The sequence below is a fragment of the Ostrea edulis genome, chromosome 7 (genome assembly GCF_947568905.1).
Source record: "Ostrea edulis chromosome 7, xbOstEdul1.1, whole genome shotgun sequence".
Lineage (NCBI taxonomy): Eukaryota > Metazoa > Mollusca > Bivalvia > Ostreida > Ostreidae > Ostrea > Ostrea edulis.
The window spans coordinates 76020405-76164583 of NC_079170.1; the positions used below are offsets into that span (position 1 = coordinate 76020405).

General features: G+C 35.9%; 6 protein-coding genes and 7 non-coding genes across 17 annotated transcripts in view; 10 read left to right on the forward strand and 3 right to left on the reverse strand.

Annotated features, from left to right (window-relative positions):
- Window positions 1–3733: 3733 nt before the first annotated feature.
- Window positions 3734–5372, reverse strand: LOC125648459 (uncharacterized). The gene has a single exon (XM_048875569.2). The coding sequence runs from the start codon at window positions 4846–4848 to the stop codon at window positions 3874–3876; it is 975 nt and encodes a 324-aa protein (XP_048731526.2). The 5' UTR covers window positions 4849–5372; the 3' UTR covers window positions 3734–3873.
- Window positions 5373–14002: 8630 nt separating this feature from the next.
- On the reverse strand, window positions 14003–28927 carry LOC130048517 (periostin-like). Of its 2 annotated transcripts, XM_056145368.1 has the most exons (6): window positions 28704–28923; window positions 27932–28161; window positions 17462–17657; window positions 16064–16159; window positions 15686–15802; window positions 14003–14127 (listed from the first exon to the last, which is right to left on the reverse strand). In XM_056145368.1, the coding sequence occupies exons 1-6, from the start codon at window positions 28873–28875 to the stop codon at window positions 14021–14023; spliced, it is 918 nt and encodes a 305-aa protein (XP_056001343.1). In that variant the 5' UTR covers window positions 28876–28923; the 3' UTR covers window positions 14003–14020. The 2 variants fall into 2 exon arrangements, with proteins under 2 accessions (XP_056001343.1, XP_056001344.1); XM_056145369.1 differs by lacking the exon at window positions 16064–16159 and having other exon boundaries at window positions 28704–28927.
- A 1941-nt stretch (window positions 28928–30868) lies between these two features.
- LOC130048520 (uncharacterized) lies at window positions 30869–44519 on the reverse strand. The gene is made up of 4 exons (XM_056145374.1): window positions 43689–44519; window positions 40404–40561; window positions 38315–38563; window positions 30869–31866 (listed from the first exon to the last, which is right to left on the reverse strand). The coding sequence occupies exons 1-4, from the start codon at window positions 44471–44473 to the stop codon at window positions 31457–31459; spliced, it is 1602 nt and encodes a 533-aa protein (XP_056001349.1). The 5' UTR covers window positions 44474–44519; the 3' UTR covers window positions 30869–31456.
- A 5476-nt stretch (window positions 44520–49995) lies between these two features.
- Window positions 49996–58625, forward strand: LOC130048519 (U6 snRNA-associated Sm-like protein LSm8). Its single transcript, XM_056145373.1, has 4 exons — window positions 49996–50107; window positions 54122–54162; window positions 54370–54497; window positions 58060–58625. The coding sequence occupies exons 1-4, from the start codon at window positions 50077–50079 to the stop codon at window positions 58148–58150; spliced, it is 291 nt and encodes a 96-aa protein (XP_056001348.1). The 5' UTR covers window positions 49996–50076; the 3' UTR covers window positions 58151–58625.
- A 1271-nt stretch (window positions 58626–59896) lies between these two features.
- Window positions 59897–59968, forward strand: Trnae-uuc (transfer RNA glutamic acid (anticodon UUC)). Its single transcript has one exon. It is a non-coding gene; the product is annotated as a tRNA-Glu (tRNA).
- A 3475-nt stretch (window positions 59969–63443) lies between these two features.
- Window positions 63444–63515, forward strand: Trnae-uuc (transfer RNA glutamic acid (anticodon UUC)). The gene has a single exon. It is a non-coding gene; the product is annotated as a tRNA-Glu (tRNA).
- Window positions 63516–69277: 5762 nt separating this feature from the next.
- On the forward strand, window positions 69278–69349 carry Trnae-uuc (transfer RNA glutamic acid (anticodon UUC)). The gene has a single exon. It is a non-coding gene; the product is annotated as a tRNA-Glu (tRNA).
- Window positions 69350–70429: 1080 nt separating this feature from the next.
- Trnae-uuc (transfer RNA glutamic acid (anticodon UUC)) lies at window positions 70430–70501 on the forward strand. Its single transcript has one exon. It is a non-coding gene; the product is annotated as a tRNA-Glu (tRNA).
- A 442-nt stretch (window positions 70502–70943) lies between these two features.
- On the forward strand, window positions 70944–75764 carry LOC130048788 (uncharacterized). Its single transcript, XM_056145839.1, has 8 exons — window positions 70944–71058; window positions 71504–71712; window positions 73064–73154; window positions 73328–73437; window positions 73880–73954; window positions 74340–74459; window positions 74665–74793; window positions 75660–75764. The coding sequence occupies exons 1-8, from the start codon at window positions 70944–70946 to the stop codon at window positions 75762–75764; spliced, it is 954 nt and encodes a 317-aa protein (XP_056001814.1).
- Window positions 75765–76925: 1161 nt separating this feature from the next.
- Window positions 76926–76997, forward strand: Trnae-uuc (transfer RNA glutamic acid (anticodon UUC)). Its single transcript has one exon. It is a non-coding gene; the product is annotated as a tRNA-Glu (tRNA).
- Window positions 76998–80395: 3398 nt separating this feature from the next.
- On the forward strand, window positions 80396–80467 carry Trnae-uuc (transfer RNA glutamic acid (anticodon UUC)). Its single transcript has one exon. It is a non-coding gene; the product is annotated as a tRNA-Glu (tRNA).
- Window positions 80468–83445: 2978 nt separating this feature from the next.
- On the forward strand, window positions 83446–83517 carry Trnae-uuc (transfer RNA glutamic acid (anticodon UUC)). The gene has a single exon. It is a non-coding gene; the product is annotated as a tRNA-Glu (tRNA).
- Window positions 83518–129666: 46149 nt separating this feature from the next.
- LOC130048513 (uncharacterized) overlaps window positions 129667–144179 on the forward strand; it is a 33526-nt gene continuing 19013 nt past the window's right edge. For 2 of the 4 annotated variants that reach the window (XM_056145360.1, XM_056145361.1), the window contains exon 1: window positions 129667–130341. In XM_056145360.1, the coding sequence (XP_056001335.1) occupies window positions 130308–130341 (34 nt within the window). In that variant the 5' untranslated portion in view covers window positions 129667–130307. Of the gene's footprint in view, window positions 143739–144179 lie in introns of all 4 variants that reach the window. The other 2 variants (XM_056145362.1, XM_056145363.1) reach the window with 2 other exon arrangements.

The window sequence follows — 144179 nt, forward strand, 5'->3', positions numbered from 1 at the left end:
AGTCTTCATCGTTCGTTCATCGTTCGTTTACTGTATTATCAACCACGGAACAAGATATCGATATCAAAAGACATGTTTTGTGGCGGATAGTGTTTTCTTTTTTTCTTTAGTTTGAACAATACTTATTCAAATAAATTGATGGGATTGGGCAGCAGGCTTAGTCAATATAAGCCCTCTCCCTAATGATCGAACAGGATATGTACATGTACAAAATTGTATAGCATATGTAATTAATTTGGGGTTTAAATATATATGATAAAATATATTAACAACTGTATAACAGTTGCACGTAGTACAATTCAGAGTATTATACAAGTAAAAATATAGTATTGATACCGGTTACATACATTCTTAATATAGTATGCATTTAATAATAATACATTTGAAGATTACTTATATCTTTTGGTAAGTGCAATAAATGTATGCGCAAATTAAAAAAAAATCGTATTGGTGTCAAAATCAATATCAGGATTTCCAAATAATAAAAGATTTGTGGATTTCAAAATTAAGGTAGTTCTCTACATCGTCATAATGGCTGACTTCCTTTAAAAACATGGATGAAAAAATCGATATCAACAATATTTGTCTTTTCCTTTTCTATTTAAATACCTAGCCGAGTACCTCAGTAGGTTTGAATACCGACTGCTGAACTGTAGGTCGCAGGTTCGAGTCCAGCAGGGGTTTTAAATTTTTTTCAGATTACCTTCTACTAAAACTGTCCTTTTTGACAAAATAAAGTAAATTTGAAAATTTTCAACTTCAAAATATTGTTGTACATATCCTCCACTTTTCATCTACATCAAATTTCTCTGGTGTAGCATACCTCCTTAAGGATTATCTCCCTCATGCATAGCTCTTATCCTTGGACGAATTTGGCTCCACTTGTTTGGCACGCTGTTTTTGGCTATATTTAGAGCTAAAACTTCATAGTTATTTCGGATTTCAAACATTTCGGTTGAGCATCACTGAAGAGAGACATTATTTGTCGAAATGCGCATCTGGTGCATCAAAATTGGTACCGTATAAGTTTTACATTATGACCCCTGGGTCGAGGCCTCTGCTGGTGGACTGTTAGTCCCCGAGGGTCTCTACAGTCCAGTAGCTATTTAATTGCTGTTATGAAATTTGAAAATTCATTTCAAAATTAAGGATTATCTCCCTCGTGCATAGCTCTTATCATTGGACACGTTACTAGCGTGAAAATACGGATGTATATTTAATGGCAAATAAAATTACATATTACTCGCCCTTGATGACAGGTGGCGCAAGCCTCGTTGACGTTCAACACTCTTCTTTCCTCCTTAGCGAAAGAGCGTCGTTACCGATTATATTACTTTGCCAAGATAGAATTTCACCAGCATAATGACAGATTACGGTTCCTGGAACCTTACCGCCTTGAGAAGCGAACTCAAGAAACGAAATGCGCGAGTATCGGGGCGAAAAAGAGAACTCATTGAAAGGTCTGAACGGTTTTTTATTCTAGTTCGAATTTTCTTATCATAAATATTGAAATCGTGAATCTCGAGAGAATAAAGACTATATTGTAAAACCATTCGATGTATTTCATTAAAAACGTAAGCTTGTTGCATCAGAATGAAATTTCCTTACGTTAATCTGGTTTCATCATTTACTTTAGATATTTAAAACATCATCGATGTGATGCAATACTATCAATCAACAATGTCAGTATACACAATCGTTCACGAGTGCCGTTTCTGGTACAATGTCCTGGTCTCTTTTTATTAGGATATTATCAACATTTCAAATTACAATATTTTCAATCATATAACATACAATCATCACTATTTTCTGAAGTTCAAGGATTAATAAACGTTTTATATTTTCTTTTTATGGTGACCTGGCCAAGCCCCCCCCCCCTAAAACTATAACGATTTTTTCTGGGTTGATTTTCCTGAAACGCAAAAATATGATTTTGGCTGAATCCTCCTCAGGACTGAAAATTATAGCTCTATGTGCCTGCATGCAGTTACATGTGCATTGCCCGCCCTGTCAAATGACAGGTCTAAAACTATTACCTTGTCTGTTAAATAAAATTTAATGATATGGGACTTTTTTGGCCCTGACTGTAATATTAAGTACAGACTTTACTACCCCATTTTATAGGCCATTAATGCTACATATATGACATTATGTACAATATGGACCTTGAAATATTATCTTTCAGACTTGATGCATACGACAGAAACTATAACTTTGGTGGTGGTGAAAGAGTTGAAAGGGAGTACTGCATGGAAGTCCCGAGTTATAAGAAATATAAAGACATTAATAAAGATACTGTGATTACAAGAATTAAAGAAGAAGCTGTATGTGCATACTTGGGGAAAATGAACAGAGAAATTGATGCAAATGTTAGATACCTTTATGAAAGCAAATTTTTAAAGTATGCAAGATTGGCATGTGAAGATGGGCTATTCTTTGTAAAAGCTGAATGCAAGGCACAGATGAAGAAAACAATGTCGTATGCTGTCGATGCAAGCTTTGATGTTGATGGATGTGTTGTTGAATGTCAATGTGAGTGTGCAGTAGGAATGGGTCCAGTTGCAGCATGTAAGCATGTATGTCTTATTTTGTATGCTCTACAGAAATTCTGTGAGAATGGTGACTTGACTACTGAGGAAACTTGCACCCAAAATTTGCAACATTTCACCAAACAAAACCCTACAAGGGGAGTCCGATTAAAGTTAAAGACCTCCCTCTTGCAAATAATGCTGATGTCATTTATGACCCACGTCCACTTCAATTTAGGAACATGTCTGGATATCACGACACCTTTAGGAACATTTGGTTGAATCACCCATCAGTAAATACATTACCAATTTCACATTTATTTTCAATCGCAAACACAACTGCAATGGATTCTGACCATGATTATTTTCTGGAGAAACTTTCTGAAATGTGGCTGAAAAATTCCAATATTACAAACATTACTAGTATGGAAATTGAAAAATTTGAAAATCAAACTCGTGGCCAAAGCATCAATCCTCTATGGCAGTCAGACAGGTGCAAGAGAATTCACTCCTCAAATTTTGGAAAAATCTGCAAATGTACAGAAAAAACTAATATGCATAATCTTGCCAATCGTTTAACTAAATATACCCCACAAATCAATTTTGCACCCATAATCCATGGTAGATGTTACGAGTCAGTAGCCATAAAAAGCTTTGAAGAAAAATGCAAAGTAAAAACTCAAAAATGTGGCACATTTGTATCCAAATCCCACCCATTTCTTGCAGCATCTCCAGATGCCGTAATTGATGAAACCTCCATTTTAGAGGTAAAATGCCCATTCACTGCAAAACATGAACATATTTCTAATGAAACTGTTCCCTTTTTGAAGAATGTAAATGCTTCCTTAGAACTTGATATGTCACATGATTACTTCTATCAAATACAAGGGCAGTTATTATGTACAAACAGAACTGAATGCACTTTAGTAGTGTACACATTCAAAGACCTCAAAGTTATACCAGTGCCAAGAGATGAGGAATTTATTGAAAGCATGATTCACAAATTAGAATCATTTTTTGAAAAATATTTCAGAAGTGCAGTGTTGAACAAATTTTATCATCACATCTAAGTGTCATATTTGGACACTGATTCATGGTATTAATTGTAACAAGACATTGTTTATAATATATCACCAAACCCATTTAGTGATTGTCAATTTCTTATGTTGTGGTTTCATATATTTTTTTTATAAAAAAAAAATTCATATCATTTGATGTTTTAATATTTTAGTATTTGTTAGAGACTTGGAATACAAAAAATAAAGTTATTGGAGCCTGGAGAGTACAAATCATATGAAAATACATAAGTATGTTTATACTTCACAGACCATAACAATCTTAACTCTTAAGCATGTTTGGGTACAATACATTTTCTGAAGTTGCACATAGTGAAGCATACAAAGATAATTTCACTTGCTAACTTTGTCTCGGTGCTGTTCAAGGGGCCCTTCAAAATTTTAAATATTTTTGCTAATCCAATTATCCGTTCAATATGCACCCTTTTACTAGATATTTTGCGATCATGCAACACAGTGTTTCCCGACATACGGTTTTTCTTCTTAAAAAATGTTGGAATATTAATTTTAACATCCCTGCAAGCAAACATGTCTTGCACGTTAAAGCCCTTGTCAGACATCACTGAATCGTCTGGCTCGCACTGATTCAACAAGGAACTGCGTTCCACAAGTTGACGATCACTTGCAGAACCTCCAAAAGCTGATGAGATGAAAGATACAAGACCACCAGGTGTTGAGCCAACAAGTACCTTCACAGTATTCCGATTCTTGTATGTAGAGAAAGAAGACTGCTGGGCTATTGGTGGCTTTGGTTTCTTGACAGCAATCTCGGTACCATCAATGATTAACCGTGTTGTTGGGAACTTCGAATAAAAATCCCTTGCAGCAAAGAAATTCACCACCTCTCTGTCAGGCCAAAAGTTAACCTCTTGCCACTGCCTGTACATGAAGTTGACCCATGTCAGCCATATATTTTCAACAGTTGTTGTGGACACTGAAAAAAGCCTACTAAGTTCAAAGTTAGTTTTATATTGTCTTAGTTTGATCAAGGTCAGAAACAACTGGTTCTCAATTGTCAGATTCTGCACCTGGTTGTATATGTAGTTCAAATGAAATGCAGCCTCACCTAAATTATACAGCACGTGTAAAAACTCTGTGTATGTTGCTAGTCCAGTATAGAACATAAAACCTTCACTATCGTTTATGAAATTTTCCACTGACATTATTGGCAATGACATGGTTTGGCATGAACTTTCTGTATAAACTGGTGCAGCATCAGAGGATCCATAACTACATGACGGCATTGGTTCATTACTTTCGCAAATACTTGTTTCTACAAAATTACCAATGTTGGAAAAAATGGCTACTTGAGACTCGTCATCGGAAATCGGACTAGTACAGGCTTGCTCCACTTTTCTCTTGCGTGCAATGCGTCGTTGGTTTCTGTCATCTTCGCATATCCTTGAGCTGCTCCAAGGGAATATTGAAGGAACGGCATGAGGCTTCCTTTGCCTTCTGAGAGGATCAGCACCTAAACAATATCAATATGACAAATAATGATAATTCACAAACATGCTTAACTTATACATAAACTATAAATATGATTAATGATGTACCATATTCAAACATGCTTGCTATAAATCGCCTAATGAAATCTATTTATCAAGAAGGTTTTCTAAATATTGATCAAAATAATTCTTGTTAAGAATTTTATAGATACAAATTTAAAACATCTTATCCTGTCATTCCTGTGAGACACGCCATTCTCACACTAGTACAGCCCTCGTGTACAGCCCCTGTATCCACGATATGGTACATGTAGGTGTCTTCGGTGTTTTTGTCTGCAGTCTCCTGAGTTTCAGTTGCTGATTATGACATATCAAAATAGACATGACAATGCCAATTTCATTGTGTAAAGAAACAAAAACTGGAAGTTTCATTTCATAATTTGATTGATGTCAAATACGCATTCAATATGGGTGGCTTTTTCTGAAGTTGAGAATACAACAGAATGTAACATAAAATATTTCAAACAACAAAACAAAACAATAAACAATTTGAAACACTGTCATCATTATGACCCATGTACTATACCTTTTTAACATATATGTTTACATGATAGAAAAGTATAATTTGAAGAAAAAAATCCATTATTTCTGGCTCTGACATAGACATCAGATCGTATTTACATAAGTAATATCGGGTTACATGACGACAATATTACCAGACACATAGCAACAGTGGGATTTCTTGACAATGTACTAAGGCTGGCTGCCCCCCCCCCTCCCCTTTCTTTTAGTGAATAGTAGTGTGTAATGAAGTTCTTTTGGATTTTGTGTAGGCAATAGAGAAAATGATAAATCGTAGAATAAATAAAAAGAAAATAAGATAAGAAATATAGAGATGTTTGAAAAACAAAGAAATCACACTTTCACATTCACACACCCATACTCTCTCACCGAAAAAGAAAATATAAATTGGTATAAATAAACCTGGCAATATTGACAATCAATATAACGTATAACTGTCAAGACAATTCAATAGTTAATACAACAAATATGTCATTCCAGGCTGAAAATATAACTGGTAATAAATGTATTACATAATGGTTCAAATAGTCGCTAATTCCGCTAACTACAGAAAAAGTTAAACAGTAGTAAATTACGTTTTGTACAAATTTCTCAAATTCCTTTTTGATAAAATGTTAAATTACTGAAACTCAATATGAAAGTTTGGCTACTCAGCACAATTCAATTTAACGCCACGTCACACTTGGCACCGCCAGGCCTCCATACAGAGCGAACAACCCCTCCGCTTCCAGTCCCGGACTCACAGGTCTCTCACTGAACAACAATACTGGGTATAACGCCGACTTTGAACCAATGGCAACACTAGGCTCACAAAATAATTGCCAAGTCCACCACGTGGAACACCCATGTACAGTGCGGTCTCACGTGTTTTGATTCCCACGCCGAGCACCTACTGAAACGCTGAGAGTACTGCCTGATATGGCCCAGATAGCTTCTTAAATCCCCTCTGCACGGCTGGAGAAAACCTATGCCCACACAGTAAAATGTTTGTCTCTCTGGCTACCCATTACCCAGACTAACTTCTGGAATTCGCCAAGAAAAGACCCCTGCTGGACAGCATGAAAACGTGGCCGCACAATTGACAAACAGCCGCTACTCTGACTGACCAAACCGGTATGCTAAAAATAGTCTCATCGACCAACACTCACACTACGGAAACACCTTACAAGCATAAACAACTATTTACAGACAACACCACAAAAACTAACTAAATGAAAATTAACTTCATCACATAGTGGAAATGTAGACTTGAACTGATAAAATTGAATCCATGTGCTGAAGGACCAACCCTGTACCTTTCCCTTAATAAGGAAAACCCCTTTTTACTTTTATACTTTTAATATTACATGTAGGAAAAACGATGCTATGTGTCTAAATCTGTATATCACTCATTAACTTCAAGTATTACAACAAATTATAATACCATCAACTAAAATCAACATTAATTAATTTATGAATCATATCAGATTAAAACCCTGTCAAGTGAATGAACCCACCGTATCTAGTTTCCGTTTCAAAGTCATCATCCTTGAAATGTTGATGACATACTACACTCCGTGGATGTGGTGACCAAAACTTGTGCTTATCTGTAGCGCTATTTCGCCTAATAGCGACAATCCACTGTCGTTTGATGGTCTCATCCGTTGGAAATCTGTGGCCCCCGCGATTTGAGCACCCCGGCACGCAGCAACAAGACGGCATTTTGCATCAAAAACTCGATGTGACACTTCGATTACTCGTACACTGCACTGCACTGTACACTATTGACACCGGAAGTAAGATTGAACGTCAACGAGTAGTGCGCCACCTGTGTCATATATAGGGGGAATAACCGACAATTATTGACCATTGCTGTTATGAAATTTAGAAATTCATTTCAAAATTAAGGATTATCTCCCTCATGCATAGCTCTTATCCTTGGACGAATTTGGCTCCACTTGTTTGGCACGCTGTTTTTGGCTATATTTAGATCTAAAACTTCATAGTTATTTCGGATTTCAAACATTTCGGTTGAGCATCACTGAAGAGACATTATTTGTCGAAATGCGCATCTGGTGCATCAAAATTGGTACCGTATAAGTTTTACATCAGTGTCAGACATTGTTTTTATATTATGAAAAAGTTCATATCTATAATTATTATAGACAGGACATTCAAAAAATTAATGATTTGTACCCTCACAGGGTGCATCACAATTATCATCTGGAAGAGTCTGACAAGTGGTAGGAAAAAAGATCAGAGTTCAAATCACTACTATTTAATTTACAATGTATAATATTGTACTTTCTATCACCAACATTAAAATATTAAATACTACTCCTACAAAAATAGCTTTTCAATTCTATTTTGAATATTGAAACACTGTGAACATTTTTAATGTTCACTGGAAGATTATTAAATAATTGTACTATATATGAAAGAAAGCTTTCCATATACGTGACTGGTCTAATGTGAGAAATATTAACGGTTTTATTAATATCTCTAAGACTGTATGAATGATGATTGGGAATATAGGGTTCTAAAAGAATTGTAAAATTATTGAGTCGACAATGGCCATTTATTATCTTAAAGAATGGTATTAGTTTGTGAATTTTTCGTCCAGTACTAAGAAGATCCCATCCCAGTTCTTCATATAGACATGAGCGAGAAGAATTACATCATAAGCCAGTAATTATTCTAGCAGCTTCTACTTGTATATCTTCTAATGGCTTGGCATCCCTATCAGTACAGTTGTCCCAAACAACATCAGCATATTCTAAAAGGGGACGGATAAAAGAAAACAAGAGGCCCAAGGGCCTAGAATCGCTCTTCTGATAGATTGTACAACCCCACCATTTCTATTCTTAGCCTCTTAGTATTCTAAATCTTTAGTTAAATCCTAAGAATTCAAAAAAGTAGGTCAATGTGACCTACTTTTTGGTTTACACATTTTGAGAACCCAAGAAATATCAACTGACAAAGTTTGATGATTTTAAGCCAATTAGTATCTGAATATTGAAATATAGCTGTCAAATTCCAATCGTAGGTCATGGTGACCTACTTTTTGGTCAGCGAACTCCGAACATGCAAGACCCATCAACTGACAAAGTTTGATGACTGTAGGTCAAATAGTATCTGAAATATATAAATATAGCCGTCAACTTCCAAAAGTAGGTCAAGGTGACCTACTTTTCCGTCAACACCCTTCAAACATGCAAGACCCAACAACTGACAAAGTTTGATGACTATAGGTCAAATAGTATCTGAATTATATAAATATAGCCGTCCAATTCCAAAAGTACCTACTTTTTGGTCGAAACCCTTCGAACATGCAAGACCCATCAACTGACAAAGTTTGATGACTGTAGGTGAAATAGTATCTGAAATATATAAATATAGCCGTCAAATTCCAAAAGTAGGTCAAGGTGACCTACTTTTTGGTAGACACACTCCGTAGACTCAAGATGCATCAACTGTCAAAGTTTGATGATTGTAGGTCAATTAGTGACTGAAATATATAAATATAACTGTCAAATGCCAAAAGTAGGTCACAGTGACCTACTTTTTGGTCGATACACTCCGAAGACTCAAGATGCATCAACTGACAAAGTTTGATGATTGTAGGTCAAATAGTGTCTGAAATATAGTAATTTTATCTGTCAAATACCAAAAGTAGGTCACGGTGACCTACTTTTTGGTCGACACAAACCGAAGACTGAAGACGCATCAACTGACAAAGTTTGATGATCCTAGGTTTTACAGTGCCCAAAATATGCATCTAAAATTGAAAATGTATGTCACTGTGACCTACTTTTTTTTTTATAAATATGTTTCAAGGCCTCAAGATGCATCAACTTACAAGATTTGATGATTCTAAACCTCTCGGTATTTGAAATAACAACTTAAAATATATCTATAAATGATAAGCCATAAAATTCAGAAAGTAGGTCACGGTGACCTATATTTCAGTTGACGCATTTTTAGGTCCCATGATCCACCAACTGACAAGTTTTGATGATCATAGGCTTCAAAGTGTCCAAGATATGCATCAAAATTAATTTTAAAATAAATACCTGCAAAATTCAAAAAGTAGGTCACCGTGACCTACTTTTGAGACAACTTGACACAAGGTCCTAAGATGCATCAACTGTCAAAATTTGACGATCCTAGTCCTTATAATGACTAAAATATCAAAGATTTAAGGAAATATAAATTTAAGTCAACTTTGAAGTGACCTTGAGACCACGCCCTTTGCCCCAGGTTAATGCCTTGAACAATTTTTAATCTACAACATATCCTCATCCTTATGTGTAAGTTTGGTGATATTCTGCCCAGTGGTTCTTGAGAAGAAGATTTTTTAGCAACCACTACTTTTGTTTGTATTTTCCTGATTATATCCCCTTGTTAAAGGGTCACATCCCTTTATTTAGTATGTATGAAAGCCCTTGGGCCAATGATACCCTGTAACAAATTTGAAAAAAATTGGCCAAGGGGTTCTTGAGTTATAGCCCTTTTTCTAAAAAGTTTACGCACACCGCACAAATGGCCATAGCATTAGCTCTTTGAGCCTTCGGCTCAGAAGAGCTAAAAATAGACGTCAACTGGTGCTTTGCGATTAACCTTGAATTTTAACGTTCTTATTAAATTTAGTCTTGAAGATGCTTTTTCATGAATTGTTTGAATATATGTAGTCCAAGTTGAATCTGAATGACATTTAACACCAAGGCGTGTGGGGGTAGTTGATGTGATAATTACAAGACCCTGAGAGCCAATTGGGTATTTTTTCTTAAAAAATTTACATTTACAGTTTTTGTCCATTGATTTGCCCAGTTTTCTATAAGCTGTAAGTCACTAATTAGGATGATGTTTTGCTCTATAAGTCATTTTTAATGATAGCATACAGAGAAGGATCATCCGCAAACAGCCTTATATCATTACGGAGATTATCAGCAATATCGTTGATATACAATAAGAATAAAGGGCCGAGGACAGAACCTTGGGGCACCCCTGCACTTGTTGTTTCAGTAAGGGAAGAGAATACATCAATAACCACCTTTTGTTTTCTGTGTGTAAAAAATTGCTGAACAACAATACTAGAGATTCCATAAGCATACAATTTGTGTATAAGACCTTTATGTCACACTCTATCTAAAGCCTTTGAAATGTCACAGACAATAATTCTTACTTCTTTACCTTTATCTAAGTTTGAAACAATTGTATTCTATATATCTAATAGCTGGTTGACAGTTGAGTCACCAGGCTGAAAGCCAGACTGATACTTAAAGGGGCATGGACACGATTTGAGCTGAAAATTTTCCATTTTTATTGTTTACAATGCTCAACTAAAGTATTTCTAAAGGTCAATCAAAATTTGAATATCAGTTGTTGAGCTACAAGTGAGATACAACACTCATCATTCATTATTATATAAACAATGCTCGTGCCTTGTTTTTGTTTACATATTACATACATTAATAGAAAATGTTTAAACAAAATGAGATGGGGCAAACACTAGAAACTATTCAATGTGTTCAGAATTAATTTGTAAATGAAAAAATCTGCTTTAAACGAAACTTTCACTAGTATATTTAACCTATGTAAACAAAAACATGACACGATCCTTGTTTGCATAACAAAGAGTTGTGAGCAACTGACATTGAAAATTGTGCTGACCATAAGAAATACCTCAAATTATCCACGTCTTTTTTCTCGTACCTTCCTTCGAAAAATTGAAAAATACTCAGTCTAAATCCTTTCTACCGACAACTAGTACACCCGAGCACGGCACAAAACATCTTAATGCATTATTATTTACAAGCCGTTAACGTGACAATTGGTTTTTTGTCGATTAAATCTAATCTGTTTATGAAATGGCTAATAGATGTTTTCAAACCCGAGGGCGCATATGACGTCACACAAAATGGCGCGTAAACTAGCGAAAGAAAATATGCATATCGCAAGATTTGAATTTCATCGCTTTCAAACTCGAAAACTACGCAAAATATTTCATTTAAAACACATTTAAAGTAGTTTTAGGCATAAAAAGAGTTAATTTTGCTGAAAAAATGAAAAAGTTTAGAAACATGCGTTGTGTCCTTTAAGGTTGACGGGCCTAATTCGTTTCTACAATAGAAATTCTATTCAAATTTTGATATAAGGTAAAACATGCATTAATGAGTAAAAATCAATTAAAAAACAAATGAAAATCGTATTTGATTTTCAGCAAGAGGCGTTTCAAAAGTTGGCTATGAAGTAGTCGTAATTGCAAAGGAAATATAGGGAAATTTCCAATGTGCAATATAAAAGTTAAAATTTTAAAAAAAATCTACAATAGAGTTTTAATCCAAATCAAAGATTGATTTTAGAAAGACAATAAGCTTACTAATTGTAAGGAAAAAAGGATAGGTCATCGACAATTTTTTTTCCAGGAGAGCATGTCAAAGGACGATTTTTGGCCAGTTTTCAAGGAAAATGTCATTAAATGAGAAATGGATAGGTTTTCTACTTGTAGTTTCATATTTTTCCTTTATGCTAAATAATTATATGGATTATAGGAAAAAGTTTAATAATCATATATAAACACTGAGCCATTGCATGCTATTCCAGGGGTGGTGTCACAATATGTAATGTATGAACTGTCACAAATTCAATAAATCCGATATAGAGCTCAGTTTGCAGCTTAAAACAACGGATTTGTATATATATGTAATGTGTACGTTTTGTTTTCATTTTCATTATCTTTAAACTTTCTAAATAAATTTAAAAAATTCAAATGTTTAGATAAAAGCACAGTACTTAAAGTGTCAATCTTCATTTATAAGATTTTTCGGATGAACACTCTCCGAAACAAAATGGACTTTTATACCCTGAAATATTTTATGAGTTAAGCTTCAGAATAGCATAAATGTATTCTAATATAAGAATTCGGACATTTCTTGTATTGAATGTAAATGCATATACATGTTTATGTAATACGTGGTACTATGACATGTTGATTGGCAATTACAATCTCAAACACGAGTAACTAAAGCATTATTATACAGAGTATTTTTCTCTATATCAAAAGATAAACCGGCCTTTTCGACAAAATATGTGTACCTCTGCCGTGTGATCGGTTCTGTGCTAAAATCTGCGCTAGTCTTTAAACTATTCAACGGCAGCACCAATTATTGTGACGTCAAATACAAAGCCCAGCGGCGTACAATCGGATCACGCGCTCATCTTTTTCCGGTTACGGAAATAGCCGAGTAGTTACGATTGAGAGGCGTATTGAACGTCACAACTATAGCAGCTATTTTCAACATATGTTGTCGGAAGAGGAATTATTCTGCTTTGGTATAATAATAAAATATCTATTCGATGGGTGGGGGGATATAGCGTGTTCATTGTCAGCCGAGAGAGAAACTATTACCCCGGTCCTGTCTCTGTTCTTCGGTTGTTATTGATTAATACGGGTTTTAGTCATTTTTCCGTGTCGTTTTAATGAATTGTCAAAAAAATTCAAAATATGGTTCTACCCTCTTTTCCGCGGTTGGTTGTAAACAGATATTGTCGTCGGTTTTTGAGTAATGCGCTTCTGATGCATGCCGTAAATCGTTAATTGTTTATAGAGTAATACAGTAATTACTATTAATAAGCATACTCATGATATAAATTATATTCAGAAGTAAAATCCTAATAACAAAAGAGTTTAGATTTTTTTTTATTTCGTTGGGCATACCTATGACAGTTTGATTTATGGCATATGCGCGGGAGGTTGTCAAAAAACACGAACAATTACGGAATCCCAGAAATTACACACAAAACATAGAAGAATCACGGACATATTTTTTAAAGTCACGGATTCACAGATACCAAAGTTACGGAAATTCTATAAATTGATTTTACTGAAGAATGTATATGAAATATGGATTAAAATAAAAATAAAAATAAAAGATGTATTACTTGTATAATGAGAGAAATACAGTCTCAAGTTCAGTCCGTAAATTTCGCATGTTCATATTGTGATGAAACAATTACAGTGACGTCACAATGCACGGAGACGGTAAATAGCGATGTGCGCGGCTTTATGCGCAGAAACGCAAAATTTCGAATTGTGGTAACATGTAACGACCACAGAATTTGCAAAATGTTGACTACTCAAACCCAGTCAAAGTGACTGTTGACTGATCCTGGCAAAACTTTGTGTAAGAGCAGAGTGAACACATTATGTTAGTAAATAGAAACAAAGTGTTTATACCGTGTATTACCTTACTTGGTCTGTCGCAACATAAAATCAATACGAAATATTTTTTCTCTAGTCATATTGTTTTTCTATTTAATCCTTGAAATAATATTGCATGTACCTTCAGCAGGTTTGTTTCAACAACACAAAATCATGGAAATAAACACGAATTATCAGTTTATTTTATTCCTGGTTATGAAGAGGAAACAACATTCTATTTACAATATGTAGAACACCATTACTCAGCGGTATGTCTTCCTCAGAAATCTTAACTCCATTCAGGTAGATGTCTGCGGTAAAAAAAAACAAAAAAACAAATCACATTATATAACTCCTGGTTCAATGAACACAGACTGAGAATTGAATTAAGTAAAAAAAAAAAAAGATTATGTATATATTCTTGAGTTGTCAAATTCACTAAAATAATATGGATATTTTGAATTCTATTCAGACACTTGGCACGATTCTTTTACACATAAATATCAAAATTATATGGATTGATTGATTGTTTTTACGTCCCGTCGAGAATTTTTTTTATCATATTGAGACGTCACCAGCTGTAGGTGAAGTACATCTGTACCATACTTGGCGCTCAGGACCTTAGCATGTAGTGAGGGTTCTTTATCGTGCCAACACCTGCCGCGACACAGGACCTCCGTGTTAAAGGTCATATCCGAAAGACCCGTGATTCTCACTTCTAAATTCCGAGCGTTTGACGAAAGGAGCAATCACTATCTACTTTAACGTGTTAGGTTTTACACGGCTATGGAACGAGAAGGGCTCGAATTCACGACCTCCGGGTTACTAAGATTTAAATTAAGGTAGTACTCTACATCGTCATAATGACTGACTTCCTTTAAAAATATGAATGAAAAAATCGATATCAGCAATATTTGACTTTTCCATTTAAATACCTAGCCGAGTAGCTCAGTAGGTTAGAATATCGACTGCTGAACTATAGGTCGCAGGTTCGAGTCCAGCAGGTGCTTTAAATTTTTTACAGATTTCCTTCTACTAAAACTGTATTTTTTGACAAAATAAAGTAAATTTGAAAATTTTCAACTTCAAAATATTGTTGTATATATCCTCCACTTTTCATCTACATCACATTTCTCTGGTGTAGCATACCTCCTTAAGTATAATAAGGGCATGCCATATGTCCACGGAGTCGGGTATTAGTATTGATATATACACTTTATTTCATTTTTCTAAACAGTATGTCGCATGCGTAGTGAGCAGTAAAAAATAATATGGTGCAGGTTTAGATAAGCGATGTAAGAAATTCTTCCGCATGCAGCATTTTCTAACATTGATCATTCATATCTCGGTGTTCCTCTTTACCATGGCTATGCACTGGTGCATATGGTTTTCAAGGGATCACATATGGGAGCTTTCAAGATTTTAATTCATTGTTGGGATATTCTTTTTTATAATTCTGAAAAATATGTTCCGATACAAAACAGATAGATAGAACAGGATTACGGTCTATATAATCCCATTCTTCGAACCGGATACCATCAATTTCACAACTGTGGTAGATGTATTCCTGCTCATATTATCAAAATACGTAATTCCTTTATACGAAGTCCGGAAGTGTAGACATTTTTATGAGATTCGTCTCCACCTCTCAGGCCTCAAGGAGGGTATGTATGGAAACAAAATCCATACGTTCTCATGCTGCATATCACATATAATCACCATTGCCATGAGAGTTCAAATATCTATATAGGTTGATGGCGTTTATAATCGGGATTGTCAATCTCTACATCCATATACAAAATCAAACTGATTCCCGACTACAACACGTGGTTACGAACGGAAGTTCAAAGGAATACAAAACATTGTTACCTTCATCAACTTTGATACTGATCTTTGCTCCGGAATTGTTGATGACGAATCCTCCGTCTAGAATTTGCAGGCCGTTTGTGTAGAAGGTATTGCTCACTGTGTGGTTTCTGAATATTTCTTATAAAGTGAGAACAAATGAAATTAAAGAAACGAGTAATCCAACGTGGAAACGCCCAAACATACCAGAAATACAGTTAGGTTTCCACCAAGAATACAGTGTTATACAATGTATCCAATATCGTTATATCGAAAGCTATGTTACCAAACTCTTCACTTTTAATACTATTCAAAATCCCTATCAAGTGTAAATCTTATTTCCCAAAACAGCACGTTTACTGCATCTATTATAGAGTATGGTGGAAAGTGCTGGACAAATACCTTCAATCAATGTAGTATTTGAGAAAATGTCTGTGAGGTTCCTCCCCGTTTCGTTAAAAGCAGAATCAGAGGGAGCAAAAAAGGTAATATTCTGTCCTAAAAATCCAGAAATTAAGATCAGAAACATTGACATTTATTCATGTGCGTTCAAAATAAAGCTGTAAACCAGAATTCAGTCAATAGAATCTACCCAATGCATATATTGCTCTCCATGTATAAACTTCTGATTATTCATTAAATGCCACAAGGTGACAAAATGTACAGTGTATCTACTTAATTTAGTAACACTTGATAAAAATGACTCGATGATTCCTTTTAATCTACATGTAAATTAAATACATATCCTTGTTTCTGTCTCTACAAGTGGGTGTATATCAAATATCCATAGACATATTTCAGTTGTCAACAGTTTCCGAAAATGCCAATTCAATTCACAAGATGGATGCAACGATATCGATATGCTGTTATTGAATTAAGAAAACCTCATAGTCTACTGTAAACCAGGACTTACGCATGCATCTGATTGTTTTCAAACTCTACACATTACTTAATAAGGAATTTACAATGTGATTCTAAAATAGTTTGCTGATAGTGATGCAGGTAATAGTACCGTATTTTCCTGCAACTTTGAGAAATGAAATGACTAAACTAGGACTGATACATTATTGTCATCTTGCATAATGCCTATGTTCAGTAACGTCTACTTATATGTAAAGTTAAGAATACGCGTACGGATGTATTTCTCGGATAAATATTCTTGTACACTGTATTGTCATTAAATTTTGTCAAGGTGGATCCAGCGTCAGAAGAATGTGGGCTGTAGGCCTAGATGCACAGGCACTCGACGTTTTAGATATAGATAATGAAAAATGGTCTACCTGTAAACAAACTATTTACAAGGTATATTACGCCGCCATCTTTGTTTTCAATTTTACCAGGTATATCGCTTGCAATTTGCAATTAGACCCCTACCGGTTAGAAGCAACTTTGTCAAAGTCTTTTCTCTCGCATCGTCACGGTGAACTGGAAATAAATTCCACTTATCAGACACAATCAACCGTCACACGTCGTCTACTGTTGTTTATTTATATTATATCGAACTTTTGGCCGAAAATTGCAAGCGATGCAGCTGATAAAAGAGAAAACCAAGATGGTGGTGTGGTATATCTTGTAAATAGATTGTTTACAGGAAGACAATTTTATTATGTTTATTAAAATCGTCGAGTGCCTGTGCCTAGATGGTACTCTCTTTTTGCCCAAAAATGTTGGTTCACAGCTCCCAACATTTCACACATGAAACTCCCAAACTAACGGTACATGCCACTCACTTCACCCCTCTAGATTCACTACAAATTAATTTACTATAGCATTACTATAACTATTTATAGTAACAATTACCGTTTAGTTTGTCCTGATACCCGTCAATCTGCATCAGCATCGCCAACGTCCTCAGTTTACTGTTTTGCTGTATGTAATTCGGTAGAGAGTCGCCCGGATACCTGTACAGGACGCGGTCTATGATTTGGACGATGCCATTTGTAGCTACTTGGTCACCCTTTATCAGGGTAGCCCCACATGCTGACATTACAGAAGGCTGTCAAAAATTAAAACAAAGTGACATCTGTGAAATTAAGAATAGAAAATCAACATGTGTTTGGTTACTCTTTGTATTTGTGTCAACCCCATACGGACTTACTGAATTATAATTCTTTTTTAAAAAGATGAACTCGTTAAAGGTGTTTAAAGACAACATTTTACAACTTTTATGCTCGTTACTGTGATTTAATTTGCTAACACACTCTGTTATTACGTTAAATACTGTTTGACATGTTTCATACTGAATGTTAAGGCATTCTACATATACTTATTTTGACTACAGATTACTCAGTTAACTTGAACAAGATATTGGACTCAAAGTACATGTGAACAATTATCAGGGAATGCTTACTCTTCCTAGGCACCTGATCCCACCTCTGGTATATCCAGGGGTCAATGTTTGCTCTTCTCTTAATATGGTATTCTTTATGGGATTAATGAGATTGTTCGTTAACTTTTTATTATATATATGAAAGGTGAAGATAACGAACAGTGATCAATCTCAACTCCTATAAGCAATACAAAATAGATAGTTGAGCAAACATGGACACACCAAAACATCCCCTTTCGACCGGTCACACCTGCCGTGAGCCCTATATCCAGATCAGGTAAACAGAGTTATCCGTAGTTAAAATCAGTGTGCGAAGAACGGTCTAACATATATACATGTTCGTTAGCTTCGCCTTTCATACAAGAGAATCGTGAAGTGCTTTCAGCAATTTATAAAATTGACAGGACTGATTGATTATATTCAACTTGTGGAAATAAGAGGTCAACAGGCTTTATCCGTAACCTGAGTGTTAGTTAAAAGTATCACTGCATATTTAAATTTTAATTTGCAGCAGTTGTATAAAACAAGATGTGTTCTTAAAACACAAATGTTCCCAAACATGGTTCATACTAATGAAAGATTTTTCATGATATATGTTACATGTATATTAATATCATATGACTATTTTGGACCACGCCTAGAGCAAACAAAACCCTGGATTTGCGAAATTCACAATTTTGGTATTTCCTTTTCTGCTTTTCCTAAATATGCATTTAGTTTTATAAGGTATTAGTAAACTTAAAGAAGCCTCTCAAATGATAAGTCCTCAGTACCCCTTAAGCTTGTTTGTCGTAAGAAGCGACTAAATGGGGTGGTTCTTCGGACGAGAATGTAAAAACCGAGGACCCGTGTCACAGCAGGTGTCGCAAGATAAAGATTCTTCCCTGCTCAATGAGCGTAAGCGCCGAGCATAGGCCTAAATTTTACAGTCCTTCACCGGCAATGGTGACGTCACCATACGAGTGAAACATTCCCGAGAGGGACGTTATACTGTATACAATAAATCAATCAAATGATAAAGGCAATAATCACTATGATAATTTTGGTCTTAACCTAGAACCAAACCCCTACCCTTTGGATCATAAAATTAACAATTTTGGTAAAGGGCTACCTGCTCCTTCTAAATATCCATTTAGTTTCAGTTTAGTATCAATAGCATTAAAGATGTCATTTAAATGCTTTACACATAAACACTACATATTTAGTTTGGTCCCTCTCTGTAGACAGACCCTCTACCCCAGGGGGTCATGAATTTTGCAATTTGGAAGAGGCATTCCGGTTCTATGTAACTATGCATTTTGTTTTTTAAATGTGCAGTTGAAGAGAATAGTTTTGAAAATTGCTAAATTGTTGGCAGTTTTCCTCCGGCCGTAGGGGTGCGTCAGTCCTGAAATTTTGTATACCCCCCTTGTCCCAAAGATGTTTCATACCAAATTGGAGAAGAATTGGAAAGGTGCATATGAAGACGTTAACAGTGTTTAATTGTTAACATAGATCGAACGACGCGCAATAGCATTTGGAGGTCACCTGTGCGACTCGGGTGCCCTAAAATGTTGAAATCTAAGGCAATGTGGTGAAACTATAAAACAAAGTCACATGCCATCATAATGGAAGACATGATCCTCTTATGTTCTATTTTCATTCATGGTAACATACCGACAAATGAGAAAAATGGCAAGACGACCAGATATAGCTTGCTCAATTAGGAAATTAATCTACTTAAAGAAATTATAGCGCGCTCGTTTGGTGGGAAACAGCATTGAAGGAGGCGGATTTCGTTCAAAAGTAAAGAATAAGACAAAGCCGTGATTTTCTTTTCCCGTTGGAATTTCAAACAGAAATTCTCAGTTGCGGTGTTGCTGTTTACCAGTTGACGATGTCAGGGCCATTATTGATTGCAATTCTTTTACTGTCACTATTAGGCACAAACAAAGTCGTGCATTTGATGTGACTGCTGGTGACATTCTATCAGAGAGAACAAACTTTAATTTTGACCTACATATAGCTGGAGGTCAATAAAACAGACTGAGTACTAAGTGACAAAGAGTGGTACATGTATCACGGGCGTTGTCTTTTAAGATAATAGATAGATTGATTATATAGTTTAATGCCCCTGTCGAGAATATTTCACTCATATGAAGACGTTACCATTGCCGGTGAAGGGCGGCAAAATTTAGACCTATGCTCGGCGCTTAAACCTTTGAGCAGGGAAGGATCTTTATCTTGCCAAACCTCGATTTTTGCGATCTCATCCGAAGGACCGCCCCATTTAAATAGTCGCCTCTTACGACAAACAAGGGGTAATGAGTATCTATTCTAACCCGAATCTCCACAGAATTTTTTTTATAATAAAGATTAGTCTATTCTGGGAGTTAAAAGGCTGATGGATAAAACATAACAAAGAAAACAAATACACATTATCATCTATCCATTGTGACAGGAAATGAGATGTACATAAACAAAGTGAAGATGATTTCATCAGTTCTATTAATACATCTATACTTATGAATTAACCATGTTTCATCAGTTCTATTAATACATCTATACTTATGAATTAACCATGTTTCATCAGTTCTATTAATGATACATCTATACTTATGAATTAACCATGTTTCATCAGTTCTATTAATGATACATCTATACTTATGAATTAACCATGTTTCATCAGTTCTATTAATGATACATCTATACTTATGAATTAACCATGTTTCATCAGTTCTATTAATGATACATCTATACTTATGAATTAACCATGTTTCATCAGTTCTATTAATGATACATCTATACTTATGAATTAACCATGTTTCATCAGTTCTATTAATGATACATCTATACTTATGAATTAACCATGTTTCATCAGTTCTATTAATGATACATCTATACTTATGAATTAACCATGTTTCATCAGTTCTATTAATGATACATCTATACTTATGAATTAACCATGTTTGCTAATAAACTCCAAAACGCTTGCTCCAGAGTTACTACTTGCACCTTTAATATTCTTTCATATGTGAGGTGAAGTCCGTATAAACTATAGTAGGATCTTACTTGTCTAGTAAACTAAATTTCGTAAATTTGATTAAAAACTTACTTAATTCGTTTTCGATAAACTAGCCTAAATGGGACATGGACACGATTTGAGCTAAACAAAATTCAAATTTTATTATTTTTTTTATTTTCAATGTTTGAAATGCTTAACGAAGATATGTCTAATGGTCAGCAAAAATTTGAATGTCAGTTATCGAGGTATATTGGAGATACAGAGCTCACAATTCTTTGTTATGTAAACAAGGCTCTTGCCATGTTTTTGTTTACATGGGTTAAATATACGAGTAAAAGTCCTTTTAAAGCAGAGTTTTCAATTTATAAGTTCATTCCGATCTAATTAAAATTAGATCCTATGACCCGCTCATCTGCTATCGCTACACATGTGTATATGGGCGGATCATAGGATCTAGTTTTAATTAGATTGAAGTTCATTCTTAACACAATTAAATAGTTTCTGGTGTTCAGCACAAATCATTTTCTTTTAAACATACTATTTTCTATTAAGCAATCTATATGTAAACAAAAACATGGCACGCGCCTTGTTTACATAACAAAAAATTGTGAGTGCTGTATCTCACTTGTAACTCAAAAATTTATATTGAAATTTTGGTTGACCATTAGAAATACTTTAGTTAAGCACTCTAAACAACAAAATTGGAAAAATAAAATTTTCAGCTCAATCGTGTCCATACCACTTTAAATAACAAAAATGAGAGTAAAGGGGCGGACCAAAGCCTGGGTTTTTTTTTAAAATGATATTACGATATGAAATAAATCCGTTGTTTACCGATGCTTGATTCTGATCTTACAGAAGAAATAAGTTTTGATAATTGTTGAATAAATAAAGTATGCCTGTTCGTTTGTTCGATCCGTGATTTTAGTGTTGAATCAGAACGAAGCACCCAGAACGTGGCATCATCATTATAACAAATCGCACATTATCAGGCCTTTCCGGCAAGCCGAGAAGTTGCGATTGGTTTACAACATGATCAACATTAGATTGTGTAGGTGTTCAGTGTTAGTTATACTTATAATAGTTTTGACTAGGTCCATATTTATCATTTTATAAAGTTTTATAATTCTATTACTTACAAATGTACATACATCTCATTCAACGAAGGACCCTCCCCCCTCCCGAGACCAAAGATATTCAACTGATATTTTTTTTATGTTCTTTAAAAAAATTCCGTAATTACAGAAGTCACTGTTACATGTACGACTTTTTGTAATAATTCATTAACAGTTACTGATATGTACAAACACATGGATAAACGAATGATCCGGGGCTGTTCTGGGAAGTTTACGACTTGTAACTTTAAAATTAAAACATTTACCGAAATTAGGTTATACACTACTTGACAATGTCCAAGAAATTAAGCCATTGTTTACAATATAGCAGTTTTTCTGTGTGTCATTCATATACATGTAGTACATTATGTTTTCGATTATTGCGTTTGACGAGAAAAAACGACGTGTATTCATAATTTTGTCCTTGAATTGTCGCACTGGACAAAAACTACCATTATAAACACATTCGCAATACTGCATGGTTTCAAATTTTGAATTTGATGAAATTATGAACGACCGTTCATTTTGTCTTTGTAAACTATTCGGCATGACAGATTAGAATTGTATTCGTAAATTCATTATCTAATTTCAATCGGAAAGAGATCATTTATGTATTTTAACATTTAAGTTGTATTTAAACAGTATTCTATTATGTATAACATGATAAGGTATAGGCAGCAGACAGCGCCAATATAAGCCTTCTCCTTCAAAGGGAAAGGCAACCCAAAAGATTTTTACATGATAAATGATAGGATTAATCATATGATAAAGATTTGTCATACAAGTCTGTTGATATATGGCCTAGATATGCTTCAGTACTGATTTGAAAACGTCAAAAATTGAAATTCCTGCGATCTATAGAGGCTGCCATGATGTGTAACTCTTTTGTATTCAAGACCACAAAAATCAATAATTTTGACGTCACACCGTCTGTTCCGGTTTTGATGAGATTCTAAGATCATCCACAGGTGCTTGGGTTTACGACCCCCCCCCCCCCTCCCCCCTTAATTATTTTTTTCTTGAAAATATTTCTAATTCATGTCAACAACGTCTTACATACCCCTAAAGTCCAAAATAAGTCCTTTAAAAAGATATCCTCACTGGTTATTATAACAGAACTTAAAATAACCAGTGACCTAGGGTATTTTTTAAAGGACTTATTTTGGACTTTATGGGTATGCGAGACGTAATTTCTGTTGACATGCATTAGAAATATTTTCAACAAAAAAATAATTAAATCAACTCATGTAGCTTATTCGGAGGGGGGAGGGGGGGGGGGGGTCCTGAACCCAAGCACCTGCGAGATCATCAAAGATGTGCATGTGCATGTTAGATCTTACGAATAAATAGGTTGATGCCTTCCTGGCAAGCAGTTAATTACATTGTACACTAATGCGAAGGGGAGATGTGAAAAAAGGTTATTTTTCGAAATTCCCGACTCAACCAAGTCATTTAAAAAGAAAAGAATACGTAAACTGTGGATCCATCATTTACGTATGACAAGATGACGTTCGAGACATTTGTATGAAGAACGTATACCGTCTGCCTGGTCTGCGAATCGACTGAACGTCTTCTTTTCTCAATTTCTTCTTGCGAAAGAACGAGCTCAAATCTATACGGCTCCAAACTTAACTGTTCATGACTTGTCATGTTTACAGTACTGCTGATGAAATAAACCGGAATAGACGGTGTGACGTCATAAATTAAACTCCAATGGCCACTCTCTTAGCGGCGGGTAATTTAAAATACATGATAGATTATTATTGATTTAATTGTTAAGTAAGGATTTTTGTTGTTAAAGACCGTCAATTACGATATAAGTAAGTGATCCTTTATTCATAAGAGCAACTATGTGGTTAGGGTTGCCTTTCCCTTTAAGGTACAAGATAAAGTCTACATAATGATGTACATGGGAAATAACAATATATATGTGATCAATTATGTTACATTTGGAACATTTAATTTGGATCTCCAAGTGACTTCCTAATGCAAGGTGAAGATAACGAACAGTGATCAATCTCACAACTCCTATAAGCAATACAAAATAGATAGTTGGGCAAACACGGACCCCTGGACACACCAGAGGTGGGATCAGGTGCCTAGGAGGAGTAAGCATCCCCTGTTGACCGGTCATGTAATCAAGTTTTATTTACTGTATATGATATCAATAAATATAATTAGTGCACGCAATTATTCAAAAATTCGTTTGAGTTAAAGATATCGTTCATTCAATTCCTGTACACAACAATTCAAACAGCATTTTAAAATGGCCTTCCTCTATGTATTATCACAAATATTTCATCTAGTATATATCTATATAAAGAATATAAAAGAAGAGGGGCAAACTCGGACTCCTGGGCATATCATCCTTAGAAAAATGCCTAGGAGGAATAAGCAGCCCTGTTGACAGACCACACCCACTGTGTACCCTCCATCTTGATCAGGTAACCGGGGTAATCCGTAGTCAAAATTAATTATAACATCTTTCGGTACCTAGCGAGATCCTCGTTTGTCATTGATGAACAAAGAATCGGGATTCCTCGAGGTTCACAGACTTACCAAAATTTACCGATAAACCGAGATACACTGTCCATGGTGTTCTCTGTTCTGGATATATGTTACATTATGTACGTCATAATGACTATAATTTTCTGGTATATACATATATACATGTATGAATTCCTGCGTAAGAATTTATTTTTATATGCTAAATGAATAATGTTTTTACGCGATTGTAATTGCGTTTAAATTATTTTAATTTCAAATTATATATATATATATATATATATATATATTTACATTGCGCCGCTTCATGCTTTTCTACAATGAAATACTTGACTTTTTCCCATTTAATGTCGATCAATATTTAAACTTTTTACATTTTATATTAGAAATTGTTTGTTCCTCGTCTTGTAAACGTTTCGTTTCTCAGTAATATTATATAACTGAAAAACGCCGCTTGGCAACGGAATTTGTGACGACCGTCGAACATGAATAAACACACATAGAAAAAAAAAAAGTTTTTCGTTAGGAAAGACAACAATCAACATAAAAAGGTTTCATGTATGAAGTCATATTAGAAGTATTGCCATTTGTTAACAACTTAAGTTTGAAATATATATATAAAAAATCCTGACAGTTTTCTCTCAGAATTAAGATGACATTTTACAACATAATCCTGCAACTCGGTTGTTATTTTCAAATTGATCAAAACTGCCTTGATTCCAAATCATGATATCATATAATAATAATAATTTCCCTGCCCTTTCTAGTAATTTATCATGAAATGACAATAATTTTTCACCCACTTTTCATTCTAGAAAACACCAAGTACATGCTTAGACAAATTTCTATACATGTATGTTAAGGATGAAAAGTGAAGATAACGAACAGTGATCAATCTCATAACTCCTTTAAGCAATACAAAATGGAGAGTGGTACAAACACATACCTCTGCAGATACCAGATGTGGGATCAGTTGCCTAGGAGTAAACATCCCCTGTCACACCCGCCGTGTATCTTTCCAGTACATTTAAGGAAGTATGCTACGCCAGAGAAATTTGATACAGATGAAAAGTGGAAGATATGTACAACAATATTTTGAAACTGAAACTTTGAAATTTACTTTATTTACAGGAGGCGGGCGATTATATGTTATGGTTTTATAGAACGTCGACCATGATATACTGCGGACATACATTATAAGATAATAAAATTAATTTTATATATAAAAAGTCATCATTGTTATTTAATTATTCCATCAAATTAAATTACAATATTTTCATATATTTAATCACGATTTTGATAGAGTTCGGTGTACGGAATATGTTCATTCGTACTATTTAGAGTTCGTAGTATTTATATTGTCTTTGTTCGTTGTATCTTATTATTAGTATTCTTTTTGTATCCATATGTTACTTTTTAAAAACAAAGTTCATTTACAGAAATTTAATTATCTATTTTTTGCTATATATATATTCTACATATGAGAAGCTGGGTTTTTTTTTAAGACTTAAAAGCTATTTACAGTAGTACAATGGAATTTTATCTAATGCAATGACATAATATTTAAAATGTGAACAGTACCCTTAGAATGAACTATAGTGAAAAATTAATGCAGGAAAAATAAACATCGATATAAAAATAGAGGTGTCTAAATGGATTTTGGGGGGTTTAGGTAACAATTTTTTTTTTTTGGAATCAATGAATTAATATTCAGAGTAATGAAAAAAGGCAAATTAGGTGAGGATTTCCATGTCAATTTTCATTACAGACACTACTGAAGTCATGTACTCCAATGTAGATTTTTATGAAATGCATAGGAAACAGTTATTTGTCGTTATTTTAAAATAAAAACAACATGAAAATTTTTTAATTGCATTTATTTATCAGGAAACATGTCAATAACTAAAACACATGTCATTTTCAATATGCCCATCAAGTTATAGAATAATAAGTGCAAAATTATTGAATTAGCGTTAATCTCCAAAATGTTAAAAAACGAACAAATGTGGACACAATTTCCTTATAGCATGGTTTACATATCATTTTTTCTCTTTATATTAGTAGATGTACATCTGTTACAGTTATTTATGAAAAAAATTCGTACCTTTCCTTAATAATTTCAAATTTATAGCTTCTAGAGTATATATACCCCCCATAAAAAACGAAGTCTGGCACCATACAGCTCAGCTATTCAAAATCACTCACGAATTAAAATTTTATGTAATTTCATGAAAAGACACATATAATGATTCCTTATCACCTTGGTAAAATGTTTGTGAAAAATAAAAGAAATCTATCACATAATAGACTTAATAAATAATTTAATTTACCATTTCTCATAGTTCCAAGGGCCCATGTTAGCCTTACTCTCAATTTCGTATTCTCTATGACATTTTTAAGATTGATCACTGTTCGTTATCTTCAGTTTTTCACTTTCCATAGTTTAGATAGGTACCAATTACTTGCGGCCGAACACGCTTGCGTCAATCAGTTTTCTTGTGTGATCTGAATACGCCGGTTTCCCTTTGGAGAACTCTCGTACATAGTAAGGCGCGAAAGAATTTGTTTACACGCGGGAGTGGGATAGATATTCATCACAGCGTAAGTGAATGTACTCAGTAAGTTTCTCATACGCTGTTTGATGACCCGAATTCGACTGATACACAAACTAAGTAAGTGATAAGTATTTAGGGAGTAATTAGATACATGTACATAGACTTCTCATCCTATCACGTTATCTCGCTGGTCATAAGTACCATGTATCCAAGATATTTCTTGCAAATATGACATTGTTTGTATGTTTCCACTTCGGTAAAACATTTCTTTCGATAGTATATTTTGTATTTCCCACATTTACATATTTAAAGAGAATCCGCTTTTAATACATTTCCTCGTCTTCCTCGTTGGTTGTACATCCACTCTGTCCCACTTAGGCATTCAAAGTTCCACTAAATGCACCTCCTATACAGAAGAGTTCGTATCTCGAAACTGTCGTATTAAATTCTTTCACCAAAACCGGCATTAAAATCGAGAAATTGCATCCATTAGGACGCCATGTAATATGTACTTAAACTGACAGGAGATATAAGTGACAGATATTCATCTCATGAGACCCAGGAAAGCTGGTATCATATATAGTGCTTTCAACGCCATAGAGGGCTCAATTCCTACAACAAATGACATTGTATTCATTGACTTTCATTACGGGCTTAGTTTTCTAATCTTTGTGAATATATATACGAAATATCAACTCGTAGGATAGAGCAAATGTAAACCCATACTACATGGATACAAAGAACCCTCCACCTGGAACAAACCTCCCCGGACTTGTTATTGTAGATGTTCAGTCGTAGCGAGGATCCCTCTAGAGAGGTTGGGATTATCATATTGTTAGTCCAGTTGAAATATGAGAAGTTTCCACGGGTGATGTGGAAGGAAGTGAGGTCATGCAGGAGATCCCAGTTTCCGTCATGTTGGAGTTTCTTCACCACTGAGGGGGGAAGGTTGCTGAAGGCTTCCTCGCTTGGGGCAAACACGGTGAATGGGCCTGTTCGATAAAATAATGCACTATCATTAGTCAAATATAACCTTTCCAATATTTGGTATAGGGAACGTGAATGTACTCTCCATTGAAAAGCACCAATGATTGATTGATTGATTTAATATTGTTTAACTCTCGAGAATCTTTCACTCACATGGAGACGTCACCATTGCGGTCTCAGCAAATATGAATATAAAGGTATCAGAATTAGATCATTCTCTGTTGAGCAGTGGTATACGTTAAGTGACATTATACAGGTAGCATTTATTACGGAATGTTGATAAAGGGAGATTGCTATGGAAACTTTACCATTATACTCACTCTGAAAACCATTATAGTTGATATTTCCATAACGTGTTACATCTTCCAGTTACAACATATAAAATCCAATCCATAGGGTGTTATATACCCATAGACCTTCGCAACCCATTTCTTAAATGTATGCAAATTCTTGTTCACAGCATTCCACTTCGTGGGTTCAGAAATTTCATCCGACACGAAACCCCCCCCCCCCCCCAAAAAAAAACACCAAAAAAACCAAAACTCACCTGAGGCATTATCTGACAGTTTGTACATATACCCCGTGGACTCCAGTAATCCACTGAAACTTTTTAATCCGAGAGCATCAAGAAGATCGTAGATGTCCCACTGAGGACCCCTAGCTTCACATTCAGAGGACAAAATCACCAACACGAAAATAAAGCAGGCTCTACGTAACATGCTAACAACCACGTGATTAATGTTGAACTAGGACAAGTGTGATCTGTCTGAAAGTAGGACATGCCTTGAGATAAAAACCATTCGGTTGCCGTTACGAATTATTAATATTTAGATTCTGAAGTATATTTGCCGGTTTCGATAGTTCAGTGGTTGGAGTGCTCACTTCGTAATCGGGAGGTTGAAACCTAAACATAGTTAGATGTTGCTCCTTCTCCAAACATTCAGCATTTAGAAGTGAAAATCACGGGTCTTTCGGATATGATAAAGACAATAAAATAATTTTCATTCATATGTCAATTCGATATATTCCAGTGAAGTCGAAATAAAAGACACCACAGAGTCGTCCACTTCTGCATTATACTTGGATACTTTATTGACAGACGATATTAACGGCAAACTAACAACTCAACTTAATGACAAATGGGATGATTTCTGCTTCTCCATCGTCAACTTCCCACATTGATTTAGCAATATTCCATTTTCACCTGCATATAGTGTTTATATCTCTCAGCTGATTCGATACGCAAGAGCTTGTTCTGCGTATGGTCAGTTTTTAAATCGAGGCAGGCTACTGACAAACAAGTTGATGGTGCAGGGGTTCCAACAGTCTCGTTTAAAGTCAGCATTTCGGAAATTCTATGGTAGTTATAACGATCTAGTTTTCCAATACAACTTATCATTGGGTCAAATGCTGTCTGATGTGTTTCATACCGATAGTTAGGCCGTTCTTGGCACACTGATTTTGAATAGGGACAACTCCTTTTATCTGGTCAGGATATAGGGCTCACGGCGGGTGTGGCTGGTCGACAGGAGATGCTTACTCCTCCTAGGCACCTGATCCCACCTCTGGTGTGTCCAGGGATCCGTGTTTGCCCAACTATTTATTTTTCATTGCTTTTAGGAGTTATGATATTGATCACTGTTCGTCATCTTCACCTTTCATTACCTTACAAAGGAGGTCCCGTCTCGCGACAGGCGTTGGCACGTTAAAACTCTCACTACTACGGCCCTGAGTGATAAGAATAGGTATAAAATTGTGGGCCTTCGCCCACAGCTGGTGACATCTCAATATGAGTGAAAAATTCTCGACAGGACATAAAAAAGCATCCCATCAATCAATGTAGAAGTAAATTCATATGATACTTTATAAAGTTTATAAGATATCTTATAAAAATTCATTTTTGATATATCTTATAAAACAACAAGGTATTTTATGTTCAACTCAGATACTTGGACTCAGTAACCGTGGCTAGCAACGATGCCATAAGTGTTGATATAACCGTAAAGTTCAAATGTTTTGGAGGACACAATCTGGTTTAGTTTAATACCTCAGTCAATTATACTCTGTCAACAAATAGTGATGCTCTCTAGCTTGGAATATCATTTTTCATTTCAAAAGCAACGTAAAATGTGATGCATGTAATGACACCAGTGACAACGTGTAATAGTCAATCATTACAAACACAGAATGCAATAACCCAAAATGTAATACATTGTACATATTCTCATTCCATTGAATTAACGGTATTATATCTTAATAAAATATATGTGCGCAATTATCATATTTTGCTGCAATTTCAGCGCAGAATGAAATGACGCAAAATAGACATGATAGAAACCCTCTTGAGCACCAGATAATGGAAGATATCATTAATTACTTGAAATGAATCAAAGATGTGTGTACCATCAACTAATGAAAGCAATATAGAATTATTAATCTCTTTTACTGAAAGAACCATATTGTTTTAATGCAGTTTATCACATTTGGCTTTAACGTGTAAGTACACGAGACATATAATTCACCTTGTTATACAACGTTTATGTAATTTCACAATTTCTCCAATATCTTTCCTTTGAAACGTCCGTTAGCTTTTTTCGTGTCTGGGAAGAAGACGGAAACTCCAATATCATAATACGATCCGTCAGGAAGAAAGACGTATAGAACTATTCGACAGCTGATAGCAAATAGTTTTTGCCATGTGAAAGATTTAGAGAAAAAACGGCAATATTTATTACAATTTCGTTTAAAAAGAAGAAAAAAGAAAAGAAATGCATAATGGTGCAATAATCAGAATTAAGAATGCCTTGTGATAATACATTGTACATTTCAGAACTAATATGTAACTGTCATAGTCACAAAGACAACATAAATACATGTACAGAGGATGTAATTATACCACTGAAAGAACTTTTTGAACTCACTTTAATTGACTGAATGCTTCATACTCAACAGAAAAAAAATCAAATTCATTCTTCTCTTCACTGTGTAGCATTACATTGTAAACAAGTACACCAGCATGGATGTCAATGATCAATCCCTATTTCTCTGAAAATACCATTTCAAAAATCACAGAATATTCTGCAACCATACCAACCATAGAGTATCACTGTAAATCATATTTATGCAAATAATTACATAAATGTACACTGTATTCTCTAGACACCGGAAATGAATTTCTGTAATCATTGATTTTTAACAGTCTCGTCTTTCACATTCTTGACTTCATAATAACTGATTTTTAACAGTCTCGTCTTTCACACTCCTGACTTTATAATAACAGATTTTTAACAGTCTCGTCTATCACACTCCTGACAACTTGTAAGTTTCATAGTCTGGCACTTTAGGTTTTACATGAAATGTCTTTTTGGGTTTTATCTTTCTGCCATGGTATCCCGTTTTCCGGTGCTTCCATCCGGTTCGTGGTCGATATCCGGATCGCATCTTCTCCCCTACCCCTTTCCATGGAACGTCATCGTGTCCAGAATTGGACACCTGTCCAACCGTGGCCATACAGGTGGGATCCAGCACTACCTCGTGTTTAGAGGGCAGTCTTATTGCCACTTGATCACCCACTTTTCTCATTAGCTGTGCACTTGCTCCCCCTGCCCGACAAAAGGTCCCACCCTCTCCTGGAATCTTCTCGATGTTGTGAATGATTGTTCCCATAGGTAAAGCACCAAGTGGATGAGAATCACCTTCCATTGCTCGTACTGAAAAAAAAAAAAAGAAACCTTAAGCTAAAATACATTGTACCTACAATACTGTAAAAGTGGGTATTTACGCGCGGGGGGGGGGGGGGGGGGGGGGGGGGGATTACACTGTCATGTAATAAGCACGTAACCCCCCCCCCTCCCCGCGTAGTTATAAATATTTAATACATATCATATTCAGTTACCGTGTGTTTTTCCCAGAAACATAATGTTTGACATGGAAAAATGCTTACTTAACCCCCAGCGTACTAAATAACAACTTTTACAGTTTTTTTTTTTTTTACAATATACATCCTAACTACAATATACATATATCCATGATATACATTCTGTATACGTGGGCAGTCCAACAAGTCCATGAAGAGTAGTGTTATGGTCATTCTGAAAGTTTTTAGATCTACCAACTGTTTATCAAAATATCTGTTATGAAATTGAAAGTCAAAATACATGCAAGTTGTTTTTCTTTTTTTAAGCGCTAAGCGTAGCTTAAGCGCTTATTGCCGTCAGTTGGATTTTGCTTTCGTCATCATGTTTCCGGTTTATCGCCACCTATAGGCGAATTTATGCATCGCTGTAGTCAAGTCGTGTTTAAAGTAGTCGTAATTTTGCAACCGATCTAGCACGGGGATAACATTCATATATGCAGTTGAATTTTCCCCCTGGAAATACAGTTTGTTGAACAGTGAATAAAATATGTATAAAAAGGGTGATATTTTTGTCCTCATTCTTGGGGAAAGTGAGACACAGATGCAGGTCATTCTTCAGCTAAAATTCCCATTTGAATCTGCGTCTGTAATAATTAAAGTGATTCAAAATCTAAAATTGAATAAGAATATGTATATGAAATCGTTTTAGCTAGGGTGCCTTTGCATTGTTACCTTCGCATGGCGCTTAGAGGCCAGGAAAATCAATTTGCATGGTGCAATCTATAATTAGAAGCCACGTCATTAAGCTATACACGAATCAGGAGGGTTTTCCACTAGCTGCAACAATGTAGCCCTATCCAATTTTTTTTATTCTGACGTTTTCGGGATAGGGCTACAATTCCATAGGATCTCCATAATGGTGCAAAATAATTTTATGAATAACCGATAATAAACTCTGTGTATTAGTCCCAAATGTTGTTTACACCAAAAGGAGTACCAACTTTGTGCTCGGGCATGTCTAATAAAGGTGTTTTTCATTAAATATAATGTACAGCATGCAAACTTCTTCGTCTGCTCCGCCATGCTTGTTATCGCGAGATCTCGTAGGTGGATCTAATGAAAAACCTAAACATTGACAATCAGCGCGAAAATGTAGTTACTCGAGTCACTTCGACAAAGAAAGGAAATCATATTGTTGCAGAAAGAATTTACACTCTGCTGTTCGGTTTTTAACTTGATATTAAATTCAAACCTTTTCAATACCGATGAAATAGCTTTCGTCTCCATACTTGTCCATTGATGTAAATACTACCTTATATGGCATATGCAAATGACTTGACAATCGGAAGTTGAAACTTCAGTACATCAAACATGGCGCACAAATATGAATCGAGAAATTGGAATTTATCGAAATTGTTGAAAACGGTAGAATAGAACCTCACAAATCTTAAGTTGCAGGTTGTAAATTTATATATTGACTAAGAAACATAGAATATCATTTTATTTACGTAAAGAAAGTCAGGAAATGTTTAGAATGAGCGCAAATGTTGCGGGAGTGAATCACTCCCGCATTTGCACCATTACGGAGATCCTAAGGAGTTGTAGCCCTCTCCCTAAAAAAAAAAAAAAAAAAATAAAATAAGAGAGGGCTACATTATTGCAGCTAGTTTTCCACGTGTGTTTTTGCTGCTGTTCCGACTCAGCAAAATTTTTGTCCGACGCAGCAAAAATGTGTGCAACACAGTAAAAAATTAACTGATCCGCGTCCATTGTGAACGAGAAAGAATTTGTGCACGATTATGCTTTGACAGCAAAGGACAGAGATCGGTGTCTCAAAAGGATGATATTGCGTAACTGCTTACACCTTCCCCGATCATATAATTATGCAAGTCGGTCATGCAGAAATTTAGAGGATGCAACGGTGTAACTTAAGCTTACTTTATTATTTCTAAACGACCAAGATATTCTTCAGAATCATCGTCAACACAATCAAAGTTGATTTCGTGATTTAGTTTCAAAAATGAGACTAAAAATAATAGTCTTGGGGCAAGGAAAAGATAAAAGGTACAACATTATATTATATTACATTATATTATATTATGGAAGACAATACCCCGGTTTCAAGTATTCTAAACACTGAGTGGAATTTTACGAGGGCTGTATACTGAAATACATATGTGTTAGATAAACATTGCCATTGTGTCAAGCATGAATGTGAAATAGTTTGCGGTCCACATCACACTACATACAACGAAAAGTAATCGTGTTTTCAATTTCTTTGTACTTCAAACAAACAATTGACAATGACAAGCATATGCTACATGTATTTCCGAACGTACAAATGATGAAGAAGGGGGAGGGGCATGGATGTACTGTCGTTGTTCCCTGTCCCCACATTTTGTTTTTGCTGAACGATCTTTTCATATACATGTATAAAAAAGACGCATTTAGTTTTTTGGTGACATGCCTCTTCATTATTTCTAACAGCGGTTTGAACATTACCGTTTGAAAATTACTTTTGTAACTTTTCAGTGCCTAGTTTGGGATTCTCATTTAGCTACATTTACATGTTGTAAATTTTGCATATTTATTGCGAGTCACTTCTGTTACGTTTTTTTTTCTTCATATTAGAACTCCTACACAAGCTTCGAATCTTATGGTTTTTTGATAAGGTTATTAGCATTTTCATATAAAGAACTGTTTTATAAAATTAAAATAACAGCAATGTGTATTATGTCTCATTCAGACAAACGGATGAGTCTCCTTTGCAATATAAATATGAGCTTTTACACAAGAAGTGTAATACACACAAGTTGATGAGTACAGCGTTTAATGTACCTGTGTACAAACTCTTGGAGTTGTTTTTTTTTTTTTTAGATTTACGTATAACAAACAATCACTACAATTGCTAAATGTAAATCCATGCTTATATGTTAGTCTAATTCATCATCATATTTGAATTAGTATATCCTCTTGCACTAACTTTCATGTTAAAAATGAGCTATTTCCACTCTTGTTGATGACGTATTCAGTTTCAAAGTAATATTGCACATGTATGATGAACATCTTTTCCAAATAACTTCCTAAATTTTGTTTTCAGTTATACATGTATTTATCGGACTTATTTGGATTCACATTCTCTCCAACTTGATTTTGAATTGAAAATAACTTCATTATTTTTTTTACAAAAAATAATTCCACTTTCATGGTTTGATTGCTATTTACAGATAATTATGCACTGGATTCTGTAGTACAAGTCATACAGATGCATGTTTATGTGTGTATTTAAATGATTTCTGGTAAGGTAATGAAATGGATGTAAAGCGTTTCATAATCCTGCATTATTGGTGTGTTTTGACATGTGGCATTTGTTAGTGTATGTGGTTATGTGTAATTTTCTTTTTTGTCCAGTTTGTTTGTTCCTTTCTATTATAAGTGACTTACATTGTACATATATGTATCAAACTATTGATTTGTTTCATTTCAGTTGTATTCTAAAAATATTTCATACACTATTTAACTGGAACACAACAGTAAGTTAGTTGCGTAATATAACAATTGAAGACTTTAAATACCGAAAACTACCATTACAACTGTTTCACATTTTCTACTAAAAATGTTCTCTATAACATCACATCTGTAAGAGAAAAAAATGCATAGTCATGTAGAACATTTAATGATCCAGGGACCGGAGCAGAGCGGATCAGAAACCCTTGCCTTGGGAAGATGGGTGGGAGCTAAACAGGGTATAAAGTGTTCATTTGTCAAATATTTGAATAACATAGCCTTAAATGCTATTGATTGATTGTATATTGTTTAACGTTCTTCTCAATAATTTTTAATTCATATGGAGACGTCACCAAGATCGGTGAAGGGCTTCAAATTTAGGCCTATGCTCGGCGCTTACGGCCATTGAGCAATGAGGGTTCTTTAGCGTGCCACACCTACTGTGACACGGGACATCTGCTTGCCATCTCCAAGGACCCGTGACAATCACACTTGATGCCGAGAGTTTGGTGATGGAACTGTCACTACCTGTTTAACGAACTAGGTCTGTCGCGGGCGGGATTCAAACCCCGACCGCCCGCATACAGAGCGAATACTTTACCTCTGGACCACGGCAGTGGTGGTAATGCTATATTGATACTAAATTCTGATTATAGATATTTAATAAGAACAGGTGTCCTTTACCAAAATTGTAAATTTCATGATCCAAGGACAGGGTTTTAGTTTAGTGTGGGATCAAAATTATCATAGTGACCATTGTTTTAACAACATCATATAAAATTTATATTTCAACGTGTTGAAAAGTTTCAGGACATTGCTTCCAATCCATATTTGTTATTTTCTTACAGAAAATGTACTACTTAGTTATGCGAAAATAAAAAATAATGCATAAACCTTTTTTTAATGTTGTTCCTGCTCATTAACATTACATACAGAATTCATGAAGTCAGCTTAGCGCTTTTCAGTACTTTCAGTACTTTGATTTTTTAAGTTTTCTAATACATGTACTTGTTTATATCCATAAAACACATGTATTTGTTTATATTTAAAATATATATGTACATGTTTATTTTTACAATATACATGTATTTGTTTCTATTTACATGTATTTGTTTATATTTACAATACACATGTACTTGTTTATATTTACAATACACAGGTACTTGTTTATATTTACACTATATATGTATTTGTTTATATTTACTTGTATTTGTTTATATTTACAATATACATGTACTTGTTTATATCTAGAGGTATATAAGCCTACCCGAAATCTTAGGTCTATAAAACAATCAGTCACTTTAGTTATTCCAAAAAGTCGAACCGTAACATACAGAGATCGGTGTTTCAGAACAATAGCTCCAAAACTGTGGAATGCCCTTCCAGAACATGTAAGGGACTGTAGAACACTGTGTGCATTCAAGAAGTCACTGAAAACACATTTTTTCCATCAAGTTTTCCAGGACTAGTTTCTATCAAAAAAAAAAAAAAGGGGGGGGGGATTGTATGTTTTAATGTATTATACCTGAGACATTATATTCTGTGTGTGCGTGTGTGTATTTCATTATTATTATTATTTTAATATGCCTAGAAACTGATGTTTATTATTATCTAGCATATTAATGGTATCTTGTGTTTTCATGTTTTATATGTACAATGAGGATAGGTACAGCTTTTAATGTTTTATTTATTTTCTTTGTATTATGTGTATAACATTCTGTTGTAAGGTATATATGCATTGTAAAGCATCTTTGAGCGTACATAGTGTATGAAAAGGGTGCTATATAAATATGGTATTATTTGTATTTGTTTATATTTACAATATACATGTACTTGTTTATTTTTACAATATACATGTATTTGTTTATATTTACATGCATTTCTTTATATCTACCATACACTTGCACTTGTTTATAATATTTGTTTACATTTACATGTATTTGTTTACATTTACAATGCACATGCATTTGTTTATATTTACAATACACATGTATTTGTTTATATTTACAATATACATGTTACTTTGTGTATGGTTGTGACTATGTACATGGAAGTGCTCGATCTCCAGTGCTCTCATCTTCACAAGTCAAGGGTTATTGATTTGTTACCTCGCACTAACCCTTGAAATCTGTCACCATTCAAAACTTGGGCTCGAAAAGGAGGATGATGCAATACGCTAAAATTAAATCAGCCAATGAGACTTCTTGTTTCAGATGAAAGTTTGGTAAGAAAATAAACAGAAAGACTTACTTGAAGTAAAAAATGATGTCTGTTGACGAAAAGATAAATTATGTGAAAAACATCAAATCGATCATTCAGTTAGTGCGAGGTAACGAATCAATAACCCTTGATTCGTGAAGATGCAGTCCTCACATATCCAGGACTGAGGAAATTTTGACACAGACGAAAAAATTATGATTTGAAATAAAAACATTCACTTGATCAAAGACAACAGCTCAGGTAATCTACCCAAATACAAATCATGAGACGTATTTTGTACTGTATTTGATTATCATTTTCTTCTCTATGACTTTGGTTACCTGAGATGAAATGTATTTTGTACTGTATTTGATTAAGATTTTGTTCTCTATGACTTTCGTTACCTGAGATGGTCGGGATTTCCCAGCTGGTTACCTGAGATGGTCGGGATTCATTACCCGAGATGATCCACATTTGTTACCTGAGATGATCAGGAATCATTACCCGAGATGGTCGGGATTTGTTACCTGAGATGGTCGGGATTTGTTACCTTAGATGGTAAGGATTTGTTACCTGACATGGTCAGGATTTGTTACCTGAGATGGTCGGGATTTCCCTGCTGGTTTTCACAACATCCCCTTCCTTCATGTTCTGGGTGGCAATGATGTATCGTTTGTTGTTCCCGGAACCAACCAGTGCCAGGTTCGCCGTCCTGACCGGATCCGGATGAATTCGCAGCACCCTCTCCTCCACAGATTCAGCATCCCTCTTGTTTAAGAAGCTATCGTCCCTCATGTACCAGCTGACCTTGGGACCCCCACCTATTTTGGCGTTTACGACTTTCCCTGCAAAGAAATTGCAATATACCTGCCATTGTACTTAATCCTTCCTGTTTATATCAAGTTAACAGCACTGTAATCCAACACAAAGCAATATAACACTTCAACATGCTAAAACATTCAACAAAAGACAATTATGTCCTGTAGGTTGGTTGGTTGTATATTGTTTAACGTCCCTCTCGAGAAATTTTCACTCATATAAAGACATCAACGTTGCTGGTGAATTACATTTAGTCCTATGTCCGGGGTTTATGGCCTTCGAGCAGGGAGGGATCTTTATCATGCCACACCTACTGTGGCACGGGGCCTTGGTTTTTGTGGTCTCATCCGAAGGACTGCCCCATTTTGTCGCCTCTTGTGACAAGCAAGGGGTACTGAGGACCTACTATAACCTGGATCCCCACAGGACTTCTACAGGTAGGGGATGACAGGACCCTCATCATATATTTAAAAGAGCTTTATAGCAAGAAACCAGCCATCTCAACAGATAAACTGGCCCAAAGGAGTAATTCAAACAACATAATTCTCATTCTGAAATACATCGTAGTACATGTAACACATCTCTCTTGAAAATTGACGATTATACACTTAAAAGAGGTTCAACACATTAAGTAAAATGTTGGTTTTTTGGCAATAAACTCATGTTTCACATGAAACGATACAACCAAACTAAGATAATGTATCCATATTGAGTTTGTCGAAAATTCAGATTTTAATAAGTACAATTGTAAAAGACAAATGATTTCTAAATGTCTTCAATAGGATTCGAACTCACTCTAACAAGCTAAGATTCTCTATCATTACCGGTCTCTGGATTCGACCTCACTCTAACAAGATAAGATTCTCAGTCATTACCAATCTCTGGCTTCAAACTTACTATAACAAGCTAAGATTCGCTGTCAATACCAATCTCTGGATTCGAACTCACTCTAACCAGCTACAATTCTTTGTAAATACATGTACTGATCTCTGGATTCAAACTCACTCAACAAACTAAGATTCTCTGTCACTTCTGATCTCTGGATTCAAACTCACTCTAACAAGATAAGATTCTCAGTCATTATCGATCTCTGGATTCAAACTCACTCTAACAAACTAAGATTCTGTCATTATAAATCTCTGGATTCAAACTCACTCTAACAAGATAAGATTCTCTGTCATTACCGATCTCTGGATTCGACCTCACTATAACAAGATAAGATTCTCTGTCATTACCGATCTCTGGATTCGACCTCACTATAACAAGATAAGATTCTCTGTCATTACCGATCTCTGGATTCGACCTCACTCTAACAAGCTAAGATTCTCTGTCACTTCTGATCTCTGGATTCGACCTCACTATAACAAGATAAGATTCTCAGTCATTACCGATCTCTGGATTCAAACTCACTCTAACAAGATAAGATTCTCGGTCATTACTTGACTTGACTACATGTATACACTCACTAGGCATTCATTATAAAACAAATCAGGGGCAGATCACTACTGCAACATTTAAAGTTTGTATACTACATGCAACTGCATCAACAGTCCATAACAATAACTTTTATTTCCTGTCCTTAAATACTTCAAATTTTGTACAAGAGTGATCTTCTAAATCTCTACCACCGGTACTATTAATGTTTACCATTTAGATCTCTACCACCGGTACTATTAATGTTTACCATTTAGATCTCTAACACCGGTACTATTAATGTTTACCATTTAGATCTCTACCACCGGTACTATTAATGTTTACCATTTAGATCTCTAACACCGGTACTATTAATGTTTACCATTTAGATCTCTAACACCGGTACTATTAATGTTTACCATTTAGATCTCTACCACCAGTACTAATATTTACCGTTAAGGTCTCTACCGCCGGTGCGCAGAAATGGCAGTGGTTCTGTGGTGTACTTCCCATCAGGTGGTAGCGCCGGGCGCCCCATAGGAACATAGTTGTAAGGTCTCCTTATAGTCTTGAACTTCCTCTTAGGTCTGTATGTGTATATCATATACGATCTAAAATTAAAATAAAAATTCTAAATATATGAAACACATTCTTTATATTCTTGGACACATTGAACAATCAAATCAATAGGATTGCAGTTTCCTGTTCCAAACTTTTTTGTAATGGGCATTAGTGTTTTGTTTTTTTTCAATATCCTGTACCTTCCTGATATTGACCCAGGGACACCTAGAATTTAGCATTCAAAAAAAAAAAACCTAGCTCCTATCTAGATTATACGTACAGCTTTAGTCTAAAATCTATGTACAATCTCCTGGATTCCCTATATCCTACGTACAGCTCCAGTCTAAAGTCTATGTACAATCTCCTGGATTCCCTATATTCTACGTACAGCTCCAGTCTAAAGTCTATGTACAATCTCCTGGATTCCCTATATTCTACGTACAGCTCCAGTCTAAAGTCTATGTACAATCTCCTGGATTCCCTATATTCTACGTACAGCTCCAGTCTAAAGTCTATGCACAATCTCCTGGATTCCCTATATTCTACGTACAGCTCCAGTCTAAAGTCTATGTACAATCTCCTGGATTCCCTTACCAAGACTACATTTCTTGTGAAATACAAGTTCTGCATTACATGTATTGACGACAAGATATTAGACAGGCATTGGAGATCAGCTGATCAATGCCTCGTGTCTGTAAAGTACAATTACAGTCAATAATTTTGTTTTGCAATGTTTCTTAAAGAATCAGCTACAGGAAATAGTCAGTAGTATCTTGACTTGGTACTACAAACACAGAGGATGCTACATGTACATTGTGCAACTATATCATAACTAATTTTCAATACCACGATCATTGATGTAATTCCTTTTTTTCAAATCAGTTCATGGCTGGGTGGCATTTAAACAAAATTTTACTATATATAGTCAAACTTGTATTAAAGAGAATGAAAAAAAGGTGACATATGACAGGTGGTCTCTTAATATAGGTTGTTTATTTTCCGCAGTATTAAAGGGGTATTTAGCAAATAATATCAGACCTGTGATTCTTCCGACGGAAGAGAAAATCTCCAGATTTTCAGAGACTCTTCCGTTCCTTCCGTTGTCCTCAAAAATCTTCCGTCATATCAAAATTTCAAAGAAAGATATTTTGAGAGTATAAAATCTTTAGATATGAATTATTCCTTTTGGATGTCTTTTAGGACACTATCATACAAATTAAGACTGATATAATGGGAAAATAACCCACAATTTACCCGGAATTTTCACCAAGCCGCCAATTTTACTATGAATAAGTCACATGATACACAATCATGTTAGAGTTGTTCCCCTTTTCCTGTAAATTTTGAATGGAAAACATCATATGCTCTTTTAAGGTTAACAGATTAAGTGATCCTTTAACAATGCTAATTCTATTAATCTTCAAAAGATTTTTTGTAGTTTTGTTTTTAAAAAGGACAAACAATGTCAATAATGACTATGTTTAAAATTATAACAGAGAGTTGTTAATGTTTCATTTCTTATTTTTGTAATGTTATTGAAGAATAGCCTGATATTTTTTAAATTATTATTATTATTCTGTTGAATAAGAACTTACTTTTTTATTTAGTTCTGAGAAAAATTAAGTTCCTGAATTTAAAAAAAAATCTTAAATTATGATAATACATTTAACTGACAATTAAAATTTTGACAAAAAAAATCATCAAAAGATAATTTTAATTATACATTTTTAATTCTGATGAATTCCATATGGTATTTTAAGGAAGTCAAATGCACAAAACTGTCGACAATTAGGCCAACAAAAAATCTCCAGTTTTGAGAACAAAACTCCAGCTGAAAAATCCAAAATCTCCAGTTGTGGCATAGCTAGTCTGTCACAGGTAAGTAATATACAGAAATAGTTTGTACAATGGAGGAAATAATTGACATGTACGTATTTGGAATTCATTAAGAATATTAAGTATGGTTTTAACAATTGTAAAATAAAATTAATAAAACTAAAAATCCTAAACTGCAATATGTTGTTTTATGATTTTCTTTTCATCAAAAAATTAGATTTAATCGTTTAAGAATGATAAAATTTGCATGCATTTCATATATGAGATTGTAAATTTTCTAAAACTTAAAAACATTTTGTTGTAAAGAGCATTTATGTATACTTGTAATTAAAAAAAACTATAATGCTTCCCTGGCAGTAAAAGAAAGTGTGTGATGAAGTGTTACTTCTCCTTTTGTACAATAATCATGATAATGCTGGAAATTTGAAAAACATATCATAAATCCCAATCCATTGTGCACAGTAAATCTATTTAAGTTTTAAACTAATGCCGGTAATTTTCTTGAATTTGGATGTGTCAAATACTCAGTATATGTCGAAGTGAGCCCTAGTCCCGGTCATGTCTAAAACTTAACCTGAGATGCATTATATCTTGTACAGCCAGGAAATTTGCAAATGCTCCAGTTATCCAAGAATTTTTTTCAGTCCCAAGATTGATATTTATCTTTCAACAAAACATTTCATCCCATTGCTCAGTTTTACAATTAGAAAACATAACCCACAAACAAAAATCATTTGTCAGCTGTTAAACTGTCTACAGAATTGTTCTGAAATGGAGGAAGCTTTGTTATGTAAACATGTTTAATAAGTCAACAAAATATTAATTATAACAGCACACAAATTAAATTTTTCATTTATTTTACAAAAGCCCATTCACAATCTAAGTGTTACATATATTGTGACCTTGACCTTTGTAGTTGTACATAATTATCAAATCAAAAACCTGTCATCTTTGTCAAACTTATCAAGGTACATAAATTTTTAAGTGTATAATTTTGTTTTATTTGTCTAATATACCTGTAAAAACCAGTGATACATTAGACATTAACTTATTTTCACAAATTAATGTTAAAATTTAAGGAAACCTAATGCAGCTTACATCATGTGTACATTCAATGTAGGACATAATAATAAATTGAAAACATCACTGTCAGTATAGGTTCATAATCATTTCTTTTTCTTGGACTTCAGAAAAGGTTCGTTAAACAGATCAAATGTCCTTTTGGCTTTCTGTGGTCCGAACCCCGGGCAGAAGGAGAGATCCTCCTGGTTTGCCTTCAGCACACCCTCCACAGTGTGAAATGTGCTCAACAAAGTCATAGCATCAGTCTTGTTCACCGACTTCACAGAGGTCAGGCACTCCGTGACCTTTGACATGTAGTCCTTCTCGGTTTTCTCCATGATAGCTTCAGGGGGTTTATGTTCGTATACTTTGTACGTCTCCAAGTAGCGCCCGGCTTCCTCAGCGGAGAATGCGAGAATGAGGGTGCAGTCTGCCAGGATGCAAATTTTGGCCAATTCTTTCACCAGATGATGGGGTTCTTTGATGTCAACTTGTACCAGTAGCACCCTGAGATCGTAATATCTGCGAAGCTGTTTCAGACGCTCGTGAATGTAATTTGGATTTAGCTGGTGATAACGAAGACTCAGAAATAGCGCACAAGAAGTCTTTCCCATCTCATAGTCTGGAATTATGTCTCCAAACTCGTAGGGAATGCTACGGATGAATTTCAGAATTGGATTTCCTCTCTGCCTGGAGTTAACAATGATGCTGTTTGTGTTTAACGACTTCACAGCGGTTGGCCCACTTCTCTCAGGAACAGCTGTGGATGTTGGGGGTTTGTTGTTCTGTATTGCTGTGCTCACGGAGCTTGCAGTTGAAGAACTTGATTGGAGCACATTCCTAGGTTGGATTCCTGACATGGAGGATTTTGGTGGACCTGAGCTCAATTCAGCTTTCTTGCCTGTTCTTATCGACTTGTCGAGGTCACAGGCATCTGCCACTTTGCCCTCTTTCTTCAGTTGTTGAAATTTGCTAAATGAACTCAGCGATGAACTTGATGTACTGGCTGATGCGTCTATTTCATCTGCGGTTGGAATTTTAAACTTCTTCCTGTCTGTTGCCATAGTTTTAAATGAATTGAGGTGACTATCGTGCTTTTGGTTACAGACTGGAACTGAAATATAAAAGAATTCCCATCTAAGAGTCATGTGTCGCAGCTCACAGCACTTTGGCTCCACTAGCTTTCTTCAAAATCCCAAAAAATCCGTAACATGTTAGATGCACTGATTTAATATTTTATATGTTATTCAAAACTATCTTTTTTTCTTATTTTACTGTAAACATCAACAAAGTTAAATACTTTATGAACCCCAAATAAACATATTTTGTCAAAGTCAATCTTAAACATACATATGTATTCAAGGCTGCATTGGTCCTTATTCATAAACCAGTTCATTGGTCCCTATCTATAAACCAGTTCATTGGTCCCTATCTATAAACCAGTTCAATGGTCCCTATTTATAAACCAGTTCATTGGTCCCTATTCATAAACCAATTCATTGGTCCCCATCTATAAACCAGTTCAATGGTCCCTATTTATACACCAGTTCATTGGTCCCTATTTATACACCAGTTCATTGGTCCCTATTTATACACCAGTTCATTGGTCCCTATCTATAAACCAGTTCATTGGTCCCTATTTATAAACCAGTTCACCTCAGTTATAAATGTTTTTTGACCACCACCTTGGGGTCAAAAATAATACGTCAGATTCAGTTTTCATCACGAACAATATCATTTCAAAAGATCAAAATTTGTGGCTATACCTTTTGGCTGCATTAGGTTTAATTGATGCATTTCAGAAGAAAAAATCATGGACATTCAACGAGATCAATATAAATAGACATACACTGTATATGTTTGTGTATATGCACATTCATCTGAAGAACTGAAGAGACAATGGAAGCGCTTGATTTTTCTACACTGATCCATAGGCCTAGCTTGGGTTCGAATATTACCGAGGCAGGGGGTCTGGGGGGCTGTGGCCCCAGAAGCTATCAACATTTTAACAACGTAAAAGGTGTTTTTTTTACCGACGCACCTGCCTCGGTTGCCTCAATGGAAGCTACACCACTGTGATCACAAAGTGTACACCTTTCCATAATGAAGTGCAAAGGTGTACGATTAATTTTTGGTGTAGACCTTCTACACACTGTACAGGGCATGTATTGGTAAATACACCGAAAAATTCAATATGGCTGACAAATACTGTTTAATAATACAATATCAGGTCATAAAATGCAGATAAATTTCTGTTAGCTGTAAGTATTTTATAATTCCAGTGTACTGTATGTAGTCATTTGCAAGAGTTTAAAATATATTTTAAAGAATAAATGAAAACGATTGATATTTCATCCAATCATCAAAACACAAGTTTAATGTAAAAAAATCAACAAATATTTTGCAGTATGACCTGATATTGTTTAGATGTATGTCCAATTGGTACTAAAGTAATTTGAGATTCCTCTGATTCTTACACCTGCTTTTATATCGTGACATGTGCAGGGGAGAGTCAGAGCGGACTCCATATTGAAAACTGGGAATTCAGTGACACCAGCTGGTGTCGCTGCTTTACCTACCTCTTACAACTTTATTTCACTGATCTATCTTCCAAGTCATGAGGATTCAGTTATCGGTTGATTATTCTACATCAAATAAATTATGAATAATACGACGCTATCGCCGTTTAAACAGCCCCAACATCGACAAATGAAGCATCACTTGACTTACGTCGCCGCCTCGCCATTCGATTTCTTTGCGCAAGATGTCAGTACATATACACACAAAATTCCATTGTTTAATCGACAATAGCATCGTATTAATCATGACTATTTGTAAAACAATCTTCCAGTAATTGAATCCCCGCGTCTTGGAAGATAGATCCGTGAAATAAAGTTGTAAGAGGTAGGTAAAGCAGCGACACCAGCTGGCGTAACTGAATTCCCACTTTTCATTATGGACTCTGCTCTGACTCTCCCTCGCACATGTCATAATATAAAAGCGGGGGTAAGAGTCAGAGGAATCTTGGATTAGTACTAAAGCATTAAAATTAATATACAGTTGTTAGCCATGTAGTACAAAATACAGGATCTTCTAAGCTGCTGGACGTCCATAATGAATATATTACATTACGCCAAAGAAGTAGGTACAGTTTCTACAGTCATCTGGCCCAAAATATTGATGATTTCACATGGAGCTCAAATTCTGGCATTCAATTAAGGAATAGTTTAGCAAACCCAAAATTCACTCAGTTTGATCAGCAAAATGATTTGTGTCATATGACGAGAGCTTGAAGTTGGCATAAAATTGCAAAAATGCCATTTTCAATGAAAATATCCACAAATTCAGGTGGTTTTCCTTTTAGAAAACACACAGCGCATGCGTCGAGCAAATTCATATTGAAGCATGTTTTTCATCTCAAAATAATACACAATATATATCATTTTCATTTTGCTCGACAAATGCGCACATCTTTTCCTGAGCAATGATTTGTATGACATTTGAAAGTTTTCAGGCTTATTTTGAGAAAAAGGCGGGAAATGTCTTATTCATGATGTCATAATGCTATCCATTTAGGACTATCATTCTGATTTTGTTGACATAGTATACCTGGCATTTATTTTACTTTCTTAAAACGCTGATTAAGGTTAATTCCAGACACATTTTATGGAGAGAAATTTTTTGGGCCTTTTTATATATACAACCGTACCTTGTTCTTACACTTGATTGTAAGTTGTAAACCGACTACACCGCGTGTACAACGGTGTAGACAAATCAAGCGTACCCATAGTCCTATTGCACGCTCCGACGTCATGTCGTGTCAAAGGTCAATCGGGGATAGATTGAACATCCGGGCCCTCGTTCTGCAGTAAACATAGAGTCAAACGAAAAAAACTTGTCTGTAAAAACACGTCAATTTTTAATCAAATTGGGTGCATACAAAGTTTAAACGATCAGTATTGGTAAGGTTTATGTATGCGGATAGCGATCGGAACAGAATTTGATTAAGTTACATTCAATATTATTTTATATCTTTCTTAATTGTGTGCCACCCACACCAACATTGTCGTGACATCTTATAGCTGTGTTTCACCGTGAATTTATATATACATGTATATAATATATCTTTTTTAATCCTGAGAAGAACACTGTGTATCTTTAATTAAATTGGTAACCGTATTTCAGCATTGTTGTTCTCTAGCCTTTTTTTTCTGTGGAGAAGGGGGGGGGGTGTAAACCAACAAGGAGTTCAGCTGCGTGTTATATACTTTGGAGTGGTGACAAAAGTAAGTGTTTGTTTTTATTTTTTCCAATATATATTTAATCGATATCCAACTTTTTTCCAAAATTTAATCTGGTGTCACTTTTGGTTCAATTTTGAGAAAATTTACAAATGGATGCAGAATTTCTTACATTTAATTTTTCACCTATCCATTTCAGAAATGAGTTTATATTGATTTAGCATGAAACATTTCGGCTCTCAGCTTTATACTAAGGATATATAGTAGTGACAAGTTCTGAAATTTTATACTTGTGTTTTAAATGTCATTTCTTAGGATGGATGGTCTGAAAATTATTTCAATATTATGACAAGAAAGTGTAAGGAATTCTGCAAGTCAATAAAAAATTCCTCAATCAATATCAGTCCAGAAATGACATCAAGAAAAGTTTTTGAAAAAAGTTGGATTTCAATAAAATGATGAGTATATAGTGAAAAAATAAAAAAATTACTCATTTTGTCACCACTCTGTACTGTAGGTTACAGTATAGCTCTAAGCTCTCTGATAAAAAAAAAATGGAATGGGGGACCCGTTTATTATCAGTTCTTTACGGTAAGAATTTCAGATAGTCATCACTGATTCTTATCATTTGCTTGCAAAATAAATTGTTAGATCTCATGATAGGAAGAAATGCATACATTTTGACAGTTCTTACCTTTTCCATTCCTTTCATTTTTTATTGTTTGGTTTTGTGTGCAAGTTTGCAATTTTTATCAACACATTTAGAAGTTAATTTATTTCACAAATATGCCCAGGAGACACTGTGTCAGTGGATGTAATAATGGTGACAATAAATTGAAAAAGAATGCTGGGGTGGACAGACCAGTGACAAAAATATACTCTACATTCTGGATTTATGGATCTTTCAGAGCCATTTGACTGCATAATGGCAGACAAAGGTACATTATTCCAAGATTTCACACTTCATGCCACCTTGTTGACCCCTCCTGGCTGGCATAAGTTACATCAGTTATAAAATCTGGTGGTCAAGGAGACATTCCTTGTTTTTCGCCCCCCCCCCCCCCCCCTCCCCCCACTTATCAAAAATTAACAAAGGATCAGGCAATATACAACTTCACCAACTCTTAAGAAAAATTGTAGGAATTTCACTTAGATTTCTCTATTTCTACAGCTGTAGGCATATGCAGTTTACTTGCGGCAAAAGCGAGAGCTAATATGTATACGGTGTGACCGTTGAGACGAGCGAAGATCCATGGCATCTTACAACACGACTTTAGGCATTTCATTTAACGCGGGAAATATAACGCGTTTGATGTAAACAGTGCATTGTGACGTCATCATTAGCTGCGATATTTTTTTTCTTTCCAACCAATCAATTATTCACAACAAAACGTACGAAGGTATGGGAAAGCTTGTTTGGAATTTAAAATCGTTTGTGGTACTTGCCAAACTATTGATTTGTTTTATCTACGGGGTTGTCAATGAAGTATACCGCAGTGACGGCGACATTTTTCCGGAGGCTTTATGGGTAGTGCCCAACATTTTTCAGCTGATGAAGAGCAAACCACGTGACTCAACTACGTAATCATTGGAGCGAGCTAGTCACGTCGCGATCTTCGCTCGCTATAAGTTCTTATCGACAGTCCTCTGCTGCTCAGAAATGAATGCAACGCCTTTATTTTCCAATGAGAGAAATCATCCAGATTACAAGTCTGATCGCCAGTATCCATTTTGTTTAAAGATATATCTATATACTATATACCAAAATTAAAAAATGCCAATCAAAAAGATCCGCGGTGTACGACTTCAAGAATAACGCAGGCATCCATTGTTGTTTACGTTAACACGGCTATCCCCGATTGGTCTTTGGCATGCATATATAATTAGCTGTAACAACATGGCGATCTCGTACGTGCAATAGGACTATTGTGCCAAAAAATGACTGAGGAAATTCAAACTAATGTTACGAACAACATGGTTAATTACCTCTCTGAACAACAAAATATGCTTTTCATATTTTCATTGACAGCATTTTTCAGTAAACATAATGTTTGTTTAAAGATTGACGATGCCATCTCTCTCCTTCAGACCTTCTCCACAAATAATAAAATATTTCTGTTCTAAAATCACATTTTCAAGGATGCCGACATTGTTACTGCAACTTGCGCATGTGCGAAAGGGATCAGTTATTTGAGATGTAATCTTTAATCTTAATTATCTTTTATCAACATTTATGAAAACATTTTTTACACATTTTTAACAATCTTACAGTAATATATACAATAACATATACGTGACAACCATATATTAAACGGTAACTTCTATTTTCAGTTTGAACTTACAAAAAGTGAAAGTACTTCTCCCTTGTAAGCAGGGAAAGACAAGTCGCTTGAATATTCGTTTGGGAAGCGTTTCGAGTCTAGAAGATGACATCGGCACTGGAGTCTTATGTCAACCGTATCCTTTTATGTTTATGTACCACAGTATAGGTACTGGTCGATAACTGTTTGTAAGACGTTCCTGATGAGACAATGGTAACATGTAACAGGTGTTTTGAAAAGCAGGGGGGGGGGGGGGGGGGGTGTTCCATGAATCCCGTAGTTTGATTCTAGTAATAATAGTACAATGATGAAAGTTCTGTCGTCTGTTAGGGGTCATGAAACATATCATGTATTACAGTATGTGGCTCAGCTAATAATAAGCACATGGTTTGTACATGCACATTGAATAGATTATTTCTATAGCAATGTATTATGTTGGCATAACCTGCATTTTCTATGATTGGCAAAGGCCTATTCAATTGATAACATTGTACCATAAAAGTACATGTACATTGTAGTTTACAAATATCTTGAACAGTAACTTTTAAAAAAATATCACAACAGAGATGATAGTAAGTAAACTGTTGTTTATGGCCTTATTGAATTAGAATAAGAATATTTATTCAACCAATTTGGGCCCCCAGAGGAGCATTATGATGTACATTGACAAAGTTGAATGCTTCGATCAAAGAGTAATGCAAGGGTTTTTGGAATGTGTATCAAGAAAGGTTCGGCTTATATGTGTAAAGGTCAGATACACCCGATCGCCAGTGGACAGGTAACTAGATGTTCTTGGAACACCTGGCTGGGAATTCCGGGGGCCTTGGAGGTTCGAATTCTAGTCTGGTCCTTTGCATGTTCTCCCTTCCTGTTACATTTGGTGTCATAGACCAGCTTCTGGAAGTTCTGCTAGGAGATAAATATCCTGGGTTGATGTCTTCAAAGTTTGAAGACATTTAAGGAGGGGGAAATGTAGTGATCAGACAGGTTCAATTGCCAGCGGCCAGATAGCTCAGTTGGTAAAGCACCTAACTAGAGGTTCAGGGGGCTCTGGCAGGGTTGGCAAAAAAGGGGTCAATAGGAGTATTGACCAGGCCGGTGGTCAATACTGGTTAAAACTGGTTAATACTGGTCGATTGAAGATTATTTGGTCATTATAGTCTGTGTTATTTATTTTAAATGTTTAAGTGACCATTATGGTAAATACTGTAATTCATAACATGCACTATCAGTTTATAATATACTTATAAGTTGTAATATTAAATAAATAATGTACAAATGACTCTGTTGAATTGGGGAAGATGTAAAAGTTTCTGTTCAAATTCCTTAGTTTAACAAGAACTACCTATATAAGTATTGTTTCATCAATCTTCATTTTAACTGTTGAATAAACATTTGAGGGGGTGGGTTGGTGATGTTTTCATAACAATAACATGCACACTGGTCATCTCTGGTCCCAGCCTATTTTTATTAACACCTGTCAACTCTGCTTCCTGTGCTCAGGTAATGTCCAACTACCTATTATTCTTAATCTGTCCAGGTACATGTCTCCAATCGTCTAGCTATGCTATAGAACTGTGACCCTCTGGTTGGTACTGAAGATATTTCAATCAGTTTCAGCAAACCAAATATATTAAACTTATGAAATTACATTTGATTATCAAATGAAAAATATTAATCATCAATTGATCCATATAATGACAGGGATTGAAATTAACTTTTTTCACTACTAGCAAATTTTAGCTTGTGGATTATTTTCCAACTAGCAAAATTGAGCTTTTACTAGCATTTTTCAATCAATTGCTGTTTTACAGGAATTTAAGAAAAAAAGCACGTATCTATATCAAAATATCGGGAAAATCTTTTAAAATCTTCTTTAAAGTGCAATAATAAAAATAATATTGAGAATTCTTTCATTTAAATTTTAATGAATTATCAGACAACATACAGTAAGACGTTAAGCAAGATACAATCAATCAATCAATCAGTCAGACAACATACATGTATCATTGGTGCATGATGAGGGTCATAGGATACACTTGTGCGGCAAACTCGCTGTCCAGCTGTTTACAACATCATGTGGTTTGAAATCTTGAAAACTGTCTGCGTCAATTCAAACTATATCTTTAAAACTTTTGGAAATTTCATCTAGTTGGGAAAAAAATGCGAACTCTAAGTGTTTGACTATAGACTACAGAAGGACACTGCGTAAAGCGTGACACTAACACTTTCATGTGTTGTTTTATATAAACACGGACGAGATCAACATGCTTGCTACTTAAATCAGACGTCTTTGAGACGCCCAAAGTGTGCATGAAGTAGGCCATCTTCGACATCACAGACTGAGATGACCTTGGCCTTAGTTATTTATTTTTAACTCGCATTTAGCGAGTATTTCCCCTTAATTTCGTTGCCTGAATGAAAAGACTTAATCTATCTTTATCTTTGCAAGAAATGTACAAAAATAGGAAAATGGACAGTTTAAATCACAATTGACCATTATTGACCACTTGGGGAGTATTGACCGGGACGGTTAAAACCACTGGTTAAAACCGGGAGTGGTTTTGACCGCCCAACCCTGGGCTCTGGAGGTTCGAATCTTGGTCTGGTCCATTACATTTGTGTGGGACGACTAAGAAAATGTATATTGATAGATGTACCGTAATAGAGGAAACTCTCTGATTTCTTCTGTAGAATCATAAGCTGAAAATGAATCAAATTATGATGCAGAATAGTATTAAGCATTTTAATCCCTAGTTCCTACACATTTACATGCAACGCTTCATATTAAAGTTGATAATTTTCTAATTCTCTGCACTGCATCGCATATAAAAGAAGTATGAATAAGATGACAAACCAAATTTGTTTAACATGATCCTCTCGATGTGTATATGACAAATTTATAAAATTCTTTGCAAGCTTTCTTTTTATGTCCTCATTTGCTTTCTATTGATATCCTATTTCTACAAGTTAAAATATACATCTGTTTAATTACCAAGATAATCATATATTCTTCAATTGAATGTTTCTTCTTGCATGAGTAGTTTGCAATGTTTTTCACCTCTGGTTCACCTATTGTGGGATATATTATATACGACTCATACATGTACAGTGAAACTTCTCTAAACCGGCTGGCTCTCGGACTGGAAAAAACGGCCGGTTTAGAGGGATGGCCGGTATACCGAGAATTTAGCAATTATAGACATTTTATCTCAATATTCACAAAGTAGGTACTGTTCACTTTGATCTGGTGATCTATGATCAATTATCGGTGGAGATCAAATTAGTCCGCTTGTACCTAAAGATAATTATGAATTACAAGAAATATTCTCTCTGAAATCATCTAATTTTAAACTGAAAATCTATAACAGGATACATAAAGAAAACACAGAGGCCTATTATTGGAATTCCTCTTACCTATAAAAACTCTGTTTACATTCATCGCTTATGTCATTAACAATTTTGTTTAGACGTTTTTAAAAAGTACAGTAGTAAATGAAATTGTAATTTGAATATTTCTTTGGAATTTTAAGTCTATGGAAACCAAGAAAATTAATCTATCTTCTAATAATTATCATTAACAGTCATGGGTTTGTTGTTTATTAACTACCACTTATATCCATACGAAAGTATGACAAAGCAATATGGCATTTGATATGGTATTCATTCAATAATATCCTAACTGTTTTTTACATTTTGTACAGAATTTGGAAGGGTCTCTTGGATTAGCTAAGTGTCAATTAACACACTTGACAGCACAGGTAAACAATAGAAATTGAAGAGGCCACTAGTGTTTTTCACACCTCCAATGGATAATTTCATACCTGGCAAGTTGGTCAGTCAATTTGCACACCTGGACGATCTTAATTAACCTTTGGCCAAGATTGTCTTGTCTTCAAAAAGTGGCTGGTATGTTAAGGGTAAATTACACATGTTTGTTAATAAATGTACTTTAAAAAGTGGCCGATGGCCGGTTTTGTAAGACTTTCTTTGTAAGGAAATGTTAAGATTTCTGCCGGGACTTTGAAAATCGGCCGATATTCAGGGAGAACCGGTATTCTGAGGGGCCGGTTTGGAGAAGTTTCACTGTATATATAAAAAGTAAACATATTTTTTGGTCATGATCAGATATCCTTAACCAATTATATAGGGACTGTTTCCATAGTGACAGCTGATGGAAGAATTATTGTGGTAAGTAGAATCCTAGTATTATCTGTGAACAGGATAGGCTGTGTCTTACATTTGCTAAATGCCATAAAAGTTTTTAAATGCACACGTCTTGTTCCCTGACAAAGAAAAGGTAATACTGTCTGAAAGATGCATGTACCAGTAATTAATATTAAAGGAAACATTCATCTAGAAATCAATCGTTAACAACTCAATTTGAATTTTTTACAGGGGACCCTAAAAGGGTTTGATCAGACCATCAACTTGATCCTGGATGAGAGCCATGAGAGAGTATACAGCACGTCACAAGGGGTGGAGCAAGTTATTCTGGGATTGTACATCATCAGGGGAGATAACGTGTAGGTACAAGGTGTCTAAAAAGTGTACGGCATGTCACAAGGGGTGGAGAAATATGTCACAAGGGGTAAAACAATATGTTACAAGGGGTGGAGCAATATGTTATAAGGGGTGGAGCAATATGTTATAAGGGGTGGAGCAATAATTTACAAGGAGTGGAGCAATATGTCACAAGGGGTGGAGCAATATGTCACAAGGGGTGGAGCAATATATGACAGTGGGTGGAGCATTATGTGACAAGGGGTGGAGCAAGTTATTCTGGGATTATACAGTAGAACATGTACTGATAGTGATGTACCGATTGTCGCCGACTTTCGATTGTCGGTCGCTATAACTGAAACGATGTGAATAATTGATTGTCATTTTGAAAATCGAAAATCGTCGACGTCTGTATTTTAAAAAAAAATAATACAAATATTCCTGCTGCGACTTATCTAAAATCAAAAATGGCTGACGAAGCTGAATCATCCGATAAGATTGAATGATTGAAAATTGTTTAACGTTTTCCTTGAGTATCTTTCACTCACATGGATACGTCACCATTGCCGGTAAAGGCCTGTAAAATTTAGGCCTATGCTCGGCGCTTACAGTCTTTGAACCGGGAGGGTTCTTTATCGTCCCACATCTGTTGTGACACGGGGCCTCGGATTTCGCCTCTTACAACAAGCAAGGGCTAATGAGGCTCTATTCTAACCCGGATCCCATAAGAACAACAAAAGTCGAGAGATCTATACCTATTCCGGGAAAATAAAATCGAAAGTATGGGATTATTAACTTCATATTTCTAATTATGATTTTGGACGTCTCCATATGAGTGAAAAATTCTCGAGAGAGACGTTAATCAAGATACAATCAATCTAATGATTTTATTCTAATTAACTTAATATCTAGGGTAAAACAAAAGTAAATTTAATATATTTATGCCATAATTTGAAATCATTAAAATTCAATTATTTTTTGATTAATCAATCAAAAAGGTACATCCGATTAATCCGATCATCGATTAAAATTTTTTTCTTGATTGCCCATCACTATGTACCTATCACAAATTATTGCAAAGTGATATTTATTCCCCTATATGAGGAAAATCTTATTGGATATAAGTTTGTTTATACCGACCTGTTTTTGCAGGCCTTAGAGGTTCACTATATAAGCACGTTTTTCTGTATATCATCAGAGGGGACAATGTGTAGGTACAGGGTGTTTAAAAGGTGTACAGCAATGCTGCATGTCAAAAGGGTTGCATTAAATCATACTTGAGTTATGTATCACTTGGGAGAGATTTTGTGTAATTTGTTATGTGATGGTAATGGTGTTTCGATGCAAATGAGAAGCTAAGTCATTGTTTCACATTCAGCTTTCATGTTACCCTACATCGTCATAATGGCTGACTTCCTTTTAAAACATGAATGAAAATATAAATACCAGCAATATTTGTCTATTCATTTCAAACATTGCTGCCTAGCTGAGTAACTCAGTAGATTTGCACGTCGAATGCTGAACTGTAGATCGTGGGGGCGGGGCTTGGAGTCCAGGGTGAAAATAATTATTGGATGAAGAAGAGAATTTGGTGCATTCAAATAGTGCTCCCACTCCAGTCAGGATTGGGACTGCAAGAATTTTAGGGACACAAATGTATATCCCTTATAACTTCTATCCCCGCAAACTAAGTTTAGATGGTTATACTAAAATCACCCTGTCTGTCCGTTCATAGACATACAATGTAATTTGTTCACAGTATATCTATAACACAGATGAACAGATTTGATTAAAATTTTGTGCATGTATTTCATATGAATAATTAAGTTGTGGACTTTCTATTTTGATTGAAATGTTCACATTTAAGGAAGTTATGGATATACATGTATTTCCCACCATCCAATGTGCCCTGCAGGGGGTATTAGTCCCAGTAGGACACTTCTAGTTTTAACCTTGGGTCCCAAGAATGGATGCTACTAATTTTGTTTACTTAAATAGGCAAGTCATTTTGATTAACAGGGTCTCTATTTACTGAGTCCGGAATCAGAATATCTTAGAACTTACAAATCTGACATTCCTGATCCAGGGAATGTTCAGTTCTGTTACTATATATCGATGTTCAGAGAAGATTAAAACTATTCCAAAAAGGAATTATCTTTCACAAGTGGGACAGAATTTAATTCAGATTCTCACAAGTGTAATGGGGATACTTGTCATTGTCGAAAACCCACGATTGATTTCGTTTCATTCCTCTCTCCATCACCCGTGGGTCCATTCATTCCTACTTGCTCGTTCTCATGAATAATTAATGAGGCAATTTGATTGGGCGCTCATAGTTCACCCTGAGCGAATTTGTCCAATTAACAAGACGCTTTCAGCCCAGTTTCAATATACAATTGTTGTGATAGCAAAGTTAAGTTAATGCTACCTTTAAAAACAGAAGAGTTCCATTACTATAACAATTACTTTGATTGGATAATATTTTTAAATATTTATTCAAGAGAATGAGCGAGTAGGAATGAATAGACCCACGGGTGATGGAGAGAGGAACGAAGCTTAATCAACTGTGGGTTTCCCACATGGATACTTGTATGCTTTTAAATATATACATGTATATTTTTTTTTATACCCCCCACAACAAGTTGTGGGGGGGTATACTGGAATTGGGTTGTCTGTCCGTCCGTCTGTAGACGCAATGGTTTCCGGGCTCTAAAGCATTATCCTTTCCACCTACCGTCACCATATCATATATATGGACTACCCATGGGATGAAGATGTTCCCTATCGATTTTGGGGTCAAAAGGTCAAAGGTCAAGCGCACTGGACATCGAAGTAGCAATATGGTTTCCGGGCTCTAAAGCGTTATCATTTCCACCTACAATCACCATATCATACATATGGACTACCCATGGGATGAAGATGTTCCCTATTGATTTTGGGGTCCAAAGGTCAAGTGCACTGGACATCGAAGTAGCAATATGGTTTCCGGGCTCTAAAGCGTTATCATTTCCACCTACAATCACCATATCATACATATGGACTACCCATGGGATGAAGATGTTCCCTATTGATTTTGGGGTCAAAGGTCAAGCGCACTGGACATCGAAGTAGCAATATGGTTTCCGGGCTCTAAAGCGTTATCCTTTCCACCTACAGTCAACATATCGTACATATGGACTACCCATGGGATGAAGATGTTCCCTATCGATTTTGGGGTCAAAAGGTCAAAGGTCACGTGCACTGGACATCGAAATAGCAATATGGTTTCCATTTAAATTCTTTAATGGCTTTTTTCATCGCATGGAGATGCTGTGTTCCTAGATACCTTTTGGATCATAATACTGAAGTTTTACCTATTTCCAACACCCTTTGGGAGATTGGGGTAAGCGGGGGGTATTCTTAGTGAGCATTGCTCACAGTACCTCTTGTTGTCCTGGGTGCCTGATTCCACCTTTTGTGTGTCCAGGGAAAGGTGTTTGCTCTTATAATGTTGTATGCTTTGTAGGATTTATGAGGATGATCACTGTTTGTTATCATCACTTGTTGAGAATGGTGTATTTAGTATTCTTGTTGTTTTCTGTACAGGGCTGTTATAGGAGAAATCGATGATGACACGGACAATGGTTTGGACTTCAACAGTATCAAAGCGGAGCCCCTGAATTCTGTGACTCACTGATGATGTCACAAGTCTCATCTTCAATTTCATGTCCATCATTTTTCATCATCTTACTGGTCATCACCATCAATGGAGTGGGAAGAGTTTTCATGACATCATCAATAGAACAGTCCCACTGATTTTATAAATTGTTCCTCAAATGTTCAACATCTTCTGTGTGCTGTAAGAAATCTTTCATTCAATGAGCAATGGCTCTTAAAATATGTGACTATTTGTCACTCATTTGATCATTTTGAAGGTACTACAGTAAGGTTCCATACACCCAGCAATGTTAGTAGTCATTGAAAATCCAATGGTTTCTTGTGTATATTTGTACAGCTGTATATAGTCTGTGGGACAAAACTGCCTATAGATATGTACAGGATTCATCCAATGCATATATCATCAGTGAATGTTTCATTTTACATATATATGTGTGCAATTGTGTTTTACATTGTGTATCTGTATATCGCTAAATACAAAAATTAAGATTTTATTGACTTGTGTGCACTTATTTTTACCATAATGTGAGAAATATCTCTGTAGAGCTCTTGGCTTGTTGGGAATTTTTATTGGGATGGAGTTTTTTTTTGTTTTTTTTTGGGGGGGGGGGGGGTCTTATATACCTCCCTTTATAAAACAAGGAATGGTTACTTGTGGGGATCCAGGTTAGATTAGGTCTTCAGTACCCCCTTGCTTGTCGTAGGGGGTGACTAAATGCTGCGGTACTTCGGATGAGACCACAAAAACCGATGCCCCGTGTCACAGCAGGTGTGGCACGATAAAGATCCCGCCCTGCAAAGGTCGTAAGCACCGAGCATAGGCCTAAATTTTGCAGCCCTTCACCTGCAATGGTGATGTCTCCATATGAGTGAGGGGAAAAAAACTGTCGAGAGTGATGTTAAACAATATACAATCATTTAGTCTCTTAATACCACCTCTTGTGTATCCAGGGGCTGTATTTACCCTTCTCTTAACTTTGTATTATTTATAGGAATTATGAGATCTTCACTACTTATATGTCTGTATTAGGATGGTATGGTGATGGTGTCCGTCTGCCCCGCTTGGTTTCCAGACCGTAACTAAAATACTGAGACCTAGAGTTGTCAAACTTTTTTCAGCTGATTCATCTTTAGTAGAGGGTGGGTCACACTTTGAAGTTAGGTCACTGTGACCTTTGATGATGATGATGTGGCAAAATCCTATCCAACTTACCTTTATGATGATATGGCATAACCCTCCATTGGGTTCAATGTACATGTATATGTGAGTCCTAGAATCAACAAACTTTGTTAATTTAAGCTTCTGTATTGAAATGTAAATTGTAGCCTAAAATCAGATCATTCAAACTTTTAAAATGGAAAGTATTTCAAAAAACAATGTTTTAAGGGAGGTAATCCCTATAATCATTACTTCAAGAAATACACATTTTTTTCCCATAAAATGTAGCTACATAACCATTGATATGAAGATTTATTAATGATATAGATACATTGTATATGCAGTATTGTTTATCAACTGTGAAACTATGTTTAGCTCATTTTTGTGAATTTGGCGTGCCATATAGTACACATTAATTAACTCAGGCTACGCCACTGAGCACTGACTGTCACATGTACGCCAATAGAAGTACATATTTACGTTTATATATCTGGCTGGATTACTGATGCATTTTTGATGAAAATTTTATCTTGAGGAATTATATGAAGTTCAAAAATTCGTTGAAAATTTCCCTCGGATGTGCTCGATCAACACTTCTTTATATATTCCGATGTGGTCTAGTGGTTAGGATTCCTGGTTTTCACCCAGGCGGCCCGGGTTCGATTCCCGGCATCGGAACACATTTTTTTTATATGTAAACATGGATAATTTTGATTACATATTATAAGATATAGGAGTCATGGCCTACTTTTCACAGTTCACTGCGAATGTTTTCCCTTGCATCTTTGGGCGCACAATTTATGGCCGTCCCTGATTCATTACGAACATATAGATTTATTCACCTGTAGTTGATTTCCATCTGAAGAATTTTCCTACCAATTAAGTCACTGAAACAATAATTTAGTCATTGATTCTCTATGTTTTCGTATCGAGCAATGTAAGGTCATGATGTAACGTATATTAAATAGATATTACATCCCCTCCTCCCCCTGAATTTCTTTTCTATCTGGTTGTATTTAGCATAGTAGTAATTCTTTGTTTTTATTTTATTGATCAATGTTTTCAACGACGAAAGGGTAATTAGAAACCACCCTTTTAGTTCCAGTGCATCGTATATGCGGTTTCTGACATCATTTACATCTTTCAGATAGCAAATATATCCTCAAGAGTTATTGATCTGAAGGTTTAGTGTATTCTTTTGGGACAATTCTGTGTTATTCATATATCTGTGATTAAATAAACAAGGAAAGATTACAAACAGTGATCAACGAAAGGTGGAGATAACTAACAGTGATCAATCGGGCAAAGACAGACCCCTGGATATACCAAAGGTGGGATCAGGTGCCTAGGAGGAGTAAGCATCCCCTGTCGACCGATCACACCCGCCATGAGAGGCGCTCAGTCCTATATTTTCATCATGTAGACGGAGTTATCTGTAATCAAAATCAATGTGTTGGGAACGGCCAAACAATCGGTATGAAACACGTAAGACGGCATTTGACTCGATGACAGGTTGTATTGGCAAACTAGATCTTTATAACGATGATGATGTAATTTGCGAAATGCTGAAACCCCTCAGGCCCTGTAAAATCAAATAGTTTCTCAGTAGCCTGCCTCGACTTAAAAAAAACCCTGATCATATGCAGAACAAGGTCTACCATATGCAGGTGATGTCCTTCATCTTAATCAACAAACTATCTTTCATTTATCTGTATTGTAGCTGAATATTTTCTGCTTGCCTGAACAACAAATGAAGTCTTGGTAGATTGTATCCAAGAGGTATTTCGTATCCCCTGGTTTTCTAACTTCCTCAAACTTGCAAACAATATATGTACCATCTTTCATTGACATTTGAAAACGTGATGTTTCTATTGTTCCAGTAAACCATGGTGTATCGATTCAACTCCAGTTACAGCTTCATGTGTGACGTTTCTATCCGTGATTTGCTGAAGAAAATATATGTAAAAACTGAATCTAAATATTACTGTTCTGTAAAATTTCATTTCAGAGAAAGGGGGAGACAGAATTTATGAGATCGATCACTGCTTTGCTATCTTCACCGATTTTCTGTAACAGTGTTTAAGTATTCCTGATTCTGGATCAAACATGTACTTAACATTTAAAGTTATGTGACAATTTTGATGTTTATTAGACTTGAATTATACGTAGTTATTGCATATACAACATGTCTTTTCTGTCTATAAATAACATTTATACTTTCTATTTATTTTGGAAGGCATTTAAGATTGTATAAAGTCAATATTTTTTATGTTTCACATGTTTACCTTTCACTGTTCTATGTATTTCATTCAATCTAATTAAAATTAGATCTTCCATCCGCTTCCCAGTTTTCGATACGTCGCGTTGACGTATCCGAAACTGGGGAGCGGATGGAAGATCTAATTTTAATTAGATTGTATTTTATTATATCCGCCATTTTGCCAGTCGTCTAGAACTTTTGTTTTCTTGTATTTCATTGGCTAAGAGGCTTAATGCTAGCTTATCAGGCTGAGCGTTTATTTACAGTATTTCATTGGTTTGCCAGTCTAAAATAAAGCGTGACACCCGGCCGAGAAATTCATTCTCTCTCTACTAGGATAAAAAAAACCTTAAGTTCGGCTATTTACAAGAACTTCTTGTTCGTTTAGAGTCGGTTTTCAACATACAGTAAGCAAAACTAACGTAGAGTCAGGAAACGGTCTTTTTTAACGAATTAGATTTTTCTTGACAAAATGTAGATATCCTAGCAGGGTCGAGGTTTACTTTGGTTCAGGGTGGAATTAGATATTCCTTACCTGAAGATGTTTCATAGTCAGCTAGTAGTTATATATTCAGGCTACTCCAGCATTTATATTCAGCATTGAACTATTTTACTTTGAGGTGTTTGGAGAACGCTAGTGTAGTAAACTGTATGTTTTCGACAGCGAACGGAAGGTTGTTAATGTCCGAACTTTAGATGAAAGGTGAAGATAACAAACAGTGATTCATTTCATAACTCCTATCATTAATACTGTACATATTTTTCGTAACTCTGGTCTTCTATTTTGGGTGCCCTTTACATTCTTCTCTGGTTATATTCATTCATTTTCATGAGAAAACTTATCATTTGTTATCAACTATTCTTGAACCATATTTACTTATAACAGTCTATGATAAATTCATCAACTTTTCTAGTCTTTATATTTCAAAACACGGTGTTGATCATAATCTAGGAGTCACTAAAGAATCTGGGTATACATTGCAACCAATTTGGTTTATATTTTCAATAATTTGATATAATTGTCTTTCCAATCCAAAGTATTATCCATAGCCATTTGAGATAGAATTTGTACTTTGAGAAAGGTTTGGCTCAAGCTAGATATTATATAAACTGGTTCCCGTTACATTTTTGTAGGTGGTGACTAGGATTTTCATTAAATTCTGTCCTTCCCTTACAGTTGAATTAACTCCGCTGTCTCACTTGGGCCCATGCTAAAGCTTTTCTCTTAACAGAAGACAGGCATAAGTAACCAGTATCCACTTCTCGTCGCAAACCTTCATGTTTTGATTCTGGAAAATGTGTAAAAAAAAAAATGTAAACACCTAAAACAGTTATTAAAATGTATTAACTCCCTCCTTTTATGTAGGGGGGATTTTAAAAATTGTGCAATTTACGTGCATAAATGGAGCATAACCTGCCTTAACATACCCGCCCCATTGAAAATTGCCTTCGAATATGTTGACTTATAACACGTTCTGTAATAGTTCTAGTTGTTTAAACATTGGCGATTCTGGATCAGACACCTACGTTGAATTACCTCTTTCGTCTCAGTTGTAAGTGAGTAAGTAAATATTACTGTGTTCTGTAAAAATTCATTTCAGAGAAAGAGGGAGATCTTTTACAGGATTAATGAGATCGATCTTTCGTGTATGGTGTTTACTGACATGCACATTGAATTACTTCCCTTATCTTAGTTGGATAAATCACGTCTCGGATCATTTAAATACTACTGTTATAACTGACCGTTACATGTAAGCCATTAGAAGTACCTATTACGTCTATACCTGGCTGCATTACTGATGCACTTTCGATATAAAATGTTATCTTATATAAAGTTTAAAAAATCGTTGAAAATCTCCTTCGAATGTGTTCGATTAACAGATGTTGACAGCTTCCGATGTGGTCTAGTGGTTAGGATTCCTGGTTTTCACCCAGGCGGCCCGGGTTCGATTCCCGGCATCGGAACACATATTTTTGTATGTATATATTACATGAGAGATAATTTTGATTAGATATTATAACATATTATTTTTGTTTGTTTCGATGTTTTCTGCCACACTCAACAATTTTTCAGTTATATGGTGGCGCCCAGTTTTTATTGGTGGAAGAGAGAACCCAGTTACAATGTACCTGGGAAGAGACCACCGACCTTCCGAAAGTAAACTGGGAAACTTTCTCACTTAACGGCGCGAGCGGGATTGGAACCCGCGCCGACAGAGGTGAGAGGCCGTGTGATTTTGAGCGCAATGCTCTAACCACTCAAAGCATTCCTTAAAGGACACAACGCATGTTTCTAAACGTTTTCATTATTTCAGCAAAATTAATTCTTTTCATCCCTAAAACTACTTTAAATGTGTTTTAAATGAAATAATTTGCGTCGTTTTCGAGTTTGAAAGCGATGAAATTCAAATCTTGCGATATGCATACAGCCCACTCCACTTATATTGAAGTCGGTTATATTGAACTATCTGTTATATTGAAGTTGAAATAAATCCCCCGGTAGCAATATATGTGTAGTTCAGCATTGGTTATATTGAACTTTGGATATAATGAAAAATTCAGGTCAGTCCCCTGAAGTTCATTATATCCGGAGTAAACTGTATTTACTTTCGCTATTTTACGCGCCATTTATATATGTGTGACGTTATATGCGTCCTCGGGTTTGAAAACATCTATTAACCATTTCATAAACACAGTAGATTTAATCGACAAATACCAATTATCACGTTAAAGGACACAACGCATGTTTCTAAACTTTTTCATTTTTTCAGCAAAATTAACTCTTTTTATGCCTAAAACTACTTTAAATGTGTTTTAAATGAAATATTTTGCGTAGTTTTCGAGTTTGAAAGCGATGAAATTCAAATCTTGCGATATGCATATTTTCTTTCGCTAGTTTACGCGCCATTTTGTGTGACGTCATATGCGCCCTCGGGTTTGAAAACATCTATTAGCCATTTCATAAACAGATTAGATTTAATCGACAAAAAACCAATTGTCACGTTAACGGCTTGTAAATAATAATGCATTAAGATGTTTTGTGCCGTGCTCGGGTGTACTAGTTGTCGGTAGAAAGGATTTAGACTGAGTATTTTTCAATTTTTCGAAGGAAGGTACGAGAAAAAAGACGTGGATAATTTTTTTGTTGGAGCAAGAACTTTACCTTAAAAAATACACCCAGTCACCTTTTCAAACATCGCTTGGACAGCGACCCTGATAAACTGCGAGAAAATGGATATATCGAAGCTATAAGCACTGGTAGGCCTATAGCATACATTCTGTTTTGCTCTTCAAATTCAGTACACACTCGGATCAACTGACCTTCACCTTGTAACAACATATATCGACGATACAATGTAACTTCTACCAACTGGTAGATTTACAACAACAAAAAATAAAGATACAAAATAATTGAACTTTAAATTATACAAATAATAGAATATTGTATTTCCTAACTTTAAATTGAATTATAAAATTATTTCTTTACTGAACACGTAGCATCTTGAGTGCGTCAGTAGGCTATTACGCCGTGCTCCCACTTCGTACTTCCTAAAGACGTGCAGATCACAATTCAAAAATAGTAATAAGATTGCTTTATCAAAATAAAATAATGTGATTACCACTTTAAATTTGAATATTTTTTATTGATTTGTGTGTGTGTTGTCTTTTTCTTTCTTTCCGAAATGCACGCGTGACAATAGCTTGGCATAGGGCCTATAGTTGTCAACAATTTAACGTATCATAATTTGTCTAATCCAAAAATAAATAATGATTGCACTGTTTATTTTAGAAAAACAGCGCCAATTACAGATGTGTAAAGGAATAACATCCCCAAACAGTTTGTAGACAGCGACCCATATAAACATTATTTACTCACAATTTTGCCGATATCATACACGCTTTACTCGCTATATTTGGGTATTTACATCGTTATATGTGTGCACTGGTGGCGAACACATATAAAACTCGGACAATTTATCAATATTGATTTAAATGTTGCCCATGGTAAATTAATTAGGCCCCTAAAGTTGAGTTTTTAATAATATCTCGCAGTACTTTTACAATCCGAAGGGCGCATGTGACGTCACTGTACCACGTGACTACCTACCTAATTAACTTGACTTTTTGAAATCGGGGCTTAGATTTAAGTCTGTATTGTGGTTAATTATCGCAAAATTTCGGCGAACGAACTATTAGAATTAATTACTATAAGCATAAAGAAGACAAAATGCATGTAATATTGTATACTTTGAAAACATGAGATATGTCCTTTAAAGGCTTGTAAATAATATAAACTGAGTATTTTTCAATTTTTCGAAGGAAGGTACGAGAAGAAAGACGTGGATAATTTTTTGTTGGAGCCAGAACTTTACCTTAAAAACAAACATCCAGTCACCTTTTCAAAAACCGCTTGGACAGAGACCCTGATAAACTGCGAGAAAATGGATATATCGAAGCTATCAGCACTGGAAGGCCTACAACATACATTCTGTCTTCAAATTCAATACACACTGACCTTCACCTTGTAACAATATATCCAATGTAACTTGTGCTCTCAGCTTCTACCAACTGGTAGATTTACAAAAAAAATTAATCATACAAAATAATTGAACTTATTTATATACGTAATAGCATATTGTATTTCCTAACTTTAAATTAAATTATAAAATTATTTCCTCATTGAACTCGTAAAATCTTTAAAGAGTGCGTCAGTATAACACCGTGCTCCCACTTCCTAACGACGTGCTGATCACAATTCAAAAATAATAACAAGATTGCTTTATCAAAATAAAATAACGTGATTTCCACTTTAACTTTGATTATTTTTATTGATTTGTGTGGGATTTTTTTTCTTTTTCTTTCTTTCCAAAATGCACCCATGACAGTAGCTCGGCTTAGGGCCTAGGTGTCAACATTGTAACGTATCATAATTAGTCTAATCCAAAAATGAATAATGATTGCACTGTTTATTTTAGAAAAACAGCGCCAATTTACAGATGTACAAAGGAATAACATTACCAAACAATTTGTAGACAGCGACCCATATAAACAGTATTTACTCGCAATATTGCTGATTTCATACACGCTTTCCTCGCTATATTTGGATATTTACATCGCTATTTATATGCACTGGTGGCGAAAATATATAAAACTCGGGAAATTTGTCAACATCGATTTAAATGTTGCCCATAGTGAATAGATTGGGCCCCTAAAAGCTGACTTTTTAATAATATCTCACGGTACTTTCACAATCCGAAGGGCCCATGTGACGTCACTGTACCACGTGACTACCTACCTAATTAACTTGACTTTTTTTGAAATCGGGGCTTAGATTTAAGTCTCTATTGGGGTTAATTATTGCAAAATTTCGGCGAACGATCTATTAGAATTAATTACTATAAGCATAAAGAAGACAAAATGCTTGTAATTTTGTATACTTTGAAAACATGATATGTGTCCTGTAAGGATGTATGCTACACCAAAGGAATTTGACATGGCTGAAAATTGAAGGATAAGTACAACAATATTGTAAAATTTAAAAATTTAAAATTTATTTTATTAAGTCAAAAAATGCAGTTTTAGTACAAAGTAATCGGGGGAAAAAATTAAAACCCCTCCTGGATCGAACCCACGATCAGTAGTCGACATGTTTTTTTAATCTTTTTAGTAGTTGACGTGCTAACCTACTGAGCTACTCTGCTAGGCGATGATTTTGGAAATGAATTGGCAAATATTGCTGATATTTATGTATCTATCCCTGTTTTAGAAGGAAGTCAGCCATTATGACGATGTAGAGTACCTCCTTAACTGCAATGACTGAACAATATGATCAAACAATAATTTAATCCTTGATTCTTTATGTTTTCGTTGCGAGCAATGTAAGGTCATGATGTAACGTATATTATATAGATATTACAGCCCTTCTTCTTTACAATTTCTTTTCTATCTGGTCGTATTTAGCATATTAGTAATTCTTTGGTTTTATCTTATTGATCAATGTTTTCGATGACCAAATGTTAATTCGAAACTAACTCTTTTAGTACCTGTGCACCATATAACATCATATAGCAAATATATCCTCAAGAGTTATTGATGTGAAGGTTTAGTGCATTCTTTTGGGACAATTCTGTGTTATTCATATATCTGTTTGCCCAACTATCTATTTTGTATTGCTTATAGGAGTTATGAGATTAATCACTGTTCGTTATCTTTATCTTTCATATCTGTGATTAAATAAACAAAGGAAGATTAAAAACAGTGATCAACGAAAGGTGACGATAACGAAGAGTGATCAATCTCATATAATCCTTATAAAGAATACAAAATAGAGTTCATGGGCAAACACGGTCCCTGGATATACCAAAGGTGGGATCAGGTGCGTAGGACAAGTAATCATCTCCTGTCGACCGGTTACACCTGTCATGAGCCCTATATCAGGTAAACGGAGTTATCTGTAGTCAAACATCAGTGTGTCAGGAACGGTTCAACAATCGGTATGAAACACGTCAGACGGCTTTTGACTCGATGACAAGTTGTATTGGCAAACTAGATCTTTATAACGATCATGATATGATTTGCGAAATGCTGACTTTAAACAAGACTGTTGAAACCCCTGTAACATCAATTTGTGTCTCATCAAATTAAAGAAAATGATCATGTGGAGAATAAGTTCTCGCGTATCAAATCAGTTGAGAGATATAAAGACGTCATGCAGGTGATGTCCCTCATCTTGATCAACGAACTATCTTACATTTATCTGTTTGTAGACTAAACCTTAACAATTTTGTCGGTACTCTTTCTGTGGTCTCCTCTATAGATAAGTGACCCGTCATACATTTGTAAGTGGTTCATGTGCCAGCTTCATCGCCAGAGATCTATACTTCCTCAGAAGCATACATGTATCCTGTTGATGTCTTTCAATTTGATACCTTTTGTTTTTTAATTCTTTGTAGAGGCGTTGCTTCCGTATAAACATGAAACTGTCATCACTAAGCAGCTTCGCTGTCCCTTGTTTTAGGAGGTCCCTCATCTTGACCAACGAATTATCTTTAAATTATCTGTTTGATAGCTTATTTTTTTTTTTTTTTTTTTTGCGTATCTGAAAAAGAAATGAAGTTTTGGTATATTTCCTTCAAGAGATATTCGTATTGCCTGGGTTTTTTTTTTAACTCCTTCAATCTTACCAACAATATATGGAATGTCATTGACATTTTGAAAGCATGATGTTTCTATTGTTTTAGTAAACCACGGTTTATCGATTTAACTTCAGCTGCACCTGCATTTATGGCGCTTCCATCGGTGATTTTACTGAAGAAAATAAAAACTGAATCTAAATATTAATGTGTTCTGTAAAATTCATTTCAGAGAAAAGGGGAGACTTTCTTTACAGGACTTAATAGATCACTGCTTTGTTGTCTTCACTTATTTCGTGTAATTGGTGTTTAAATATTGCTTATTCTCGATCAGACACGTACGTTACATTTAACATTGAATTACCTCGCTTGTCTCAGTTTGGTTCATGTTAAAAACATAACGTCTCATTCCAGCACTATTGTTACAGCACTGATTGTTAGAAGTACATAATGCGTTTATGTCCTGGGAATATCAATGGTGCATGTGCCTCTGATGTAAAATACAATCTGGAGAACTATGTAAGGTTCTTCAAAACAAATTAAAACAAATCAAACTGGCCTTCGAGTGTGTTCGATTAGCACAATGTTACATATTCCGATGTGGTCTAGTGGTTAGGATTCCTGGTTTTCACCCAGGCGGCCCGGGTTCGATTCCCGGCATCGGAACACATATTTTTGTAAGTACACCTTCTGAGTTTCCATATAAAAGATAGTTTTGATATACAAGATAAATTTAATTACATTTTTGACAAGCTTGAGGTGATAAGTGATGGAGTTGATTACATTTTTGACAAGCTTGAGGTGATAAGTGATAAGTGATGGAGTTACGTGTAATTGCCAGTAGACGATTGTCTTTTTCATTACTTCAGAAGTAAACTTCAATCCCTACTCTATGACTTAAAAAAATCCGACCATATTACTCCCGTTCCAATAGATCTTTACTGGCCCCAAGTTGAATACAGCATTCAATATATAATTCTTCATACTTTCAAATCTCACAACAACCTATCTCCAGTTTATCTCCAAAGGATATCCTTACAGTTTACAATCTCACACGATCACTAAGATCCGAATTTCTGCATCTTCTCCAGGTAGCTCAGACACGTCCGAAAACATATTGGGATCGACGTTTGGATAAGGCCGCATCGAGTCTCTGGAACTCTCTGCCTTTTGAACTCAAACAATGTTCTTCACTGTCTAGTTTTAAAGCGGACCTCAAAACGCATCGTTTTAGATTAGGTCTTCATTTTTGATTTTTTTTTACACACTTTAAGTTAGTTTCTTACATTATGTACAGTTCTTACAGTGCTGTTACATTTTACACACCCCCCCCCCAAACCCACCTTCAATTGCTATTTGAGCTAGTTTATTATATACTTGTCCTTTCTATGTATTTAATTAGGGTAATTATATCATTGCATTAGGTGTTATATATTAATAATAATAATTATGCATTTTAATTCTGACACTATGAATATTTTATTCACATGTATTTGCACATCGATTTTATATTTATTTTTTCTCTCACATTTGTAAAGCGCTTTAGAGAACTAATGTTGATAGGGCACTATATAAATCTTTGATTACAATTACAATGATACGTTTACGTCTGGGAATATCAATGATGCATTACTAAATTCACCTCTGATCTAAAATATCGTCCGGAGAACAATATAATGTTTTTAAAACAAAACAAACCCATTGAAAATCACCATGGAGTGTGTTCGATTAACATACAATACACATTCCGATGTGGTCTAGTGGTTAGGATTCCTGGTTTTCACCCAGGCGGCCCGGGTTCGATTCCCGGCATCGGAACAAATACTTTTGTACGTAAACATTATCAATATCCAGATACAAGATAAATTTGATCAAATTTGTTGACAAGTTCATTGTACCTGAAGTGATAAGTGTGATGAGGATACATGTAATGTCCAGTAGACAACTCTTTTTTCATAAGTAATGGATATATGCCGAATACTGTTCTATGTGTAAAATTATCAGACTGTTTGAGGCCCGTTAAAAAACAGTCTGATAATTTACATATATAATTGTACATGTATGTGGCATTGCCATTTAAATATCCAAACCTTGCCTGGAAGAGTCCGATAATAACACAACAGGAACTCAGGCATGAATGGTTTTTCTACCCGACACTGTCTGATAAGTGGACGAAAGGAAAGAGAGAGTTTCTTTTTCTTTTGACTGTAATATTTTATTTCATTCATTTAAAGAAAGTTAATTCAGTGTAACAGTAGTGATGGAAAGTGGTGAAGAAATATCTTTAACACAGAACACTTTCAGAGAAAGTGGATCTGATATAGATACGGACATTATCATAGATGATATCATCAACATGGAGACGGAAAATCCTGGTTTTGATTTAAAATTTGAATTGGATGATACCGTCACCACCTACCTACCTACCCACCCACCCACCTACCTACCTACCTACCTACCTACCTACCTACCCACCTACCCACCTACCTACCCACCTACCTACCCACCTACCTACCTACCTACCTATCCTCTTCACTCCAGTCGGAGCATAAGGTCAATACAAGACTTCGCCACGCAGCTCTGTTTTTTGCTTTTGCTCTGCTTCTCCCCAAGTTAAATTAAGATTCTTTAGCTCATTTTCGACCGTCTTTCGCCAGGTTGTTTTTGGTCTTCCCCTTGATCTTTTGCCTGGTAGTGTCCAACGTAGAGCCCTTTTTTGTATTCTTGTTCCATCCATTCTCAGATCACTGTTCGTTATCTTCACCTTGCACGTGTCCAAGCCATCGGAGTCGTTTTTGTCGTATCTCTTTGATAATGCAGGAGGAATCTGTCAGAAGTATGAAAATTCGGGTTTAGATTTCAAATGTCAGCCAGAGGAGATCAAACCCAAAGAGACGAAACGATTCTCGGACCCTCTGTCAGAAATGGACATAAACTCGCTTTTTAATATCATTTTCATACTTCATGGTGACAGTTTGTCGTTAATGTCTACTTTCAATGAAATATCAAAGTATAAAGCAGAGGTGGAAGTATGATAAGATTTTTTAACAAGGTGATTACATATGAGGTAAAAAGAAGTGATGGTAATACCTACGATTTCTAGTAGACATCAGTCTCTTTTCATAACTTCAGAAGTAAGCTGTATTCCCTAGTCTATGAACATTTCATACGAAACTTCGCTGAAGTCTTTAAGCGCTAACACAACTCGGTCAGATTCAATATAGCTCCTGGATACTTAGTGGCATAGTCTCTGATAGTAACGACATAACCGTTCCTCTGTCCTTCATTGGTTGAAGCGGCTCAACGATATTCACAGCAATGCATTGGAATTATTCTAATGTCATCGACATTTGTCGAAGAGGTAAATATTGCAGGTACATTTTCAGTTTGTGTTCTTTGTATTCATACGTGATGATAGATACTATTAGTTACACAGAAAAGAAAACCCGTTTCGGGCAAACCGAAGCCAAGCCCGATATGATTTTTTTCCACCATGTATTTTTCCGTATCAGGTCACTAACTAAATGTGTAATGAATTCATCACGTCGAAGACCTCTAACAGCATATGTGGGGGTCTATATCATACAACTTATCTCTTAGCCAATTTTGTCACGGCTGCAAGTCGAACCCGACAATAAATTACTCGCTCAATACGGATTTTTCACGGCGTCATGTGACCAAGATCTGACCAATTAGATTTCAACATTTTTGTCTGAGGCGTGATAAATGTAGAATCGCTTGATGTCAGCTTGTACACAGGGAAAAGTGGCTCGCATGGTTTTCATGCGTTTGCCTTTTCGCATGAAATTTATGTGAAAATCGTGTTAAAATCATGCGAAAAATACTTCATGCGAATTTCATGCGAATGTGTTCATAAAATTTTCATCCTAATTTTGGACATTTGATCCGCCTATATATATATTGAACGCGGGAAATATAACGCAATTGATATAAACAGTACATTGTGACGTCATATTCAGCGTCGTTATTTAGCAAATTTCAAACATAGCGTTTGAACCACAACAAAAACATGGCCTTAATCGTGGAGTGATTATATATGATTAAGAACATAAGATTTACATGCTTTTACGGATTTTATGTGTAACATCTCAGAACGACGTGAACTAGGGTAGACGAGATTCAAAATGGAGGAATACATGTCCACGCGCTAATATTCGAATCGACGCCATTGGTACCAAACTTTTCAAATTTATATCCTAGTAATTTTCATACTAGAACAATTTATGAAATCATATATTGCCTGTATGAGCCCAGTGGGTGGTGGTGGTGGTGTGTATGCATGTTTTTGGGGAGGAGGTCTGATTGCTTCCCACATGAAAATGTATTTTTAATATATATTCTTATTTATTATAAAAATAGGGTTCGCAGTCTGAAGATGTAGAGATTCGAGCAGAAGAAACAGAACTTCCAGTAATTAACAGACCGGCTCAGCCAACCATGAGATTATTATGTATGGACATTAATTTCATGCATAATATGTAAATAATGTGTGTGAGAGAGAAAGAGAGGCCCGGGAAGGGAGAAAGAAAATTTTAAATTTAATGTACTATGGTAATTAACATTTTAAACCCCCTGTTGTTTACATATTTCATGCACAATGTAGCTAGATCAATTATTTGATAGATGAAGAAATTTGCGCTTTGCGGCAAGAAGTTAAAGAACTGAGGAGAGAAATGAAGGAAATGAAGAGTGCGCCGAAAAAAAGTTTTCAAGTGAATGGTTCTAATGTAAAGGTTAGTATAATACATGTATCAATTGAAGAGGAAAAAAATATCAAGATTCATTATATGTAATGGTACAAGTGCAATTTTACAACATTTGTGATCCTAACGTTTTCTCATGCACTTCACCTCGCCTTTCTGGGTTTTTGAAAAAAGCTAGCTTGTACAAGCATAACCAGTATCAGGGAGAGGGCGTAACAGAACTTGTGCCCAATCCCTTTGTAATTAATAAAATTACAATAAAACATGTTAACATACTTTATTATACATACATGTTGAAAAGCATCCCTTTTAAATCTATGAAAAAACTTATCTTTGTATTACAGTTCCATTTTGTAAACCTTGATATACTGTAAATGAAAACTATTGTGATCAATTACATGTATATTTAGGGTGACTCCACTTAGTGAAAATTTACTAACTTAGTTGCTAATGTACTATTTTTTTTATTCAGAAACCTTTAACAGCTCTTCTGAAAAGCTTCTTCTTCACATACCCATGGATAAGAGAAGATGACGAGGATTTAAAGGTATACATATTTTATAAATAACAATCTGTCGGTTTTGCGGATCACCACAGTGTGGTTTTCTTATTCCGTATCAGTATCCTCTGAAATGCAATCACAATGACGCTTGTGTGCAAAAATCATGTTTTATTTACAAATAATTAATGATTTGTTTAAAATATTGATATTGCAGTTTTCACTTTCTTATTAATATGGGCCCCTCTGACTGAGACAAATTTTTTTTTGTATACATGGTTTTTTTCCCCAATTTCTAGTTCAGATAGTACAATATCACTTACCAGGTACATAGAAATTGTAAACAGATGCAGTACTTTTAGAACAGTGAATTTAATCCACACCAATATCAAGAAAACAAGTACATGTTAATCCTTTTACTTTTTATCCTCAGAGACAAATTACATCAGTTCTGGAGGGGTGTGGATGGGAGGCAGGCAAAAATGTCATCATCACATGTTTCTCATTTGCCTCCCATTCTTTCACCAACTGGAGGAACCAGGTTCGTCAAAAGGTACAGAATTTTACACTAAAAATTAAAATTTTGACATATATATATATATATATATATAACACATGTGAAATGCAAAATAATTTTAGAAGTTGCAGGAGCGTACAGTATGGCAAATAATTGTGATACATATTGTCTTAAGTGTCTGACATCTTTAAGATAATGGGGGGGGGGGGGGGGGGGGTTGCATGTATACATTAAATTTCAGCTAGTGACTCAAGATAAGCGGGTCGAGATGATGCCCATCAACAATCTTCAAAGGTACCTTTTCTCTGCCTTATGGGTGTCGCCATCTGAATCGGATGTGAAGATTAATTTCAGGGTGACCCTTGCACTGGTAAGGATTGAAATTGTTTTTTACATATGATGTGACTTGAATCACTCGGTTGACCTATTGCTATTTGTTTTTGTCCTTCATAGTGTGATGAAAGCATCATAATGCATCCTTTAACATTTGAATATTTTCAACTTTCCCTTTGGAATGACTAAGCCATGCATATTGTTTCTGATATCTTTATACCCCCCGAACGAAGTTCCGGGGGGGGGGGGGGATATAGAGGAATCACTCTGTCTGTCTGTCTGTGCAGATTCGTGTCCGGGCCATAACTTCTTTGTTCTTTGACATAGGCATACCATATTTGGCACACAGGTGGATCACCATGAGACGATAGGTCCAGTACCTTCATGACCTCTATATGACCTTGACCCTCAAGGTCAAAATTAAAGGGGTTTTTTTACAATGGATTTGTGTCGGGGTCATAACTTCTTTGTTCTTTGACATAGGCATACCATATTTGGCACACAGGTGGATCACCATGAGACGATAGGTCCAGTACCTTCATGACCTCTATATGACCTTGACCCTCAAGGTCAAAATTAAAGGGTTTTTTTTTACAATGGATTTGTGTCGGGGTCATAACTTCTTTGTTCTTTGACATAGGCATACCATATTTGACATGTGAGTGTATCACCATGAGACGATGTGTCGGGTACCTTCATGACCTCCATATGACCTTGATCTTTGACATCAAGGTCAAAATTGATTATAGGGTTTTGACATTGTCATTCTCACAATACCTCTTGTTTGAATATATTGAACTTGTTATTTAATTGTATGATAAGAATCAGAGAACAGAAATGAAATATCAAAATCATGCCCAGTCTTATTATTTAGATATATATATTTTTTTCATTGTTTTACAGAGGGCTTTCGCAGATGGGCACAGGTTGTTCAAGAACCCAACCACAGCCATAGACTTCTGGCGTGCGTTTAGAAGGAACATTGACACAATGGTAGGCAATCTTTAAGAAATATCAGAATTATTAGTTTCTGCCCACCTCCCTCCAAAACCAAATTATAGGATGAATCAACTCTAGTATCCACTGTTACAAAAAGCAGCAACTTTACGGTATGTCTGTGCAAGTGTACCCAGACAGCAACTATATATTGTATTGAGGATATGTCATAATGTTAAAGCAAGGTCATTAAGGCAAGTTCATTATTAGTCACAGAAAATGTGTACGTATAATTCATATACTGTCCATAACTCTCTGAGAAACATTAGAAGTTCCTGCTTTAAAAAAAGATTACTTATGACCTGGCATTGTGTCATGACCTTGTGTCAAGGTCATTTGTATTAGGTCAAGGCCAGTCTTAGCCTGTCAGGAAATTATGTAATTCCTGCCTTGAAATTTCTTGTAACAAATACGAATTGCATGCTCAAGGAAACAAATATAATTATATACATTTGTACCACTTGAAGGTAGATCATGACAGAAAAATTTAATGTAAATCTTATCAATAACTATGTATGAGAGAAACATTAGATGCATGTACATTGTTGCTTATGACCTATGGTTTTGTAATTATTATCATTGAACATCATTTAGGCAATATAAGGTCATTGGTAAAACTGTTCACTTCTTGTCTTCTCCATGACTTTATAACAGTGAAACATACACTGCAAGCCCAGACTTGATACAAAGAAGGGAACCATTATTATCTGGGAGTGTCCTAAGTCAAGGTCAAGTACATAACTAGGTCTGACAGCAAAAAGTGTTATTTCTTTTCTAGGGCTTGAAAATTAGAAAGCCCATAGTAAGAAAACCTTTAAATACGATATGGCCTTATCCAATGGTCATTCAAACAAGGTTTAAGGAAGGAAAATTCTGAATTTCCATTTCAACAGAAAATTTCTTCAATGAAGGTATTCCATGTATAATGAAAGGATAATGAGCAATTTTGAAGGATTTAGATCAATATAAAAGTTTATTGTTATATAAATGATGAAAGTTGAACAAAATGAAATTCACATGATTGGTAAATGATTAGAAGTTGACCTTTTTGCACTTAAGACTTTTTGGAAGAATTATGTAATATCATCCGGAGAACAGTATAATGTTTTTAAAACAAAACAACCCCATTGAAAATCACCATCTAGTGTGTTTGATCAACATATACTTACACATTCCGATGTGGTCTAGTGGTTAGGATTCCTGGTTTTCACCCAGGCGGCCCGGGTTCGATTCCCGGCATCGGAACATATATTTTTGTACTTAAACATTATCAAACTCCAGATACAAGATACATTTGATTAAATTTGTTGACAAGTTCATTGTACCTGAAGTGATAAGGAGTGATGAGGATACATTTAAAATACACATATGACGTCATTCTTTTATTCGAACACTCCATTATTTTTTAGGAATGGAGTGTTCGGAAAGTAGGTCAACCTTTATACAAGTAGATATAAATGCATGCAACAAAAGAATGAAAAACGTAAGACATGATTAAAATGCACAAAGTTTAGTTTTTATTAATTAAGCAAAGGTGGATTTTAAGTGGGTCAATGTACTCGTATCACTCCATTCCTTAAAAGCAATGGACCTCGGTCCCTTCGGGACCTCGGTCCATTACTTTTAAGGAATGGAGCGATACTCGTACATTAACCCTTACGTAATTTCCAGTAGACAACTGTCTTCTTTCCTAACTTGGAATCCGGGTTAGAATAGGTCCTCAGTACCCCTTGCTTGTCGTAAGAGGCGACTAAAAGGGGCGGTGCTTCGGACGAAACCGCAAAAACCGAGCTCCCAAGCAACAGAAGGTGTGGCATGATAAAGATTCCTCCCTGCTCAAAGGTCGTAAGTGCCGAGCATACGCCTAAACTTTCCAGCCCTTCACCGGCAATGATGAGGTCTCTACATGAGTGACGACATAGCCATTCCCCTGTTCTTCACCAACTAAATCGGATCAACGATATTCACAGCAATGCTTTGAAATTGATCTGATAGCATAGGCATTTGTCCAAGAGGTATTGCAGGTACGTATTTTCATTGATGTTACTTGTCGTCATATTAATTATAGATAGAATCGCCTGATGCCACCTTATATTAAAGTCCAGAAGCAATTTTGCCCGTATCCTCCTTCTGTGGTCTTCTTAATGAAATGTGAAGATAACGTACAGTGATCAATCTCACAACTCCTATAAGGAATACAAAATAAAAAGTTGGGCAAACACTGGCCCTTGGATATACCAGAGGTGGACGGTGGAGTAAGATGACTAGGAGTAATAAGCACCCCCTTTCCACCGGTCACACCCGCCTTCAGCCTTATATCTTGATCACGAAAACGGAGTAATCTGTAGTCAAAATCTATATGACAAGAACAATAGGTAACTACATGTAACTCGTCATACGAGGTTCATTTGCCAGCTAAATCAGAAGAAATATATGCTTCCTCAGAACCATAAGCTGTCGATATGTCTTTCAAATTGAGTTTTTATATTCAAAGTAGAGGCGTTGCTTCCGTATAAACATGAAACTGTTATCACTAAGCAATTTTGCTGTCACATATTTTTGGTCCCTCATCTTGACCAACGAATTATCTTTCATTTATCTGTTTGGTAGCTGATTTTTTTTCTGCGAGTCGGAACACCAAATGAAGTATTGGTAGATTGCATCCAAGATATATTTGTATTGCCTAGTTTTCTAACTCCTTCAAACTTCCCAACAATACCATCGTGTATTAACATTTTAAGGTGGCTCACTACACTCTGAAATAATTTCTAAAATTAGTACAAATTGATTTAATCATAAAAGATATAATGATAAATAATCGACCTAATGACAAATCATATATGAAAATTAGATCATAATAACGACCATGCAATTTCGAAATGTTGACTGTAAAAGAAACTGTTGAAACCCCTGTAACATCAATTCATTTGTCAGTAGCCTGCGTCGATATAGAAATTGATACATGCAGAACATGTTTTCGCGTATTGAGTCAGTTGAAAGACAAACACCATATGCAAGTGATAATGGAATGTTTCATAAGTATGGGAAGTGGACGATGAATTCATCCCATTATCATAAAGTGAAGCTGTTAGTGTGTCGTTATGTTTGTCGTTAAGTCTAGGTTCAATAAAATATCCAACTATGAAGCGTTTACGGAGGAATCGTTGGAAGATTGTTAATACACGAAACACCACCCATGTATCAAAATGTCGAGCTGATCGACACAAGACATTTCTTCTTCTCATGTTGAAGCTTTTGAATTTATTATCTCATAGGCATACAAAAAACAGGTTAGCTAACAAAAAAAAGCACAATTTGTGCCCATGGGAATTCCAACTGACTATTGGAAGACCTGATCACTATAGATTACGTAGATAATGTCAATTAGGAATTGCATTATCGTTTTGACATCAACTTCAGAACACTTGGTAGATTGCATCCAAGAGATATTCGTATTGCCTAGTTTTCTAACTCCTTCAAACTTCCCAACAATACCATCGTGTATTAGCATTTTAAGTTGGCTATCTACACCCTGAAATAATTTCTAAAATTAGTACAAATTGATATAATTATAAAAGATATGATGATATATAATAAGTATATAGGCCAAAAAGGCAAGAAAGATGCAAATTTGGATAAAAACATGATTTTCTCAAAACAGAATCCAACACATATGAACAAAAGACTGGCGGATTTGAACTCGAGATCTGTGGTTCGCCAGTCTGATGCTTTTTGTTTCTTTTATTTCCAATGCTTTAACCAATCCAATGATACAAATAATTTTGCAAAACATTTAAATCGCCATCTTGTCACGTATTTTTTAAAAGAAAACATATGTTCATACAAATCTCCCGGTAAAAATCGGACACACTTTCTCTTTATGAAAATACGAAATGAAATTAATCATTTACGGCAATTTTTTTTAATAACTTAGATTCTTCGTATTTTACTAAGAGAAAATAATTCTTTAAAAAGTCTAAAGTGCAAAGAGGTCAGTTTCTAATCTTGTATCAGTCAACTTCACTTTCATTTTTAATTCTAACAATAAACATTCATGTTGATTTAACTCATTCAAAACTTTTCATTCATTGAATACCTTAAAGCATGATGTTTCAATTGTTCAAGTAAACCACGGTATATCGATTCAACTTCACCTGCAGCTGCATGCATGACGCCTCAATTCGTGATTTTATTGAAGAAAATAAAAACTGAATCATTAAATGTAACTAAACTCTGTAAATGCGCTGAGCGCTTAAACATTCATTCCAGATAAAGTGAGAGAGAGAGAATTTCTTTACAGGATTTTTTTTTTTTTTTTTAGATCGTTCACTGCTTTGTTGTATTCACCTATTTCGTGTAATAGGTGTTTAAATATTGCTGATATTTACGTTACATTTAAAGTTGAATTACCTCGCTTGTCTCTCTTAGTTAAAGCATGACCACATAGTCAAACACTACTGTCACAGCACTACATGTTATGCCATTAGAAGTGCATAATACGTTTATGTATGGCTGGGGGTATCAATGATGCATTAGTAAATGCACTTTTGATGTCAATTGTTATCTTGAATTGTATCAAGTTTTAAAAACAAAACCATTGAAAATTGCCTTCGAATGTGTTCGACAAACATACGTTGATATATTCCGATGTGGTCTAGTGGTTAGGATTCCTGGTTTTCACCCAGGCGGCCCGGGTTCGATTCCCGGCATCGGAACACATATTTTGTACGTATACATTACATCAAAGATAGTTTTGATTAGATGTTTTTAATAATAACTGTTGATCATGATGACTTACTTTTCACAATTTCCTTCGAATAATTTCCACTTGCATATAAGGACGCACAAGCCTTGATTTATGACGAACATATAGATTTATCCAACTACAATTAATTTCCATCTAAAGAATTTCACTACAAATGTAGGGTAGCTCACTACACTTATGTCTAAAGCTTACACTCTTTATGACACTACGTCACAAGATGGCGGTTTAAATGTTTTGTGAAGGTATTTGTATCGATCGATTTGTGTGTCCAACATCGTAGCTCAGTGGTTGAAGCATTGGTCTGGTGAACCGCAGATCTCGAGTTCAAATCTGCCAGAGTATTTTGTTCAGATGTGTATTCTTTTTTCAAAACCATATTTTTCATCAATATTTGCATATTTTCTGCCTTTTGGGGGCATATATACTTATTATATATCATCCGATCTTTTATGATTAAGCCAATTCGTAATGATTTGAGAAACTATTTCTGGGTGTAGTAAGCCACCTTAAATGTAATGCCTGAAAAATAATATGATCAAACAATAATTCAGTGATTCAAGTTTATTTAGGCTTCCTTCATGTGTTGCAAGCAAATGTAGGAGTAAGCAATCCCTTTGATCGGTCACACCCGTTTAGAGCCCTATATCTTGATCAGGTAAACGAAGTAGTCCATAGTCAAAATCAGTATGCAAGGTGAAGATAACGAACAGTGATCAATCTCATAACTCCTACAAGCAATACAAAATAGATAGTTGGGCAAACACGGACCCCTGGACACACCAGAGGTGGGATCAGGTGCCAAGGAGGAGTAAGCATCCCCTGTTGAGTATGTAAAGAACCGCCTAAGATTGATTGATTGATAGATTAAATATTGTTAACTCGAGAATGTTTCACTCATATGGAAACGTCACCAATGCCGGTGAAGGGCTGCAAAATTTAGGCCTATGTTCGGCGCTTATGGCCATTGAGCAAGGAGGGATCTTCATCGTGCCACACCTGCTGTGACACGGGACATCGATTTTTGTGGTCTCATCCGAAGGACCGCCCCCATTTAGTTGCCTTTTACGACAATCAAGGGGTACTGAGGACCTATTCTAACCCGGATCAAACATGTGAGACAGCATTCGGCCTAATGAAAAATTATATTTGCAAATTAGATCATAATAACGACCATGCAATTTCGAAATGTTGACTGAAAACAAAACTGTTGGAACCCCTGTAACATCACTTCAATTATCAGTAGCCTGCGTCGATATAGAAATTGATTACATGCAGAACATGTTCTCGCGTATTGAGTCAGTTGAAAGACAAACACCATATGCAAGTGATAATGGAATGTTTCATAAGTATGGGAAGTGGACGATGAATTCATCCCATTATCATAAAGTGAAGCTGTTAGTGTGTCGTTATGTTTGTCGTTAAGTCTAGGTTCAATAAAATATCCAAATATGAAGCGTTTACGGAGGAATCGTTGGAAGATTGTTAATACACGAAACACCACCCATGTATCAAAATGTCGAGCTGATCGACACAAGACATTTCTTCTTCTCATGTTGAAGCTTTTGAATTTATTATCTCATAGGCATACAAAAAACAGGTTAGCTAACAAAAAAGCACAATTTGTGCCCATGGGAATTCTATCTGACTATTGGAAGACCTGATCACTACAGATTACGTAGATATTGTCAATTAGGAATTGCATTATCGTTTTGACATCAACTTCAGAACACTTGGTAGATTGCATCCAAGATTTATTTGTATTGCCTAGTTTTCTAACTCCTTCAAACTTCATAACAATACCATCGTGTATTAGCATTTTAAGTTGGCTATCTACACCCTGAAATAATTTCTAAAATTAGTACGAATTGATATAATTATAAAAGATATGATATATATATTAAGTATATAGGCCAAAAAGGCAAGAAAGATGCAAATTTGGATAAAAACATGATTTTCTCAAAACAAAATTCAACACATATGAACAAAAGACTGGCGGATTTGAACTCGAGATCTGTGGTTCGCCAGTCCGATGCTTTTTGTTTCTTTTATTTCCAATGGTTTAACCAATCCAATGATACAAATAATTTTGCAAAACATTTAAATCGCCATCTGGTCACGTATTTTTTAAAAGAAAACATATGTTCATACAAATCTCCCGAAATCGGATACACTTTCTCTTAATGAAAATACGAAATGAAATTAATCATTTACGGCAATTTTTTTAATAACTTAGATTCCTCGTATTTTACTAAGGGAAAATAATTCTTTAAAAAGTCTAAAGTGCAAAGAGGTCAGTTTCTAATCTTGTACCAGTCAACTTCACTTTCATTTTTAATTCTAACAATAAACATTCATGTTGATTTAACTCATTCAAAACTTTTCATTCATTGAATACCTTAAAGCATGATGTTTCAATTGTTCAAGTAAACCATGGTATATCGATTCAACTTCACCTGCAGCTGCATGCATGACGCTTCAATTCGTGATTTTGTTGAAGAAAATAAAAACTGAATCATTAAATGTAACTAAACTCTGTAAATGCGATGAGCGCTTAAACATTCATTCCAGAGAATGAGAGAGAGAATTTCTTTACAGGATTTTTTTAGATCGATCACTGCTTTGTTGTATTCACCTATTTCGTGTAATAGGTGTTTAAATATTGCTGATATTTACGTTACATTTAAAGTTGAATTACCTCGCTTGTCTCTGTTAGTTAAAGCAAGACCACATATTCAAACACTACTGTCACAGCACTACATGTTATGCCATTAGAAGTGCATAATACGTTCATGTATGGCTGGGGGTATCAATGTTGCATTAGTAAATGCACTTTTGATGTCAATTGTTATCTTGAATTGTATCAAGTTTTAAAAACAAAACCATTGAAAATTGCCTTCGAATGTGTTCGACAAACATACGTTAATATATTCCGATGTGGTCTAGTGGTTAGGATTCCTGGTTTTCACCCAGGCGGCCCGGGTTCGATTCCCGGCATCGGAACACAATTTTTGTACGTATACATTACATGAAAGATAGTTTTGATTAGAAGTTTTAAGGAATAACTGTTGATCATGATGACTTACTTTTCACAATTTCCTTCGAATAATTTCCCCTTACATTTAAGGACGCACAATCTGTCGCGTTCCTTGATTTATGACGAACATATAGATTTATCCAACTACAATTAATTTCCATCTAAAAAATTTCACTACAGATTAAGGTAGCTCACTACACTAAAGCTTATACTCTTTATGACACTACGTCACAAGATGGCGATTTAAATGTTTTGTGAAGGTATTTGTATCGATCGATTTGTGTGTCCAACATCGTAGCTCAGTGGTTGAAGCATTGGTCTGGTGAACCGCAGATCTCGAGTTCAAATCTGCCAGAGTATTTTGTTCATATGTGTATTCGTTTTTCAAAACCATGTTTTTCATCAAAATTTGCATATTTTCTGCCTTTTGGGGGCATATATACTTATTATATATCATCCTATCTTTTATGATTAAGCCAATTCGTAATGATTTGAGAAACTATTTCTGGGTGTAGTGAGCCACCTTAAATGTAATGCCTGAAAAATAATATGATCAAACAATAATTCAGTGATTCAAGTTTATTTAGGCTTCCTTCATGTGTTGCAAGCAAATGTAGGAGTAAGCAATCCCTTTGATCGGTCACACCCGTTTAGAGCCCTATTTTTCTGATATCTACGTATGTAAGATACAGATATTCTATGAAAGAAAGGTATGTAAGATATTTCTTTCTCACATTATCACCAGTGTGAGATCGACTTTACCCATGTGAGACAGCCATGTGAGATTTTTCTATATCATATACCTAGTAGTGTATCAGCCCTGATACACCTATCTTGGCTAGGGTGAGACAGCTGCAAGTAGGTAGGGCTGTCTCGCCCTAAGGGCCGAGATATCTCTGTCTCGGCCCGTTGTCAAGGGGCTGTCTCGCCCTCAAATTTCAAATGGCTATTTCTTCTTTAATCTTTTGAAATCTAACATAACTACATGAAAAAATGATGTTAGACACAATTTTTTTCAAATATAATACTTTCTTCCACGACAAAATTTAATTTAAGCAGAAAAATTAAATAAAAACGTTTACAAAAACAGCGCTAAATTGTAGCGAGTATCTAAGCAAAGGGGGGTAACCCAAGTAACAATTGTTTATTTAGAACAATAACACGTTTAACTTCATTTAAAAACAATCAACGTTCTAGGCGACAGAAAACAGTAGGAGGATTATGGAGGGTGATACTAAAGCATTATTAGAAATTCCCGGTCCTAATGGAGATCAAAATGTTAATTTACGGTAATTTTGATGTAGAAAACTGCTTTAAAACGATTTCTGAAATCTAAAATCCCGAGGACTTGGCAATAAAACGAGAAAAGCAGAACCAATATCTTCCGACGTTTTTCAACGACTTATAGATGCTAAACAGATGGGAAACGGTAAAAAAAAACTTACTTCAGTACAAGGTAACATTCCCTAAGCAAATAAATAGCAGCATCAGATCTGTAAACATTCCCGTTCATACGATGACGCCACGTAAACAAAGTTCTACAACTCTTACAAATTATATGAAATAATGAAAACGGGCGAGTTTGGTAAATCCGAAAAAAGAAATAAAAATAATTCACTTATTTCCAATTTTAGTATTCATTAGCAGGCGCCTAGGAGCTGCTTAATAGTATATACATGTACATGAACAGCACAGCGATAGATATGACGAGTTTCTCAGCCAAGCAGTTGAGTTAATTGAAACTTCCATATTCTAGACTACATGAGGGGATGTCCATGATTAATCATCCAATTATTGTGACCAACAGTGGAATAAAGCTACAAAACCCAGACTTTAGCATGTTTCACAATGCCAATAGTACTGGAAACATAACCATTAAAGTAAACTCACCGAAGGAATAAAATAGTCAAATATCGTTGTATAGTATACCATGTATATATGTTAGGGTCAATGCCCCCCCCCCCCCCCCCCCCCCCCCCCCAATTTAAAAAAAAAAATGTTTATCAACTTGTTGTGTTTTAGGTATATGATATAAACAATATCACACTCTAATGTTGATCTCGGACCTGGGATTGCCCCTCGAGTGATCTCGGCCCGAGCCCGTAGGGCTCGGGCCGAGATCAACTCTCGGGGCCAATCCCAGGTCCGAGATCAACATTAGAGTGTGATATTCTATATGTCTCACACTGCTGCGACGTCATTTGATTGTGACGTCACATATTTTCTATGATTTACGTTACACGGTGAAGATCTACGTTACACAGTGAAGTAAAAATATTTTGCATTGTTATCTTTAAATTTTAATGTAGTATAGCTTTCTGGTGGACAACCTTGGGGTTTTTAGTTTACACTTACAGTGTAAACCATTTTCGGGTATGCTCTTTCTGCCTATCTAATTAGTTTTTGCATCGGAGTTCAAATGAGGATTTTGATAATCTAAAATTTTCTGAAAACTCCTAATTTTATGCACTAAACTGTAGTTAAAATGTGAGAAAAATAATCCTTCATTATTTACTCGTGTGGGATAGGGAAATTCCACCTCTGGAACAAGATTCGCTGTCTAGGACTCGGCAAAGCCTCGTCCAAGACTGCGAATCTTGTCCCCTCGGTGGAATTTCCCTATCTCACACTCGTACTAATGAAGGATTCTATTAATCTTTCATATCACGTGACGTTTATTTTACATATCCCGTGACGTCATAATCAATACACAACTAGCTTGCAACTTACCTCGCCTCGATTGACGAACACTAGCGTCTGCAAAGCTCTTGTACAAAAAATGACAGATTGTAATGTCCCTGATAATCTCCAGGTGTATGTGACCGGACACAAAAATACACATTCCTTGAACAATTACTGCACACTCAACAACAGTCACAAATTCCTCGTACACTTATGTCATCCTGTGCATTAGGCCCTATGCCAGTTCACAGAAACCCAGCCCACACGGTCTATTAGTTCTAGGCCTACCTCCACATTCACTCTGTCAACGTCTACTGTCCGTGTCTCAGGTGAAATAAGTGCCTTCAATGTCCATGAGACTCGAGTTCTTGCACGCGTGGAAAACGAAAGTCTAGCCATGTCCATGATTATATCCACCAACAAAAACCACTTGGAATCTCTCTTCACACACTCGTCATTAAATAACTGCTCAATTAATATCAATATCAATGCTCCTCTAAGAAAAAAAACGTGCAGTTGTGGATTCATATTCTGATTAGGTCTGTCAAAATGTTTCGCGCTGATGGACTGTCGAGTTACGTCACGCATCACCCTGATTATTGATTTATTCAAAGAGGAATAACTCTAATACAATTCACTTATACACTCGTTGGCCGATTTTTTGTCGGCAACGTAGTTGCCAAAATGAGGGTCGTAGAATTCGATTCTGGTGTTATTTTTAATATACAGCGAAAAATTAATTAATTGGAAATTTCTCAAAATGGCGTCGCTAGGCACAAGGAAAACGGAAAACTCCAGAAATATGAGAGAAAAATACTCTCTTATGAGTTGCCATGAAATATTAAGGTGATTCCACCCTCGGGGTTGCAAAAAAGCAGTAAAACCCTCGGCAAAGCCTCGGGTTTCACAGCTTTTTTTGCAACCCTCGGGTGGAATCACCTTATATTTCATGGCTACTCATAAGAGAGTCTTATAATCTTGATCAGGTAAACGAAGTAGTCCATAGTCAAAATCAGTATGTAAAGAACCGCCTAAGATTGATTGATTGATAGATTAAATATTGTTTAACGTCCCACTCGAGAATGTTTCACTCATATGGAAACGTCACCAATGCCGGTGAAGGGCTGCAAAATTTAGGCCTATGTTCGGCGCTTATGGCCTTTGAGCAAGGAGGGATCTTCATTTCATCGTGCCACACCTGTTGTGACACGGGACATCGATTTTTGTAGTCTCAACCGAAGGACCGCCCCCCTTTAGTTGCCTTTTACGACAAGCAAGGGGTACTGAGGACCTATTCTAACCCGGATCAAATATGTGAGACAGCATTCGGCCTAATGAAAAATTATATTTGCAAATTAGATCATAATAACGACCATGCAATTTCGAAATGTTGACTGAAAACAAAACTGTTGGAACCCCTGTAACATCAATTCATTTGTCAGTAGCCTGCGTCGATATAGAAATTGATTACATGCAGAACATGTTTTCGCGTATTGAGTCAGTTGAAAGACAAACACCATATGCAAGTGATAATGGAATGTTTCATAAGTATGGGAAGTGGACGATGAATTCATCCCATTATCATAAAGTGGAGCTGTTAGTGTGTCGTTATGTTTGTCGTTAAGTCTAGGTTCAATAAAATATCCAACTATGAAGCGTTTACGGAGGAATCGTTGGAAGATTGTTAATACACGAAACACCACCCATGTATCAAAATGTCGAGCTGATCGACACAAGACATTTCTTCTTCTGAGGTTGAAGCTTTTGAATATATTATCTCATAGGCATACAAAACAGGTTAGCTAACAAAAAAAGCACAATTTGTGCCCATAGGAATTCCAACTGACCATTGGAAGACCAGATCGCTACAGATTACGTAGATATTGTCAATTAGGAATTGCATTATCGTTTTGACATCAACTTCAGAACACTTGTGGGAGTCAGAATGGTATGTAACAAGTAACTTTTTGAATGACTGATCACAAGATGTAAATATTTCCGAAGCAGCTGCATATGATATCAAAAGGCATAGTCTTTAATTCATGAGGAGGACGGTGGTAGTATTGTTGATGTTGATTTTCGAAAAGGTTTCTGATTTTGAATATACTTAAAGATCTTTGGGATTTTTAGAATGCACATTTGATATCCACTTCTCTTTTATGTTGTGGCACACTATAATACAATTCACTCATTTCAACAGAGAACAAATATTGATTGTGTAGCTTTTCTTTTTCATGCATATATTTCTAAAAGACATACTGAATTATCATGTAGTTATCATCTTAAAACCATCATCCGTATCATTGTTAACATAGCCACAATTCTTTTTCCTATAACAAGATTGTATATGTGTGTTCGTAGTTCCTTCAGCTGTTTTTCAGAGGGACCATGAAGAGCTGTAAAAGTATGATTGAGAGTTGAAGGTTATAGAGCTACATTACTGTAATTAACCTAAATGAAGAGGTCGTCTCCAAATTATCATTGTCTTTCTACTGTTAATCAATTTTGAATTATAACTCAGACTAAAAAATAATTATCGACTAACCTCCTATTCAATGGATGCTCAACAGGTGTGACTTTTCTTTTCTTATATTCATTTATTTACTTATTGGCTTCATCGATATCGAAACCTGATTTTCCTGCACATTATTTTTAAAAATTGTATCAAAACTTTCTAAAGTTACACGTCAGCTTGCACAGACATATGGTGAGAATGAATCACTCTGACCACATCCACGGTATTGGTGGTTTCCAAGAGCTCATCAAATTTGTAAAAGGTCTAGCAGGTATTTTTTTCATCCTTCATAAATTGAATAATGTCGAATCTGTATCTTAGGTTTTCACCAATATTTCTCCCTCCTTTGATAAAGACTGTTTGGTGAATGTGTATACAATACTATCAGGAATTTTTAAAATTCTATTTGCACAATGAACCAGATACGATTTTACAGATAGTACTAAGTATTTGATACTATTGACGAAATTGGCTACAGCGGGTTCCCGACTGCATTTTTCTCTCACTCAGAATGATTTTCTCTGAGACCGTCCATTAGCCTTAGTGACCATGTGGCCGTCCAGTCCTGGTCACCTTGTAGTTGTTTACCGATCGATGCAGTGGATTTTTAGAGTTCTGGCGAGCGTCTGACTGTTTAGACAGTTGGTCATTGTGTACAGTGTATTTGTTCAGCCTCCGTCACCTTACAGATATCAGGAGTAAGTGTAATTTTGTGGTGAATCAGTATCTCAAACTCTGTATGTAATAACATATTTGATTACTCTTTACTTGGTCAACATCTTAGTGCATCTTTGGTTGTGTACATTTTGTCTTTGTTAATATGTGGTTCTGAACACTATTAGTAGCTCTCTACTTGTTCAGTGACTTTGTTGGTATGTGGTTATGAACACTATTAATCATTCTATACCATGTTTCCATGATTATGTGGTTGATCAGTCTTTGCATTATTCTTTTTTCAGTTGGCTCGCGTAGTGAGATGCTCCTTGCTGTCACCGGCGTGTTTTGAAAGCGGATTTTCAGCGACTCACAAACTTTCCGTTTATTCTTACACGGACAGCAAATAAATCCCGCGCATAAAGATCTTCAAAAATTTAATTTGCTTTTTTGAACAGCTTCATTGAGTTTTGAAGATATATCATATGTTGACATTCTTAAAACATTGTAAATTAAATGAGTCCCTTCAAATTGTTTAAAGAAACTATATAAAGTGCGCATGATGTAAGCAGGAAATTGTATCATGTGACGTGTGCATAAATATATCAACTACAAAAATTGATCCATCATTCAATATGAAACAATAGTGTAAGTAAATATTTCATAGTAAAGAAAGTAAATTTCCCGCTGTCGAGGCCTCATCGAAAGTGTGTAAAAGCCTAAATCATGTGACTATTTGTGCGGGAACCTACAGGGGTGAGACAAAGAACTGTAACGTGTAGCGGTCACCCAACCAAGGGCTGATCACGCTCGCCGTTGCTTAACTTGCGTGATCAAGAGAGAAACTCTACCACATCACTAGAAAAGCTAGCTCTCTAGCGAGACAGTATAAGTTCCCTCTTATACTGTCCGCTACACTTCCTCCCACTCGGGGAAACTTCGTCCCAAAGCTTAGCGTGAGTCCTGTTTGGCACCTGATCAGTAACGGCATCCGCCGTTCCCGACGACAACCACTGTCGTCTCCGGAAGAATCCATGTCCGTGTCCAGAGCTCCGAAGAGACTCTACCTGAAGCAGGCCTCCCGCCAAACACCAGTCACTAAGCTGCCACCAATTTGTAACGTGTAGCGGTCACCCAGCCAAGTGCTTATCACGCTCGCCGTTGCTTAACTTGTGTGATCAAGAGAGAAACTCTACCACATCACTAGAAAAGCTAGCTCTCTTGCGAGATGGTATAAGTTCCCTCTTATACTGTCCGCTACAGAACGCACGTCCAGTTTGTATTTATTGTACAATCATATAAATACATGTAATCACATTTACCGTAAGACGAACACATTTGATACACATCCCCTTTAGGGGCCTGTAACTTGAGGAAATATAACAATTCGTGTGTACAATCGCATTTAACTTCACAAGAAATGGAAATAATGCATGTTCAAAGCATGCACAAGAATTTGTTTACAGTGCAGCAAACCCTTTGTTTCTTTTTTAAAGAAAACGGTAATCTTGTCCCTGTATATACTACAGTTGTACATACTGAATATTTTCGGAGCATGAGATTCTGCAGCAATAAAGGTTTTAACAGACCCGATATTTTCTTTGTTTAAACTTTATAGCAATTTATAATAAATAGCCGACGTTATAGGAATTGAATGAGTGTTCATGGTGATGTAAATCAAACCACCACCAAAACTGCGAAAAATGACGTACCAAAATGCGATATAACGACCCCCTCGGTAATCCGGTAATCAAAATTCAAAAACATTATAATAATCAAAGCCAATGATTTAATTGGTACTAATTGAGGAATTTAAACATAATTCTCCGAAATTTCGCCGCCTTTAGATGTATAATTACATCAGTCGTTTATTTCAAAAGGAAAGTAAAAACTGTCAAAAAGTATTCGTATATTCTCAGACCCGTGAAAATCCAGCGGCATGCAGAGAGCCACAGAGATAAAGATCTGACGTAATCGAGTGACAAAGCACGTGTACACAACACATGTGCTAGTCACATATCATAACCAATTGCACGATGATGAATTTGAATTGGCTGTTTCATAATAATTACTTACAGAATGTAAGCATAAAATTGTCTACAATTTTATGCTTTTGAATAGTAATACCCCCCCCCCTTTTCTGGACCGAACATTTTTAACGAGTCAAAATGATATGAAAGGTGGATACTTGCCTGTAATTGCATCATTCAAATTTATCAACACCAGTACATCATTTAATTCCACGATGAATAAGACGATACACTGATATATATTTACGATATATTTGTCAGCTACAAGTATCATTTAAGAATTCTTAAAAAGTATATGTAAATTAAAAGTTTTGTGTAAGAAGCAGACAATTTAAAAGAGAAAAAGAACTGCCAGGAAATGCTCAGAATGCAGGATTTTGCACCATTTATGGCAGAGCAGACGCTTGGCCTATTGGGAGTAATCTTTAAATTGGTATTTTGTATTAGTACAGATCAGATCCGAGTACTAGTATAGCGATAATAATGACTAGAACTTGGGAAACAAGCAGGAAATACACAAAAAGCATTTTCCTGTATAAACTGTTTCAAGATCTCCCCAAGATGTTATTTACACAATTTAAGCAAAAGGTGTAAATAGGGTGGGGGTACCTTCGCTAGTGAAGGGTTTGCGATCCGCCCCGCTTCTCTACAACCCTAGCTAGGCTGCGTTAGCATGGTTTTCATGTCAATAATTTCCTGCATATGACTGGATGCAGGCCAAGTCCCCTGTATCTAATCAGATAGTGTGTTACGTTACACCACGCGCAAGACGATGGAATGTGTAAACAATTACTAGTCATTGTCATCAAAACACTTCCATATGATAAGATTTTCATAGAGTCTCCATACAACATGGCGGTGTGTACACTGTGGGATGAAGCTTTGCATATAACATCGTGTAACCCACTGGGCCCAGTGTGGTTGAACATGATGTAAAACTTATACGGTACCAATTTTGATGCACCAGATGCGCATTTCGACATATAATGCCTCTTCAGTGATGCTCAACCGAAATGTTTGAAATCCGAAATAACTATGAAGTTTAGAGCTAAATATAGCCAAAAACAAAATGTAATCCAAACAAAGTTTGTTTTCTCCATCCGCTAGAGGGCGCCACTCAAAGCTACGAAAATCGTGCTAACGCAGCCAAAGGTTGTAGAGAAGCGGATCGGATCGTAAACCATTGGCTAGCGAAGATGTGGGTAGGGGAGGAGATTGTGAACAGTACCCACATGATCAAGTGTTAGACTCCCCCTTCACAAATTCCTGGATCCACCTATGCATAGACTATAACAAACTGAGTCAAAAACCTTTAGTGGTGTATAGTATGTACCCCTTCTCACAAAAAAGTTAAAAAGTGCGTATTATATTCGGTTAAATACGGGTGTAAATCAATAAGTACAATGATGCTTTATTCCGATTGTATATTTTTTTTTCTTTAATGGTAATAGTATGGAAGTCCATTAATGTCATTGTAACAGTCAGTATTTACCTTTTTCCGAAGTACGGAACCCATTTTAGTCATATTTCTAAATTCATGTGACTATATTTGAGATTCTGTGAACAATTACTAATGCCCCCTTTCAAAGAAGGAGGGGGTGGTGGTATTGCTTTGCATTTGTCGGTCGGCAGCTAGACCACATGTTCGCTCAATATCTTGAGAACTGTTCACTTGATTATTGTGATATTTCAAATGTTGGTTGGTTATAAGTAGAAGAAGACTCCTATTGATTTCAAGGACAAAAGGTCAGGGGTCAATCCACTCTAGACACAGGAATATATTGTCTGCTCAATATCTTCAGAACCCTTTGTTTAACAGACATCGAACTCAATACACTGGTACATTCTAAAAAGTAGATGACCCCTATATTGATTCTAAGGTCACATGGTTAAAAGTCAAGGGTCAAAATGGACATAGTAATATACTGGGGTTTTTTTTCAGTGTATTGAGAACCCCTTCCTTGATAGATATCAAATTTGGAACACTGGTACATCATAAGTAGTAGATGCCCCCAATTGATTTTTGAGGCCACGTGGTTAAAGGTCAAGGGACAAACGATACATAGGGATATACATGTACTGTAAGCTTAATATCTTGAGAACCCTTTGCGCCATAGGCGCCAAACTTCGTACTCTGGTAGATCAAAAGAAGTAAATGACCCCTATTAATTTTGGGTTCACATGGGCAAGGGTCAAACCGGACATAGTAATGTATTGTTTTCTATATTTCAAGAATCAGTTGCTTGATTTGACACCAAAAGGTTCAATGGTACATCCTATGGAGTAGATAACCCCTATCTATTTTTAAGTCACATTTCCAAGGCAAAGGGTCAGTCCACTCTGGAAATAGGAATATATTGTCATCTCAATCAATATCTTGAATTAGTTTTGCACTATTATCAATTAAATGGTGCATGTGTATAAACCTTTTCAATTTTGCACCACGTGGGGGATATATGTTTGACAAACATGTCCTTGTTTCCTTGTTTGCTTTGATAGTAGCATTTTACGACTAGTTGCTGAATAAACTCTAGGAATATACACTGAGAGTCCGTACAGTAAAAACAGCAATGTTTCTTACAGATATCTACATAGTCATTGTAACATTGACTAAAGTTTAAGCTCAAGGAATTGATTTACTAAACTTTTTTGTTGGATGGTATCTTCTTATAACCACTGTGGTGTTTATTAAAAGGTTTTCTGTTGTGATATAAAGTACTATATGACTACATACTGATTTTCCTCTAATTCTTAAGATTGTACATCATGGATTGTTTAGCACAAAAATGAATTAGGAATGACGCTTTACATCCATGTTGGATATGTAATTCAAATGTTTGCGGTGGTCATGACTTAGTCGACTTTAGTTATCTTACATAGGCATAATTCACTAAAGTGTAAAAATCCTGCTAAAAGAAGCTTGCACACACACACACACACACACACACACACACACACACACACACACACACACACACGATGTTCGTCATCCCTGATTACTACTATCTTGCTCCTTGAAGATTACCTACTCCAGATGACAATGAAGTGCGAGTCGACTCTCAGGACCTTCAGGTCTTTGATTTTTGTTTAGCGCTTTGACATATCTATTAACTGAAAATGTGAGTTACATGTACATGTGTTTATCTAATTAAAACCATCCTTTTCCATGCAAATGAGAGAATCAAAATAAGACAATTCTCAGTAGAATGATCCATTCGTATAGCTTTATAGCAAATTCAGTTATTAAATAACGAGGGAACACTTTAAGATCATCGATTTCGTGTACATTTGATATGGAATTCACGATATAAGACCTTAAACTGTGATTGGAAAGAGTTGATAAGTGACGATGCATAATCGTAGTCTACGAATGTAAAATGAATGCAAGATCTACAAATTTGAATGATTATCAACTATATTTAACAAATGAATACAGTTTTTCTGTTGTGAAATATATTTGCCCAGCTCTCTATTTTGTATTGTTTAGAGGAGTTATGAGATTGATCACTATTCGTTGTCTTCACCTTTCATCTTTCAACCATGCTCATTTTCATTCATAGGTCGATTCGATATATCTCAGAGAAGTCGAAATAAAATCAACACAACCAAGTCTTCGATATCTTCTTCATATATGGAAATTTTATAGAGCATAGATGCTATCGACAATCTAGGAAATTAACTCGATGACTTCAGTTTCTCTGTCATCAACTTCCCAATGTCACATTATCACTTGCATGTGGTGTTTATGTCCTTCAACTGATTCGACAAGCGAGAGCATGTCCTGCGTATGATCTGTTTTTAATCGAGGCAGGCAACTGACAAATAAGATTATGCTACTGGGATTTCAACAGTCGCTAATTCTATGGTCGTTATAATGATCTGTTTAGTGAATACAACCTGTCCTTAGGTCGAATGTTGTCTGACGTGTTTACTGTCGGTTCTTATGCCTTCTTTACTGATTTTGATTAAGTCTTACTCCGTTTACATGATCACGATATAGGGCTCTGGTCGGGCAACAAAATATACTTATTCTTCGAAGGCACCTAACCCCACCTCTGGTGTGTATAGAGATTCGTTTTTTCGCACTTTTAAGTGGTTCATTTTATTCTTTAGGGGATCATGAGATTGATCACTGTTCGTAATCTTCACTTTTATTTTACAAGAGTTAAAAATGTTACAATAGTAATACATATCATCATATGCATGTAATCATTCACGTCACGTAGTTTTCAAATGAGTATTTTTATCTATCAACAAACACTACTCACAGAATTATAGAATTAAATTAAAAGTATAATTTCACATCTGTAAATCAAACTATCTGTACAGTTTACAATGATAAATCTGGTTTGTCAAATTGAAAAGTGTTTCTGTCATTCTACCTCAATCTACATAGTGATGATAGAGCATTTCTGTCTCATCCGTTTTCTCTCAGTTAGGGCAGATAAAGGTGAGGCCGGAGGTACCAGGGTGTTTGGAGCACGTTGTCATGTATCAGAAAAACGTAGTAGAACAAAGCAGGACAAATGGCTTTGTGACGGGAATCAACAAATACAGCGGCTAGGTTCAGATCAATCATACGTGATGAAATTGAGATGCAGTTATAAAATGGAAAGATCGAAGATCGTGTATAAAGCTACACAAAAGGAGAAGATCAATGAGTTCGAGTTCATATAAAGAAAATAAGTAGCGAGCCCTGCAGGATAAGGTTTGGAATCTAAGCACCGAGACTGAAACTCAAAGCTCAGTTTTTGCGAACCAACTTCAACAGCATGTGGATAACAGAATAACATTTCCAAATACACTCACTTTGTAGAGAAATGTGGAGGAGAATGTTCATCGACTTAGTAGAGAAAGATGGAGGAAAATGTGTATATCCACTTTGTTTAGGAAGGTGGAGGAGAATGTATATCCACTTTGTTTAGAAAGGTGGAGAAGAATGTAGAGTATATCCACTTTGTTTAGAGAGGTGGGGGAGAATGTGTATCCACTTTGTTTAGAGAGGTGGAGGAGAATGTGTATCCACTTTGTTTAGAGAGGTGGAGGAGAATGTGTATCCACTTTGTGTAGAGAGGTGGGGGAGAATGTGTATCCACTTTGTTTAGAGAGGTGGAGGAGAATGTGTATCCACTTTGTTTAGAGAGGTGGAGGAGAATGTGTATCCACTTTGTTCAGAGAGGTGGAGGAGAATGTGTATCCACTTTGTTTAGAGAGGTGGAGGAGAATGTGTATCCACTTTGTTTAGAGAAGTGGAGGAGAATGTGTATCCACTTTGTTTAGGAAGGTGGAGGAGAATACACAGGTAGCATCTACATTGAGAGGAGTAAACTGAGAGACGCTCACCGGATCAGGGGGTACATAACATACTGCAATGAATAGCTGTGGTAAGACTCGGTATCTTGTTGTGGTCAGGGAACGGTGAAAGTAAATGAGGTATGGAAAAGGGAAGAATATGATTGAGTTATTTCATTCACATAAGAAAATAGACCAGTTGCACATGTATGTACGTACATATGTAGAGAACAAACACATGTATGTACGTACATATGTAGAGAACAAACACATGTATGTACGTACATATGTAGAGAACAAACACATGTATGTACGTACATATGTAGAGAACAAACACATGTATGTACGTACATATGTAGAGAACAAACACATGTATGTACGTACATATGTAGAGAACAAACACATGTATGTACGTACATATGTAGAGAACAAACACATGTATGTACGTACATATGTAGAGAACAAACACATGTATGTACGTAAATATGTAGAGAACAAACACATGTATGTACGTACATATGTAGAGAACAAACACATGGTTCTTCGTGTTCTGGCACAGAGTGTTATCAAATCTTTTGAAACTGGATATGACAAGTAGTAGCATTCAGATCAAATCTGTGTGAAACGATCCACAAATTTCAGGATTGTCTAATTTGATGCCATTGCTACCAAGTAGTTTTCAAAATGTAGACAGGAAACAGGGACTGTGGATCATAATGCTCGCTATACATATTCCGACATTCTTATTGTCTTCAAAATTTATTTAGCGAAACAATCATGGTCCATCTCTGATTTTGCTATCTGATTCCTATGTCAAATTAATCTCTGGACCAAACTAATGTCCGCTTTACGAGTAGTAATTGTCGCGGTAACGAGCGCAAAAAAATCAATGGCAGCTATGACCACTGATTTCATTAATGTTATTGAAATGACGGATCATGTTTGGTAAATTCGATCACAAATCATATTCATTAATTCATGTCTAAGCTTATTCCTTCACCTGTTGTAACGTAGCATTGGCAGTTTTGACAGGCCATGCTGGGATTCATAAACAAATATTTCAGTTTACGACATGTTGAAGCTTCTTTGAAAAAGAATTGATGGATAATGAAAGGCAAGTTTAAGCGTCTTCGTTTTCATTTTATTGATAAGAGAAACCTCTCTTGTCGGGAGAATCTGTAATCCTCCCCAAATTTTCAATATTTCTTCACATGTAGTTGTTAGCTTTGATTGATGTGGGTCATAACTTGACATTAGGAGCAATTCATGAAGTGAATTTATCGATTCTTGTGATTTTTTTATCGGTCCTAACTCCGATAGGTTTGCAGTGAAATTCTCTTCTGATGACCCCCCTCCGTGTATCTGTCTGCGTTTGTTTTACTTATGAAACTGTTCCCGACAACCCACGTAGATTGAACTGACAAGGAACTGATTGCAGACGTGATATTTCAATATCAAAACGAGGTAATACAGAGCGAAGGTTCGACAAGGAAGTTGAACTTATGATGAATTTAGGACTTAAAATTAGGTGTATAAAGATGCTGTTGCAATCCGTAACGAATCAGAATATAAAACACTTAATGCATTTTATGTGGATTTCATCTTGAGACTCTTCCACTTGTTAACATTCCTAAGCGCATCAGACGAGACCGTTAAATCGAGTGTAGTGTACAGTTTTAAATTCGCGCTTAGATATTTGTCACGGTTTCTTGGTTAAATCCGTTTTCAATCAGTTTTATATGGCCGTCACATCATAGTGCTATGACTATGATACATTTACTGTAGTGTTTATTACAATGAAAATAGCGAAAATTACAATGCAATGAAATCCGTATCGTGGAGAATATTCGTCCGTTCAAATTCGTAGCTGGAATGACAGTTATTATTGTATACTCTCCTCAGTCATTTGTTGATATATACATGTACATGTATATGGGTGGATAGAGGCAATTCAGATATCTCGCCCATGACCGCAACTATGACATCATGGGCCTCACGCTGGTATCACAGAATCAGTCAACCCCAGTTAACGACACGTTATACGTATAAGTATGCATCACCAGAAAAAGTAAAAATTCCTGAAAATTTAAATAGCAATTGATACCATTAACACGTAATCGCTTATTATGGTCAATGGGGCATATAGAGAATGGTCGTTATCCACGTAGTTCACGGGTGACCAAGGACACTGTTTCAACAGTCTGACCCGTGACATTTTTATTGAATTAAGCTGAAAAGTCAAACATGCATGACCCCGCGGGTTTTTGAGTTGACTGGTGCAGTGCGGTACATTACACACAGTAATGATTGTTATAACAATGTGTAAATTATGTTGTTACGATGTTTTTGTGCCATTTTCGTTACATCTTTAACTAATTCTTTTTTCTCCACAAGGTTCATACTATGCTCTAATGCATCATACACGAGTTCGAAAACATGCTTAAAATTGGCAAATATCAGATTTAAAGAAATTGGGTCAAATCCATTAAAGGTTTATGAACCAAACACATTTAGGAGTGTCATTTACCGATATTTACCACTACGATTATAGAGAAAGTCCTGGGCATAATGACCCCAAATGTATGTTCATGTACCACAGCGACGAAGCGAAGAGAAATGGGTGCAATTTCATTTCATTCCAATGATAAAATTATAGCATTATCAGCTCCAAGTTCGTTCATATTTTAATTTCTTTTCAGTTTAATTCATACATTGATTCGATAATTTCATTTTTCGATAGATGCATTTTTTCGACGTCTGCTAATAGCAATACGACGAGTTCCTCGTTCTGCTTCAGTGATTCACACAGCGGAAACAAGGAGTATACGTGAGGTGTTCCATTATACTCCCTAGGAAGTGTAATGCCAAGAGTACACAGTATAAAGGATTCACGTGGATATCAAACATGTTCATCGCATTGATTTTATTATTCCTATCCCTGCACAATTTGTAAGTCAGACTCCGGCATGGAGTATCAATTAATAATATCTACGATTTCAATTTACTGGCTTATGAATGTGATACGGAGAATAATGGATTTCTAAGATGAGCTTTGCATTTTCATTGGAAGTCAAACAAGGAAGACTACAAAAAACGATGGAACCTTCTGACGATCTTCTGACTATGCAGACTGAACAAGCGGCATCAACTTTTTGAGGACAACATTATTTAAAAGTATTCAAAACGATATAATTTTACTTGAGATATTTACATTGATGATCGAGGGACGAGATTTGTTATCTACATATTAAACAAAAAGATTGATAATAAATTCTTAACCCGTTAAACGACCTGTTAGGGTTTGGAACCCACTAAGTCTTTATCCAATACTCTCTCTACACCGGACCATCCTTGCGGAGGCTGTGATAGAAAATACAAATAATACAAGAACTTATTTCATTTTCTGCAATCACATGTTGTAATACGAACCCGACTTAAACAATAGGAATGAACTGAATCGTGTGTCGTCAGCAAATTGCGTTCATTATGTCTCTTTCTCTGAACGGTTCACAGGAAGTTCATCCAGTGTTTTATCGCAACCAGGCAGAACTTTATACTCTATATCGTTTCCGTTTCCAAGGTGAAAATGGCTACTTTTATTGCTTAAAAGCATTTAAGCCTAAAAGAAGTAGACAAAATATTTGTTAGTCTTCGACTCTCGAGTAAGCATTTGATGGATTTATGATCAGATTTTCCAGCAAAGACAATAAAGCTGATTTTCAACAGAGGGATGATACAATAGGTTGCATGACATGACCATGGAATAAAAAGTCATTAAGTATACCCAATTATACATCATAAAAATTTACTGCTTGAACTCGTCAAAGACGACATGGGAATTTTCAATAAAGAAGGCTGATGAAGGCCGCTCATGCAAACATTTTCAAAGAGTATTTATTATTAGTACTCACAGGTAAAGAAAAGAGTATGAAATGGTCAGATTGAGGATTAGAAAGATGCATAGTGGCGATTGCGAGTGGCGTATACTTGATACGTACACATTTTCTCTCAATATACATGTAGACCTGTATTTTGTTATAACAGTTAATCAAAATATAGGAATTCTCACATGCGCCAAATTTATACGCATACGGTTCGCCGTAGTTATCTCTCATAGTTTAAGATCACACGGTGTTCGAAATACATGTACGTATTTCATGAAAAATAAAGTAAACTTAGCAATATGTGTATTCCAGTACACTGTAAAAAAAAATTGTAAGAACATAAAATTCACTTAGGTGTATGTAACACAAAACACAGTACATAACTGTATTAGTTGATCATTGTTTCTCAATCCATGTACATACATGTAAGCGGATCCAAGAATTTGTGAAAGGGGGATCTAGCACTTGATCTTTTAGGTACTTTTCACAACCTTCCTCCCTACCCCATTTACACCCTTTGGTTGTGTATATAACATCTTAGGGGGATATGTTGGGATAGTTTTTATACATGGACGGGTTTAGTTTATTTACTACTAGTTTTAAAGTTCTCATCATTCTAATCGCCATACTCAGATCTGATTTCGCATTGAATTTTTTTAAAAAGCTGATTTAAATGTTACTTCTAAGAGGCCGGGGTGGGGGGGGGGGGGCGCTTAGACACCCCGAAACTCTGGGGTAAATGGTGCAAACTCCTGCATTCTCAGCATTTCCTAGCACTTCTTTTTCACTTTCAAATTGTCTACTTCTTAAACAAAACTTTTATGTTACATGTACATGTACTTTTTAAGAATTCTTAATGATATTTATATCTTACGAAAATATCGTAAATATATAAACAGTGTTTCGTCTTATTTATCGTAGAATTAAATGATATTCTGGTGTTGATAAATTTGAATGATGCAATTACATTTAAGTATCAACCTTTTACATCATTTTGACTAAAAAGACTCGGTAAAATTGAATACATTGTAACTCTTAAACTTTTTAGGCCGCAAAGGGGGGGGGGGGGTCAGGATCCCCTGGACCTCCCCTCCCCTCTGGATCCGCCCTTGATGTATGTGTATATCTAATTTGTTTTCAAGGTTTGTACATAAACATATGTAACACCGGAAAACCCTGAGAACATTGAGAGTAACACTAAAAATGTACTAACCCCGGGAAGCATTAAAGTTAACACAGGGTCCTAATCCCAGAAACGTTGAAAACATAAAAACAATGCGAAACACCTTATCAATTACATGAAATATGTATCGTGCAAAAAAGGGATGAAGATAACGAAATATGATCAATCTCATAAATCCTATAAAGAATGTAAAATACAGAGTTAACCAAGCATGGACCCCTGAACATACCTGAGGTGAGATCAGGTGCTGAGGAGTAAGCATCCCCTGCCGACCGGTCACAACCACCGTGAGTCCTATATCTTAATCAGATAAACGGAGTACCCGTAGTTAAAATCAGTTGTAGAAAAATGACCTCACAATTGGTATGTAACACTTCACATAGCATTCTGCCTATTGATTTGAAATGTTGACGCATTTCTCGAGAATCTTGTACGCATGGACACATTACATTTCAACCTTTAGTACTTCTCTCTCATCGTGACGAAAGTTAAATACCAACAAAATCAGTATTACAAAATGTAGAAGAATCGGGTCAACCCGTAATCGTTTCTCGTCTTTTAGTATGCCAGTATATTTATAGATCGAAAATCACCAAAACAGCCGTCAGCATTTACTAGTACATGTACACGTCTGAGAAAATACCTTCATAGCCAACCAGTTGTATTTAATCTGTTTCAAAAGCGCCTTACGTTTCATACGTTTCACACATGAAACTAATAATGTAACATGCGAAAGATTTGGTAAAACCCGCCCTTTAATTAGATACACACCAATCTGCCAAAAAATAATTACATTTACAAATTTAAAGAGAATGTTTGGTCTAAGACGATACCTTGATTATTCAATCAATGCAGTAAACAAAAATTTAACTGACACAATATACAGTTAAATCCCCAAAGCATGTCTTCAAGACAATGCAAGAGGCATAAAATGTCTTGAGAAGATTGTACATATAAAGGAATTCTCTGAACCAGGAAGAAATGCCGCCTTACGGATGTAAATCAACACGAAGTGCATCAATTGCATATATGATGTAATCCTTAATGCAATGAAAGATATCATCAAGATACCCCCGAGTGTCTCCATGTGTTTTGTCTATCTAGTGGAAACTCGGGTTTTCCTCCCATGCGATTAGTTAGAAAATCTAGTAACCGTGTCTATTTCGAAAATGTCCGTGACATTAAGGAAGTTAGCTCCTGAGCTTTTGGGCACAACTGCGCAGGATGCTACAACTAAGTATTTACTGGTTCAATACTGATCCCATTGGTGTAGACATATTACCCATCTATTGCTGAACCCAATCCAGTTGAAAAATTTAGAGCCAATTCAAATTTTGAAAGGGTTTGGCAGGGACTATATATATTTTGTGACGGAAGGAATCATAAATCAAAAGATTCTAAATCTGCATATTACAGTTTCTGTTTCATCCAATGTATCGTCTATTTTTATACTCATATACATGTATTTCAGTTTTATAATTTATGATACAGGTAGTTGAGACTAGGAACTAGTTCAAATGTTGTAATTTATTAACTTGGTTGATATAGTTCCATTTTAAATTTTAAGACCAGACCTTGAAAATTATGTAAAATTTCAGAAATTTACATTACTCCTAAAATGCCCTTTTAAACTCTCAGTTTTGATATTATGAAGTGTTTCTTATCTCAAGTGCAAAAAGGTCATTATTTAATTCCATTACTAGCATTAATTTTTAGCGAACATGATTATGTATCTATTTTATGTAATGATTGATTTGTGTTGCTTATGTTGTGTTGACACCAACAGAAAAAAAAAATTAAGTGCAAAAAGGTCATGTTTAGAACACTGTAGCTCAGTAACAAGCGTCGCGACCCCAGTTTTTATTTTTAATTTCCTAATTCCCCTTTAATGTAGAAATAAAAAATACACTTCCCAAAAAATTGACATTACTCCAAATCTCAGGTGCGAACCTCTTTAACTACATGCGTAAATTTTTATGAGGACAGGAAAATAACATGGTGCAAACTATCGTCAGCTTTACACTTCCATTTGTAATTTTCTAATTAGTGTCTCCGTGAACAAAGCGGTGAAAGTGGGTAGTGAAAGATATCATAATTGTTTAACGTCAAGTTCAGTGTCAGTCTCTGTGAGACGTAACATCTCCTAGGCATTACAATACATATACAAAGTATGAATACATAATACCATTACACACATGGTATAATAACATCACATATTGTTGATTATCTAAATGTTGTAATCACAGTTTATTGGGAGGGGGAACAAACACTTTCCGTAGATACTATACTTGTCATATCAAAATTAACCGAAAAACTTAAGATGTATATAAAATTCATCCAACACCAAAGTAATCCTATAAATAATAAAAAGCACCCTCTGCTTTCTGTCGTGTACCGTCGCTTTGCTAGAGGAAAGAAGGATGTGAGTGAACATTATCTATAACTTGTGGTTAAGTTTTCTGCTAGCCTATTATTGCGCGGAAATCAGATATAAATGGACGTATTTACACAGCAACCGTTTCCATGATAACACGTCGAAAATAACCTGATAATATTTCGAGACTTGGCATAAAAATGGTGAAATCAGAAAATCAACGTCACTATTGCCAATGTTAAAAGGATGTCACTCCGAAACCACTGAACGAGTAAAGCTTTATAGTGCTGTGAGTTTATTGTATTCGTTTTATCCCAAAAGTTCACATAGTGGAGAGAGAGAGAGAGAGAGAGAGAGAGAGAGAGAGAGAGAGAGAGTCTTAAATATATTTCAATGTTCACAATTCACTAAGCGCTATGTATATGCATCCCATTCAAGTATTGACAGTTACCAATATCTCAAACTATTGAACATTTGAAATTTCCATTTCTAATTCGCTGGACCATCTAGACAAATATGTGAGTGTGTGTGGGGTGGGGGTGGGTGGGTGAGTGTGTGTGGGGTGGGGGTGGGTGGGTGCATGAACACCATTTCAACAAGTCTCTACCTACGTTACCCATCTAGCTACAAAAGTATCATTACTGCGTGGTTCTACCTTAAAGGGACATGGACACGATTTGAGCTGAAATTTTTCAAATTTTATTTTTCCATTGTTAATGTTTAAAATGCTTAACAAAGGTATTTCTAATGCTCAGCAAAAATTTCAATGTCAGTTGTCGAGGTACACGGGGGATACAAAGCTCACAATTCTTCATTATGTAAACAGGGTTTTTGCTTACATATAAGCTAAATATACCAGTAAAAGTTCGTTTAAAGCAGATTTTTCAATTTACAGGTTAATTCTGAACATAATTCAATAGTTTCTTGTGTTTAGTACATCTCATTTTGGTTTAAACACGCTATTTTCTATTAAGCAATATATATGTAAACAAAAACATGGCACACGCCTTGATTACATAACAAAGAATTGTGAGTGCTGTATCTCACTTGTAACTCAAAAACTGATATTCGAATTTTGGTTGACCATTAGAAATACGTTAGTTAAGCACTGTAAACAATAAATATGGAAAAATAAAATTTTCAGCTGAACCGTGTTGAGTCCCGTGCCGTAGCACGTACAATAAAGGACCCCCAGCTGCGACGGCCATAAGCGCTGTGCATTGGGAAATCTCAAAGGGATGTGAACAACACACAAACACAATTCCACAACAACATTACGTACCTATACTCAAAGTTACAGTCTGTCACAACAACATTACGTACCTATACTCAAAGTTACAGTCTGTCTCAACAACATTACGTATCTATACTCAAAGTTACAGTCTGTCACAACAACATTACGTACCTATACTCAAAGTGAGTCTGTCACAACAACATTACGTATCTATACTCAAAGTTAGAGTTTGTCACAACAACATTACGTATCTATACTCAAAGTTACAGTCTGTCACAACAACATTACGTACCTATACTCAAAGTGAGTCTGTCACAACAACATTACGTACCTATACTCAAAGTTACAGTCTGTAAAAACAACATTACGTACCGATACTCAAAGTTAGAGTTTGCCACAACAACATTAAGTACCTATACTCAAAGTTACAGTCTGTCACAACAACATTACGTACCTATACACAAAGTTACAGTCTGTCACAACAATATTACGTATCTATAATCAAAGTTAGCGTTTGTCACAACAACATTACGTACCTATACTCAAAGTTACAGTCTGTCACAACAACATTACGTACCTATACTCAAAGTTAGAGTTTGTCACAACAACATTACGTACCTATACTCAAAGTTACAGTCTGTAAAAACAACATTACGTTCCTATACTCAAAGTTACAGTCTGTCACAACAACATTACGTACCTATACTCAAAGTTACAGTCTGTCACAACAACATTACGTACCTATACTCAAAGTTACAGTCTGTCACAACAACATTACGTACCTATACACAAAGTTACAGTCTGTCACAACAACATTACGTACCTATACTCAAAGTTACAGTCTGTCACAACAACATTACGTACCTATACTCAACGTTACAGTCTGTCACAACAACATTACGTACCTATACTCAAAGTTACAGTCTGTCACAACAACATTACGTACCTATACTCAAAGTGAGTCTGTCACAACAACATTACGTACCTATACTCAAAGTTAGAGTTTGTCAATTAAGCTGATATACACTAACACGAGATAAAATGATGTATGAAATGTAGACATATAGAACACCATAGTATCAAAACCAGAAGCATTCATATGAAAGGCGCCGATAAAGGACAGTGATCAATCTCATAACTCCTATAAGCAATACAAAATAGAGAGTTGGGCAAACACGGATCCCTGGATATACCAGAGGTGGGATCAGATGCCTAGGAGGAGTAAGCATCCCCTGTCGACCGGTCACAACCGCCGTGAGCCCTATATCTTGATCAGGTAAACGGAGTTATCCGTAGTCAAAATCAGTGTGCCAAGAACGGCTTAACAATCGGTATGAAACACGTCAGGCAGCATTAGGTTGTATTGGCAAACTATATCGTTATAACGACCATAGAATTTGCGAAATGCTTATTTTAACCGAGACTGTTGTAACCCCTGTAACATCAACTTGTTATAAAACTTGTTTCGTTATCTTTGTCAAATAAATAAAGCTAAAACAGTTCTTAAACTGAAACTATCTGACGGGAAAGCACACGAATCACGTGATCACTAACACGGGCGCATGCATATGATAAATGTGCAGTGTCTCTCATTTTAAACTTTCATGGTTATCACAAAGATGATGACTGGAAAATCGGTAAATGACTGCTCCTCCGATAAACATGACATGCTAGTTAAGCATCTGAATAGCTAGATTTTTTACCCCTTAAAATGTCTAGATATCTTTAAAATTGAAGTCGGATAACGCCGACATTTACTGTATAAGAAAACCTAAACCAGACAGTGTTTATTACTCACAATGAATACACAATTCATTTTCTAAACATAAGATGACAATTTTTATCGCTGTCCTATAAATATATATAGGAACATTTGCAGTGAAATAATATACACCAATTTCTTTTATGAGCCCTGTGGTAACACATTCACGTGCGCAATGGAAAATCCTAACAGCAATAAAAACAAAATTTCAGGACATGGTGTATAACTATAATTAGGGTCATTAGAACCATTACGTAGATGCAGCAACAGCAATAATTCCATCACATATAAGCCAATTACATACACCAAAAGCTCTGTAATTTTCTAAAGACACACCGATGACGAACCACCAGTAACAGATAGGCACATGGCAATTTGTCTTAGAATCACATTTAGGCTAATAAGCTTTCTCCTCTCTCATCCTTCTTTCATTTCTCATTTCTAAATCTCATTTGTCCTCTTTCTTGTAAAAGTGGATCGAGTTCGATTGATTTAGCTGCGGCTTAGGATATAGAACACGGCCCTTCTCGCTGTAATTACGACGCAGTTTGGCCTGCAATAGTTTCTCGGCGGCATTACTTACTTTGTACATAAGGTGTATAATGTTGATAAAAGGTCGATTTAGGAAACACACTGGGGGAGGGGGGGGGGGGGGGGGGGCTTCCTCATTATGTATATAGTAACAACAATTATTGCGATATGGAGGAAATGCATGGTATAGTTTACTACAGTGTATAATTACGGAGGTTCATTTAGATGGTTTTATGCAACAAGCTACATTTTCCTGTACAGAAACGTTTGGTAGCCCTTGATTTACTTGTGCTAGTACGCCAACAGGAGGTTATTGGATTTTGTGTAATATGGTATCGCGTTTTGGTAAACTTAGTATCGTAAGCAAATGTTAAGTTAACATATATGAACACAAGTCAATAACTTTTTTCAATCAATTTTATTTTGAAATAGTAAAATATGGTTGTTATTATAAAGGGGGGTACATAGTACATGCATCAACAAGTGTTAGTTCCATTTTCTTGGTATGCTTTGGTTTCTAGAAATTTTAGTTGACACGGAATCGATTCGCTGATGGCATGCTACCAGTGACAAATGCTCCTAATTTCGATCAGAATACCCCAATAAACGCAATATAAAAGACGTTGACGAGAATCTCGGGACAGGGCTGATAAAATCTGTAGGTCGCGTATTATGTAAGAGAAGCGAGTAGTGAAGATAATGAACTGTAGCAAACGTGTCGTGTTCGAAGATAATTCTTGGAACGCCCCTTCAGGTTTCCATGTCACCTTTAAAGTGTAGAAAACTGCTGTTTAGTGTACTTAAAACTTCCTTCCAACAGAGGTGACGTCATTTGAACTGTGAAATTATGACCGCATCACTTTTCGAGTCATCCCGAAGGAGGCCGGAAGCCATGGAACGTGTGTTTTACGTCATTAACGCAAGGAAAGGTGATTTGGAATAAAAGCTTCCATTATATTTTAAGAGATAAAAAAAAATCGAATTTCTTCCCGTTTGTTTTCTGTCAATTGCGAAATATTCTACCTGCAACACAATGCAAGAACAAAACTGAGTTAATGATATGTACAGTCTTCACCATTTCAAACGCTGACATACCTTAACGAAATCTATCCTCGACGCAAAACAGCGAGACATTGTATAAATACTACTATGAGAAGATTGTTTTGCAAAATACTTGTTGGATGATATATGGGAAGGTGAAATATTTTCTGTGTAAAACAAAGATTTTTATCCTGTTTTTACAACGCATCTTGTATTATCTATTTTCCATAGCTAGCTTCCTTGTTTTAGAAAGTTGAAGATTTTTAATACTGAAGCGCTTGCATTTAAGCCAGAAAGTACCAACGGATTATTCCATCAGCATTGCTAACGCCACAACAACTGACAACTGTTCGTTATCTTCACCTTTCATAGGACAGATGAATCGCCTACGCATATAGATTCATCTATTTCCTATATAGCTTCCTTGTCGTAGAAAGTTAAAGATTTTTAAATCTTGAATCTGCATGAAAGCCAGAAAATACCAACGTGTTATTCCATTAGTAATGTTAGATCAGCAGTATAGGATAGATGCATTTAGTACATGCATGCACGCTTTGAAACTGAATAACCCGCACATCTAGAAGTTTAATCATGCATGAGCTTCTGCTCATGCGTCGAAGTTCTATCACAGATGGATGACGAAGTAACTAAAATTTCACATAAATGTCTGATGTAGAATGACATACAAACGTTGGAGATCTCGATAAGGATTTCTAAGCCCTATTGTTTGACAAAATAACACAGTACAGAGCATTTTCAGTGGGAATTATTCGATAAAAACTGCTCACTTTTAGATTCTTATCGCCGTCACATGTCGGGTCAACATCTTTTTGTGAAATTTGAGATCCCCGCATCAGAAGACCCCCATTTATAATTATGCATCACATTCCGCAATCTCTCAGAATCGGCTTTTTTCATTCCCACTCTATAATGAGCTATGACATGACGGGGATCGCGAGACTCTCTCTTTACTGGTTGCCCTACCGCGTTTTAAGAAAAATACAAATCCAGGTTTGTTTTTCCAATTTTCCGGTATTGACTCTGTGGCACCAATTATATCCGCGTGAGTTGAAGGGTAATGTTTTTTCAAACCAAGTACATACTCTTCTAATTACTGAAAATCGTTCTTTTAATCCCTCATTGACAGTATAAAGAGAGCAGCCAGGCTTTATGGCTATTCAAAATCACACTAAGACTTTTCCCTTTTGATTTGTTTCTTCATTTGCAGGCAACATTCTTTCATTTATTGATACGAAGAGTTCCGAGTTCGTCTTGAATTTGACATAAACCATTGTGTGTTATATCATGGCGAATAATGTGAATTTAAATTTAAGCAGACCAGTAGACTTCTATAATTCTGTTTTAATTTGACTCCGTTTCGTCAATCACTTCGGATTTCAGTCAAAAGAAAATATGTAACGAATTAGTTTCATAGGAGGAAAACTTGGTCAAAAATAATATTGTAACGAATTGCTTATAGTTTACATACATGTAATATTACATGCAGTACAATTTGATCTATTGGCTATTTCCACTATTGCATGCTTGTGTCTCGTGTGGATTCGGGTTAAAATAAGGTATTCAGCACCCCTTGCTTGTTGTAAGAGGCGAGTAAATGGGGGCGGTCCTTCGAATGAGACCACAAACACCGAGGCCCCGTGTCACAGCAAGTGTCGCACGATAAAGATCCCTCCCTGCTCAAATTCCGTAAGTGCCGAGCATAGGCCTAAATTTTGCAGCACTTCACCGGCAATATGAGTGAAAAATTTTCGAGGAGGACATTTAACAATACACAATCAATCATATTTCATGGTTGAAGCGATCGTGGTAGCCCAGGGGTTAGGGCACAGGCCTCACTGTGTACTGGGAGGTCAAGAGTTGGAATCTCGCCCCGGCTCCGCGGCAGGATGTTTAAAATGAATACTGCCTTTTCCTTCGCTGTGTGTTATACGTTAGAAACGGAAGTCAAGGGTCTTTCGGAAACGATCTTAAAAACGGAGGTCCCTTGTCCCATCAGAAGTTAGCACGATAAATAACCCACACCGCTACTGCAGTCAGTGCCATTCCTGCGTCATAATTTGTAGAATATTGCCTATAAGCTGGTGACGTCTATATATAAGTGCAAAATTCTTAAAAACAAACAAACAACACACAATTCCATAATAGCTTAGTGATGAGAGTCCTCACCTCACAGGTTTCTATTTCCGGCGACCACGCATGCAATTAATACATTAGTGTTTGTTACTATGACAAATACCTGGTATTTTAAGGTGAAAGTTAACCGGGTCTTTCGGAAGCGTGCGAGCTTAAAATTGCCGTGTATGCATAGGCTAGTACACCTACTGCTGGTGACGTCACTACACCTGCAGCTGGTGACGTCACTACACCTACAGCTGGTGATGTCACTTTACCTACTGCTGGTGATGTCACTACACCTACAGCTGGTGACGTCACTACACTTATTGCTGGTGACGCCACTACACCTACAGCTCTTGACGTCTCAAAATAAGTGAAATATTCTTACATGGGGCGTTAAACAACAAACAAAATACATGTATATTATGTTATATCCTGAATTAATTTTTGTGTCTGTTCTGGGCTCATAATTTTATAATAGTGGGCGTATGAATATATACTACAGTAGTCCTTAATAATGCAAATGGCGACTTGTTGATATTCCATGTGCTCGGCCTAAAAATATGAGAAATTGGTGACGTGGATTAAAATATCAACTCTCTGTTATTGTTACTCGTTCCGAATGTTTCTGTAGAGGATGGCTGCATGGGGTTGTTATCCTTCATGGTAGAGCGTTTTGAGGAAGTCTTTGAGATGAACGAGATTGATGCTGGTTAGAAGGTCCCTTCATTGCTGTGTCGTATTTGTGGGAGATCGTACTCGCTGTTACTCTGACAAAGTACCCGCAGCGATTTACAAAGTTTGAACAGTCATTTGTCGCCCAAACCAGCTGAATATTTTTATTTTGATAAATGAAATCTGAAAGAAGGGGAGACAATTAAAGAGTATGCAGATCAGATAAAAGAAAACCTTTTATTCAGTGGTTATATGAGTGACAGACTAGCGTGTGGTATAAGGGATCATTATATTCAGGAGAGATTGTTATCAGAGAAAGACTTATCGGTAGAAGTTATTGTCGCCATGGACCGGTCGTTTTAGCTCAGTGGTAGAGCGTTCGCTTCGTAACCGAGAGGTCGTGAATTCGAGCCCCGTTCGTATCATGGCCGCGTCAAATCTAAGACGTTAACATCGATGGTGATTGCCCCTTCTCCATACGCTCGATATATGGAAGTGAGAGTCGCAGGTCTTTCGGATATGACCTTAAAAAAAAAACGGAGGTCCCGTGTCGCGGCAGGTATTGGCACGATAAAGAATCACCACTGCTACGACCCTGAGTGCTAAGTATGCGGTATGTCTCAATGTGTGGTACTTCACCTACAGCTGGTGACGTCTCAATATGAGTGGATAAATCTCGACTGGACGTATAAACAATCGATCAATCAAATAGGGACATTATCTGGATATCACTCAATGTAAACGGGATCAAGATGAAGAAGCAAGAGAACTGGATACACATTCGGCTATACCAGTGATGTCAGAGAGTGAATTCCAGCAGAAATTAGGAAAATGTTTAAGAATTCCTCCATCATGTATACACTTACTCGGGTGAAAATATTAAAGCTGTGGCTTAGGTTGAAGTCCAAGTTAAGTTTGGAGACAAAGTAGACATTACCATTATGTTACATGCACTTGTACATGTGGCCTCCATAGGAGGATCAGAGCTTCTTGGCAGAGAATGGCTGAGGAGAATTCAATTTGACTCACTAGGAAATGATGAGAGACACGCTTCCTGCCGATAAGGTGAAGTGTATGTGGACAAGGCGATGACGTAGGGACAATGAAGGGCGTTGAAACAAAGCTACATGACAAGGAGAACAATCAACTTAAATGCATGAAGATTAGGACTGCATCTTCTCTTTCTAAGTCACGATCGACGCGGAACTCAACAGACTGAAAGTGACCACACCTAGTTGTACCTTTTTTTTTTGAAGAAAATCAGAGGTGTCGGAATCTGTGGAAACTTCAAAGTGATTCTCAATTTGTATCAATGACATTTTTGCGAATTTAAATAATGTAACGCATATCTCTAAAATAGACCTGATAGAGGCCCGTTTACAACTTCCGGTGGATAAAAACTGTTAGGAGTTGTTACTTCATAAATACTCATCATTTCAAGTATCATATTGCTACAACCACATGGCATTTGGATTTGCCCCTTGGCCTGCCATTGAAAAGATGATTGATTGATGGATTGTGTATTGTTTAACGTCCCTCTCGAGAATTTTTCACTCATATGCAGACGTTACTATTGCCGGTGAAGGGCTGTAAAATTTTAGCGTATGTTCGGCGCTTACGGCCTTTGAACGGGAAGGTATCTTTATCATGTCACACGGGATCTCGGTTTTTGCGGTCTCATCCACAGGACTGCCGCATTTAGTCGCCTCTTACGACAAGCAAGAGGTGATGAGGACCTTCTAACTCCCCCATGGGATCCTAGTTTGTATGATGTGATCATAATCGGAAAAAGTGATGAAGATAAATTATGGAGAAATCTAGAGCAAGTGTTACAGAGACTATGCCAGTATGGTTTGTGAGAGAACGCACCGAAGTGTGCATTTTAAAGAAAACTATTAGTATCACGTTTTGTGGATATGTGAACGATAGACATGGTCTTCATAAGACTCAAGAGAAAATCGGGGCTATTTTTAGAGCACGAACACCTTCAAATGTTTCACTGCATGTTGGAATCCGCCCCCAAGCATATCAATTATCATGGAAAGTATTACATGATAACTCCGTTTACCTGATCAGGATATGGGGCTCACGGCGGGTGTGACCGGTCAACAGGGGATGCTTACTCCTCCTAGGCACCTGATCCCACCTCTGGTGTGTCCAGGGGTCCGTGTTTGCCCAACTATCTATTTTGTATTGCTTGTAGGAGTTATGAGATTGATCACTGTTCGTTATCTTCACCTTGCATGGAACCCCTTCATATATTGCTGCAGAAGCACCATCGTTGATGTTGGATCACTGCTTGTGAACAGTCGTTTGCAAAGATCAATGCCGATACACTACAAACGAGATTTACCTATTATGATGGCATGTGACTCCTTGCCATATAGATTTGCTTTAGTGATTTCCCATGAGCTACCTGGTGGAACAATTGTCTCACGTACCTTAGCGCCAGCGGAGAAGGATTAGTCTCAGATTAATAAGGAGGCTTTACGAATCCTTGGGGGATCAGCAAATTTGATTTGAGCAGGAAGGTCAAGAGGTTCACTGGTCACTAATCCTTGATTCAGATCGTTAGTCCACAAAAAGAAGTTTCAGTGACTGCTTCATTGCAACGGTATACTATCTTTTAGCTTGTTTATGACGATGAGATTGGATTCTGGAAGACAACGAAACATGTCATCGCTGCTTTGACGACACGCTTACCATTGAAATATACGGAGTATGGTGCACTCTCAACCTTCTGGATTCCCATGGGGATCCGGGTTAAAACAGGCCCTCAATACCCTTGCTTGTTGCAAAAGGCGACTAAATGGGGCGGTCCTTCTGATGAGACCTCAAAAACCGAGGCCACCGTGTCACAGCAGGTGTGGCACGGTAAAGATCCCTCCCTTCTCAAAGGCCGTAAGCGCCGAGCATAGGCCTAATTTTTTCAGTCCGTCACCGGCAATGGTGACGACATCATGTGAATGAAATATTCTCGAGAGGGACGTTAAACAAAAACTAATCAACCTTCTGTAGGTCTTCCATCTAATACTAATATAGGCTCTATCAGATTCCTTCTGAGAAGTGCTGCAGAAACGCCACACCCTCCATCCAGGAATGGATAAGCCGAACGGTTTATTCAAACCTCGCTATCTTTTTCTTCACACTGTCAGAATCATTCTTGCTGCAATTCAAAGCCTGCTTAAAGGTTTGAACATCTGATAGTGCACAGCACTGCATATACCAACACAGCGTCAGCAAGCTCATGATGGAGAGAGAGCTGAGGACCAGAACACATTTGTTGGGACCAAATATGGAGATCCAAGTCAAGCAGAAGCAGATTTGTGTAAAACGCAACACCACATAAGAAAAAATGTGTGCAGGAATAGTTAGCAATCAGGGGCAGGATAATTGGACACCAGTGACAATTTCACGAAGTACGGAGCCGGTGTCTTCCCGTGTGCAAGTGAATCCAAAAACATGATGGAGAAAAACTTGTAAACTCGCAAAATCAAACGAATCTCAAAATCGAAATACCTTCAGTGTCGAGCAAAAGTCTTTGAAAACTACTACAGTGAAACCAGTTTTAGCTGCCGATAATACAAGTTGTACTTTGTTTCAAGGTAACAATAATCCCCTTTACTTCTCTGTAGGAAACAACGAGGTTTTATATTTCATTCTAGTCAGCTATAGTCACTGTGTATGTGACTATGATTGTGATGTACAACTTCAGTTACATGTTAGTCACTGTGTATGTGACTATGATTGTGATGTACAACTTCAGTTACATGTTAGTCACTGTGTATGTGACTATGATTGTGATGTACAACTTCAGTTACATGTTAGTCACTGTGTATGTGACTATGATTGTGATGTACAACTTCAGTTACATGTTAGTCACTGTGTATGTGACTATGATTGTGATGTACAACTTCAGTTACATGTTAGTCACTGTGTATGTGACTATGATTGTGATGTACAACTTCAGTTACATGTTAGTCACTGTATATGTGACTATGATTGTGATGTTCAACTTCAGTTACATGTTAGTCACTGTGTATGTGACTATGATTGTGATGTACAACTTCAGTTACATGCTATGATGTACGCCCCTTCATGTTGTTAATACTAATATATTTATATTTCCAAAGTTTTTGCTTTCGATATCTTTTCAACTTTTTAACTAACTAGTTGTTTCAACTATCTTCAATGATAGTCATTTCCCCACGAAAGCGCTGTGTAGTATACAATGCGCGAATGAATCTTGATAAATATAGCACGTCTATTTTAACGACTGGGAATTCCCACTGAAATGAAAGTAGAATGTAAATATAAGAAATAAATTCATCCGCGTGAGGCGTTGCAGTTCATACGTTCATGTAGATGTATTCCTCTAAATGTTTATTTCTTAAATGAATTATGAACTCTCCTTATCACAGTCAAGTAGGCCAGACTTACCAATGGACAATGATCAAACTTCCCCATTTAAACTAAGAGGGGAGAAAACGTTATATCCGTAATTCATTTGTATTTCTATTTTGGACTCGTTCTTTTATTGTATAAGAGGCGTGTGAATATGTTATAAAGTAGTTCTCAGTCATGCAAATAGCGATTTACAGTTCTTCCATGTGCTCGGCATAGAATATACATATTTATTCAGTTTGAATATTTGACATAGAATATACATATTTATTCAGTTTGAATATTTGACAAACATGTATATTAAACATACATATTAGTGATATTTTCTTAATTTTACGGAGTTTTAGAGTTGATTTATAAAGCTCGTCTATGGTATGAAGATTGTCTACTGCAGATTGGGAAATTAACACAGTGGTTCTAATTTCATTACAAATACGGATGTATATTTAATTGCTGTTATGAAATTTAGAAATTCATTTCAAAATTAAGGATTATCTCCCTCATGCATAGCTCTTATCCTTGGACGAATTTGGCTCCACTTTTTTGGCAAGCTGTTTTTGGCTATATTTAGCTCTAAAACTTCATAGTTATTTCGGATTTCAAACATTTCGGTTGAGCATCACTGAAGAGACATTATTTGTCGAAATGCGCATCTGGTGCATCAAAATTGGTACGGTATAAGTTTTACATTCACGATCTGCAAATGGGGAAATTAACTCAGTGGTTCTAATTTCATTACATTCACTATATACCATTTTTCCGCGAAACTAAGTCCATAGCGAATATATTCTAAAAATATCTCAATGCTTTCGTAATCGAATTTTACAAAGTAGATTTTCCTATAACAAGAAATCAAAACCACTGCTGAAGGATTGGTATCGTTAACTTTAAACACTGTGCAATCTAAAACAACTTGCAGTGTATTTAGTGCTGGGCTAAGAGACGGATACGGGGGGGGGGGGGGGGGGAAGGAATATCTATATTAAATTTGACAAACAACGAAATGTACACATTTTGTGTGATCTTTGTGGCCAATGTATTGTTTTATTTGTTGTTCGATTTTAATAGAATATTGAAAATTATAGTTGTTGAATATACACTCATATTAAATCATTTGTTGTTTTCCCATTGTGCATTGGAGATAGATAATATTTCCAAATATCACTGACACATTAAATTGACTTATCACATTTGTACAATCAACGTGTATAGTTTTTTGAGAATAGTTAATTTACTATCACAACTTAAGAGAAGGCCTCTATAGAATCTGCCTGTTTCCTAATCCTATTATGTAATACATAGAATATGTTTAAATTAAATTATCACAATTAATTACAGAAAAGATCCACGGACATAACACAATAGCATTAATCCACTTATCTCATTACACAATGTTTTTTTCCCCTGGGATTAGCAATCAGAAATACTTAATGCAACGTTCCACACCGTAATTCTTTGGTATTTCTTTTGATGAAATTATTTATGTAGGAGCATACATGTATATATTTTGTCTAATTATTTATTATTATCAATATTTAGACATTGATTGAAAATGTTTAAAGGGACATTATCTATCATTTTGTCACCAAAAATTGAAGTCAATGAAAATTGCTCTATATTATGTATTTCAGTAATAACACCAGTATTTATTTCAAACAATTTTACCCACAAAACAGGCACCTGAATCCAGGCTGAATGTGTAATTTTGGTGATAAGATGATTATTGTCTTGCAAGACAATCATTCTTCCCTATACATTTCTTTACACTAAAAGCGGTTATCTAACGTAGTTTTATTAGGTTTCTCTTGTTTTTGCACCAAATGCGTGTTTTTATTAGTCATTAACATATATTTCTATGCCATTGAGAGATTTTGAGAGAAAAAATTGGTTGCCATCACTTTCACAGCTAATGGGGCATTAGCTAATAATCTAAATTTATTGTTATACCAAAAAAAAATATGAATTCAAATGAAATATATTATAAAAAAGAATATAGAAACTGTAGGATGTATAGAATAGATTTTTTTTCTCCTCACGTGTTAATTATCTGAACATGTCCTATTGTTGAAGGTCGTGGTGTTGTGCAGTTGCACTAAGCCGGCCGATTGTCTCTCTCTGCATCAGCTATAGGGTGTTCTATTCTGTTACCGTCATATTTCTTGAATAACTTTGCGTTTTTAATAATCATAACTGTCTTCATCGGTAAACATAGATATAAAAGATTAGATTTGTACTCAAGTTAATAAAAAACAACAACCCCCGCCAGAATTATACATGGATAATTAGAAACGTCCATTAAACCTTTCAGAGACATTTCAGATTTGAATTGACTTCTAATCCGAGGCTAAACAAAGAAGACAGAGGTTTGCACTTCGTTGCATGGATTCGTTCGACACCAGCATTAAAAATCCATTACGAGATGTGACACAACCGAAGAGAAAGTCAACACAGCGACATAGCTAATATTTGAACAGTGTCGAATTAATAATAGGTCACGTGATCTGGCCACACGTACCATGCAGTCGCCGCGCAATGTTGGTACCCGTATATTTGATAGCTCTGTGGTTCTTGAAAAGAAATCGTGCTTAAGCGATGAAATACTCTTAAGTTTCAAACAAGTAATCGAGGTTTATTCACCGGGAAACTTTGATGGCGGTTTTATCATGTTCAGTAACAAGGTGTAATGTAAACAAGAGCGTTCTAATGAAAGATGATTTGCTTTAATAAAAAGTAATGATGGACGTTAAACTTACATTCAATAAACATTGAAAAAAGTTCGTGTGTCATTTTGAATATTTGACAAAAATTCTTACAAAACCCTTTTATATTTTTTATCTCCTTCATGTAAGAGGTTTATCCTGGTTTTGGTTTCACTAGATATGTTTGTGGGGTCTTTTTTTTTTCTTTTTTTTTGTACTCTATAACATCTGAAAAATAATTCATTCTGTCTCAATCTCACTGAAAGAACACGTCTCAGTTTATTTTCCGATGGGTTTTATTTTATTTTACACGATACAACTTTCAATTACCGATTTCCTCTCATAAGAAGTTTTTTTGTTTATTCTAGAAACTAGTTGGTGCACCCGGTGCAACAGGATAATAATGAAATTCATGTTAAAACACTTCCTTTCAAATTCACCATAACGTGACTCATCTTAATACCTCGAGTTATTTTCTTATATCTTTTTTCATACATAACTCTTCCTTTAAACATTCACACCCAGTCCGTAACTATTGTTAAGCATACGAAATATAATCCCGGTTATGTAGCTTAATTTATTATAGTTCTGTAACGCGTCCCACTTCCACTCACGGTGTTGAGGTACGCGAAAGGAACATTCATGTGGGATATTTGACTCCCAATTGGCTCTCAAGTGTTCGGAGGAGTCGAGGATCGGGTCGCAGTCCGTGTGTGACTGATTCATAAAGATATGGTCAATATCCAGGAGTTATTTAAACAATTAAGTAGGTGCACTTTCAAAGTGCACATACCAAATTACGATGTAATGAGTAAGTTTGTTATGATTGTTGTAAACAGGAGGAAATTCTCACAAACCGTATCATATTAACAATTATATCAATATTTCATTTTAAAACAACACAATTTCAATCATTTTGTGTGAATATGTTGGCATCCATATTGGGAGGGGGGAGTCATTACGACTTACAATGTACTGATGAATTCGTTCCTATTGTCACTGGGTGGTATGTAAGGCTTCTACAAAACCGTTGTTACCCATGTTTTTAACTGACACCTAACCCCAGTCTCCTGATCTTCATTTTGTTTTTCAGTGACCTCCTCCACTTTCTATTCCGAGCTGCTTGTATGTATACCCTACTGGCAGATTATATCTCTCATTTCTATATGTATACAAGTTATCCAATCTATGGCCAGCGCCATCAACTTTTCTTTGTTTTACAGAAGGGATATTTCCGACAAACTTGATTTTGTGAAGGTCAGTGGTAAATATGATATTCGGTTAAAATATTCTTTTAAATCCTTTGACGCCGTTTCTGGAAAACATTGAACTTCTTTTATTGATAATTTCCATGATCTTTTAAGTGCTGCAGAAGCCTCGTAACTTGATATCCCACTGCTGACATTCGCCTCGGAGTTACCCCCCTTGGGATCTTTGCCACCCCCACCATCCCCACCCCAAGGTACATCTCTATTGCGGTGTTCTCAATAATAATGGGTTTTTCCTTTCAATATTCTTTTCCTATAGCCCAATCTCCTTTCCATTGAAGCCCCCAAGTTGTTGGTCCTTGAAGTCGATGGATTAAAAGGATCATGCCGTCTGCGAAATCAAAATTGAAATCCACGAAATATCGGAACGAAATTGAGTTTGTAGTAAATTAATTAGGTTTTTTCCTTGTACATTTGATAAATCAAGTACATAAGATGAAATTCCATATCAAATTGCAAGAATGAACCTACCCGACGATTAAGAAATAAATTTCGTTTTGTAATAAATGAGGGTATGAACTGCGACACTTCTCACCGAACTACTTTTCACGAAGCGCATCATGAAGTACGCCGCGTGAAGAGTTCCAGTTCATACCCTCATCTATTTTTAAAACTGATCGAAATTTATTTTATCTGTACATTCTACTTTCATTTTTAACGAAATAGACATAATTCATACGGGAATTCTTCACAACTGCATCGCATCCAGAAGGAAATGGCCAACAGTACAATTTGATTAATTGGAAATGTTGATATTAAGAAATGCGTAGTTTTTGTTGGTTTTTTTTTTTTTTTTTTTTTTTTTGGTATTGTTTTGGTATTGTTTTTTCTTCATTTTGGGTTATCTTTATATTTGTTAATAGTGTCACAACTTAAGCGGATAGTTGATTTTTCAAAAAAAGAAAAGAAAAAAACGTAAGACATACTCAACACTATTTCGCTATAGAATTGTAGAACACACTGTACAGGTGCACGTACATGTTGTCAATTTGCTGGAATAACAAAATCGACTTCTCCGGGATGCACCTGTCGCCATGTTAAACATCGTAATGTTTTCCCAGTTTTCACAAGGTAACTTATTGACGCATGCGTCAAATTCGTTCGCAACTACATTGGTAACTATCAAAACTAAGTAAAGTGAAAAACTGAAGGTAACGAACAGTGATCGATATTTAAAATACCTTAAAGAATACGAAATTGAGAGTAGGGCTAACATGGGCCCCTCAAACTATGGGAAATGGGATCAGATTGCTTGGGAGTAAGCACCCCTGTTAACTATCAAAACAATGTCAAGCAAACCATTTAGAGGCATTCATGTGTTTATTTTGAAACCAATTTTTCTTGCAGTAGTCTATGGTTGTTACAACGATCTAGTTCGCCAATACAACCTATCATTAGGTCAAACGCTGTCTGACATGTTTCATACCGATTGTTAGGCCGTTCTTGATTTACACACTGAGTTTAACTACGGATAACTCCCTTTACCTGATCAAGATATAGGACTCAAGGCGGTCTTGACCGGTCAACAGGGGATGCTTACTCCTCCTAGCCACCTGATTCCACCTCTGGTGTGTCCAGGGATCCGTGTTTGCCCAACGCTCTATTTTGTATTGCTTATCTATAAGAAATAAAAAAAATACTTATCCGTAGACTGTATTCAGATATGAACAATTTCAATTTTCAATGAATATGGTTTTTAAAAAATAACGTATGAAAATAGACAAAATGAATAAAATACAGCTTGCAACAAAGAGAAAATAAATACTACAATCTCTGATTACATGAAATAAAATCATGATGTTAAGTTGTCTCTTTCAGTGCGAAAATAGATAGCACAAATTACCCGACAGATTCCGAAAACAGAAAATTATAATTGATGAACCTAGCTTGGATTTCGCGACAAAATATTAAACTTAAGTTTGAGTTTTCTTTTATCTGAGCAATAGAAAATAGAGTAAAATATCAGACCTAAGTCCAAATTTAGACTTAAGGTGTTTTATTTTTAGAAACCTATGCCCATGCCTGTTCTAAGCAAAGACTACTCATTCACAATGACGTCACATCCGTTCCATGACATGTACAGATTCTACCGCGATGATATTAAGAATAATTTGGATGGCATATAGAAAATGAAACCAGCAGACTGAAATAATCTGTAATGATATAGACATTATTTTAATACCTCCCTTTCTGACGTATTACTATTTTTATAAAATAATGTTACGAGACACAAGTCATAAAAAGCCAGCCACCACGTCCTTTCTTGTTGAGAAGTAAATCTTCCGCATGTACATTAGGCATTGTGCTTTCTGTTAGATTAGTTTGTCTGTGCTGTATGTCGTCTGCTTCTCAGTTCAAGTGTAATATTTCATCAAAGATGGAGAATGTAAATTTCAAATTTCCGTGTCCTGCAGTCGATATGCAATAGCTGAGCTGGCGTTATCATACAAACGAACAATTCTTTTCGGACTTCCGCATAAACTTTCCACATCTGCTACAATATGATTAGTTACATTTCTATAAATGGGTCATACCATGAAAACGGTGTTCATCACAGCAAAACATATATTTACATTCAGCACTGGGGGTTTTCCGGTAATAAACCTACAAGTATATATTTTCAAAATTTCAATTTATCGTGTTTCGCGATAAAGCACTCACCTTTCAACTGACAATTAAAGAATTAAATGTCTGGATTTGTACGTGCACTATGATTCATACCTATCTACCAACCCACCCATCCACCCACATTCATACATACATACATACATAGAATACCTACCTACCTACGTACATACATACATACATACACAGAATACATACCTACCTACATACTTAGAATACATACCTACCTACATACATAGAATACCTACCTACCTACATATATACATACATACCTACCTAGATACATACATACATAGAATACATACATACATACATAGAATACATACATATATACATACATACATATACTTACCTACCTACATACATATATATATATATATATAGAATACCTACCTACCTACATACCTATATACATACATACCTACATACATAGAATACATACATATATACATACATACCTACATACATAGAATACATACATATATGCATACCTACCTACCTACCTACATACATACATACATAGAATACATACATACATAAAATACATACATACATACATAGAATACCTACCTACCTACATACATACATATATACATACATACATAGAATACATACATATATGAATACATACATACATATATAGAATACATACATACATAAAATAAATAGATACATACATACATACATAGAATACATACATACATATATACATACATACATACATAGAATACATACATACATATATACATACATACATATACATACATACATAGAATACATACATACATATATACATACATACATATACATACATACATAGAATACATACATACATATATACATACATACATATACATACATACATAGAATACATACATACATATATACATACATACATATACATACATACATAGAATACATACATACATATATACATTCATACATATACATAGATACATAGAATACATAAATGTACATGATTATCGAATATGTATAATTTATTTTCAGATATCGACTGTGTCATTGACGTTATACGTAAACTGATGAGCTGTATAGTTATAAAGAATTGAAGTTGTATTTGACGATGATTTGAATTACCCTAGGCGTCTATTGTAGACTCCCATAAAACAAACATTCCTCTATTTTACAAATTCACAAAATACAATTACGCTAACACATTCAAACGTCAGTCTTTCTCACATGCTATAATCGCTTTATTATTGTGTGTTGATTACATCTGCATCTTGCAAGTCATGCATCGTGAGATTATGGAGTATGGAGTTATTCTAAATTTTAAACAAAAAGATAAACAGGTGCATCACGAAATTGTCCACAACAAAAGGTAACAAAACGAATTCGTCATAGCACCTGTGAATAACACTGACGAGTATGCACTGTACAAACAGCCCGAGGTCCAGATGCTATCAGAAGGCGTGTATAGGTACAGTCTGTAGAGTAATGAAATTATCTTTTATCCTGAATGACTGTTTGTGTCTTGACATGCAGCCTACTGTATCCGTCCCATTGCATACAGCACTGTAGGTCTAGTGTCATCCGACAATGTAAAACAATGTTGTTGTTTTGGTAGGGTTTTGTTTTTATCAATTTAAAGTTCTGAGTACCTGTGAAGATCGTTCACTGATATTCCTAATATTCTATATTTTTGGATTTGTAAAATCGGTTGTGTGTTTTGTTCTGGGTATGTGATGTAGTGTGCTATGTTGGTAATGGTGATGTATTGTTTTCGGTTTGTTGGTGATGTTCTTAGTTTTTATCGTCTGCATTTGTATGATAATGACGTTGTACTGACTGTCTGTCAGTGATGGACTTCTATTTTATGATGATGACGTTGTACTGTCTGTCTGTCAGTGATTGGCTTCTATTTTTATGATGATGACGTTGTACTGTCTGTCTGTCAGTGATTGGCTTCTATTTTTATGATGATGACGTTGTACTGTCTGTCAGTGGTTGGCTTCTATTTGTATGATAATGACGTTGTACTGACTGTCTGTCTGTCAGTGATGGACTTCTATTTTATGGTGATGACGTTGTACTGTCTGTGTGTTAGTGATGGACCTCTATTTTTATGTTGATGACGTTGTACTGTTTGTCTGTTAGTGGTTGACTTCCATTACTGTTTTTGTCTATTGTTGATGGCGCTGGTTGTGAATGGCAGATGTCGGTTATTAATCGAATATCTGTTGATGTTGGTAGTTTATAGTTCCTTAAATCATTGGATTCATCACGACGTTCTACAATCTTTTTGAACCTGCAACAAAAATATACTTTTCGGGAAATATACAGTTGATAATGTCCAAATGGCCAATTCTTACACAGGTCTTATACAAAGTAAAAGTGCCAAGGTAGTCTAGTAGTTAGGAAATAAGACGGTGTCCAATCTCTTTTCGTGAGAAATTGTAAAGATAAATCTGGAGCAAGTAATCTTAATGAATAATTGATTGATTGATTTTCGTCCCATCGAGAATTTTTCACTCATATTGAGACGCCATCAGCTGTAGGTGAAGTACCACTAATTTAGACCTACACTGTATGCTTAGCGCTCAGGGCCGTAGCAGTGAGGGTTCTTTAACGTGCCAACGCCTGCCGCGACACGGGGCCTCCGTTTTTAAGATCATATCGATCCTCACTTCTAAATGTCAAGCGTTTGGCGAAGGAGTAATCACTACCTATTTTAGCGTCTTTGTAAGTTTGACACGTCCATGACACGAGCCGGGCTCGAACTCACGACCTCCCAGTTACGAAGCAAACGCTCTACCACTGAGCTACCGCGATAAAGAATGCGAGTCATAACACTAGAACCATGCAGAGGGCAAAATATAAAATGACCTCAAGTTAAGAAAAGATACAACAACACGCAATTCAATAAAGTTAAAGTCAATTTGCCTATTACATAGAAGATGTCATTATCCAGAAGATGCTGTTTAGTGAGTACAATATTTCCTTGCGGGGACGAAATGAATCTACAAAGTAATGCTACTTTAACTGATGTGCTAATACGTATCTCTAAAAGCTTTTTTTATTGTTACTGGTCTGTCATTAAATGTCATGCAAACCAGGAGTAACAGTCACGACATACCTTTTATATTCTACAAAGAAATGGAAATATGCAAAGATGGCAAAATGAACAAAGAGAAGTCTATTTTTCGGGTCCACGTTTCATGCATAGACAATAATATTGGGGATTGTAGTTCCCACAATACGGCCGTATGGTATCCTAATGGGGATGACGATGTTTATATATTGAGGGATTTGTCGACATGTTAACTCTATGGTCAAAACATATGAAGAACGGTGTCTCCAGAAATTGGCCGGGAAGATTAAGGAGTCCCTTATGTAAAGATGATGAAGAAATTTATAAATCACCGCACAGCACGGGATCTCCTCCGCGTTTTGTATATATAGGGAACGTCTGGTTTTGCCGATAGCCTCTTTGACAGCTCTATTTTCTTCATTTCTTCTGAGGGAATTAATGACATGTCCTAATGGATAGAAATATGGAAACTGCAATGATTTGTTCTTATCTTTATGGGGATTTCAGCAGCAGAAAACCGCGCAGGTTTTCGCCGCATTGATTCGTAGGTGCAGATGGTCTAAACATGAAATTGTCTATCTGGAATATAATTATACTTAGTAAAGCAGTGTTATTGTTCAAGAAAGCATAGCTTTTTAGCACGAAATGTAAAAACACAGGAATTAAATGCGGAAGAATTCTCAAAACATATTCAGTGACTGTATAACGATAAAAATTGACAAATCGCACGTCCCTTGATAAAACTAAATATAAAATAAATAAATTGAAAGGGTTTTTTTAAATAGGTCAAGATATTATTATCCATTTTCAGGTTTACGAATATCACAGCAACATGTAAAGGTTCTAGTTATTAAGCTATTTAAGTTTAGATAAAAATTCGTGTTTTATAATCTGTTGAGACAGTCATCTTTATAAATAAAAAATGTGCGTTATTAGCAGGGGTTATCGAAACTAAGTGATGACTGATTCAATACACTTGCCTTCCTACACAGCTATGTCATTCTCACTTCAATGCAATTGGAAAAGAGTACGAACAGCTTATCTTTTTTTTCCGAAAAAAAAGTTTGTCTTTAACAAGGTGTTTGGAAACCCTGCAACACGACATTAAACTATCAATGATGACCCCAGGACGAGGTTTGACAAACATCAGGATTTAACTCTGCCTTTGCTCTCTGAAGGTTGAGATTTTCCTGTAATCACCTCAAAGATACGAAACCTTGCGGAATTCGTTCACACCATATCAGGAAGGGTAATTTCGGTTGGGTTTCTCCTAGTTTTGTCAGATAACTGGCTTGTTGGGGTACGTGATTAAAGAGAGGATATAAAAGGCACGCAAAAGCGGTTGTTAAGCAACACTTTTATAAGTATATTATATTACTTCAATTTGCAATTATAATGGCATGAAACACGATCTTTTTTTAATCAGTTGATGTACAAAAGACAGCGTTCGGGTTTCTGACACGTCCCTTCTCTGGATTTTACTTTGCCCATTTTTTTCGGTATTGCACACATCATTGCAGAGATCACAGGAGAGCTCCCGACTCAAAAGATGACAAAATCACAAATTTTTGAAGAAAAAAAATGTTCTAAAAACTTCCTGACATGTGAAGTAATGTGTTGCTGATAGGTACGTGTATTGGGCATTTTTTGAAATGTTTTGAATAGAATATTTTCCAACCTACCATTTTTCTCAATTTTAATTAGAAGTGATTTTAATTAGGGGGCAAACAGTAATTCTAACAAAATCTAAGCACTAAAATGTTTTTATTTAATTGTTATAATTGGGGATAAGATAAAACAAAGGTATTCCGTACAGCCACTAAATACATGATCATGTATATTGATCAGCAGAGTTTAAATCTACGTCTGGAAATGGAATATTTTTCAAAAATTGGACAAATAGAGACATGGTAAGACCTCTCTGAGAGCAAGTCATACAATATATTCCAGAACGGTCACAAGCGCTTACAAAATCTTCGTAATGTGTTTTCGTCGCTTTTAGTTCCTTCGGAGTCCCTTCAGATTAAGAAACAGACATAACACCGTGTATTTTGAGCTTGATTTATTTGTTAAAAAGACATCAGACATAGTCAATTACAGCCCCATTACCTCAAAGACAGGAGGAAAAATTGACAAATGTGTCCGACTGCTTTCTGTGACTGCTAATACCCAGTCTATGGAGACAATAAACGTCTTGGTCCTATCATTTTCTCAGGGTGAAACGCAAGGGGAAAATATTTAATGTGTATGAATTATCAGCCTATATATAAGGGGTTTCTTGCTTTTAGTAATACTATTACTTTTTTCATATCTACTTTGTTTATTGTCGTTACACAGTACCATAAAACACCAGTAATGTAAAAGGGTAAGTGCACAAAATACCCCCCCCCCCCTATTTTTAAACACATAAACACAATGTATATTAGCCAGGGTGATATTCGACTCTCATCGTATTTCGTATAATTATGTTTGTCTCATTACTCACGCGTTTAGTTAATTGACATGTCGATTATTAGCACATCGAATTTTGCCATATGTTACTGAAATATCAATCAATCCAAAATTAATTACGTACGATTTTGTGTCAATTAAGAAAGTAATTAACAATTAACGGGAGTATAAAATTAAATCATAACGTACCATGGCCCAGAGCCGTTGGAAGCCTGTGATACGACGGGTGATTTGTGAATGAGCGGCGTGACACGAAACGTTTGTTGTTTACTGTTTATTTATCCGTGAAATCAAATTAATCTCTACAGTAGGTAAGGTTGAAACAAACAGAGGCTGACTAAATAACAATGGTTCCTCGTTAAGTAATCATATACCCCCTGCTAATGTTTGACACTTCACTCTTCGTGATAATGTCCACTGACAGCTATAGCTGCTGAGAGTAGTCTTAAGCATGGCGAGTGCAAAAAAATGTTTGATATATCAAAAGATGAGATAGACAGATTTTTACCTTCGGAGTATTAAGAGAGAGGGGGTGGTGTGGTGGGTGATAAACCTTGTATAGGGAGGACAATGTTTAACCATTTGACAAAAGTTGTGAGGCCGGGCAGAAAATGCTCTATGGGGACACAATTCTGTCCTCATAACTACATCCCCATAAACGTGATCCACAGCATGCAAAAGATGTAGATACAAAATATTAGATTTGTGAGGACAAGTGGTGTGGGGACATGCTCTCTCAAATATTCTCTCTCAAAGCCATTTTTTCACAATTCGAAAGAGGTAATTAGATAAACTTTATAGGTGTTCCTATAGCTATACCTAACACAGTACATTTTACAATAACATATCCGTGTTTTCTCTTCTAGACATTGTGAGGACATCCTCAGTAAACAGGTTTCATCGTCCACAGAGAGAGAGAGAGAGAGAGAGAGAGAGAGAGAGAAACTATTTATTCAGTCCGATTATCTCCCTATTATCATATACAGGTTGTAAATACATGTAAGTGTACAATTTTGAGGAAAAAAAATCACGAAATTGAATTTTAATATTGTAAGTGTACAATTTGGGGGGGGGGGGGGGAATCAGAAAATTAAATTCTAAACTGTTAGTCGCACCCTGCTTGTAATGGAGACATCAAATACGGATATCGCTGTGACAATTAGTGATACTTTAACAGATGCCAATCGGGTGTAGAATTTTTTTTATTACTTTCCTCCATAAAATGGAAAATGTTTTTAGAATGCTGTAGTTATCAATATAATTAGTTCGAACACATGAAATGCACTTTGCACATTAAATCTGGTAGGGGAACCGTCCCCTGGGCTTTTCCCCAGTCCAACATAGAAGAGTCTCTATATCGTGTTTCCTCCATGCATGTTCTTTAACAAGCAATTAAAACTTATTGTTCAAACAAGCGAAAGAGAAATAATTTCTCCCCCGACAACTCTTCAGTAAACTTTATTATCCTTAAACTGACCCGGACTGCAAACTTTGCATCGTTGTGATTGGTCGTAAAAACGTGTGTAATCTTCTGAACGCATAAACGCATTGATAACCCTATCGACTGAACTCTCGCGTGAATACGCTAATTAGCAAAAATAATTCGGCAACATGCAGCGACAATCGCTCGGCAGTTTATCGTAGAGAGGACCCCATGGCTTCAGAGATCCCTATCATTAACTGACTTTCAAGTTACGGTGTATTTTCAGACCCATTACATGTCGTTATATAAATACGTGTACACTATTATCTACTTCTTTTTTTGTGCGAGATGTAAAACTCCCTGCTCCCGATATGACTAATTCAGAGGGGTGCCTACGAACAATTAGATAACCCTAATTGAATCCTTAATGTATTTTAAGTACACCTTTTAGTCAAACAACCACGTGTAGCGGTGGGCGGAGATACGATGAAAAACACTGCATAGGATTTGTTTGTAAAAATAATATTGATTCAGTATTTGAAAGGCGTTACCGAGCCGCATGCGGAATATAGCGAACTGCGGACTGTGGTGAAAATTTATCATAACTTTAAGAGTATTGGATTTTCGGATATCTCCGGAATTTTATTCATCGACCATTTCAGAGAGCGGTGTAGTGTGTACGCTACAATCCCTTCACGGACCTCGTGTTTTCAAGTGACTTTTAAATCCCCCTTTCCTGTGTTGTGCACTTTCTATCATTCACACGGTTGTACTGTGACATATATAGTACACGGCTTGTAGACCGGTACTTCTGTGAACTGACCTATCTGGACATGTTATAATGCCGGTTCCCAGTTGTCCACGAGATCCCACAGGTAAGAATGGACCACTTTTTTTTCAACAAAAACTTCTCAATTTATTTTTTATTTACTTTTTCCACTTGACATGAAAAGGTGATCGCTGTCATTCTTTGCGAGCCATTAAAAACCAGCAGGACAAAACGCTCATGTTAAGTTAACAGTGGTTTTAAGGCTTTGTGTGTATTAGAAGCTGTGACCAAATTATTCCATTTGTATTGTGACCAAACGTTTGGTTTCACAATGTTGTAGAAACAGGAAAAAAATAGTGGGGTTAATCGGCAGAACAATTCATGGAAAAACCAATTGTTTTATTCACAAAATGATAATAGCGCATTTAATTTATTCTTCCTTCATTGCAATGATCTGATATCAGACGGTGTCTTAGTTGGCATTGTACGAGGTTCATTGTGTGGACAGTTCATATTCCGAACAATGACGATATTGAATCACGACAAAGTCAGATATCGAAGAATCTGTAGCTTTAAGAAAATCCAGCCACATTACAATGTGTAATTACTGCGTATTTAAACTGCCAAATTAATTAATGTTCTAGAATAATGCATCTTTATATGTACAATGTACCTGTGTTTATTTCTAAATATAGGTGTTCAAAAGGAATATGCGTCTTCGTATTGAAAATGCTCAATGACAGTTGCAAGTCTTTATTAAAGCCTAATTTAATTGAAAAGATTTTGCAATATTTTAAAACGATGTTGACACACATGTGCTTAAGGCGGATTTAAGAGTGGAATTTTAGGTTCTAACATCGACATGGACAAGTCCAATACAATTTTACTAGACGACTTTTCATAGGACACATGCCTATTCAATTCTTCTTGTAAAAATATGGCCAAATATTTAAAGAAAAATTACCTGTGGTGAAAAGATCTTTAGCTAAACACAGTTCGCTATTAAGAACTTACAGGTCTCCGAGAAAAGAAGATTATTCCTTTATTCTCTATTTAATATTAAAACAAGTCAACAGATGAATTTTTATAAGAGTTTGGTGTTTAAACAGGGACTTCTTTAGAGGTCAAATTTAGGACAGTTCAAAGTATTAATGAGATTCCGATTGCATTATTGCGTCTTGAACGTAAAGCGTGGATGACTCAAGGGAAAACAAAAGTGGCTAGCTGTGTCCTACTGTTTCAAGTGGAGGCCAAATTTAGAGGGGTTTAACTTTGATATGGTTTCCTCAAGTGGAGGATTTCTAATTGAATTGTCTTCATATTTCAAGTATATTTTACCATTATTATGTCTGATTCATGAGAAAAGAAGGTTTGATACCGTTAACATAGGAAGCACATTTTTCCTTTGTTGAACTGAATCGAGAAGGGTAAGCGTTCGGGTTAATTTGGAGGGGTAATCTAATTTCCGTTATTTTCAGCTCGTACAAAGAAATTGTTAACAAAGTGTTACTGATTTCTCGACTTCTATTTAGCGATGTTTAATGCACCAGTGAGAGGGAGAGATAGACAAGCTACTTGTCTCTATCTCGGTTTTGATCTGCTCCTTGTTAAAACTCTGCTCCGGGCACCTTAAAATGCAACTCTTCTGTCGAAATGTTGTTAACAAAGACACCCAGTATTAAAACAATACCATATAGCCATGTCATTCACTCGTATCTCCAAAATCATCAAGCTAAACACCTGAAGACGTTTTAACGACTAAATCTGTGATCTAAATATTTTTCTTCTCATTGTGTGGATTCTGTCGGATTGGTGCCACACGTCACGGTACAAGATGTCTACCACATACCCCAACCATTCACAAATCCCCGTCCGGGCTCTGTTTCCTGATTGTTGTATCAGATAGCTTAATATTTGCTTAGAAAGAAAACAGGATTAGCGATTTGACTTATCTTCATCTGCTGTCAACGTGCAAAATGTCTACAGCCATCTGGGACTAATAAAATTTCCCAGACTAGGTGCACCGTCAGAGCTCTAACATGTGCAACAAAACTCTTATCAAACTGCTGCCAAAATTAATGTCTTATTCGTTCCTTGAAAATGTCCATGCTGTTTTACTCAACCATAAAGAATGTCAATATTATAGAATCGACAAGAGAAGTCTTTGAAGACCATGCAGTGCACGCCTTCTCTTACACATTTAACGTTTCATTCTTACTTATTCTTCCGCCAAATTTCGAAAATAATCCGAGATAATAACGAGTTCACCATTTACTTTGTAAATATGTACTGAACACTACTTAAAGCACTTAATTCATAAGTCGTCCACATGTTTACTACCTACAAATGTTGCTGTAATTTGTATGCTTGTTTGCTTTACCTAATTCTGTTTTGTCTCTGAGGTTCAGTCTACTCACAGGAAAACGCCGGTTATTTATTTTGTTCGCGATAAGAGGTGTCCGGCGCCCGACGCTTCGAAAAATTTCCCGGTCACGGTTGGTCCCGAGAAACAAAGGAATTTTAACCATCCTGACCCCTGACCATTTATCTCGTGCGATAACCGAAGAAATGGAAATTAATCGCTGGACCACGTAGATATTTGAAAATCTGGAATACATTTTCTTATCTGGATGTAATTACAGAATGCCATCTCTTCCTAATCCATTCATATCCATCACTTTTCATTTGACAAGGAAGGCTAAACAATCTACCATTTTACGGTGCATGCACTGTCTACTAAACAAATAAACTTTTAATTTTCATGCTTCCATAAAACGTCGATGGGCAGAATCCATAAAGAGGTTATCTAAACGTTTTACTTCTTCGCAGTTCTGTATCTCTGCCATAAAACGTTTACAGGTCTGCGCTTGGACCCCTCCGTCCGACACTAACTACCGACCACGGGTCGTAAAATTCAGTGGATTATCGGGACGCACCGGACAATGGTACACGATCAGACTTAATTATTTTCCATGTGCTTGTTAAACATATGTCTGTTCGCGTATGTGCAGATGCAGGGCGATGGAGAGTCATTACAAGATTTTAGATTAGCATCAAAAAACCCCAATCCGCCCTGATCAGAGACTAAAATCAATGAATAATCGTCATTATTCACTGTTCTGACAGTTGCGAAAAGGATTTTCACACGCATTCTTTTTAATGGCGAGTTGTTCTAATGCTCGGACATCAGGGTCATTATCAAGACGGGCTGCAGATGGATTGTTATTGGGAAAAATTCAGTGTGTCAATTCAGCATGCTCTCTCTCTCTCTCTCTCTCTCTCTCTCTCTCTCTGAGCTCTCTCTCTCTCTCTCTCTCTCTCTCTCTCTCTCTCTCTCTCTCTCTCTCTCTGAGCTCTCTCTCTCTCTCTCTCTCTCTCTCTCTCTCTGAGCTCTCTCTCTCTCTGAGATCGAGCTCTCTCTCTCCCTCATTATGCATTCTATCTCTCATTATACATTATAAATGCAAAGTGTTGATGTTGTGTGCGAAGTTTAGATTTCCTGCTGATAAACAGAAATACTTTAGAAGTTGTTAACGACAGCGAGTAGTACGAACTTAATAAAAGGTAAACAACGAGCACTGATCAATAGGTGAGAAATAGCAAACACTCCATCTGCCGAAATTCATATAAAAAATACTCCTTCAATTAAACAAGGTATTGACAAAGGTGTCTGTTTTAAATCAATACTCTTTGTTTTCGGGACAAGGAAACAAGTTTTCACAACTGTTGACTATATAAACCGATATCGACAATAATTCATCAATATGCAGTAATTGGAGATTTGTTCGGACTTTGGTTATGTGAAATCTTAAGTGGGCCATTCTTGTGAAGTCGCGTGAGTCTTTTTATCGGGTGTTCCGTGTTATAATGGAAATGTCAAATACTCCCATAACATCTGAATTGGTACGGACCATAATCTGGTCAAATCAAAATACCTGATGGTGTATTGATTACTAATTTCCTTCCCAACGAAATGATGGGATTATCCAGTTAGGATGTATATGTTCTACAGTTTCGTTTACTAGTATTTCTAATGATGTTCAACGAGTGCAATAAACAAATCCACGGTTACCTAGAAATCAAACATCTTTTTTTATTCTTTCTAAATTTACAAAGAAAAACTCATACACATGTAATATTGCATATATTGCAAATACGTCTAATCGTCAAATATAAAATAGCATCATGTGTGTAAACACAACCCCTGTTTCTGATAGGAAATATAAGAACAAAATTGTCTGAGACTAGGTTCAATATCACTGAATTCACACATGCTGTAGAGATAATGAAATGTCACGCTGCTTTGCTCGTAGAGAATATGACCGAAGTCTGATATGTCTAAAATTCTGACTGTATGTAATGATTTTTTATTTTTTTTTCGTCTTCTATATTTCCGGACCCGTGTCAAGTCCTCCACATACAGTATGTAGAAGGAATTTAATTTAAAAAATACTTCGAATATTTTTTCCTGTTCCATTTAAACACATAATATATTCTCTCTCATATTGGGTTCGAAAAATCAATGAGGAGCGCCATACATCATTACCGTTTTATTGAGTATGCACCAAGGTTCTATGTTTGGGAGATACCAATCATCTTTAAAACCATTCGGAGGGACGCCTAAGACAGTCTTAAGCCGTATAAAACGAGCGTTCTCCGGAGCCTCCTATTTGATGTGTCCTCCGCGCGCTCTCCCTCGAAGAGACAGGTGCGTGATGATTAGGTTCGTTAAATGATTTTAAGACAATCTTCGCCAAACGATTGAAAGTTTCGGCAATCCATCTTTGCAGTTGATAAACAAATGTGACGTGAATCAAAAAGGTGGATTGATTTTTCCATTAATTTTGAAAGCCGTCTTGGGATACCGAAAAATTGATGGCATACATTTCTAGACCTTTTCATGGTTGATCCCCATGGGGTAGCAAAACATCCTTGCGACATTTCCCCAAAACGGCATTCTGTTCAATACAACAAACTCGCGTTGTTTCTGTGCATTTCAAAAACACCCAAGACCCCGGTATTCATAGATTTTTATCTTAAAGCTTATAAGTAACATTGCTCCAGTGATTTGTCAAAATTAACTTATACTTCATAAACATGTACTTTTAACTAACTTTAAGGATCTTTAAAGCATTCCAGCGTTAGAAACCCGTATCCATGTTTCTGGAACGCTTGACTGCAAGTTTAATTGTTTACGTGAGGACCATGGTCGATACAATCATTGAACGACCTGTCCAACAAATGAACAATGAAGTACCATTCTCTGGACTTACAATCTCGTTATGACTGATGTTAGACGGCCTAACAACGCTATACAATCAATAAAAGCAGATTCTTATGTTATAAGAGGATATGAAAATGAACAGTGTATTATCGCTTCAATTTACTCAGACCCCACAGTTCGATAGACCGTTATCGGAGATGTATAATTACCGACCAGGACCCAGAATATCAGATACTGAGAAAATGATCTATATTCAAAGGATATTTATCAGGAAAAAAACCTGCGCTGCAACAACCACCGGACTTTGTAAAGGAAATCGAGGGAACCTATTTATATCGGTATCTCGGATTTTAACTCATGGATGTATGTCTCGAAAGTCACTTTGTGCACCGTTATCAATCGAAACAAAATACTAAAACAAAAAAAAGGAAAATACATAACTATCATTGAACTCTTGTTAAAAAACAAAACCTAAAATTGCCCAAAACCACTGAGGCTTTTTCCGCTCTCAGTCGTTATCAGATTGTGTAGCTGGTACGCAGTTACTGTGAGTAGTCTCGTGGTTTTTTATTCAATCAAGATCCGGCTTTTTAAAATTTTTTATCATTTCCACTGATGCATGTTAAAGATTAATTTTGAGAATTCATTAAAAAACAAATGCAAATAAATTGAACTCGTGGTAGTTATCATAAGCGTGTATTTATCGGGTGCAATTAAAGAAAAGTAGTTTGTCATTACTACAAATTAAACGAACACCATAGCAAACACCGTCGTTCGCTGGACGAGGTAATGTCACCCTAGGTAATGTGTGAAAGATCGGATATTGCCGACCAGCGTGTGGACTCCGTCCTCGACCTTTCAATTTGTTTAATGAGCTATCGTGTCATTGAGATGAATGGGGAAATATCTTATGGGCAACAATCATTGAGATTAATGGCAAAATATCAGATGGGCAACAAAATTTGCCTTTTATAATACGCTCTATCGCTTGAGAAAAAGATAACTATATCAGGTTATGGCTGCATTGTGCAACAGATTCACTACAACATCTTGGCTCGAAAGAGCAAGGATGCGCGGTCTCAACAGTGAAACACATAAAACTGTATCAAATATTTATTTTTACGAGTGTTTTACTGCCTCTTAACAATGAGGCAGTTACGATTTATTGATTGATAATTGGAATTTTCTCCGTAGATGTGTTAATTTGAATGGCGGGATTCAGCACACACATAAGCAGCCCGGAGTTGTGATGGTGGACGCTGATCAAACGACATCTTAATTCTTTGTCTTTTTTGAATATCAATGATCGATAAAATGCAATAAAAGCAGCAAATATTCTAATAAAAATCTTGCTCTGCTGTAGTTAAATGATACTTTGACGGGAGTGTGATTGGGGTATTAAGTACGGATTTTCACTCTTTGCAGACATGACCCAATTAAATTGTCGTTATTTGATCTAAACCCGAACAGATGTCAATTCTGAAATCTTCTGGTCCAGGACAACTGTTTACAGTGGTTAAACACTCTACGTGCAGGTCCCCTGTCCCGACCACTCTCATAAAGAACGGATGCTAGTCCACCCTGAACAAACCTGTATTGAATTTTAAATAAAGGGTTTGGAAACATTTTTTCTGAAGAGCTTTCAAACAAAATTAAAACTTGTTGAGGGCAACGGGCGTGTTTTGGGCAACTAACAATCTGCTAGGCTTTCTGTTCAGAACCCAGATGACCACGTGAAAAGTTTTCCGTCCTTGACATCGTACAATATATTTTTGTAGGAATACATCATAATAGTCTCTCGGAAGTGATATCTTAAAATAAGTATAACGATTGTATGGGACTAAGGATCTAAAAGAGCTGTCATACGCTAGTTACAAAGAATGGGGAGCCCAGTTGTCCCTTTAAGTAAAGTTGTCAGGATATTGCGGTTTTCTCACCACACATGACGATAACAAAACCTCGTGTCAACGGAATCTAGCGAAATCAAGGGCATTTTTGCGTTGCCAAGATATTTTCAAAGATTTCCCAGAGAAGGCATGAACAGTGTTCTTTTTTATCTTTCAATACCTTTTTTCTGGAAGAATTTAAATAGAGTGACACTTTCATAAATTCTTTTAATGTTGTCTTTTCCGTTTGTCCGAAATAATCGCATAATCCCTTTGCATGGGGCAGAAGAAGTTACTATGAAACCTCTTGTTCATCTTTCATTGTTATTGAACTTGTATCTTTTATTCATATTTATCAATGTCGTCTACGACAGGTAGAATGATTTTTGCAGCGGCATTAAAAAGAAAAATCTATATATGCGAATTAACCCATTTGCTTCTTTCGAGCATAAAATAATTTTTGTTTTTTGTTGGTGTCAAATGTTATTTTAATAACAAAACATCAATATGCGAAAGCTTAATTAGAAAAAAATGCACTATCTTCAATCATGTTATAGAAATATAAGATGTCACAGGGGGATTTCACGTTCAGGAGACGGAAATCTGTCAAAAACTATTGAAGATTAAAACCGTCTCGTTTCATTATCTGTGTTCGGATAATGCAGCAACTCTCATGTTTCGTATATTGTCCCGACAAACAAAAGATGTCTCGTACAATATGGTAGAGAGTTGAATGCAATACGAGAGAGATTGATGAATCGTAGGCTCTCATAACAAACTTAATGAAATATTTGAATAACTGATTCAATTTGTAATACAATATTAGAATTTACTAAATAATCCATGGAGGGTTACGTAAGTATGTCCGAAATAAATGGAAGCGATTCCATTTGTAAAGTACCCCTAGGTTAAATACCCGATTCCTATTTTGGAAGTTTTCTAGCACACAAAGGACGAGTTATGTACAAAGTGATGTATAACATCGGTTAATATGAATTATTAATTGTTCAACTTTGTCAACATGCATTCCCACGAGCTCTGATCAACTGGTACGACTTCACGATTCCATTGTAAGAATACACTTTATTTCCCTTTCCATTACATTGACTCCTTCTCTTTTATGTTCTCAAACATTTTGAAGGGTTTTAAAAACAGATAATAGAACCTCTTCTTCAATTTTTGTGATGGGCGCAGAGATGCTCAGGGAATACTAAATGTTTGAGAAGATTGATTGTTTCATGGTGAAAAAAAGTTAGTTCCGTAACATTAAAAGCTAATTGAAAATCAGATTGACAAGAGCTATCAAAGAATTTCGTTCGGGGAGAACATGTTTATGAAATTTGTTCATTTAGATGAATGTGATCTTGCATATATTGAATTTGATTCCCGATGTAAAAATGTGCTGCTCAGGACCGCCATATTCCAACGGTGCGTCACACCCTGCATCCATGTTTTTCTGCACAAAATGCGTTACTACTAAGAAATACCCTGTTCGCACACATTAGCGAGTTCAGGAAGATTTCAAAGAATAGTCCCTATACTTTACACCTGGTGCTCATTGAACTCGTTTTTCATCTTTGACGCCATCTTGCTTCTGCAAGATCCAGTGTCATCAAGACGGTTGTTGTTTAGCATGAAGAATAAAGAGGAACAGAAATTGGAGAACCCATCGTTTAATCAGTGGTTTAGCGCGTTCTTCTTCGGAGGCAAATCAGTATTGGATACAGAGATCTTCGATAACATCAAGTCTCTGATCACACGCCGGTGGATATATTGTGAATTTTGGTCTTGGTTATGCGGGTGCTTGGTTTGCATGGTTTGAGGGTATCCGCCGTTTCGCCCGCTCTGTAATCAGCGACGTCGGTGCGTCTTTACGATCTTTGATTTCTGCTATCAACAATAGCAAATAATCACGGGAATATGACCAAAAGATGAACTTTGTTGCAAGTCCTTTAAACATGCTCACAGACATTGACGTGTCGCATTAAACTTAAATATCCAGTTCTTATTGGCATTTTTACGCGATAGTACGTTTAGGATTTATGGGTTGGGCGTTTTATTCATAAACACGAATTTAGTAAATTATGGGGTAGTCATTTTTTAAATTGGTCGTTTAACGTTAAGGCTTGCTAGAACCTATGTGACCTTACGTTTTCTTGGTTTTGTTCTAATCTAATACAGAAAGTCTTCTCTCGTTCAATTTCTTCTCAGCATTTGAAGTTTATTTTATTGAAATTCTGTCTATGCTATAGAGATTTTTCGATAAAATTCTTCCTTAGTGTTGAAAGAAAACACATGATATTGTTATAGGAGACAAGAACGTGTTTTCGTGTATTGGAGATAAGCCGTTTGTCTAATCTTACAGTGAATTGCACGAATACTTTATTCCATAACATTCAACAAGTTGTATTGTTACAATGTATAATGTCTGATTTTATCTGCTAAATGTTCATTCTGTCACTGCCTCGTTTTCACTGTTTCGATACTGGTTGATATATACATCTAGCGCTATTTGTGTTGTGTGTCTGAGTGCAAATAACAGTAGAGTAAACCCCATCCTTGACGGCGCCCACCGTACAGTGGCGAAATAAAAGGTGGACGGATTTGAGCAAAAGTTGAGTAATGTTATAATTTACGGAATGAACTTATAAGACAGCAAGTACGCTTGAATCTGCTTCCGACACGCTAGATTGTTGTCGGTCCAGCGAGCACTGGAATTTAAAAAAAAAAATATTTTAAATATGTTATAGAAATCAACATCGATTTACCCGTTCCGGTTTATGATTCATTGTACTCTTTACAGATGGGGGAGTATTTTATTAATTTGAATTTTAATAAAGATGAATATTATTCATTGAATGAGCATTGAATTTTGAAAACACATTTAAAACCGATTTTCTCTCAGTAGCACATGCAGCCTACAACAAAAACGAACAAGAAATTGAAGTCCGCAAACCAATTTATTTTATTGTCTTAGAGCAATTTCTCTTTCCTCACCCAATGTTTTTTTTCCATGCCAGTATGCGTCAATAATTAGGGCTTTTAATTGCGAGGTTCCAATTCTTATTGATACCATGAGTTGAGCAAGTGCGTCCATATTGAGAAATAATCTTTATAGCACACATGTCGGCGCATTGGATTAATATGGGACAAACTCTATGATTATAGTTCGAACATGAAACATTGTCAACTTAAAAAAGGAGATTAGAGGGAATCTAGATTATTCCAAGATGAAGAGGGGAAAGAAAACATCGGCTGAAAAGATCCATCACGACTCAAGCTGAGACGATGAGAGCCAATATTCGATAGAAAATACTTTTTTACACGTCTGTTGATTGATTTTCTGTCTTAAGATTAGAAAGGCAGAGTAGGTAGGGATTTGCAAGAATAAACAATTGTCTTGATAAAATATTTTCTGAGATTTACAAGATTCGAATCATAGACTACTTTTTTTTTGTTACGCCACTTGTTCATCTCGGCTGATTGTGCTTCCTAGTAAATATACCACAAGAAAAACGTTTATGAGACTAAGTGGTTGAAAGATAAATATCTTAAAACAAAACAAAATTCTGGCAGTTCTCCCTAGGTGGGCCTTTGAAGTAGCTGCCATCACTCTACAAACTCTCTCCGTATTTTCTTTATTTTGACAGCGGCAATGTTCAGCGATGTAGTTGTTTCTATATAATTCAAAGAACTTTTTTGGAAAGAATTTGGCATGTAGAAATTCTGCATCTATATATCTCAGAAAATCAATTACAGTGACAGTCTCATAATTAGCTATAGGACTCGAAAATAAGTATATTAATGGGAATCTGTTGTTTTTTCTACAAATGCCAGACTAGGCTTAGAGAATATTGCAGTATGCACGATCTTCTGTAATATCAAGAAATTTAGTTTGGTTATTTTTTCGCAGACTTCTTGGACGAATTTTTTTTGATATTAGTAATGACCATAAAAATGTCACTGACTGGGATTTAATGAGGAGATAAATTATATGCGGGAATACACTGCGACGCTTCACTCTAGCTTACTTCATGAGGAGTGCTAGCGCTTCCTGTAACGAATACCGGCATGATCTGTTGCAGTTCATAGCTTTATGTATTTTCAAAACTGAAATTTCTTTCTTATATTTACATTTTACTTTCATTTCTATCGGATTTTGAAGTCGATAAAATAGACGTACTACATTTATGAAGATTCATACGCGCATTGTTCACAACTGCAATGGTATCCATGAGGAAGTGACTGTCATAATTTGTAAAGATATCAAAGGCAAAATGTAAATGTATTAAAATATATGTAGCATCTTTACTGTTCTCTTGTTCATGGATTTTCACGTGACAGAAACTAAACTCCGACTTATCGTCGAGTTTTCTGAACACATTTGTAAAATTAGAGTTTCTGTCACGTGATTGAGATGTACTGTATTGTTAGTATACATTATGCTGCAATGGCTTGTCAAAATGATATCTAATGGAGTCTAACGAACAATGATGGATTGAGAAAAAATGAGGGTTTGTTGTTTGAACGTGTAAGTCTGACGAAGCATGCACAAACTTCCCATCACAATCTGCAGAGTAAATTAAAACAGGGGTTTTTATCTCGCTGAAGTTAATTGGGTGTGATAAAATTAATTTATCACTTTAGACTTTATCAGGTAGGGGTCGATAAAAATATATCCGAACGTCTTGTTTCTAGCAAACTGATCCGACTCCCGGGTGCAGTTTTGTTTACATTTTTGAAAGATCCAAAGATTGTAGTTTTTGATAAGTCTGCATTTCGTTATGCGTCATAAACTTGTCATTTGCGGTCATTAGTCGGACCATTAGTGTTTTCAAATCCGACAAAATACGAACTTATTTTTTGTTAATTTGAATGAGAAGGGTGCATGAAAACTTGGATCATTACGCATCACTCAAAACATGAAATTTAAGGTATGTCCAAACACACACCAATGAAGAGGAACCGTCTTGCCACTAAAACGTATAATTTTTAACCACACAAAAAAATACTTTCGATACCCGTATGCGCGAGGACGAGTGGGGCGTATTGTGTAGTAATTACCTTACATTGATTAACACTGCACCCTGTTCGATTTTATACTTCAACATTAATAAATCGTTACTCATTCCTTTGGTTTGATGTAATTTCATGTGTCAACCGTTCCTAAAATCACGAAATAAACAATTTTCTCATCAGTAGTTGTGGCCGACAAGTGGCCAGGTCATTAAGTTATTAAAATCCAAAGGTAGAACCGCTCTATTGAGGGAGCATCACGGTATACAGATTTTCTATTGTTAAAACTTTCATATTAAATGGAAAATGCGACAGACTCCTGCTGACTGGAACGAGTACCCGGTATTGTCAAGACGAAAATCTGCCAAATCCTCTTCCATTGCCAATAAACGGGGCACCGCATGGGAGGGAGAAAGCACTTCGCATGATACAAAAACGTCCAACTTCAGCCATCAACATTCTCAGATTTCGTTTCTTTCTCTTTCCAAGTTTTCATGGGTAGGGACGTATAGTTTGGTTTGATTTGAATTATTCTGGTAATTTTCGTTGAGTAGCACCCTTTCCAGTAACACATATACATCTATACATATTTAGTGTGTTCTATAAATTCACAAATAACCCCGTCATAGAATTCAATATGCATTGAATATAAATACAGTCTACACGTTTTCAAAAGAAAAGAAATGTATAACTTGATATAAACAATTTGATAACTCTAAGATAAAATAATTCGTAGGATTAGTTGCTTTGTATCACTTACGCATTCCTTTAAAGCCTAACAAAATGCTATCGACTGTTCAAATTCATTATGTAATTTGAGACATCTACAGATGTGAAACTTCTTGATCGTTTGAATTTAAAGTGCAGTATATGGAAGATTTACAATCTCTAAACCTTCTGATTCATGTGTTCCTCCAATTTATGGTTTATTGACACTGTTTATGAGCTCACTTAATAGCATTTGTAACTTGGAACGCCTTAGACCATTTTTTTTCTAGTCCAATAATCGTTGTGTATATTCTATATCCTCGCAACTGTGCATTGTTCGCACCCGAGAAGGCAATCCGATGCAAAGCACCTTTTTTTTAAGTTGAGGACAAATTTACATCACAACAGCCATTATTCGTGTTTTTAGTGTACCCCTACACTGCACCCCGTTCGGAGATATAGAACATTCTTCTCGGATACTAGAAGAGGATTATCAAAATGATGTTAAGGAATGACGAGTGAAAATGAAATTTGTTCGGAGTAACACACTCGTGTTTGGTTGTTTCTCCCGGGAGGACGACTGATCGGGACTAATATTCAGTTCAAAATTGGATTATTTTATCTATTTTTTGGAATAATCGAAAAAAGAGGAACCAATGAAGACTTGCGGTAATTAGTCTGTACTTTATTCTTTAAATTTTAAAGAAAAACTGTATTGAAACAGCTGGTGTTATTTAAACACCATAGATATCAATGTCTAATGTTGAATTAGCATTTTTTAACAAACTCAAGAGTGTTTGAATATCGGAGTGTTTTGTCAATACAAGAGTTTAACAACCGCGCGTATCGCATGGGTTTTTTGAATGTGTATAGATGTACATATTTGATATACATTAATCATCTCATATAACTAATTTACTGTTCACATAAAATGCACATATTATCTGAATCATCATTTTCTGACTCAGTTTCAACTAATTAGGTCATGATAGCGAGTCGTCCATATTGAAACCTGGGTCTACACTTTTCACCTTTAAATAGAGATCCCCTATTTGTACGTGTAACTTCATTCTTAATACACATAATCGGATGTATGCTCTGAATTTTAAT

Bases quoted from the DNA above. Each gene is read 5' to 3' on its own strand.
- LOC125648459 (XM_048875569.2), bottom strand. From the start codon at position 4,848: ATGCCGTCATGTAGTTATGGATCCTCTGATGCTGCACCAGTTTATACA.
- LOC130048517 (XM_056145368.1), bottom strand. From the start codon at position 28,875: ATGTTACGTAGAGCCTGCTTTATTTTCGTGTTGGTGATTTTGTCCTCT. The intron at 16,160-17,461 runs GTAATTGTTACT...CTGGATTTTTAG, and splicing joins GTATCAGGACAAACTAAACG to GACAGAATATTACCTTTTTT. The intron at 15,803-16,063 runs GTATTTGTCCAG...TCACTTTATAAG, and splicing joins AAATACTACATTGATTGAAG to AAATATTCAGAAACCACACA.
- LOC130048520 (XM_056145374.1), bottom strand. From the start codon at position 44,473: ATGGCAACAGACAGGAAGAAGTTTAAAATTCCAACCGCAGATGAAATA. The intron at 40,562-43,688 runs GTCGGTGAACAA...TTTTAATTTTAG, and splicing joins GAGTGCCTGACCTCTGTGAA to ATCGTATATGATATACACAT. The intron at 38,564-40,403 runs GTAAATATTAGT...ATTTCTTTGCAG, and splicing joins CGGCGGTAGAGACCTTAACG to GGAAAGTCGTAAACGCCAAA.
- LOC130048519 (XM_056145373.1), top strand. From the start codon at position 50,077: ATGACATCGGCACTGGAGTCTTATGTCAACC. The intron at 50,108-54,121 runs GTATCCTTTTAT...CCAATTATATAG, and splicing joins ACTGGAGTCTTATGTCAACC to GGACTGTTTCCATAGTGACA. The intron at 54,163-54,369 runs GTAAGTAGAATC...AATTTTTTACAG, and splicing joins CTGATGGAAGAATTATTGTG to GGGACCCTAAAAGGGTTTGA.
- LOC130048788 (XM_056145839.1), top strand. From the start codon at position 70,944: ATGGAAAGTGGTGAAGAAATATCTTTAACACAGAACACTTTCAGAGAA. The intron at 71,713-73,063 runs GTATGATAAGAT...TTATAAAAATAG, and splicing joins AGTATAAAGCAGAGGTGGAA to GGTTCGCAGTCTGAAGATGT. The intron at 73,955-74,339 runs GTATACATATTT...TTTTATCCTCAG, and splicing joins AAGATGACGAGGATTTAAAG to AGACAAATTACATCAGTTCT.